Raw genomic sequence first — 144179 nt, 5'->3', positions numbered from 1 at the left:
ACTTAACATTAATCTTGAACAAAACACATTATAACACTTAATTTTAACATTTACTCTCCCTTTTGAGTGCCATGGGCAAAGCATGCTGGGAAATAGAAATCCCAGCCCAGTTTCTGTTAAACTTAAGTTCGTCTAAATTAAAAGAAATAAGTTCATAAAACTCAAAACAATGAAACAGTTAAGTTTACTTCAAATATATCAGTTCCAAATACTCAAAAGTTAATTTGACTGAACTAATTTGTTTAATTTAAGTTTGTCCTACTCAAACCAATTAATTATTTTGAGTGTTAGGGTTTAGACCTCAAAAGGTGCAATGACGTTGCTGCCTTTGACGTTGCTTCATATTCATAATTTTCAGTTGGCCAAGATTTCTAAAAATTCTTTCTTTGTATTGGTCTTAGTATTCTAATTTTCTGAGATACTGAATTTGGGATTTTCCTTAGTTGTCCGTCATCAAAATTAAAAGAAATAAACATTTGAAAAATATCAGTCTGTGTGTAATGAATGAATATAATATACAAGTTTCACTTTTTGAATGGAATTAGTGAAATAAATCAACTTTTTGATGATATTCTAATTTTATGACCAGCACCTGTACTTACCCTCATGCTGTTCTACACCCGTAAGACCTTCGTTAATCTTCGGAACACAATTTAAGATATTTTTGTTGTAATCCGATGGCTCCGTGAGGCCTTCATAGCCAGCAATGACATTTCCTCTCTCAAGATCCATTAATGTACTAAAAACATATTTAAATCAGTTCATGTGAGTACAGTGGTTCAATATTAATATTATAAAGCGACAAGAATATTTTTTGTGCGCCAAAAGAATCAAAATAACAACTTCTATAATGATGGCTGATTTCAAAACAATGCTTCAGGAAGCTTCGGAGCATAATGAATCAGTGTATCGAATCATGATTCAGATCACGTGTCAAACCGCCAAACTGCTGAAATCATGTGACTTTGGCGCTCCGAACTGCTGATTCGACACGCTGATTCATTATGCTCCGAAGCTTCCTGAAGCATTGTTTTGAAATCGGCCATCACTAAATAAGTTGTTATTTTGCTTTTTTGGTGCACCAAAAATATTCTCATCGTTTTATAATATTAACCACTGTACTCACATGAACTGATTTAAATATGTTTTTAGTACCTTTATGGATCTTGAGAGAGGAAGTACCATTGCTGTCTATGCAGGCATTGCTGAGCCATTGGATATTCAACAAAAATATCTTAATTTGCGTTCCGAAGATTAATGAAGGTCTTACAGGTGTGGAATGGCATGAGGGTGAGTAATTAATGACAGAATTTTCATTTTTGGGTGAACTAACCCTTTAATGACATTTTTCCAAACTCACTTCATAACATTTCATGCTTGAAATAACTTTTTGTTGCTATCATTGAATGAGGCAAAAAATGATGCAATTATTGTATTCTATGGTGATAAAGTGTATGTCTGTTAGCATTGCATTATAAATAGGCCTATACTTCATTCTTATGAAAATACCCATAATCCTGCAGTCTGCTATTTTTGGCAAATGTTTTGTTAAGGTTTGTATTTTGCGTGCCCTGTATGGAACATTTATGTCCTTTGTCAGTCACATGACTGTTTAGGTGATGAACTGCACTACTTATTTGTTTATAGAGATGGGTTTTGTGTTACAACTGCATGACCTGTCCTGCAAAACGTCTACCTCTGTAGCACCAGTACTATGTGCAATATGCTATGTTAGATTGTGATTTGTGGGTCCTGAGTTATTTACAAATAAATGATTCTGATTCTGTGTCTCTGTCACTAGCCCATGTCCCAGGGTCAAGTTCCTCTGTTCAGACAGGACACAGGGATCACAGGGGACTCACAAAAGAGGTTTGGTCTAGACAAAGTCCCCTCACCCATGTGCTCGGACTCCGGTGGAGGTCCTTAGAGACCCATCCTTCATTTGTTTCCATAGCCTTTCGCTATTTGGCTTGTCAGACACCAAATGTCGCCTTCAACTTGAACTTCAGACGTGTCCAAAGTTCAAAAAAAAAAAAAGTGTAGAATAAACCAAAGACTTCAGTTGGCCATGTGGGACAATTCACAGTTAATATCACTTCATTCGATTTAAATTATATATATATATATATATATATATATATATATATATATATATATATATAAACTTAAAAAATGAAACAAAGTATTATATTTAAAATAAACATGTTAATAATTAATGAAGTAGCTACATGTAATTAGAATGACAAATTATTTTAAAGCTGCAGCTATGGAGCTACAGTAATGAATACAGGTCAAAACTTTATATCACACTTTATCTCCTGCAAAATAATTGCATTTAATAAAGAAACAATGGCCTCCTTGATTGTGATAACATTCAGTATACGTACAACACCAGATGATGTCTCATGTGATTGTGGATTTGAAGACAGGCACCTGCAGATCACACACATCCACACATTATTGTTTCACCCTTGGGAGTGTCTCCACCAGCTCCGTTCCACTATGGCTGTATTCATATGTGGGAGAGAGGCCTTACCATGGCTAACTCTGATGCAAATCAACTTAAAAGCATGAGAAAATCTGTCTGTGTGTGTGTGAGATATGTCTGTGTATATATAGCATACCCCTCCATCCTCTCCATGCATGTCTGCTTCGCCTGAAGCACTGTGCAAACATCAACCAGCTTCTGCCAAATATCAACAAAATATTTTGTATTTTTTCTGTTTTGGACCAGTATGAAGAGATGAAAATCCCTATAAGGAGTTTGTTTTCTGTTTTGGAATATATTTATAATGTACAATGCAATGAATTTTGAAATGATTATGTTTTCTTTAACAGCAATATTTTGGGCATAAAATGCTATGTCTTGAATGTCTATATGAGCTTGATTCATTATAGGCAGGGTATTTATATATCATATGATATTGTATTGTATATATATATATATATATATATATATATATATATATATATATATATATATATATATATATATATATATATATATATATATATAAAATCTTATAATGACATTCAAGCTACATATATGTCTTAAATGTCTGTATTAGTTTGAATTTTATTCAAGCTGGATATATACAGTCAAACCAAAAATTATTCAGACATTTTTGATATTTTTGGTATATTTTTACTAGTGGGTGCAGGACACTATAGTTCATTTATGTAAGTGAGGATAGCAATTCAGAATTTTGAATGAAAAATTATTCAGAATAATGAATGAAATGTTCAAGGTGTCTGAATACATTTTGGTTTGACTATATATACATAGCATTCACCTATGATATTATATATATATATATATATATATATATATATATATATATATATATATATATATATATATATATATATATATATATATATAATAGGTGAATGCTATTGTGAATGAAAGGTGGGGGCATTTTTTCATGTTACTTATTTTATTCATGACACACTGTGCAATTTTTGACCATCTTCTTTATAAAAATATGCTGTAATTTTCCCATCTGGAACCAGCATTGTGTTTAAATTATAATTGTATATAATATATTTAAATAAACATTTAATATATACTTCAAATAAATATGTATTTACTCTTTAAAATGTATTTATTTATTTATTTATTGCAGCTCACATAGAAAATATCTACTAAATACATAAATGTTAACATCTTTACGGTTGGATGTGGCTTTAGCATAAAAGCTGAGGCACCGAACCCTAGAGGTCTCCACTTGCACACAGCCTCTCCACAAAGCCCTTATCTGAAAGTGCTGTCCAAAGGACAATCTCACATTCATGTACACGCACACATACACTCACATATACAATTTCACCTGGATTCATTTGGGAGGACTGAGTCACACACCGCTGTATTTATGGGGTCTGAAGACAGAGCTGGACCTTCAGTGTTACTCATATACTGCAGCCTCCGCTCTGAGTCACACATCACCGCTGACATCACTCCGCCATGACAAACACACCTAAACATGACATCACTTGCATTTGAGCTAACATATTAGTAAGGGCCTCAAAATGTGTAAAAGAAATGATAAGAATTTAGATGTTATCAAAACAAGGGGTGATTTAGAGGACGTTCATACAGCTAGCATGATAGAGAGTGGAAATCATTGCCGATGGTTAAAATAGATGTCAGACATGCGCTGAACTGTCATACATTTTCCTTAGAGAGAGAAAGAGAGAACAAAAATACATTAACAACAATGCATCATTCAAATGTTTTGTTTTTTTTTTCATAGTAAATAAATAGCTTCAAAATAAAATACATTGCACTTTGATATTCCTGATTAATTTCCCAGTGCTGTAATGGCCGTGAGTGATTGATTGTGATGTTATTATTGTCAGTGATGTACAGAGACACACACACACACACACACACACTTCCAGAGTTTCATTTGCACAGAAAACCATGAGCAACAGCTGCCTGTCTGAACCGACTAAATAAAAAGAGAGAGCAGGCTTTTTGTGTGTGTGTGTGTGTAAAAAGAGGTCCAGAGGCTGTGAATGCCTCTCCTGATGAGAGATGGAGGCATATTGAAAAGTTTATTAAATTACCCTGATTAACAATTTAGCCACGAATAGTAGAGTGGTGGAGGAGCTCTATGAGGAGGCCCTAGCACCATTCAGACGTCGAGCTGCAGGGTCGAAAGGTTCCTCAAGTTCACATGCTCCAGGGTCTTTGTTATGCTAACGCTCCTGTCCAGCCCCCGCTCCACGGCCAGACACAAACTATTCCTTGAGAACTTCACCGGCGGGTTGTTGCTCCTGGGTGTGTCACAGCATTGCGTGGTCAGTGCGCCGAGACCTTTTTTTTTTTTACTGAGAAGCATTCGAGGGGGCTGCTGGACTGGTGACAGTGTGTGTGTGTGTGTGTGTGTGTGTGTGTGTGTGTGTGTGTGTGTGTGTGTGTGTGTGTGGACAATGCTGTTAAACTCATGTTCTGTACAGCAAGATATGTGACTTATGGTCATTCTTTCATGAGTGAAGTGATGTAGTGTGATGTGATTATTTTAAATTTTAATTCACTTCCATTTTACGTGTTCTACCTGATGTTCAAATCACAGCATAGGGTAAAAGCATAGCATAATCTTCACAACGGTAATGGTTTATTTACATTTTATTTGAATTCTTATTGTAGTTTTAACATGAGTGAGTTTGCGCAACACCAAATCATTCACGGTAAATTGAAGAGGGACAGATAAAAGGTTTTCGGAAGATTTGAAGATTTGGTTTTTGACATGTAAATGCAGAGATTTTTTATTTTATAAGTTATTTTAAAGGAAACAAAATGTAATTCATTATTATTATTATTATTATTATATTAAACATGCTGTAAAACTGTTCAACACAGAGTAACAAAACTGTTCAACTGTTCAAATTCTTGCAAATTAAAAGCCTTAATATAATAATAATAATAGCCATAATATAATAATAATTACTACATAACAATATCAATAGCCATTATAAATTTTATATATATATATATATATATATATATATATATATAATTTTATGTACAGTATATACAGCTGCAAAAAAGCAAACATTTACCTAATGCAATATGTAAATAAAGAAAATCAGGCCCATGTATTTTTTGAAGATTAAAAAGAAAAAAATCATAATGGGAAGCACTCATATGCCGTACAAAAAGAGACGCATGACAAAAATGTGTTTAATTATGTACAGTAAATGACAAAGGTTGAGTTTTTCATTATTGACATTTTATTTATTTTCTTTGATGGACAGCCACTTCAGCAAAACTGGATAAAAAGACACACTGTGCAAAGCACCTGAAATGTATAAACATTTACAAAGATTTTCAGTTAAGTCAATGAGAATAAAGGTGTCTGAAATGAGCGGTCAGTGAGCTCGAGTCTCTGGGGAAGAGTAATCAATATGACTTTAACAAGAAGAGGTCAGCAGATAACATGCCTAGAGGTCAAGGTCAAATGCTGGCCAAACACCCTTAACCTAAAGGTCAAGCTCTTTATCACCAAAAAACATGTTGTTAGTTAGAGACTTTACAGACTTCAGCAGCTCCATATGCTTTAAATTCAGTGTATTAGACTGCACTGGATTGCAATAAAGGAATAATCAACGTCTTATAATTTCAGCCACCATACAAGACTTCATTAAATGATCAAAACTGGAAATGTAACATCATGTGAAACATGTAGAAAACACCATTACATTTTTTACATTTCAAAAAGTGCATGAAAAGCATTCACCCAGAAAAGCGGCCTGACTGACACTTACATTGGCTTTTAAAGACCTGAAATAAAGAAATAACATGAATAGGATGTGAATAAAAACATTCATTATAAATGTCAGTACATATTATCCTTTAGTACCATAAATGGTGGCATAAAATAAAATGATGAATCTGACTGCTCTATAGAAGATACACAATGCAACCTTGACAGAAGGGCGGACCCGGTCGGACATGCAAATAACGGCACATGAATATGCTGCGTCCAGACAGCTTTCATCCCACAATCTTACTGTTTTTCAGACGTGCCACTTCAGATACGTGTGTCCGTGATTCCCTGTAAGTCCATCATCAACCCAACGCAAAATAATAAGAATGCCGAGCGGCGCCGTATGAAAGCCTGGCTAATTACTTGATGAAGAGAATTCTCTCTCTCTCTCTCTCTCTCCCTCTTTCTCTCTTTCCTGGAGAGCCCGCCCTCCCCTCTCTTTTAATTATCACATTTCTGGATTGCAGAGCTGTGGCAGAATCTATTCAAACTAATGCCATCAGCATATAACCAAAGTGGGCCATTTGGCCAGGATGTCTTAGACTTGATTTCTAGGAAAGGCCATTTGAAATTGTACTATGTTTGCTTTGTTTGTCATTCTACGTGGCTTATTTAAAGAATACTGCTTAAAAAAAAGATCCAACTCCATTTTGGGCTTAAGGGGCGCTAGCCATTAGATAGGCACTTCTCTGAGACAACAGAGGGGGGACCATCAGGGAGAGATGGATTGTAAGGTGTGGGAGTTCACAGCAGGAGATCTGTCTGAACCAATGAACCCACAAAGCAACCCTCTCAGAGACGGTCCACCCCTCTTTCAGAGCTGCTTGGAGTCTGTTCAAAAGGCCTCACTCAGAGGATACTATTGGTAAAGAAAGCCTATTCTATAGTCATGAATCTAACTGTGTGTTAGCTCTGCTCACATGCAGCATTACAGTTTGTATGCCCTTGATGAGAGATGGCCATTCATATATTATAATTCAATGTTTGTTCATGAGAACATGCCATAATATTCACTCTTTGCCTGTGGTTTCACTGAAAAATGCATAATGAACACATATTCGTGTGCACGGTATTCCATCTTACCGCGTGCCAGGGATGTTTGGAGCTTGAGACCGGGGTCTAATGTCAACAATGCACGGAGGTGACATTTACATTGAGAGAAGTGTATACATGCAACAAAAGCACCTCCAGTGTAATTCCTTTAAATAACATTATGTCTCTAGAAAAACCGTATGACATTTGATAGAACGAGTATGATGCTTCTAAGTGGACTGGATATCACAATGGCATATAAATGCCACTCTTGCATTTCTTTAAACAATAGAGAAAGTATAAGTGAAAGTATAGATAAGAGAAAGTCTATTCCTATTCAATCTAAAATTAAATATAAAAGTATAAATAAAAAAATACAAATTATAATGTTGACGAGAAAGCTATGTCTTTTATTTAAAGAAGAAAAATCAAAACAAAAATGGAAATCGTTCAGATGTGTTTGCATTTGTATTATAATTTAAATGACAGATTATACTGATAAAGTAAACTGTCAAATTCAACTGTGCTACTGCAGCAGAACTATGTGTCTCTGTTTCTCAAGGGCAGAGCAGCCGGGGCTCCGGCACACAATTCAAATCATGTTTAATTAATAGAAGAAAGAAATGGGATGCAATCTTGCTGTCTCTAGTTTTTGTAAAAAAAAAAAAAAAAAAAAAATCACCATGAAAAATAACGAGTGGCATTTAGAAACAAGGGTGTTTGACTGGATATACAAAGGCTGGGCTGTAGTATTGTCATAGTGTGAATTTCTATTGCAGAGCAAGGGAGTTGGAAATAAGGGAACAGATACCAAGGAGAAAGCTTGGATAAAAAGCAGAAATGCCTGTGAAAGTCGACTGTGATCTCCCATGACCCAGATATGGCGTTTCATCCAAAAATAAAACATGCAGCCGGGATAGTGATGAAGGCAATTCACCACCACACTGTACACATAATAAAAGAGAAGGATTCATTTATTAACATCATCTGTGTATGTAAATTATCATAATGATTTTTTTTTAGTCAAGTCATCTAATGGGCATTAAGTTTATCCTTGGAATTATCCTATTCAGTCTTAGGCATGTTTATATATATATATATATATATATATATATATATATATATATATATATATATATATATATATATATATATATATATATATATATACAGTCAAACCAAAAATTATTCAGACTCTAGATATAATTTTTTTATATACTTTTACTAGTGGGTGCAGAACAATATGTAAGTGAGCAAAATTAAGTTAACTGTGACATATTATACCCAAAATACAGTGGACTACCAGTAAAAATAAAACATTTGGGACCAAAAATTATTCGGACACTTTGACCTGACCATGTTTTGCTTAAGTGTTTTCTGACATAATTAAGATTAATATTTTCTGACACAGTTGTCATATTTTATTACCATTTTTAAAACTATAGTGAATAAAATGTATTAATAAATGAAATGTTCAAGGTGTATGAATACATTTTGTTTTTATATATATATATATATATATATATATATATATATATACAGTATATATATATATATATATATTTTATTTTTTTTATTTCACAATATTACTGTTTTTTACTGTATTTTTAATTAAATAAATGTAGCCTTGGTGAGCAGACGAAACTTCTTTTAAAAACATTAAAAATCTTAGTGGTTCCAAACTTTGGACTGTACTGTATATATATATATATATATACTTTAAATACACAATTATTAGCACTTGGTAATTTTTTTTTTTTTTTTGCACATTCAGTGTGTAATATAACGAAACAGTAAATACTTTAAAAACTCAGTTTGCTCTAAGGAGTTATTAGTTAGTCATTGTTTAGTCTGTTTAAAATTCATGGTGACAAGAGTAGAACTACCTGAAATAAAATGTTTGCTTGCTTTGGTGTACGTCATGTTCTCAATTCTGAAAACGTTAAGGTTAAAGTGTGTTTTAAGCCTGGATGGTCTGTTGGTTTTTAATGCTCACCACTAAACCACGGTTTATACCAGTGGAATGTTTTGTTTGTTGTTTACACAGCTTATTTTACTGAACAACTAAAAATATAACATATGTTAAATAAATGCACTGAAAAATGATTTGATCATCGGGAACATTATCATGTTTTAAAAACTACAAATAATCTGGGAAGACAAAGCAACAAAAAAGCGCAAGAAAGGCAAACACAAGACCACTCCACATAGCATTAAATTCATTTGTATTTGACAGTTACAGACATCAGTTAGACAAACTGTCTTTTGTAAATAGAGGATGAGGAGATCTTGTTTACTGTACATAGTGATAATGACATAGGGGAGGGAGATTGAATTCATATACATGACCCTAATACTACTACTCAAATGTGTGGATACACCTTATTACTATTTTCTATACATTAAATGTTAAATGACTTTTTCATAGAGTAGATTTTTCAATGTCACCACCTTTTGATTACAGCTGTGCTCAAATCACACAAGGTGCATCTTGGGATGCTTTTTAAAACAGTACTGAAGTTTAAGTGTATGGCTGGCACTTCAGTTAGCCAAAACTAAATTCATTCATTTAAACAGGAACATGTTTTTATGATCATGAGAATGAAATAATTTTTTCTTGCTATTAATTATCATTGTATAGAAAAAGAAAGAAAGAAAGAAATATATTATTGAAACCCAAGATAATATAAGTATAAAAATATATACTAGAGAAAAAATAAAAGCAGTGAATTAGAGTAAAGTATATTATCAGGCACACAACAAATAAATAAATGAAACATACATAAACTAACATTCATATATAAATCAGTTACATATAGTAATTTTATAATACAGGCTATAATAAAAAATACCATATTTTAGCACACACACACGCCATTTTTAGTAGCCTTTTCGTTAGAAGAGAGAATGCAGATCTCAACATCTTTTCGAAAACTAGAAGAATGTTTAAATAAATGCAAAAATCAGTTGCATAAAATGCTCTTCTTCATATCCTCTTTCAAAAGAGACTCAGTCCTATGCTTTTTTACATATTCAGAGAATAACATTATACAATGCAATCAGAAACAAGGAAAAAAAGGGAAAAAAAAGGGGGGGGGGGTAAAAAAAATAGGTATAAATAATAATTTATAATAAATAATTAATAACAATTGTTTTTTGAAAAGCATTTCATTCAAAGAATCTCTAATTACTGTCATTGCACCGCCTGATTTCGCTTATTAACACCACAAAACTGGGATTTATATTAGTAATTTAGCACTGATATTCCTCAGTCCTGTGCAGGGTTAACAACACCGGTAGGAAAACGTCACATGTGCTCCTTTCACTACTTCCGGTAAAGGGGTCCTGCAGGAGCCTTAAGTCGCCCAAATCAGTGCCTGTTTCAAAAATGAGAATACCACAACGTTCTCCTTCGGATATACTTAACAATGTGGACATATATACAAAAAAAAAAATTATTAATCATTCCCGAACATTACTGTGATACAAATATTCATTATTAGGACGCTCTTGCAGTCATTAAACCGTACAGGCCGTCAGTGGCAGCCCAGAACCGAGAATCTGAGCGTGACCTCTACTGCAGTTGAAAACACAGTGGAGCCGCGGCTCGATCAGTGGGATGTTTGTTTAGGTATTCATTTTACCTGTCAACACAGTACTCTCAAATTCCAGCACCGCAAGACAGGCTTATGTGCTCCGTGTCGCTGGATCTCCGCTTAGGGGTGCTCAGAGTGTCAGTCGGCTTTGAGATTTATCACTGCACTGCAACAGCAATATGGTAAGTGAGCACATCATCTGAATGCATTATTACTGTAATGTGTCCCTTAATTCAGACTAGGTATAAAAAGAGAGGATCTTTTATGTATTTGTTCATTCTGCTGATAGAGCACCCAGGCTCAGAAGCATGACATTTCTTTACATATTAGGATTGGGGCCATTGCATCATATGGGTGTAAATGTATGCGTTGTTTTGATACAGAAATGCAGAATGATATAATTTAGTGTCATTTTAGGGGTAAGTTAGTTGTAAATGCTGGAAACGATGGACATGACGGTTTTTGCTAGTAGGGGGATGTGCCTCACCTGGTGCAGGTGCTTTTGACCTCAGAATGCCCTCCGCTGGATGACGTCATGGAAGGGCACCAGAGGAGATTCTCCTCAGAACCATAAAACATGACTTGCATCTTAAAGGGAAAGTTCACCCTAAAATGACAATTCTGTCATCATGTACTCAGCCTCAAGTACTTTCAAACCTGTGTAAAAATGCATTTGTGTATAGAAAGAGATGTTATGCTTTAGTCACCATTACCTTTCATTGTATGGAAAAGGTGATATGAAAATGAACGGTTGCAAACAGTCTGCATAACATGTCGTTTATGTTCCACTGAAGAAATAAAGTCATACAGGTTTGGAATGACATGAGGGTGAGTGAATGATGACAGAATGGTCATTTTTAGGTGAACTGTCTCTCTAACTATTAACCATTCTGAATTAATACCTTACCTGTCATTGCTCAATTAAAGACATGCATTATGGGCCTGTTTCAATACCTACATTTGTAGTCTTTGTACATGATCACTTGTCTGCTAACATGATGTATTTCCTGTATTTGGTTCAAACCTGCTGAAAAATAAAGCTAAAACCAGCCTAAGATGGTTGGCTGGTTTAAGCTGGAAGTAGCTGGTTTTAGCTGGTCTCCCAGCCTCCCATTCTCCTAGCTAACCAAAACCCCTCTAAAACCAGATATGACCAGCTTAGGCTGGTTTTAGCTGGATTTTTCAGCAGTTTGAGTTAGCATGAAGACCGTAAGTGTGTGTGTAGAACTGTTGACTACCTGATAGGAAACACTTAAAGTGTTGTGCTGTAAAATTGCAAGTACTTTTTACAGAGCTATATTTACATGTTTAGATTTTCAATACTTTGTACTGTTTAGTGCTTATGTAACAGGTGGCAGTTTTGTGGTGCTTCTAATGATAGTAATAAAAAACAGTTGCAAACATTTTATGAAATACACATACTCTGCAAAACTACATTGTGCAACACTGTTTTTTTTTCTAATTAAAGTTAAGTACCTTAACACAATGAATGATACGCTTAGCCTCAAATACAACTGTCACGTGTGCACGCTCTCGAGTGGGCAAGACTGCAGATGTGGTTGTTGGGACATTCTGTAAATTCATTAATGGTTAACTCTCAGCAGAACTTCTAGTTCGCTGGAGGCAACTATAGATTGCTTTATATGATGGTTTTTGGAAGGTGATGTAATTAATCTATCATCTAATAATAATGCTATTATATCAGTTTTAGGTTGATGTCAGTTTCTTTCCACACTGGCATTATTCTTTGTGACTGGTTATATTATAATCTACAACATATCAGTGAGAACTTAGAAGGAAATTAATTGCAGTTTTAATCTCAAATTTCGACGTGTCGCCACAGGCTGTTTTTGAAGAGCTCAAAATCCATACTTTACCAGAGCTACTCTCCTGACCATTATCTCATATGGTGACTGAGCTTCTAGACCTGCTATTTATCTTCAGTGGCCCCCTTCAGAGCTCATTTGGCCCCTGTGCTGTCCAGGTCACTGCCAGTGTGGCAGATAAGTGTCCCATGCTGCTTCAATTACCTCTTCTGCACCAACCTCTCATGGTGACTTACACTGATGGATCAAACTTCCCCAGCAAGGGAGGCATCCCATTTTTTATGTCACGCTTTTAAGGAGAGTGTCCAGGGTGTTAGGTTGGTATCCTAAGGTGTGACACTTTTCGGATGGTTTGAGTCGACTGAAGGGAAGTTGCTTGGAAACTGACCAATCTCAACACTGATAGTTGAATGGACGTTAAGTTTTGCAACTGTGTCTTCAGGAAATATCCCCAAACAATCCCTCATACTTAAAAATCCTCATTCCTCAAAGTCTTACTATACAAGTGAGCAGTGACATGCTTAAAGGGATAGTTCACCCAAAAATGAAAATTTGATGTTTATCTGCTTACCGCCAGCGCATCCAAGATGTATGTGACTTTGTTTCTTCAGTAGAACACAAATGATGATTTTTAACTCCAACCGTTACCGTCTGTCAGTCAAATAATGGGAGTGAATGGGAACTCGAACAATAAGAGTCGAAAAACTTGCATAGACGAATCCAAATTAAACCCTGCGGCTCGTGACGACACATTGATGCCCTAAGACACGAAACAGTATTTATATAATTTTTTACCTCTAATACACCACTATGTCCAACTGCATTCAGCACTTGCTTAGTGAGGTCTGATTGCGCTCTGACAACAGAAGTGATGTCTAGCACTCATTGAAGTATATGCGCAAGACATTTCTTCTGTTGTCAGAGCGCGATTAGACCTCACTAACCGGATGCTGAACGCAGTTGGATATAGTGGTGTATTAGAGGTAAAAAATGATATAAATACTGTTTCAAGCCACAGGGTTTAATTTGGATTTGTCTATGCAAGTTTTTTCGACTCTTATTGTTCGAGTTCCCATTCACTCCCATTATTTGACTGACAGATGGCAACGGTTGGAGTTAAAAATAATCATTTGTGTTCTACTGAAGAAACAAAGTCACATACATCTTGGATGCCCTGGGGGTAAGCAGATAAAGATCAAAATTTCATTTTTGAGTGGACTGTCCCTTTAATGGTGCTACTAGTTTAGCTTAAAGGGTTAGTTCACCAAAAAAATGTAATTTGTCATTTAAGTACTCACCCTCATGTCGTTCCACACCTTTAAGACCTTCAAGAAAAGTAGTAAAGACATTGTTAAAATAGTCCATGTGACTACAGTGGTTCAACCTTAATGTTATAAAGCAACGAGAATATTTTTTGCTTTCTATGGGGGATAAATAACCTCTTGGATTTCAACAAAAATATCTTAATTTGTGTTCCAAAGATGAACCAAGGTCTTATGGGTTTGGAACGACATGAGGGTGAGTACTTAATGATATAAATTTCATTTTTGGGCAAACTAACCCTTTAAATACTAGTTAAAGAAAATAAATTAAACTCATTGCTGAATTTCCTGAGCACTTTTATTATGTCAGTGTGTCTTTTAAATAAAATGACATATTAAAATGTACACTTGATTTCAGCCCATGCATGAATAACATCCCTTGATTCAACTTAATGGCACTTTTCCTGGCAGTCTCCCATTCATTCTTTATGGGCTGTATAGTTCCCATGGCAATTGGGATACCAGTCTGTTTCAGGTAAAGTGAGGGTGTTTGTGACCAGCAGTGAAAAGAAGCATGTGGCTGCTTTCATGTGTTTCAGGCCAGCACATTATAGCTATTGTGCCATTGTGTGGCTCTACCTCTGTGCAGGTATTGGCGTTTGTCAAAAGGGTGAAAAGCGGGATAAAATAAAAATAGAAAAATATAACATTTCATTTGTTATGGAAAGCTTTGCATTTGTGCTGCACACAGAGTGAGCTTTTCATAGTGAAAGGTATGCTGAGAAACCATTTTTCACTGTTTTACTGTGAATTAAATGGCAGCAGTGCTTAAATATCACAGCTGTTGATCGCCTAACTGGAATAATTGATGCTGTGGTTTTTAAAACGAGCACAGATTATGTAGTTGACTAAGGAAGTCAAGACAAGTAGAGCAAAGGTTATTAACTTTGAAGAACTGAATTCACTTTTTGTACAGTTTAGACTGTTTTGGATACAGTGAGCATATATATATATATATTACATTTCCATACTATATATTGTATGTATTAAACATAAAGGATTTGTGTGGAGTGAGGGATGTTATGGTACCTAAAATGCATGTTTAAACATGTTTGTAAATGTTTTGTTTTTTATTTACTGGTATTTTACATTATTTCTTAATGTGTTAAATGTATGTAAATGTGTGTAATTAAAACGTACACACTGATGCTATTTAAAGGAACACTCCACTTTTTTTGAAAATTAATTTTCCAACTCCCCTAGAGTTAAACCGTTTTCGAATCCATTCAGCCGATCTCCGGTTCTGGCGGTACCACTTTTAGCATAGCTTAGCATAGTTCATTGAATCTGATTAGACCGTTAGCATCGCGCTTAAAAATGACCAAAGAGTTTAGATATTTTTCCTATTTAAAACTTGACTCTTCTGTAGTTAAATCGTGTACTAAGACCGACGGAAAATAAAAAGTTGCGATTTTCTAGGCTGATATGGCTAGGAACTATACTCTCATTCAGGCGTAATAATCAAGGAACTTTGCTGCCGTTCCATGGCTGCAGCAGTGCAATGATATTACGCAGCGCCCGTGAGCCCCTGCTTGCACAGGGAACGTGTCTTGCAACCATGGAGACGTATGTGAGAGACGCTGCGTAATATCATTGCACTGCTGCAGCCATGATACGGCAGCAAAGTTCCTTGATTATTACGCCTAAATGAGAGTATAGTTCTTAGCCATATCAGCCTAGAAAAATCACAACTTTTCATTTTCTGTTGGTCTTAGTACACGATTTAACTACAGAAGAGTCAAGTTTTAAATAGGAAAAATATCAAAACTCTTTGGTCATTTTTAAGCGCGATGCTAACGGTCTAATCAGATTCAATGAACTATGCTAAGCTATGCTAAAAGTGGTACCGCCAGAACCAGAGATCGGCTGAATGGATTCGAAAACGGTAAAACTCAACTGTTTAACTCTAGGGGAGTTGGAAAATGAGCCTATTTTCAAAAAAAGTGGAGTGTTCCTTTTAATAATGCAGTTTTGACCTTGTATGACTTGTAGTCACTTGAAAATACTGTAAATGCTAAAAAAAATTAAACATCAAAATTACATATTTTAGTTTTTTTCATTTTTATTTTTTTAAACAGAAAAACTAGAGGTACATAACAGCTTAGATAGAAAGGCCTTTGAATATTATCTTGGAGGAAGGGTGGCACTGGTTTAATTTAGAGCCGTTAGTGGTGCTTATTTTACGACACTGTCAAGATTTGTTAGACTTTTTCAGAGGTGCCTGGAAATAAACTGCTAGATTTTCAAGAACATGGGACCATTGCACACCACAACTCTTGACAATTACGCTCCAAAGTCGTGGAAAACAATTCAACAAGTCAACTTTTCAAAATTATATCACATCACAGAATATTTCAGATAATTTTCTAGCTTTTCTGTCATTTGATTGAATTGCTCTACAATATGATTCATGATTTCTTCGTTCCTGAGTGACACACCAGCCATGTTGCCATGCAAATTTCTTTTGTGTGAGTTTTGAAATGGCTAGCTAGGCACATAGCAATTTGTGTGGATCAGTGATCATCTGAATGCACATCACCGTCTCCTCAACATAGGGGCAGGACACTGTGCCTTACACGCGTGGATGGTGAGATTGCCCATTGATGCAAGCGGTCCTCCCACGCTGTAGCTGGGATAGTTTGATGCTGGGGTGTTTAAGGCAATTACAGAGTAGGTGCTTGACTGGGGAAGTCAGCATCATTTGCAAAGGTTATTACCTTTGAGGCAACACATTTATTACTTTTCCGTGGCTCTGTGGGCTTTTTAGTCATCTTTGTTTTTCCCTTAAATGTGATGTGACATGTGGCCAAATATGGTGTCCCATACTCGGATTTTGTGCTCTGCATTTCACCCGTCCAAGTGCTTACACACAGTAGTGAACACACACCTGGAGCAGTGGGCAGACATTTTTGCTGTGGCACCCTGGGAGCGATTGGGAGTTAGGTGCCTTGCTCAAGGGTACCTCAGTTGTGGGTAATGAGAGTGGAAGATGGTGCTGTGTTCATTCACTCCCACCACCTACAGTACTGAGACTCAAACCTGTGACCTTGAAGTTACAAGTCTGACTTTCTAACCCTTAAGCTGGCCCACACTAAAAAATGTTAAAATCTTATCAGATTTCAAAATGTGAGAGACCACAAACAATTAGTCAGAATTGCGAGATAAACATTGATCAGGCATAACATTATAACCACCTTGCTAATGTTGTGTTGGTCCCACTTTTGCTGCCAAAACAGCCCTGACCCGTCGAGGCATGGACTGCAATAGACCCCTGAAGGTGTGCTGTGGTATCTGGCAAAATATGTTAGCAGCAGATCCTTTAAGTCCTGTAAATTGCGAGGTGGAACCTCCATGGATCGGACTTGTTTGTTCAGCACATCCCACTGATGCTCGATTGGATTGAGATCTGGAGAATTTATGGGCACCTCAAACTCGTTGTTGTGCTCCTCAAACCATTCCTGAACCATTTTTGCTTTGTGGCAAGGCGCAAGGCTCTTTCTTGCTGAAAGAGGCCACAGCCACCAGGGAAGAACGTTTCCATGAAAGGGTGTACAATGCAGGTAGGTGGTCAAAGTAACATCCACATGGATGGCAGGACCCAAGGTTTCCCAGCAGGACATTGCCCAGAGCATCACACTGCCTCCGCTGGCTTGCCTTCTTCCCATAGTGCTTCCTGGTGCCATGTGTTCCCCAGGTAACCGACATACACGCATCTGGCCATCCACGTGATGTAAAAGAAAACATGATACATCAGACCAGGCCACCTTCTTCCATTGCTCCATGGTCCAGTTCTGATACTCACATTCCCACTGTTGTCACTTTCAGCGGTGGACAGGGGTCATCATTGGCACCCTGACTGGTTTGCAGCCCCATACACAACAAACTGCGATGCACTGTGTATTTTAACACCTTTCTATCAGAACCAGCATTAACCTCTTGAGCAATTTGAGCTACAGTAGCTCATCTGTTGGATTGGACTACACGGGCTAGCCTTCGCTCCTCGAGTAAATCAATGAGCCTTGGAACCCTAACCCTAACCCTAACCCTGACCCTGTCGCCGGTTCAACACTGTTCCTTCCTTGGACCACTTTTGATGAATACTGACCACTGCAGACCGGGAACACCCCCACAAGAGCTGCAGTTTTGGAGATTCTCTGACCCAGTCATATAGCCATCACAATTTGGCCCTTGTCAAACTCGCTCAAATCCTTACGCTTGCCTATTTTTCCTCCTTCTAACACATCAACTTTGAGGACAAAATGTTCACTTGCTGCCTAATATATCCCACCCACTAACAGGTGCTGTGATGAAGAGATAATCAGTGTTATTCACTTCACCTGTCAGTGGTCATTATGTTATGCCAGATTGGTGTAAACTCACAATTGTGAGTTACAAAGTCGCAATTGCATGTTATAAAGTCAGAATTGAGAGTTTTAAACTCATAAACTAAATATTCTATATATTCAACGTTGTTCCAAGCATATTCAGTCACTCCTTAAGCTGGGCACACATTTAACGACTATCTAAAACATTCTAAGACTGTGCTCAACATTCAGCGATTGTTTCCTGCAACTGAAGCCGATTTAAATACTTACACATGGAATTTAAACACTGACTGTAATCGCACACTGAACGCAACTGGCTCTGACTGGACGTGTTTTAACGCAATCAGTCATAAGTATCAATTTACATTCAAAATCGGCCTTACGATCCTTAAGTGTGTGCGCGGCTTTAGCACAACTCACTCCACATGAAAATCTGATAAGATAATCTGTAGAACCATCAAGATAATTGTTACTTTACCTAGGAATGTCGGAAGGGGAGAGCTGGGCCCAAAATCATCCCGATTATCTTGTAGTGTGTGGGTGCCTTGAGGCATTCCATTTTTTTTTTTTTTTTCTTAAATCCATATCTGAAAGAAAATTTCAAGTATTTTGAGTCATTTTATGCTCATTTTGTAAGACCGCAATTTTGACCTCAAATTTTGCTAGTTTGGTTTCAAAATCATATGTTCCTGCCAACCAAATCGGCAATTGAGGTTAGTAACTAGAGCTTTACTAGTCTGAATGCTGTTCTGTGTTCTTGCTGGTGCGATCAGAAAGTGTTCTAATATTTCACTCTTTCCCTTCAGGGTGTGATCAGTGTGCAGCTGGTGGTTACCATGGTAATGGCCAGCATGATTCAGAAGATCATACCCCACTATTCCTTTGCACGATGGCTCCTCTGCAGTGGCAGGTAATGAGGAAGTACAGCCCACTGTGCCACTCTGGCATCCCTCTCGATGGTCAACCTAAAATGGCATCTTAATCCACAAGGCATCCTTAACAACACAAACCACAGATCCTGCTCCACTTTGCGAGCACATCCCGTGTTTTATTGTTCATATTAAGGGCCCATCAAAAATGCATCATTATGGGGTTTCAGTAAGACCAAAGGGTATCATCAAAAAGCGCTGCGACCCAAGAGAACCGCTAACGAAAGTACAAGCCATGCTTGTTTCCCCCCCTTAATTAGTGCCATATGTGTTTAGAGTAAACAGCTCTTCCAAATGTGTTCAATAATTCATCTGTGCTTGTTTTTGGCTGTAAAAATAGTTTGGGAAAACTCTGGCTTGAGTGCAGGGCTTGAAGTGTTGCCCAGGAGACTTTCATAATTAAGTTTTCATTAGGAAGTAAACATGCAAAAACAACTGAAAGCAGTACAGCCCTCTCAGGGCTCATGACAGGCCAGTTTCTAAACAAAGTTGAAGGGGTTGTGGTAAATGTTTGCCACCAAAGATGTGCTCATTTTATTAGCATCAAACAACCTTTAAAATTTGGAGAAATAATGTACATGAAAATTAAAATTCTGTGATCATTAACCTTCACATCTTTCTACTCTCATATGCCTTCGGTCTACCGTGCAACATAAAAGGAGAAATTCAGAAGGCTGCGCTTGTCGCTCTTTTCCATTCAGTTCCAGCGAATGTGGACTTCAAACGTCAGTCTTCAAAAAAGGTCACAAAAGGCACCATAAAAGAATGAAAGTGGCCCATGCAGTGAAAGTCAATAGGTTGAATCGCATGTAGTTTTAGACCCCATTGACTTTCATTGATGGATACAAACATTCTTCAGAATATATTTTCTATCTGTTCTGAGGAAGAAAGTCATAAAGGTTTGAAACTAAATGACATGAGTAATGGATGACCGATTACATTTTTTTGGGTGTCTGTGAAGTTTCAGCTCAAAATACTCCATAGATCATTTTTAATATCATGTTGTAAATGCCTGTTTTGAGTGGAAAGAACATCATGCTGTTTCCGTGCATGTATCTTTAAATGCAAATGAGCTGCTGCTCCCTGCCCCTTTTCCAGAAGAGGGCAGAGCCTGTACAACTCGTGCCTCTGATACTCTGCCAAAAAGTCAAAAAACATCTGTTTGGTTTTGATTATCTCTATTGCAGTCACGCTCATGTGACATTGCAGTTCTTCATCATCATTAAGTTCATTATCTGCATGCGTTTTAAAGCCATAAACTTCTGATATATGGATTTTTGAGCGCACACATCCAAAGCATGCGCACAGAAAGCTGGTTGTCAGACGGCGCGTCCTGTGAGTATTAAACTAAGTTCACGTGTTGCGCTTAAACTGTTAAATACACACAAGTTTATCAAAAACACAAAGTTCACATAAATGCATTGTTTATTATTTATTAGTCATGTCTGTGAATGTAAACAGCAAGTAAATAAATCACGTGTATAGATCTGTGTATTAAAATGAAAGCAGCGTAATATACAGTTCCTACTGCTGTATGCTGTTAATATGAATCAAACAACAAAAGAAAAACAGAAAATCACTCACTGCTCTTGATTAAATAACTTAGTAGCTTTGATAAGAATGCATTTCTTACTTGAATGCTGCTGTTAAATCCTCTGGTGAGGAGATAAACATGGTGGACTGTGTACAGCACACAGAGGGCGGGGTCTATGCTAATAGGGCAGAGTCTGTCAGCAGTCATGAGCGGAGCCTAAGCAATGTGATGTCACAAAAGCTACAATCTGCAAATGGCTTGTTCTAAGGCACTGCTTATGATTTCTGGGGATTAAAAAAGTTATAAAAGAGGAGTGGATGGATTTTTACCATTCTAGAGTGGTTGTGTACACACACATAGGTCCCCTTTAATACAGCAATGATGCATTAAATTGACCAAAAGTGACTATATATATATAATATATATATATATATATATATATATATATATATATATATATATATATATATATATATATATATATATATATATATATATATATATATATATTATATATATATATATAATATATATATATAATTTTAGATTTTTTTTATTTATTTTTTTTGAAATTTTATTTATTTATTTATTTATTTTTCAAGTAAATGTTGTTCTTTTGAACTTTCTATTAATCAAAAAGTCCTGAAAAAATGTATCATGGTTTCATAATCCACAAAAATATTAGCAGCTTAATTGTTTTCAACATTGAAAATAAAAAGAAATGTTTCTTGGGCACCAATTCAGCACATTACAATGATTCCTGAAGGATCATGTGACACTAATGATGAGTAATGATGCTGAAAATTCAGCTTTGCCATCACAGGAATAAATCATATTTTAAAATATATTAAAATAAAAAACGGTTATTTTAAATTGTAATATTGTTATTGTTATTTTTATTATTTTACTGTGTTTTTGGTCAAATAAATGCAGCCTTGCATTAAGAGACTTCTTTAAGAGACTTTTTTCAGAAACATAAAATCTTACCGACCCCAAATGCTAGTGTATATATTGAATGGGTATTAAATAAATATAAATAAATAAATAAATAAATAAATATTTTATATTTCTTTATTTATATATATATATTTATTTTCTAGAGCTCTTTGCATTTTAGAGATGGTGATATACTTCTCTTTGTCTTGTTAGTCTGCGTTGGTACCAGCACCCCACAGAAGATGAGCTGAGGACTTTGGCTGGAAAGCAGCAGAAAGGAGGAAAGAGCAAAAAGGACAGGTACAACACAGCCAACTAGATTTGACTTTTGTTTGACTGCTTGTGAAGATCAAGCAGCCTTGTTGCCTATATTCCACTGCGGATGAAAGCTGTGCATACAATGCTAATTCCCTGAAAAGGTAGACTAGCCTATGTCTAGCAGCTTAGTTTTGATAGTCAGCTCTATTATACCTACCTCCTGTTCTCAGACAAAAGCCCATTTTTGCTCTGCAGGGAGCTCTTGGGCCATTTTGTCAGGCAGGTATGCAGCAATCCAGTGCAGAGAGACTACCATGCCCACAGTGCTTTTGTGCTGAACACCATTGTGCACACTGACCTATGTAAACAACAGAGACCCAAAGGAGAGGTCCAAGAATCTCAGGTTCAGCTGGCTTGGAGCCACAGGGCAGAAAGCTTGCATACTAGACTCGTTCACGCTAAGGCCTGTGCCCCTTTCCAATATCCCACCGCTCCCAGCAGAGCCCGACATTCATTTCTCTGTTCTTTGTCATGCAGACAGCATTAGAGATGGGTGGAAATATGTTTGATTTGAACGTTGTATGGATTTAGCTCTTTTTCAAAAGCGAGGAGGGCTCCTCTAATCCCCAGTAAAATGTGCAAACTCTAGTGTTTGGTTTCCAATAGAGACAGAGCCCTCAGTTAGTCTGTGAAAAATCTGCTGTCCTTTGAACTAAGTTGCTGATCCCACACGTTGATACCTGCTTTGCAGTTCTCTGTTATTTTGCTTGCTCATCATTGTGAATAATTAAAATCATATATTAAATTTAGCATTGTTTATAATAATTAGGTGCCCTGAAGTGATCAAAAGTGACAGTAAAGACATTTATGTTACTTATTTTATTTCAAATAAATCCTTTTCTTTTGAACTTTCTATTCATAAAAGAATCTATCACGGTTGCCACAAAAATTTGCAGCACAACTGTTTTCAAAACATTTCAAAATCTTACCGACCCCAAACTTTTAATTATTATTATTATTATTATTATTATTATTATTATTATGTGTTTTTATTTAAAACATGAGTTTATAGAAGTGGCTGTTTATAATAAACCCACATAAGTGAGCAGAGAAATCTAGACAAGTATATTACCTGACACTGATATTAAAATGGGCAGTCTTAGCAGTTTCGTGATTTGGCTGTGTTTATTACTTTTTATAATTGTATTTATTCCTTTGGATACCATCCATATTGAAATTAAATGAAAGCATACAAAAGATTGCTGCACAAACGGTAGCTCTGGTATGTCAAATATCACACGGAGAAGTGTTAGTACAATACAGTATCTGCAATCACAGACTATCTAATCGGACGGGTTTCTCTGAGGACTGTTGAGTTTGCCGAAAACAGTAGCTAATTTACCCTGGATGGGATTAAAATCACAAAGTACACCCGTGAAACATAAATTTCTCTAACGTCCTACAGGAAAACTAGTCCCACCTGAATAGGGCTCAAGATAGTCACCACTGACTCAATATTGCTAATTCGCTGTAAGCTATATTGTAGATTCAAGTTTGTTTTTGTTCTTGGTTACAATGAAAAGCAGGTCAGTATTCAACATGAAAGATTTATAAAATCATTTCATTAGTTGAATCAGCTTAAACTCTGACATTCCATAAATGTTAGCTGAGTACAAAATAAATGAAACAAAAGTGTCTTTTGAAATTGGGAGCTTCTGAACTTCTCACCCTGATGATAAAATCCCACTTCACATTAGCTACCAGGATTCACACCGTCAGGAAGGAGATATGAGTCACCTGACGCATTGCATTGTGTGATGAGGTTAAATGCCAGAGAAGCCCCATCATCCTACAACTGAAGCCACTTATAAGAGTGCTGAAACATCATAAATGAATGGGTAAAATAGCCCAGATGCTCTTGAATAAATTCGGTCTTATCTGGGCAGCAGAGGATGATAACGGCGACTGCTTGGAAGAACATACTGTTATCATTTTGAACATCATTTTTTTTTTTTTTTAATGTATGCTAATTATTCTTATTTATGTTTGGCCTAGATATTTTGAGTAATGTGCTTTGACAAATAAATAATAAACTGTTGTGTTTTAAATTCATTTTTATTCAAAAGCATAAATAAAAAGCAACTTTAATACAATTTATGCAATATTTCTGGCAAGTGAATGGAGAAAAATAGCACTCTAGTATTCACTTTTGGTTTTTGGCCCAAAATGTCCTTGGTAATTTGTGTGTGTGTGTGTTTCATCTTAGCCTACTTTCAGTGCATAACTATTATATGTGCTATGTTCACGTTTTGCTTCTCAGGAAGTACAATGGGCACTTAGAGAATAAGCCGATGACTATTCCAAAAGACATCGACCTTCAGCTGGAGACTAAATGCATTGCAGAAGTGGACACACTTGGTAACTCACTTTTTGTCATTATATACCCAATGAACCCTTGAGCTTGAAGGATCTTCTTAGAAAGTCTGGTTCCTAAAGCTTCTTTTTTTGTCTGGCTATCTTTTTTGTCTAGCTCTGCATTATTTTCCTGAATTCCAGTGGTTGGTGGATTTTACGGTGGCCGCCACAGTGGTGTATTTTATCACTGAACTGTACTTCTGTGTGGCGGAGCCCAGTGGGGAGATGAACATCAGTGTGGTGTGGAGCCTGCTGGTCTTGGCCTTTGTCATGTATCCCTTTCGAGCTAGAACTACTGAAGAAGTTTTTCATCTTTTGCATTGGTTTCCCTCTTTCATATTTTATTGCGAATAATTCTTGTAATTATTTCATTATTAGTATAGTTGACAAATAATAACATGGTGTTTTTTTTTTTTCCAGTTTCATTTTAAAATTGATATACAATAGAGCTAAAAAATAGGGTCAGTAAGATTATTAATATTTTTTTGAAAGACATTATAGTGTGCTGCGGTGATGATGTTTTTGTAGGCCCACCTGGAAATTAGCATCACCCTGGTTCCCTCTACAAAAACCAATAATATTTTTCCATTGGCTTTTGGATTATTGCAAAAAATAAGCTCTGTGGTCAACAAAAGTTTATTTGATACTTACAAGTTTTGTCCATCAAGATAATTTAAAAATAATTTTTATAAATTTTGAAGCATAAATACATTCGCCAGAAATAAAAAGCTAACCTTAGACTATAAACAAACTACACCACAGTCGCTCAACTTCAACATCACCACCACCAAGCTTCCGACAACTTTCAGTCTTCGTAAAAAATTTTTAAAAAAAAATTATTTGAACATTTGATAGTTTGCAAGAGAGTGATTATAGTGATTATGAACACAACATGGCTGTGAAAGTGGACTAGTGAGTAGATGAGTAATCTTGTTGGGGGAAAATCAAATGTGAAACATGAAAATATCTTGAGCTTGTGCTCAAGATGTAATAATGCTTAAGAAATAATGCTTATTTCAGGCTTGTAACCAAAATCCCATTGACTTTGGGACGATGGAACCGGATGGAACCATTTCTGGGTTATGGTCTGCAAAAATACGTCATCTCTGCAGCACTCGATTCAGCAAGGATGCATTCAATTGGTCAAAAGTGACAGTTACACAAAAATTCTATATACGTTTAATGCTGTTCTTTTAAACATTTTATTCTTCAAATAATACTGAAAAAGAATATCACAATTTACGAAAAAATACTAAGTAGCAAAACTGTTTTTAACATTGATAATACGATTTTTTTTTTCTTGTGGACCAGTATATTAGAGTAATTTCTGAAGGATCATGTGACACTGATGGAGTAATGATGCTTTTTCTATATGAAAATAGAAAAAGTTATTTTAAATTGTAATAATATTCCACAATATTACAGTTTGTACTGTATTTTTGATCAAACAGATGCCTTGGTGAGGGTAAACCTTTTCTTTCAAAAACTTTAAAAAATCTTCCCGACCAGTAGTGCAAATGTAGATAGTTTTTAGTTAATTAATTTATAATTTTTTAATCGCCTTTTAGCCTTAAAAATGACAAAAATGATTTTAATAGTTCAGTGATTTTAGCAAATTTGTTTTAGAAAAGCCATATCTTTCATTTAGTCTCCATTTTTATGTTTTCTGAAGGAAATGTGACTGGTATTGCCTGTGCAAATATCAACGCAACAATACTAGGGCGTTTTAGATGGTTGCCAGGGTTTTGCGATACGATGTGCCAAGTGTTTTTATAGCATAGTTTTTAGTGATTTGAAGGGAGTTCATACTGTACACTTCGGTTTGGGGTTTGTTAAAATCCATAATTGCAAAAATGAGTAGAAGTAATGGAGATGCTTAACAAACGCCACTAGTAATAATATAATAATTTGAAAATATTGTTTAAATTACTTCTAGATGACATCTAACATGTACCACAGCACTTGCATGAAGCTCATAATGTCGTTTCTCAGCACATGATTTCTTTATTCAAGAACATGTCCATAGTCCTTAAATGTTAAAACATCCTTTGTAAAACACAACCCTTGTGGAGAAGCTCAATTTTCAGTCTCGATGCAGGGACAGTCTAACCGTGAGTGATAAAAGCTGCACCTGTTGCCTTTTACCTGCTACTTTCCCCTTCTAGTGCCTCACCAAATCACACACATTAACCCCGGCACAGTCCACAAAGATCAATCTCCCTCCGCTCGGCACTGCCCTTTACCTAGCTCAGCCTGCCACAGAAGATTGGAGGCCCAATTTTCATGGCCCACTGGACTGATTTGCCTGGGAAAAGGAGAGGAACGAAGGAAGGTGCCTGGTAGGGTGATGAAGATGATGACGATGATGATAGGTCTATATGTGTGCAAATGGCTGAATGTGGACAGGAAGGAGCCATTTTTCCTGATCTCAGTGGAGAGTGTGTGGTGGGGAAAATGGCCTTGTCAAAGAGATGGTCACTGAAATATTTTCTCAGATGGCCGCCCGCTTGCCTTGCAGATTTGCACGATGTAGCCACAAGTTGAATGATTGACCCTAGACCAGTATAATCAAAATGGGCACATATAGGCAAGCTGTCGTAACAAAGAGGCGCAGCTGGACGTTTTCTGTCTGCTGTTGACGTTTTTCAAATTTCTCATTTCTCACCTCAGGGATATTAGCTTTGACACTGTTTGATGAGGCATGTTTTAAATGCATTTCTCTACTGCTGTGACACTAAATGTGAGACTTATACCATGGCTTCTGCACAGGTTTTCAGTCTGACAAGTCAATGCTAGTCGGCAGATTTTGGGCAGTCAATGTTGACAGATTTCATAAATTGTGTAGTGTAGACAGTAAACAGACTTTTTTTTTTTTTTTAAGCTTCAGACTTTGATTCCATGCAATCAGAGGATATTAAACGCTTAATATTTTGAGCTGATTTTAGAACGCATATTGTTCTAATTTTTCAAATGTTTCTGTGTGAGTTTGGTTTGAAAATGACTTAAAGTCTGTTAGTGTATGATCTTCACGCGTTTAGTTTACAATGCCCAGGTTTTCTTTCTAAACATTTACAGAATCTTCAAGTGTATGTTGCCTAGTGTTTTAAAATCTGATTTTAAAAGCCATGCAGTGTATTACAGCCTTTAGGATGTGCTTTGTAGAACAGAGCTGGTTAAAATCGGACCATCTTCAGTAATACAGAGCATTTGTATTTAGATTCCAAGGGAGTAATGTCACTTAAAGGAAAAGTCCAACTAAATCCAACTTGGGCTCTATCAACCGCATAGCAGTAGCAGTTTGTAAAAATGAAGGGCAAATGTGTTTTGTTATACTCTTACAATGGACATCTATGGGGCAAGTGTACAGCAGTTATTATAACCCACTATTATTAATTATAACCCAGAATATTTCTTTAGTTAGGCAAAGAATTCAAAGCCTTTATCTGATGTTTTTGGAGAGCAATTTTTGGTATAGTGTACCAAAGTGTGCTTTGTGACCATGTTCCTTAGCTTCAGTTTTTCTCAGGAAGATCCTTTTCTCCCTGACGGCTCACTACTTCAGACTAGAGGAGGGCGGCGAGCGTTCCCTTTGCATCACCTTTGCCTTTTTCTTCTTTGTGAAAGCCATGGCTATCCTTATTGTCACAGAGAACTACCTGGAATTTGGCCTCGAGACAGGTATAGTAGTGTCAAGTTGATTTTTTTTTTTTTTTTTTTTTGTATCGGTTTCTTTTTTCACTGTATGTAGTAACATAGAATGTGAGACCATTTTGTTCTAAAATTAACACATGCCATTGGAAATATTTAAAACTGGTGATGAAACTGTACTTATTTCATTTAAAAAAAAAAAAAAAAAAATCATTTCCCTTGCGTATTTGCATTTCATCACTCATAGCATCACACTAATTAGTCCTGGAATGAAAGCAACTTTCACAAAAATGTAGGCTGCTATTTTTTTTTTTTTTTTTTTTTTTTTTTTCATATTTTAATTCGAGATGTCGCTTAACACCAGGAATGTGTGGCCACATGTAGACAAAAAAGAAAGCCTTTTGGCTTTCCCTTTTAAAACCTTTTGGCTTTAAATTTCTGACAATATTGTCCACCACGCTTTTGTTTTAGATCATTTTCATCTCTTTGATTTGAATCACTCACATCACTTCATCACTTCATGTCATTCTTGCATTATGATTTAAACTATGCAGTAAACTATGTTGCAATTTTTAAATAAACTGTAATGCAACACCATAGTCATTTTCACCATAGATCCTATAATCAGGGTCCGGATTAAACACTTGGACTATGACTTAACAGGTGTGCAGTACTGATGACAAATTATATCTCAATATTATTTTTTTTGATAATGATGATTAGACAATATTTTGCAGAGTGTGTTTTTTGTGCTGGTACTTCTGCTGATTTAGGTCTGTCATGAACAGCTTACTTCTGAAGTTTTTCGTATTCCTTATATTCTGGGGTGCGTTTCCCAAACAACGATGTTACTCGCTGCCGAACTACTATAGTACGATGCATCGTTGAACAAATCAACTAGCTAGTCCCGACTGTTTCCCGAAACCGTAGTGTCGCAAACCACGTTGGTGAATGACGTCACGCAGGTGGTGAAGTAATAACTTCTTTAAATTAATCTGTTTGAGCTCAAATTAATGCTCAATTTTTTTTATTTATTTTTTTTGCTGAGGACTAATTCTCAATTTCCTCAGTTATTTTGCTTTTTTCCAGATTAAATCAAATGCTTGTTCTTACGTACTAGAGCACGTACGCACATGCGCACTCTCCAAAAACGGTGCTTTAAATCTCTTGACAAACTAAAATATATAAATGACATTTGTATATATTTGAAATGAAAGACATACATTGTACTTAATGTCAGCTTCCTTATATTGCTCAAGATAATGATTTAGTAAGTCCACATGTCATAAAAACAAGAAACTATGCTTCTAACCACAGCTCGAGAGCTGTCGTTCCAACACACAAGTTTGCGATGCAGTTTGCGAATGTTCGTTTGAACTATGGTTTTGTAAGAAACGACGGAACTTGCGATGTTAGTTGGCTAACGATGCTTTTGGGAAACGCACCCCTGTGCTGTGGTTAGTTCACAGCAATGGCAGAATTGAACTTTTCCACTATGAGACAACATTTCCCCCCTTATGTAGTTTTTACCTATATAATGGCAATTTCTTTCTATCCTTATTAGCTGTATGCTTCATTAAATCTGTCAAATTCTCCCATTTATTGTCAGGTCGCACATCGATACAAAAATAACGAGGATATTATCGTATACAATACATATCGCACACCCCTACTTTTTTTTTTTTTTACATTTATATTTAAGAATTTCTGTCTATATTCTGTTTCTATCCCCCCTTTTCTCCTTTCATAGGCTTTGCAAATTTTTCCGAAAGTGCCGTGCAGTTTCTGGAGAACCAAGGCCTTGAGTCCCAGTGAGTATTATGGCCAGTGTCCCCCCACCCCCTTTGTCAGTACAGTGGGAGAGTATGTATACAGTATACCATGTCTCTGTAGGTTGGGATTAAACCATGTATGTGATGGTTTGTGCTTCCCTGTGGTGAACAGGCCTTGCTCTCTTCCTCTGCCTCTACAGGGGCCCCATATCCAAGCTGACCTTTAAGCTGATCCTGGCACTGCTCTGCGCCCTCATTGGAGCCTTCCTCACCTTCCCTGGCCTGCGATTGGCCCAGATGCATCTTGATGCCCTCACTCTAAACAACTGCAAAGTCACACAGTAAATGTTTCAAAATAATACACAATTTATTACATATCATCCTCATAATTACTACTAGGGGTGTAACAGTGCACGTATTCTTCCCAAACCGTATGGTACGGACGTGACGGTTCGATTCATGCAGTTAAACGACAAATACAGTCAGTCACAGGCGAGTCACACTCCAATCCAGAAGGGTACGTGTGTATGCGGTAATGCAATGCTACAACAGGAGAAAGGGCAAAAGAAGAAAGGCAGACGATTTGGATGTGTGTGTTATCTCTCAACCATCTATCGTGGAAAGACCTCAATAAAACAGCTTAAGAATAATTATCCCACGTAGTGTTACATTTACCTCAGGCAAGTCATTTACTGTCTACAGTATGTTAGTTCACTAGAGAAATGAACACGAGAGGAGCATTTCACTAAATATATGCACTATATTAGCTTATATATTTATAATTTATAATTTAATGTATTTATTATATATAGTCATTATATGTACTTTACCTTTTTATTGTTTAAATAAATTTATGTTGTTAATTGTAACCTTTAATATTATATTAATGTGCAAGAAAGGGCTCCCTGTATATAGTTTATTGTATTAGCTGAGAGATTTTTTTTTTTTATCCTTAAGAAAATGTTAATTATAATTTAATTTATTTAAAGATCGATAGACAATTTGTTCAATAAACCACTGTTTTATATAAAAAAAAAGCAATTTTAAGTTTAGTCCCCCCCACTGTACCGAACCGTCATGCTTGTGTACCGTTACACCCCTATGTTGAAACAAGTCACTTTAGTAATTTGAATTATTAGTATTTCTGTCCTTACATTTAACATGATATATTCAGATCTAGATAGATTTGTCAACCTGAATTGAAACAGTTTGTATTGAAATTTTGTAGCCCCTAGCAATATTTCCATTTTCATTCATATGGAGCATTAGTTTCTCACTATATCCTCAGCAAGTTAGCAGACGAGTATTATTGCAGTTGGACCTGTTCTCCATTTTCAGCCAGCATTGGGCTTTAGGGTAACTGTGTTACAAAAGAGGAGTTAGGCATTACACATCTCACATAGCTAATCCTCTTCTGCTCTCATGACACTATGGGGCTTACAGTTAGACCTCTTTAAGGCCTGGATTACATCCATGCTTCTTGTGCTGGCGAAATGCTACATTTAAAGCAGTGGTACTTCATAGTGATTGATATTTACTGCTCCACTGATATTGATACTCTTGTGTGTTGCCATGTCTAATTGGTTGTTTTTATGTGTCCATCCTTCAGGACTTTGCTGCATATCAACTTCTTGGCCCCCTTGATTATGGTACTGCTATGGGTGAAGCCCATAACTAAGGATTACTTAATGAATCCCACATTTGGGAAAGATAGTGTGCCTTTGTGAGTACCTCATTTTACAATGTGTTTTTTCAACATTACATTTTGCATTACTAGTTATTAGATGAATAGTTCTTGATTAATTAAAAAAAAGTTAAATCAAGTTCATCAAGACCCTTTGTTTACTCAAGATTTACTTTAAAGAAGGGCTGTTAATGCGTTAACGCGTATGATTAATTCAAAATCCTTAACGTGTTAAAATAATTAAATCCAAATAACGCAAATTAATGAAGAATGCGAAATTAAGACATTAACATAATTTACGTCACACATTTACATGATCTTAGAAGTCGGGAGTTTATCACACTGAGCATCTACATGTTGCAAGCACCTGTAACCCTAGTAAGGTGGAAATTTCTGTTCTGAACCCTTAACCTAATTTCTCTTGGAAATAATTTTAAGCCGCTAAACTCCGGGAAAGTTTTCAGTCCAGTGATCTAGCAAGTGAATGCATTCAAACAATCAGTCCAAAACAGCACTAATGCAAAGAAAACCAGGCTTATTACGTCAGAGATGGCAGAGAGAACAGCGACTCCTGACCAGTTTTCAGTGAAATATTCATTCCAGCGTGTGTTTAGCTTTAAATCAAGAGCTCTGTCATATTCTGTGATTGTTTCTGAAGAGCGGGAGCCCTCACACATTGCGCTGTGAGAAATACAGACTGGACGGAACGTCAAAACATCCCACCGCTGGCCAGATGATACGGAAACTACGTTTATCGGCCGGATAAAGCAAACCAGCTTCTCGCTAGTAAAGTTTTGATGGATGCGAATTGTAAAGATGATTACGGTGACATACAGGAGTCGTACAGTAAGCAGGCCTGAATCTATTATTGATGTGCAAACAAACCGTGCATGTACACTCTCGACGCACTGATCGCACATTGTATTTATTCACAGACACATTTCAGTACATTCATGTTGTTTCCACACATTCAGGATAATGTTTTGATATGTTGCTGTGTTTAGTAATTCTGAATGGATCCGTGTACTGTAGTAGGCAGATGCAGTCAGGTCAAGGGGATTGGTTGGTTTATTTTTTGGGGGGTGGATCTCCATATGGTCCTGTTCAGTATCATAACTTGACTTGTCTAAAACGTAAACAAGCTCGTTGCTGTTGCACTGTACACATACTATACACTGAATTCTGGAAAGTTTTGTTCTGCAATGTTTTTTTTTTCTTTTTTCTCCATGTGTGCTTTGGTGTTCATACATTCATGAAGTATATGGACTTCTTATATCATTTGGTTATTAGATGTCCTTTTGGTGTTTCCATTCCAAGTGTCCTTTTTTGGAAAGACACCTACTTTTACCTTGAAAAAAGCTAGGAGAAAATACAGTTTTGTGAGAATCATCCTTCAGTCTTTAGTTTACTTTGTTGGATAGCAAATCGTGACAAAATAAGCACATTAAACAAGATATTTCACGATAAGTCTCCGATTTAATCTTGATTAATTGCACAAAAGGGTGTGACTTAATCACGATTAAAAAATGTAATCTATTGACAAACTTAAACTCTACTACTACTACTAATAATAATAATAATAATAATGTGTTTTATAATTAAAGTATTATTATAATTTGTTCTGCCTCTGAAATGGCTTTTTTATGCCATGTAGGGCAGAAATAATGTTGACAAATAGCCCAACGCACTCTCATAACATTTAGTAACTATTTTATGTCTTGCTGAATTTATATGATCTCATTTGTACGTTTTTGTATTATCTGCATACACCCCACTGATGTAAGGTGGTGGAACTTCATACTTTTTTCGAGGAAAAAAAAAAACTTACATTTTCAATAAAATTGGACAAATTCAAACATAATTGCCACTGCGTAAAATAGACACATTTTCAATATATAATAATATAATATAATATAATATATAATATAATATAATATAATATAATATAATATAATATAATATAATATAATATAATATAATATAATATAATATAATATAATGTTAGGCTGCTCTTGTAGGTAATGCAGTTCCAATAGGCAAAACATTTGCAATAGTTAACACAGGTTAACTACAGGCAATCTAATAAAGGTTGTGGAAAACAATAAATAAATATGGGGTAAAAAGCATTACCATTGTGATAAGTCAATCTCTTTAGGGTGAACTTATCCTTCAGCCTCCAAGTCCCAGTCATAAATTTTTCACAAAAGTTGGTGCTGATGGTATTTCAGTAATCCTTGGCCAATCCACTCGGTTCCATTCTCATGTGGAATGCCCACTTTTCACAATCCAGTCGATCAAGTCCTGGCCTATATTTGTTTTACTTCTAAATCATCACATTGCGGCAGTAAAATGGGTTGTGAATGCCATTTCTTGTTGACTTTTTCAATCAGATCTTTGTTAATTCTTCTCTGCTCAATTCACATCCTTTACTTGCCCTGATTCGGTGTGTCACTCCTCATCTGCTTTCAGAATGTCTGAGAAGACATACGACACGTTGCGTCTGTGGGTGATCCTGCTTCTGTGTGTGCTGAGACTAGCCATGATGCGGCATCATCTCCAGGCCTACCTCAACCTGGCCCAGAAGGGCGTCTTGCAGATGAAGAAGGAAGCGGGGCGCATAAGTACCGTGGACCTCCAAAAGATGGTACTTATCACTTTTTGTTCTTATGTCTTTATCTTACTGACATTAAAAATTGCTGAGATAAAAAGTAGTCACATAATAATGCTAATTATATGCAATTAAGCTACTGTGATGCAAAGCCATCCTTTTATTTTGCCCAATATGCTATCCATCTCAAGTATCCTATCTTCACGAGGTTGTTCTTGTGATGTTTGATCTGATACTGGTTAATAAATGCACTTAGGGACCTTCTTGTGGCGTCCACTCTAGGGGCCTACATTATAGTGTCGACATTCCTCAAAGGTGGAAATATGTCAGTGTGAAAAAGGACTGCGTGGCATTGTTGCCCTCAAAGCTCCAAAATGAGGAGGCTATTTGAGTTTAGTGGAGCGCAAGGATCAAAACCCACAGCACTCCACAGCTGGAGCTGAGGAAAAGAGCCCGTTTGATGTTCCAAGCCATAAGTGAGACTCGCAAATGGCTGTAGAGTCGCAGGGGTGTCTGGTCTTACATCTGCTCCAGAATCATATACGCACACTGCCTCCCTCTGTACTTAAGCTCCCAGTGAGTTTTCAGCTAGTCTGTTTGATGAGCTCCTCTCCTGCCAAGCTGCTTGTTTTGAAGGAAATTTGCCTAAATGTTTTAACTGCAAATTTGTTTTTCCTCACGCAGGTCGCCCGAGTCTTTTACTACTTGTGCGTGATAGCACTACAGTACGTTGCACCTCTGGTGATGCTGTTACACACTACTTTGCTGCTAAAGACATTAGGTGAGTGTATTGAACTTCTTCTTGACATATTCTCAATTGCCCCGGTAGGGTTTCTTGAATTTTTCATACTCTTGTTTAAACCCCAGGTGGATACTCGTGGGTGATTTACCCCGAAGAGAGTTTGCCATGTCTATCGAATGAGGACTCAAGCCCCACTGAGGTGGGGCAAGGCGAGATGCAGGCCTCTCAAACTGTGGCCCAGCTATCGGTCGCTCTCGGTGGGCTGAGGACTGTTTTCTCCCCCTTGCTTTTTCGAGGGCTCTTGTCCTTCTTCACATGGTGGATTGCCGCCTGCCTGTTCTCCACCTCTCTCTTCGGCCTCTTCTACCACCAGTATCTGATGGCCGCATAGCATCGGGAAGGGCTTTTTTCGACTGAACTGTGCTGCACGATGAGGCCCTGGAACTTTCCCCTTTCCTGCAACCATATCAGCCGGGTTCTTCTCTGATATGCTTCCTCCATTGACACATTGTTTTAACCTAACAAATACAAAAATGACAATAGTAATAATGCAGTCACTGTTATATTCATCAGACTGGTTTGAAGCATCAATGAATGGAGGATGGCATCTAAAGGAGACCTCAAAATAACGCAGATTTTAAAGGGGGTGGTGTTTTTGAGCCACCACATGGTTGAAAGCAAGGGATCACTCATGGTCTTTGACATTTTGTTTTTTAGTTGAAAATTATGACTGTTTTTAATAGTTTTTTTTTTGTTTTGTTTTGTTTTGTTTTTTTAATGTTATACTTCTCCAAAGTAGAAACTGGGTTCTGCTGTAGGGAAGGTTTTCATTGCTGATACATGAAGAAACATGAAGAGGACACAGTGTTTTAGTTGAGCTGAGAGAGTATAGTGAGGGGATTGATCAAGAAGAAAAGTATGTATTAAAGGTGTATTTATTTCAGAGGGACTGAAGCCAGCTTTCTCACGAGGAGAGTTTTGTTTGACTGTAGAAGACTGAGAGATAATTTAAGTGTGTATGCGTGTGTGAGAGTGACGGTTCGTGTGTTAACATCAGTGCCTGCAGGCTCCCAGTGACCCCTGCTGCTGGTGGGTAAATCTAAAAAGGGCATTTTGATCAAGTATAAAAGCTAACTCAAAAAAAAAAACTGTCGAAAGCAGTGGCCTCCGCTCTTCTGATACCCTTCCCCGTCATTTAACCGGTCAGATGTTTCACTTTGAATTTCGGGTCCAGTGACATCAAGCACATCCTGGAAGCGTGCTCCATGTTTTCTGTATGGAGCCTATTGATTTTCTGTAATGCATCAAATAACAGGATTGGATTTCTTTCATGTGAAGGTGCCAAGTACGCTTGTATTCCCCCGTGAGTGTGTACAGTACTTCCTGCTGGAAATCAGAAAGCACACATGCAGAGGCACGAGCCAAAGCAGAACATGTGGCTTGATCACAAAGAAACATGGTGTTTAATGATGTCCATTTTAATGTTGTAACATTTTGGCACTACAGTTACAAAACCGCACAAAGACATATCTGAAGTGTTTTTTTTTAATTTTTAGTTTTTGTTAGTCTTTTTTAGTGTTAACCTGCTGTAAAAGTCTTATTCTTATCCTCCATTTTGAGATTTTGGAGGGTACGCAGACAATGAATGTATTGATCCTGTCTGATTTTTGATTGTTGCTATGATGAATTTTATTTGAACTAATCTATTATCCTCGGTGCCCCTAATACACAGTCAAATATGACATAATGTTGGCTTTCAACAAATATATCAGTTAAAATAGGAATATAAATTTTGTATGTTGTGGACTTCCAGGGGCATGTATATTGCAAAGGTGCGTCCGTTATCATCAACAGCACACTTGGTAATATAACGTGGCAGCAAAATGCTGAACTCAAATTTTGAGAGCTTTTTTTTTTTTTTTTTTCTCTGTTGTTGATTATCAAGCTGTGAAGATTGATGGATGCAATGGGGAGTTTATTTTAACTGTAAACATTCACAACCTTTGGTAATCATCAGCGGGGCCATTTTAGTCTTACATTCATGTATAGGGTTTTGTTTCTTTGCCTTATTTTGATTTTCTACCACTTCCCCCACCACCATTAAAAGTCAAAACAATTAAGTGACCAAAATTTATTAAAAAATGTGTTACTAAAATATGTTTTCAATAAGCATGTCTTTACACATTTCTAACTCTAATGCCAAATAACAGTGAGTTTTAGAACTGATCCATATTAAAATGAGAGGACAAATCACTTTTTCTTGAATTTCAGTAGCTGGGATCCGTTTTTGAGCTTAAATGGCTCTGTTGGTCTTTAATGCATTTTAAGTACTTATCTTTATTTATTACTTTTCAGTTTGTTTAATAAATGATTGTCAAGAAAAACTCGTGACTTGCCTTCTTTTTGCTTGATTTTTAGAATTGGCAGTGTACTTGTTCCGTCAGGATTTTCACTGGTCATTTTCCTCAGTATATTGTTGACATGTTTTAGGGTTTTATTTCTTAAAATAAAATGTTAAAAAAAAAAAAAAACTCTTAAATACACAATTCAGTCTAGTTAATCTTCTAAAGCCGAAGTTATCGTGAGTAAAATGAATCTGCACAGTGAATGCTCCTCCATGTGACGCTGGAGTAATGTTGTCCTGAGAGCTATTGTCGATACTGGCCTCCTCTTTTAGTTGCCGCTCTTGGATCAATGAGACAAATTCCAAAACAAACAGCCGAAGAGGCTCTTTTCTTTTCCTAAGAAGACTCCATTCACACAAACCATTTTATCTGAGGCCCACCAAACAATCCTTTTGAGGGTCGTCGTTCCCAGTGCCCGAACGAGCGAATCTTCTCGAAAGGTATCTTTTTAATGACCGATCCACTGTCTGTGATAAATAATGAGAGTTTCATTATTGTGTTAGCTCAGTTGAGTGCAGCAAAATAAATAATGAGAACTTGTAATAATGGGTGACCTAACCTTGTCCTTTTTGTCCAGAAATGAATAGACTGAGAGGACGCTTCAGAAAGATAACGAACCTGGCCTGTTTAGTTTTGCACCGAGAGTTGTTTTCAAAGACTACTTGATTTCCCATAATGCAAATACAGTCTGGAACAGTACGTTCACGCACATTATGAGTTGCAAAACACATATTTGTGTTATTTAAATGGATACATTGTTTTACATGTTTTAAGAAGTGAGGAAATTGGAGCTACGGCTACCACAAAATCTTATTTGTTGTTATAAATATATATTATGGAGAATTTGAGGTTAGACGGTGTTTATAGTGCCAGTTGTAATGCAATTAAGTACACTGCATAATGATTTGAACTCAGAACAGCTCACAACAGGGCATTTGAACAGAAGTGACTGCCCCCTTGTGAAAGCATCATGTACTGACAGGCTTAACATGAATTAGATCTCTAGAGAGGCTTTATTTTAATTGTATGCTTTGTAATTTTTTATTTTTTTTTAATTTGTTATATCTCATTAAAAATTGTTAATTCTCCCTGGAAGGTATTGTGGGGAAACGGGAGTAGAAAGAAAGAGCTGCTGGACCAGGACAAAACAATCGAAGAGATATCTAAGGTATTTTTTAAACCTTTAAAGATGGTTCATTTTTAATTAAAATCTCGAGAGTTTGCAATATCGATTTGACTTACATATTCATAAAAGTCAAAGAATAATGAAATTGTATTTTGTTCTAATATACAATAATAAATTATGAAAACATTTTAATATTACATTCAGAAAGAAAATGTGTAGAACATAAAAAATCTGTTTTATGCACTTAAATAGAATTATAAGAGTGTCATGCAGGCACATACACATATTAGTTGCTATGTCAGTTGATTTATTTGAAGAAAATAGATTACCAAAAAAATCCCACACAACCATTGCTTGCAAATACAAACAGTATTATTTTTACAAAGTTTCGGTCAAGCGACCTTCGTCAGGCATGTGTCCGCTGATCTATAATCCTCTTTAGCTCTCAGTTGCCCTTGATGTGTCCCTTGTGCCTCTTGTTTGAACTGTGGCTAGTGGTCCGAGGGCAGCAAAGGTCAACAGCCAGTCAACCGAAGCCCCCGAGGGACACCGCCATTTAGATTCCAGCATACCAGCACAATCGCTGAAGATACTCTATTTGTTTTTCTTCTGCTGGAATAGTAGCCTAGTATTAAGAAGGAAAAGGTAATTAGTTAAGGATAAGCAAGCATTATTTCTGTTACACCAATGCAATAAGTGACTGTTAATTAAGCAGGGTAATGAGAGAGAAATAATGCAGGAAGAACTGTTACAAACACAGGATATGCTTAGTTGCATGTGCTATCAATACAATATAATATGTCTCTATGCAAAAAAGAAAAAAACTTTACTGTTTGCTGCTCCGGCAAGTTGCTTCAGACATGAGATTTGTTTCCACAGTCAAAGACATGACAACTTTCTTGCCCTGCTCATGTGCTCAGCTGGTCTTGGTATATGTGTGGCCATAGTGATGATCCTATACAGAAGTATTTGTCATTGGGGAATTGTTGCCGGGCAGTGGCTGGAGGCATGTTCCGCATATAGCATCCCAGAAGGCCGTAGAAGCTGACTACCCATAAGTCACCACTGGAGGTGAGAAACTCATAGTGTGTCCTCTGCTGGCCTGAAAGACAGGGGAAATAAGGGTTAGTCTGCAAGTTTGCAATGGACGTATTTCAAGTGCGGCAAAGAGGCGATGTGTCGCCATTGTGTAAACGGCCTCTGCTCACTTTGCGAAACCCTGCCCATTTACCAACAGATCGCCTCTGTTACCTAGCAACAATTTAATTACGATGGTACATGCAAGGTGGGGCTTTCTCTCTAAATGCAGGGTTTTTTGTGTGTCCCAATAAGAATATTAAATAAGGCATAAATAGGGTAACATAGTGATCTATGGACACCGCTAAAGCTTGAAAAACGAAGGACAGGCCAGGAGGAAAATGATCAAATATTATTAATTATATAAACTATAAAATGCAACTATAAAATTTGAATTATATGAACTACAAAATAAAGTAAAATAAATATTAATGAATGGTAGTTAATGCATTGACTAACATTAACTAACAATGAGTTGGACATTTCTTATTGATTTTGTACAGTCAAATACTCAATAATGTGACTTTAAAATGTATCTGAACATCCAAATTATTCAACAAAGCTTTGTCATAGAGGGGGATAAGGGGGTGCCGCTGGAAACGATTTCGATATGGAAAATAAATTGATTTCATAATTGTAATGTCTTTATGTTCAAAATTGCTCACAGAGTGTCAGTTTCAACAAATCAAACAAGAATATGTTCAGCCATCGGCACCTTCCTGTCCTAAAATGTTGATGAATGGGAATTTTAGATCAAGCTCCAGGAATGGCAGAAACTCGTTTTAACCAAATGCTTTAGATACCTCATCATCTGCCAGTGGTGTGCGATTCATTTATTTTTCTGTCAGGCTACAGTTATAGGAAAACACAAAGAGTAGTTTTAGGTGGTTTATAGGACATGACAAGCAGATGGTACAAGAACTGTGGATAATATCTGTTCTGCAGTACCACTAAACAAAATTGTCATTATTCAGCAACTATATTGATGAAATAGATTGACGGATGTTTAGTCTAAACAGTCTGCGGACAGCAAACCTTTAACCTACTCTGGTGTAATATGTTTGGCCATTTCTGATACAATTCAGTTGACCGAGACGTTTAACAGACCATCCAAAGCATGTGAATGAAAGTACTTGTCACTTTGTGACTTTAGGAGCTCTGCCCCAAAATTTGGGCCTTGTCATTAACAATGACCAGGCAAGGAAGCATTTGTGAAGCCAATGTTTGATATGTGATTTTGGATTGGTGGGAAAGGGCACAAACAGTTGTTGGGATCAGTTCACACTGCCGTGTGTCTGCTTCTCCAGACAAATTGCCAATCTTACAATGGTGACAATAATGGCGGCCCATCCTGCCCCGCCACTCCAGACAATAGGCACGGCCCAGGGCCATATGCTGAGCCTCTTGACATGGGTTCGTTTGCAGGATTGTCTGTGGGAAAGCGGGGATGAGGACTACGCCAGACATCGAAGGTCACAGGGTCGAGCTCCTAACAAAACTGTTGAAAAGGGCCGAGGTAATTTCTGGGTGTTTGAGTACTGATGTATTTTTAAGTCCTTTTTTCTATAAATGAGATATTGGTGAACTGTACCATTATTTAAATCATAAAAAAAGCATGTTTTGTCCCTGAATAAGACGATGTGATGTGATATCACTATAGCTGCTTCTAATTACCGTCATTACCTGCCATGCTATTTTAAGAAAAATAAATAACCTTCCCCATCATCTTTCAAACAAAAATATGCCATGGCCCAAAATGACTTTCATTACCATATGCGGTGATTAGCATGCACACAATGTAGATTGGATGTACGGCTTTGTTCGCACATATACAATTGCACAAAAGATGGACGGCCTTAGGCTGCTCCTCTTCACCCTTCCCCCACGCTTCAGCGTTCCCGCCTCCCTTCTTCTCAATGCTACGCAAATAAGCATCTCGCTCCCGGTAGCACGTTAATTAGAGTGTAGATAACTAGCTGCACCCTCCATTCACACTTTTATTCTCTTTTATTAGCATGACACTGGTTAGTGGCCTGCTCTGCAACAATCTCTTTGGGCCCCTGATTAAAAAGTGGACCCCTCAGAACACAAATCTCCTGTCCCCTTTCATCCCTGGCCTCATATAACATGGCTCTCTGATCCATGCTGGCACCGCTAACTGTCAAGAGTACCTGTTCGCTTCCTTCTCATCACCTCAATCCAACCCCGTTCCAGTTTGTGCCTCTCCAAGTGAGAGTAATTGTTGCTTTCACCTGAAAGCCAAGCCTTACAGATTTAACTTTGACGTACAGGTGTCGCCCAGGACAAAAGCAACAAAAGAAAGTGGGTCAACGTTAGCGTGAAACAAGCCAGCGTCTTTTGTGAGGTCACTTTGTTGCTTGAAAATGTCCTCCTGTCATAATCCACTCTGGTTTGAGAGCATTATTCCTGTCTGGAATGGATCACACCCTCTTTCTCTCTCTCTCCCTCTCTCTCTCGCTGAAGGATCCAGACCCAATTGTGATCCCCCTATGCAAGCTCAGCTCAACAGGGTCTCCTCCTGTCTTGCTCTGATTTCAAGGTAAAACATCTCATTAGCTCTGGCCCTTGAAAGACGCCTGCTCCATCTCATATTCAGTTATACATTCCCTTTGAATAGCTTGTGAGAGGCAAGAAGAGAGAGAGAAAGGAAGGCAGGGGTGAGAGCTGATCCAGCTACCTGAGAGAGAGGGAGGGGGAGGCCTGCTGAGGCCTCTGTAATTTCATGCAATCATTACTGCCTTGTGCCACAGACACATTGGACTGTCATTTATGCCTTACTTGAGGACAAAAGCTCTCTAGAAAAAGGAAAGTAGAAAGTGTTTCTGCGTTTGTATGTTCGTATGTTCGTGGTATGCTAGCCAAATGAAAAAGGGCTGTGCTTTTAATGGTTAAATTGTTTAAAATACTGCTAAAAGGGATTAAGGAGCACGCTAGAGTGCTTTTACAATATTATAGGTCGATTATTTAGTTCATTTTGGGGACATTTAGGACAATATTTAAGTGAAGATCTTATATTATTATCATTAGCAGTAGTAATAGCAAGAGTGTATATTTATTTTAAACGTTTGTTTCTGTAAATCCTTTTCAGATTTTTGAAGTTGACATTTACGTACAAAAAAAAAGATTAAAAAGGAAGGTAGGTTAAAAAACATATTTCTGTAACATATTTTGGCAGAAATCATGCGTTCGCATGACACCGCATCTGTTTGGTCCAGATGAGCTGCATAAAATTGTCAACATATATTCATATATCCATCCTCAAAACTCGCTCAAAACTCAACTTACTTATTTCCCCTGAAAGACTGGAAGTTATTTAAATGCCAGGGCTTCTCTTTTCTATACAATGAAAGTGCATGGTTATATATATATATATATTAGTTGGTCATAGTTTTCATCAAATTCCTCAATAACGCTTTTACAATAGGCAGGTAGATTGAGATCCTTTCCAAGTTCAGGCCTTAAGGCACCAGGGCATGACTGGAAGCTACTTTGATATGGCCCTTTACCGCAGTGACTAATGATCAAGCCAGCCCTCACATCTCTGAATATGCTGGGAGAGTGGTGCCAACTCTAATAGGGACTCTCACCATAGAAAGCTGACAAGGGCTATCAGAGCCAGAGTAAGAATTCAGCAAAATCTACAGAGAACTCTAGAAAACAGAATAGCTCCTTTATCCTCCAAACTCAGATTAGAGCATGCTCAACAGCAATGCCATGAAAACCATGGCTTTCAAAAGAACCTTAGTTATTGAATCCTCTACTCAGATCCAGAATGGAACTGTAAATGACAGGAAAATATCTTAACTAGCTCTCCTCCTTTTGACTTGTTGATTTGATACATCCCACTCTAAGATCTTCCTTCAGTTATGAAGGATCTAAGGCTCTGAATTTCTTAAGTGCAGTGTGTGTGTGTGTGTGTGTGTGTGTGTGTGTGTGTGTGTGTGTGTGTGTGCGTGTGTGCATGCGTGTGTACCTGGTATTCCCTACGTTATGTTGACCAAATGTTTCCACAAGGATAGTAAAACCAGTAAATTTTGACCTAGTGGGGACATTTTTGGTAAGCTTATAAATCATACTAAATAAAGTGTTTTGACAATCAAAAAATGCAGAAAGTATTCTGTGATGGGATTAGTGTAGGGGGATAGAATATACAGTTTGTGCAAAAATCAGGGCCTGACATTAACTTTTTTGCTCACCAGCCAATGTGGCTAGTGGTTTTCCAAAGTTGATAGCCACTCAGCATTTTCACTGGCCACAATTTTGCTGTTGGGAAATTACATTTTATATAATTAAAGTTGACTGGCATGCTTACATTACTCGATTTTGAGTCATTTTACTTGATTTACAAGATTTAAAACCCTTTCAAACTTACAAATGCAGATTGACCACCCAAATCAAGACTATACATTATATATATCAGGTAGGCCTATGTATAGTTATTTTTGTTAGGCTATGTAAAAAGAACAAAGAAGCAAATTGCATATAGTAATTAAAAAAAAAAAATATATATATATATATATATATATATATTTTCAGATAGCCTACATTTATTTAGCATACATGTATACATTTATTTAAAAAATTTTGATGTTTGATTAACATTAATGACAGACAGGTATTAATTTGGGGGCTGCTGAATGCATGGACGTCATATACTGACACATATCCAGTTTTTACCCACTTAGCCGTAAGCCAGCCGACTGTATTCAAAGACAGCGCGCAAGCGAGCGCTTCTGTTGTGTCATTCAGCGCGATTCCGCCTATCCCGCCTTCACTATCCGCAAATTAATCGATAAAGAATTGTGACTGAATTGTAATTTTGTGATACACCGATCTTGGTTATTTTTCATTTGGCTGTAGGCTGAAGTTATATTCAACCCGCCAAAGTGGCTAGTGGGAGTGGCTGTCTTACCCGCCACAGCTGAAATCTACCCGCATTTGGCGGGTCGGCGGGTGTTAATGTCAAGCCCTGTATGTATGTATTAAGCAGTGCAACTGTTTTCAACTGTTTGATAATAATAGGAAATGTTTCTTGAGCAGCAAATCAGCATAGTAGAATGATTTCTGGAGTTAATGTGACACTGAAGACTGTAGAGAGTAATGATGCTGAAAATTCTGCTTTACCATCACAGGAATTAGTTAAATTTAAAAATATATTAAAATAGAATATATATATATATATATATTCTATTTTAATATATTTTTAAATTTAACTAATTCCTGTGATGGTAAAGCAGTTATCTGCGGTGAGTCCGACATAATGTATCCACTAACACTACACAGCGAATGCCGGTGGTAAACAAACACTCGTGCACGAGCTTTGGGAGGCGTTCCCTCGAAATGAGCTGTGAAGGAGGGGGGTTGTTCTTACGCATGCGCTCATTTCAAAAACTCACTGTCAGTCTTTGGTTTCTCAGTCGACGAAAAGATCCTCTGTAGCACCTTTAAGTGCCAGAATAACTATTGCTATCTTCACAAGTTAGAGATGACAAATTGTCTCCAGTTTAAGTCTTCAAGGTTGCAAGACACTGTTAAGAACATTTGTTGAATTTGTTTCTGGCCAGACAAACTCAGACTAAGCTTTGACAAAGACACAAATATATATTTTCTAAACTCTGCTTGTTACTTATCATCACTTCGTGTCCTGCCTTCTGCTCTTCCCCCGCATTTGCCTCTTGGCTGGTAGAAGAGTTAACATGACAACCAAGTAGACTGACTGGATCTACACTGGATATAATCTAGACTAAACCTAATCTTACACACCAGACCTGTTCAGTGCACTTTGACACAGATGTTACCTGCAAGTCAAAGGTGAATCTAAATGAGGCCTTCAGTGCCCTGTCACTGATTTAGGAATGCGCGAAATGAAAGCAGAAGAAAAGAACCAGAGACCAGAAGCAAACTCTTTTCTCTGCAGGTATCACTTCTTGCCTTGCGGCACACTGCGGGGGCTAAAATGTTCTGCCCAACTGTAAACGGCATCTGTACTGCGGATTAGCTGCCCGCGCTGTAGCCGTGGGCAACCTCAGAGATTTACGTGTGGCCGCGTTCACACGCGTGTTTTCCCCCCACACATAGCCCAGAAGGGAGTCGCAGTGGATGATCGACTCAGACACACTCTTGGGGAGAGGAGATGTCCTTCAAATGTGGATGCCGTCAGCAGAATCCAGTCCCATTGAATGATTTCTCATAGCTTTGTTCCTATGGAAACTTACAGTCATGCTCTCCAAAAAGGCATGTGAACAACTGAACCGACTTTCTTTTTATTAAAGTACAAATACACTGAAAGAGTTTTCACTTTTCTCCTAACTGATACCGATATATTGAATTACCAGTGTTACAATCCCAGATGTGAGGTCTGAGATACAGAAATTCAATATTTTTGCCACCCTTAATTAGCTTCAAATGACAGACACTGCATCCTCACTGCTCTCTCTCTCTCTCTCTCTCTCTCTCTCTCTCTCTCTCTCTCTCTCTCTCTCACACACACACACACACACACACACACACACGTATACGCTCATAAATACTGTGATTCCCCACCGAGTGCCTGAGGAGATGAAAGCCATTGCAGCTGCACCCACCTCAGTGTTCTGCAGTGCCTCTCAGGAGGGGCTCCCAGCGTGACACAAAGCAATAGCACAACCCACACATACACAATTACACACAGATTCACCTCACAAACATCATGTAAATAACCCCTCAGGACATCTAAACAAATAAATATCTCACAGGTCACCAATTAAATGTATAGCTATCTTTAGAACTAAATGAATTCAACACACAAAGTAACACTAGTTTTAGATCTTTTAGGGCACCCAAGACCACCATCATTTATTTTTATGCTTGTAAACAGGGACTGTTAAATTTGCAATGACATAGCGACAGATCTTTTTTTCCCATATTGTAATGTACACCTGTGTTCATCAGTTGAACAGATGATCAAAAAATAAAAAATATAGGGTGGAGATTTGGTTCTATGCATCGGTTGTTAATTGGCTTGTGAATGTTGCACTCAAAAGTGGAGGCAGATAAACTTGCAGGGGCTGCGTTTAAATGAACTAAATGATTGGAAAGGTCCTGCATAAGTCATTAGAACGATGTCTAATTTCTACTGGAAGATCCATTAATGATATTTTGATTAAAAATATTAGGTCATTTTTTTTTTTAATTAAAATAAAAATGAAACATATATATGGACGAATAGTTCACAATGCGATTTATGACATGTATTTAGAACATAGATCGGGTGGTTCTTAAATGTTAAAATATAATCACCATTGAATGGCCACTTGAGGGTTTTTAAAATATTATTGGTGATGTGCCATCACAGAGACCATATATATGTAAACAGCAATGTTAAGCCTTGCAGCGCTAGATCGTGTTGCTCTTTAAATCACTGTTACTAAATTATGTTTTATTAACAAAGTTCGAGAGGAGCATGTGCAAATGATCTATCCAATCAACTCATCAGCAATTATCACGTCTATCCTATCAGCTTGGGAGGAAGCCTATATTCCTCGACTCACTTACATTCCTTAACAGTATTCCTCCACCGCCCCGACTCCTCACTCTTGGCTTGTTCCTACCACAGAATCTGGGAATAACATTAAAACTTTTGTCTGGACAACTCTGTGCCCTTCAATACTTTGGCTCCATTCATTCTTCCGATCAATCCCTTTAAGGATTGTACCAGCGTGGCCAACAGTGAACGCCCCGGTAATGGTGTGGGAACCTTGGCCGTCTGGATGAATATTTACTCTGTCATCATGGCAGGGTGATGCAGATAAATCTGCCTCCTTTAGCTGCCCATGCTAAAGATGGAATGGAAAATGGGAAGGGGAGAAGTACGTGAGTGAGAAAATGGCTGACAGTGAAGGAATCAATTACTGGACAGAGACAGCTGTGATGCAACTGTGAACTCAGGCAGATGAGCAAAACAAATGCAGAACAGTATGAATTTATACAGGGCAGGCACACATATACATGCTTATTTTTCAAATAAGAATTCCTGTTTACCTAAAATGTGACACAAACAACCAACATATTGAGTGCTGAACTGTTTAATTAAGAGAAAAACAAATACATAACCACTAATCATTATTTAGCTGTTTTGTGTTGCCTTGGATTGATGGAAGTTTAATATTCACTTTGAGTATGTATGTTGTAAATTGCGTTGCTATTGAAGGCGAAGATATCTTTGATAGACTAACTTTTAATCATATATATTTATTTATTTTATTTATCCGACCAGACAGGTTCACATTTTCTTCTATTGTTCCAGATGTTTCCAGTAGTTTAATGTGTGTGCCACTGTCCCCCTCATTATTGGTTGTACAGAACACACATGGTTCAATGCTAACCAACCATGCAGCAATGACATCACCACCTCAGTGATCTCATCTTGCTTCTCCAGCAGTTTTACCCTACTTTCCCATCAGGCGATGCTTTTTCTTCCTTCCTGCTTTTTCTCTCTCCATCTTTCATACACATACACAGTCAAAAAGACACCCCTCCTCAATGCACTGATTACAGACCCTGTGCACTGAAGGCCTTTTAAGGGGCAGCAAGCTGGAAAATAACCACATGCTGTCCTGGGCAACTCCACCACTCCCAGTTACGCAGTTTCCCAGGGAGCCATTCAAGAACTTAAGCAGCAAGACAGGCTCACACCCCAGGCCTGTCATCCACCCAGCACTAACCCTCACTGGGTCAAACACTAGAAGAGCCTCTCTTTGAGGGACAATAGGGAACATGGGAAAAATGACTGATGACTATCTGGCATGAAGCAGAGCAGTGACCTAGCGAATCAGAGAAGCATCCCAGGAGACCTCCCTCTGAGATGGTCAGCTGAGACTGGCTAAACCGAGGTTAACTATTTATTAAAACATATTCATATTCTTAATGAGGGGCTACTATTCCAGAATCAATCAGGCTTATTAGATCAAGTGTTGATTACAAACAAACTGTGCTTTGTACACCTATTTCACAAAGTTCATTAAGCACATTTCCTGTGTTGAGGCCAATCACCACCTTATAGATCCGAGCCAGCTTTTACGATGATCATGAATTGAACTTTTTTTCCCTGTAAACGGTCCTTGTCATTTAACCTTTGACCCATAGGATGTCAACCATTCTACTTGCCCTGCCCTCCAAAGGAACCTGAGTCAATAGATACGCTGGTAAAATGGCTCATTTTGGGTGGAAAGGGAGGGGCATTGAGAATGAGGGGCTTGACCAGTTCATCATCAACCACTTCAGTGGTCACTACCAATATGACCTTTAGCCAGAGGTCTTGTCAATGTCACAGACTCCCTTTGGGAAGGACATGACCCACCATATGGGTGAACTTGGACAGAAGTAGAGAATGTCACAGAGGAAAACCAATTATCAACTCTGATAATTGATATTGATACTCTAACGCTACTAATCATTATCACTTTTCTATAGTTCCTAAAGTATGTTAAAACTAAATACAAAAACACACCAACCCACCCACCCCTATTTACTCCCAGACTGATATCATAGACCACAGTTCCAGGTTTACGATATCGTAACTCTTGAATTTTTTTCATTTTTGGAAAAATAAAAGTTTTCAACAGCAAAGCCGATGAAAGAGATTTTCAATCTCTAGTGGTGTGATTCAGTGACCATCTCATTAGTCAGACATCCCTAGCATGTGGCCACCAGGGTCATGTTGTAAGAACATACACAATTTGTTTGTGGTCAGCTCTCAGAGCAGACAATAGGCCATGTGTTTCTTCAAACCCCATGAGGGCCTTCTAACTAAGAGCTTGTTTGAGCTTGAACACAGGCCTGGTCAAAAATGGGAAGGGTCACAGCCCTTAACATCCAAAACCTATGACCTTTTCCCAAAGGACCTGCCCCAGTGTCCAAAGAACAAGGTCATTTGAAGTTGATTGAAACATAGAATATAATCAACAAGCATAGAATGATGGCATTTCGTTATCATATAAGGTATTCAAATATGGATTCAATTTTTTTTTTTTTTTTTTTTTTTAACAAAGTTTTCAATTTACACCAGTATGGCAATGGCATAAAATTATGCAAAGCTTTTTGAGATAGTTTAGATCATTCTCAGGAAGGGCAAGCAATCCTCAAGATGAGGTACACGATGCATGCAGAGGATAAAGCAGGTTAATTAGACATTTGACTTTATTAGAATGCATCTTATTAATGATGACCTAATAAACAAAGTCAGTGTACCCCAAAACTCATAAAAGATATTCTGCCCAGCCCAAGGATAACGGTAAGACCTGTGTGTTGTTAGTCTTGTGAAGGTGGGTCACATTCATTTCTGGGCTAATGGCTGATGCGGAACTTATGATGTGTGATATTAAAATGAATTGTGGATTATTAAATTATGGTGTGGAACGGTCACAAACATTGTAGAGAGAGACCTGAATTGCAGCTGTGTGTTGGGGAAAGGACCATCTCAAAGTATAACATGTTAAAATAGCCTTTGTTCCAGACATGGCACACTCGATCGGCCCTCCAGGTCTATTCCAATATAACAATATTCTCAGTAAGACTGATGGACTTTTGCCCCGACCCAAGATTTTGGGCCTCTCTGAATAAGTAGAGCTGCAGGAGCAGTTGACGCTGGCGCCTGGGCCTCTGAATAATCCCGTGCATATCCCCACAGTTTCTTTTCACACTATACCCCAGCTCTTCCCCCTTCCCTGGATTCCTCCCACTGTCCTCCCAACCCTGACTGTGCACCGGCAGGTAAGGACTCCGATCAGCCCGCCACTCACACTCCAGGGTGACGGATTAGAACACGTCCACCCGCCGCCCGCTTTCATCCTTTGCCAGTGCTCGGGTAGGGGGCTCGTCCGGAATAGGAGCGCTTTCTCCTCTGGCCCCTCCCCCCTTCTCGCCTTACCTCGAGGAGGTGGCTTGGGGTGTGGGGCAGGAGACGAACCAAGTGGCATGAAAAGGAGGGTAATGGGGGAGGGGCACCGAGAAAAGCTGGGTAGAAAATGAATGAACATTGTCCTTTTCAAATGGATGGGAAACGATTCAGTGGGATTTGCTGGCAATTATACGGTGCAGGGCTAATCAATTCAGACTATTCTGGCCGTGGAGTGGACTGATCCGATAGAACAAAAGGTCGGTCAGCAGGAGAGGTACCTGAGAAATGGGTCCGCTCGGTGTAAGTAGCATGGGGGAACACCTCCCCCTCCTGAACAGCACCAGAGCATATGGACTGGCTATGAACTTATTAGCCAGCGGATTAAGGGGTAAAAGCAAGGGCTCAGGGGGGACACCACAAGTCCCTTTCACTTCGGCACTCAGGAGTCTTACTACTAATAAGAAGATGATGATACCATTAAAAAGACCTAAAAAATATTCCTGGTGAAAGCACACATACTTAAAGAGGTGTGGTACTTTATCATGTGCCATCCGTGCTCAACACACAACCCACAAAAACCTTATCTCACTAATAAGAGGGATCAGATTGCCCAGTATATTCATGAGCAGATTCCTCACACAAGGAGCTTCTACTTGGGACTTTGATGTGATGAGGCGGGTGACAGGTGATCCTTGGCCCTTTCATGCCTGTCAGCAAGGCTCCATGCCCTCAACAACCTCTCATCACCTACAGACAGTCAGCAACCTGCTTCAATGGGCTTGAGGGACCTGAAGAGGCTCAATCTGGTGCCTACACAAGATGAGGCTCTACCTGGTTACTCTTGGTTCCAGCACAGGGTCAGTATTGTCATCATCTCAGCACGAAGGGGATAAACTATCAGTCCTTTGATAATTCTTACCAGAAACTAAGGACTTTGTAGTGTATATGGAACTGGAACCACCTGGTGCTGAAGACCAAGCCATGGAGAATGGACATAAAAGACCAAAAAGACACCAACATAGAGGGCATCTGGAGGTGGACAAAGCTATGACACTCCACTTTATTGTCTTTTTTCATCTCTTTATGTTGTGTGTGACTCTGTCTACAGTGTGTTTTGTCTTCACTCTAATGTCACTTTCTCTCCACCCATCTTTAAATGAATATAGCAAGCAAGAGGATCTTGAGCCTTATAGTGGGGATCCATACATTGTGTTGATATTTGCTTTTCACTTGCTGTACCCCCACCTTTTTTTTTTTTTTTTTTTACCATAGAGGTCAACTTCCCTAAAGAGGAGCTGAGAGGTTGCTCTTTAATGAGGAGGGATCTCAATTGGGCTCTGAATGCCTCAGACATTCTGATCTCCTTGTCACATGATGCTAGGGTTATCAACTTCAGAGGCCTGCATCTTCACTGGCAGCTCTTGAAACTTCAAGGGGAATCATAGAGTATACCTCTATAACTCGTAAACATAAAGACAATGAGGTTTCTCCACTTCCCTTCCCACATAAATGCAGGATGAAAACAGATGACGGTCTTGCTGTCTCAAATTGAAATAAAAGACCTCTGTATGTTCAGTGATGTCATTTCAGTGCAATTGCTCATGAGTTCCTGCACATTTTTACCTTTGCAGTCTTTCTATAGAATGACTTCAAAGGACTTTCCTTGATAAAAGAGCCATTGGCAGCACAGAGACTCTATTGACTGGTGAACTCATGAACTGTTAATAGCAAAGCCCACTACAGCATGTTATTATAGCTGGTTCAGCTTTTGTGACTAAACCTTTGACAAACCGTCAATGCATCTATAATGCTTAATGACTGAAAAAGATGCTCATATGGCACAGAGCCACATCCTTTCTAGTCTGGCTCTGTTAACTTAACTAAATCAAGTTAGATTCTATCCTCTGTCTACAAGTCTTTCAGCTCAACCCATCAGTAATGACACAGACATACTCTATTTAGCCTATCAAAAGAACTGCAGCCATCTCGAGTGCTAATGTACAGTGACCCGTGTCCGGTAAGGTCACGGATGTTTGGGTAAGTGAACGTGTTCTGATGCGGAGGGTTTGGGGGCTACTGTAAGAAAAACGTTGTTGACTCCCCAACACGCTTACACCGTGACGGACAAACGGAGAACCTCTGCCTTCCCCCACTTCTTCTTCCTGGTGCTGTCAGCCTGGGTCAGTCGGCTGTCAATGTGGCTATGTTTGTGTGAAGTGCCGTGGCATCACGCCTGCCTGTCAGTGTGTGATATCATGCCTGGAGGTGACCACAGGGTTGTGGGTGTGCCAACCTCACCCCTCACCCCTCTGGTAGCAACTGACATTGCCCATCCATTCTTCTCCACGGGTTTGTCAATCAGATCATCAGTATAAAAAAAGGTAAATTACACAGAGCTGCTGCCTATAACTAATTTATTATGCTGTAAAATCTCAGAGAAGTGCACGTGATGGAGTGAATAATACTGCATTGTATAGTTTTCTTTACTACAGCTTATTAAAAGGATGGTTAACACAAATATTGACAATTCTATCATGTACTCACCCTCATGTTGTTCCAAACCCGTATTTTTTTCTTGTAAAGCATGAGGAGCTGTTAAAGATGAATGATAATACTGCTCTTTGCAATACTATGAAAGTGGAGGGGACCAGGGGCTGTCTGCACCATATTTGAATATGAATGAAATATTTAAATATGCAAATGAGATTTGAGAGCTAGAGAGGGAAAGAAGAATTTCATAGAATAATGACTCAAATTTTGGTCTCCAACACACAAAGCTATTCTATGTATGACCTTACGAGACTTTTTGTGAATGTTGTTAACACTGGAACAGCATGAGGGTGAGTAAATGAATTTTCACTTTTAGGTGCACTGTTCCTTTAAAATAAATTTAAGATTAAGGAGAAAAATGACACCTAAAATGACAAATGTTTTGCTATTGTAGACTATATTATTGGTTATAATAAACTTTATCATTGAATAGATCTTGAGTTTACCAATTTTAATTTTAATTTTATTGAATGTTTCCACTGCTTCAGATTAACAGTCCCCCAATTAAGCAATTAAGCATTAAACTCTAAATGTTGAATTCATGTTAAAAAAAACCCAGTGAAAATAAATGGATTACTGTAAACATACAAGGACTTTTTTTTTCAAATCTAATAAATTATTGAATACTGTATAAATAAATGCATTGCTGCTTTATTCGTTTTTATTTCTACACTAGTCACTGAGGTTATATCATGTAATTTGCCATCCACACACAATCTTATCTAAACATTTATTAGACGAATAGTTTGCACTCATTTACTAAAACCATTAAGATGCCCAGGTGTTTTTTTTTTTAATTTTTTTATTGGGGTACACAATTTTAAATCTGCCACCAAGCATACAGTATAATAAAAATACTATACTGATATAAAGAGGTGAAAAGAGTATGACAGAGTGCTGATCAAAGCTTTAGTGTGTATGTGTATAATTGTCATGGATGCAGGATGTCACTCCTGAAGAACAGAGGCATGGCATCTACATATTACGATGCTATACGACATACACTCTTTTACACTGTCAATTATGGGTTCCCATGTCACTCAACAACACCAAACACTGCATGGAGGATGAGGCCAAAGAAAAAAAAAATCTTATTTGAAGTTTTACTCATTTGAATGACAAAAAGGAGGCCTGGTAACACACTGATAATAGAATCAATTTGCACACATTTATAGGCACCAGAAATTAAAAGTGACAGAAAATGAAAGTCTCCAAAACAAATAAAACTGCTATTGTTGACAAAACACAAATTCAAAAAGTCTGATGACAAACAACGTGAGCATTCCTATAATTTCACTATGTGCTTTTTGTGCTGTTTAATGCAACAAATAAGAAATAAGAAAGCATAAGCTAAATGGAATTCTGCAAACATACAGAGAAAGACAGAAACTAATATAAAAAGAGTCCAGTTTTATCTTTGAAATCTCAGAATTAATCAGCAAGTAAACTATTACATTAAAGCATATAAAAGACATCTTTTTCTTTCTGCCCCTCTCTCTCTCTCTCTCTGTCACATGCTCACTATACACATGAAACAAAAGCTAATTGAAGCGTACTGTTAAAAGGGTTTGAAATTTTAAGAGGGGCTCATACAGCTTTTGTTGATTTAGGTTTTGCACCATCTATCAATGGGTTCATAGGAAGAGGTTTAATCAGGTAGGAAACCCGAACAGAAAGAGGTGGGACGGGGCATTGTGTTGGTGTGAAAGCAGAACCAAAAAGGGGCGTCTTTTCACGTTTCTTTACTTTCACCTGCTGGGATCCATTTGGTCTCTTTCAAGAAGAAAAAGGGGCGAATGCAATGAATAAAGAAAGACAGACGAGTAGCCCATAAAGGCCAATAGCTTAATCAACAGCCACTTGTAATCACCATAGTACTAAAACTCCACTGTTAGCTTACAAGTTATGCTCCTTCCTCGCTCATGTAGTTAGAAGCACATAATCAAGCCAGAGAAAGCGAAATAAACTCTTAGTGTTGCTTTCTTAAGTGTGTAGTGTTCAGGATGTTGCAAAGCATGAGGATTTTAGAAATGCCACAAAATCACATCTGGGCAATTTTTAAGGTGCAGTTACCAAGTCAAACAATAAGCTCTTTGCGCCATCTTGAGGTGGAAGTGGGCACCATCAGCAGTCTTTTTATCCTTAAAATTAAAAATATTTAAAAAAGTATTAATATAAAGGTTATGTTTTTCTTGTTTTATCCTACTTATTAAGTTTTGTACTCCCATAGTGTTAATATTATTAATATTATTTTTAAATAACTATAACTACATTAACAGACAACTTGAGTGAAAAAATAGAATAAGGAATGTGAAACAAATTCAGATTTCCAAGGCAAAGAACAGCATTGTTTTATGATTATGAATATTGTACCGTTCTGTATAGTCTATTAGAAATTATTTTCGACTTTATTACCACAAGGGGGCCATTTGCAATTTGAATATAGTATAGCCTAATTAAAGTCAAACACTCTCTCTCTCACACACACACACACACACACACACACACACACACACACACACACACGCGCATAATTATTTTTATATTGTACAAACTGTATATTCTGTCCCCTAACCCCACACCTAAACACAACCTTCACAGAAAATGTTCTGCATTTTTTCAATTAAATAAATAAATAAAACATCTTAATATGATTTATAACCTGTTTTCCCCATGGGGACCAAAAATGTCCCCACAAAGACAAGGATTTTGGTTATTGCCATCTTTGTGGGGACTTTTTGTCCCTATAATGTACGGTATACCTGAAACACACACACACACACACACACACACACACACACACACACACACACACACACACACACACACACACACACACACACACACACACACACACACACACACACACACACACACACACACACACACACACACACACACACACACACACACACACACACACACACACACACACACACACACACAAACACAAACACAAACACACACACACACACACACACACACACACACACACAAATATGATTATAAAATAGTACTATGAAAACTACATTTAAATCATAAAACCAACTTGATTCATGATTTAAAATATGTAAATCATATGGAATTGTTTTGAGGGTAAAAAAAAAAACATGAGTACATCTATAATGCCAAATCACGCTGTTGAATTGGAGTTTGTAAAATACTATCATTGTTTTCCAAACCAGAACATTCCAACAACCTAAAAATCATGTAGTCATGTCAATAAATTTATTTCCTTTACAAACCAAAAGAATTTAAAAGAATTTACCATACAATATTGCTTTTGTGTCAGTAAACCCTTCTTACCCTAGGATGAAAACACAGTCATCTCATGCGGTCTGTTTGGAGAAACTTTCAACACTCTCAAGACTATCAGGAAAATATGATTTTCACATGCCAAAGCCACGTAAATAACACATTTAATACTCAGTATACCCAAACACAAGAAAGCCATTTCAAAACACTCCACGGACAACATACAGACACACTCTCTCAACAAACACACACATATACGGCAGGGTCAGAAACCCAGAACATTGTGAAGACAGGTCATACATTACTCAGCCAGGTTTGTACATGCATCTATACCTTGAGAGAGCACTGGCTATTTGGAGAGCTACGGACATGGCACTTTGATAAAAGGGTCATTCTGCAGGCTTTGCGGGGGCTGTGTACTGTGAAGGATTGGATTTTCACATGAATGCTCGCACTCTCAGGCTGCCCGTCCTCTTCCTCGTCCACACAGAGATAGCCTTTGAATGGCAGATCTCAATTTCTGATTGCTGTCTGATTATCTATTCACCTCCAGCTATATTGACAGGGCACACTGCTATTGAGAAGTGTGTCAGAATGAAAGTGGTCAGAATTTAGATTCGGGGGTACGAGGAGTGTCCACTTAGCCTATATTTCCTCAGTCAATGCGGTATAGTGAGGGAAAATATTTGAACTCTTAAAATGCTTATTAATTCTCCATAATAATGAACACTTAAATGGATATGGTTCATCCACACATTAAAACAGTCATCATTTACTCATGTCCTTCCAAAAGGACACACACAAAAAAAAAGTTTTCCACAGAAGAAAGAAAGTCATACAGGTTTTAAAATGACATGAATTTCATGAACAGAATTTTCATTTTTGGGTGAACATTTTTTCCTCACTACTGTACTAAATTATTTAATTACATTCTAACCTCAAACTAAAGGTTTGTGTACCTAAAAACCAACAATAATGAATTCAGCAATGGACAAATTGTGTTTTTGCGACTATTTAAACTAGTTTAACCAGTTTTGAAACTAAAGTCAGTGGTATTGTACAGCTCGAGATGCCCTGAGTACAACTGGCAAATAGGATGCAATATTAAGCTGAGGAATCTAGACAGAGCCCAATTAGAGAGAGATGGTTAGGATGGGACCTGCGGTGTGTGTGGAGCTGATGGGGGAAGGGTGCCCGATGCCAACCTGAGACAGTTTGATCTCCACACTTGGATTCACAGGCATACATTACTCCGCTGGCAGACAAGGCAGACTAATATGCTTCCACACACACATAAACACACACAATTGGTCATTGCAGGAAACATGATCTGGGTGGCAACACAGCGAACACTATGACGCCATTCTGTCTAGTGCAATCGCCTTTTTCGCAATGAGGACCACAAGCCAATAGCATCCTTCTATCCTCCAAAACGTGCAACGAGAGTATGTCGCCTTTCTCTCAAATACATTTTTCAGTCATTTCAAAATAGTTTGGTTTGTCAATGTAACACTTCCAATGGTATGTCTGACATAAATCGCCAATGGTTTTTCCAACCTGAAATTGTAAGTAAGCTATGAATACATTACATCTCTTGATCATGGCACAGTGCCAGCCAGTCTGCAAGCAGAATAGAGATTTGATGAGGTCATGTGATTTAGTAGCTGTTTGCTTCATGGAGAGAGCTGCACTTGTCCATATTGTAGCAGCTAATATCACAACAGCCCTCCGCTGGTGTCCATGGCAACGGGCGACAGAAAATGAAAGGAGGAAATTAAATCATGCTGTCATGGGGGTGCATGCATTAATTTTGCATAAAGAGTGGATGATATGTGAAAGCCTGGGCTTGCCTTTGTTCAGTGCTAATGTCTGGTACACATCCAAATATATGACCGAAACCAAAAACTTGGGTTTAAATGCAGTTAAAAAAAAAAAAAAAAAAAAACTATAAATACTAAATATTAATCACTGTCAACATGCATTTGACTGTTGGGGAATTTGTTCTTTCACTTTGGAGGAGGAATTTGATTTTGCTGTTCTTGCATATTAATGGTTACTTGATTCGATTTTTTTTTCCTTTTCGGCGAAGGCGACAAAAGATCAATTTTGATTGAAAAAATAAATAACTTTGGATTTTTGTGCCAATATTTAGCCTAATTAATGGACAATATTTGAATATTCTTAAGTAAATTAATATTAAAATAAATAAATAAAATAACTGTTTTTTATTGTATCACATTATAATGTACAGTAAAAAATGTACATTATATATTGACAAAAATAATAGTGTATCACCTTAGCCATCATCTTCTAAATATAAAAATACTGATACTTAATTTCGTGCCAATATTTAGCCCAATTAATGGACAATATTTGAATAGTCTTTGCTATTTTGTCTAAGAAAATCAAAATTAAAATAATTGGTTTTAAATGTATCACATTATAATGTACAGTAAAAAAAAAACATTATATATTAATTATATATAAAAATAATAGTGTTTCACCTTAGCCGTCATCTTCTAAATATAAAAATACTGATAATTATAAATGATAAAATGTCGTGTCAGTCATTAACCAATATAATTCTGATATATAATGCATCCCTATTATATCAAAAAAAAAATTATAAAGTCTCTTACTTTAAGTATAGCAACAAATAAATAACAGAAAAAAAGAATTGTCTATAAAAACAGGAGTAACATTATTCACGTCTAAAGTGGAAAAGTAATATGTACAACATTTTACAAAGGAGGTCCTAGATATTGCACTAAGTTGGATGAGAAGTGCTATTGGGTACAAATTTACATAACTAAGCAAATTTACATAATATCTTCCAACTTACTGCACTGAATGTAGCGAGTTCTGGTTCGTTATAGAATCTGTGCTGACTTGTTATGTTGTTAAGTTAAGAAAGGCCACAGCAATGGATCGTCTAACTCTAAACGGATGTTCTTGCAACATGCATGAGCAATAATGTATAGCCTCTAGAAGACAATCATTCAGATGGGTAACGTTGGCTGGTATTATGCAGGTAAACACCACGGAAGTGTTTTCAAGGGTTCTTTATTGCTGCATGCCTGCAACTATAAAGCAGATTGTAATCTACTAAAGAAATAAGGAGTGGGGTCAATGCCACGACATGCCACGATAGCATCAACATACACTTTCAATATGTGCATAACACATGCTTCAGCTTGAATACAACATAACTGGTTTATTAAAGCACTATTGATTTGCTCTCAACAGCGAGCCTCCACACAATAATCTTGCATATTTGGGTGATTCAGGGGACACTGTGTGACAGCTGTTCATCATGTCGACAGTATACAAGACATTTCTATCTCTCCACACTATCAATTTGCCATGGCTGGACATTGATTTATTCATAACCATCAGTATGTATCATTTGTAGAAATTACAGAGAGGAAATATTGACAGCTAAGATAAAGATAAACTGTGTGGGACACATCTGATTTCAGTACAGACTGAAACAACAACACCCAAAGACATCAGCTGATAATAAAGTCATCTGCCAGAATATATTCACAATTTAAGGATAAAAGCTCTGACACCTTACTCATTTCCACCTGCATTAAACACAAATGTCAAACTGTGAATTTCCTTGGCAACCCAAAGCCCGCATTTCTAGGCTGAAGGCAGTGCTGCTGATAGCAGAAATCAGATGCTGCATGACAAACAGATCATGCAAATGACCTCTGATGGATTCACAAGTAGGAATCGTATACGGCAGCAGAATGCTGTGACCATACCTGTGCTTTTCATTCCACCAGACCACCTGATAATGATAAAAAAAAAATAAAATAAAAATACTGATCAAGGGTCTGAGAAGCTGCCATTAAAAGACATATTTATATATTTGGTATCATCTTTGGTGTAGTAGACAGCAATACACTCATGATCCATCACTTCACCTATACGGCAGAGCTCGGATCTCATCAATAATGCAACGAAACATCATGTTTATGCAATTCACACAATGTGTAGTACATGATAGTGATTGCAGTCACATACTGACAACATCACTACAAGCATACAACAGCCTATGCACACTCAAAAAAACAAAACAAAAAAAAAACAAAGTTATTTAGTTTAAAACATATATATCAACTACAGCAGGAGACTAGAGTGTAAAAAGGCAATAAACACTCACCTTTTGATTCAGTTCTGTGCAGGCTCTTATCGCTTCATGGTAGCACAGCACACAGGAAAAATAACTAGTGCCATGGTGATATGCAAATTAATGGATCACGCTGAATACAAGGACATTTATTATTCATAAATTACTCATGTTTATGCAAATTAGGTTACACAGCCCTACTCATATAGGAGCTTGGTAATTTATTGTCTTGCTTTATAAGCTTCAGTTAAAAAAAAAAAAAAAAGCTAATATTTTGTCTGATTTACTGTTATTCATGTACAAAATGAGAAGGAGTCAGCAACATGGTATTTTATTAACGCTTTTATGTAAAAAAACAAAAACAAATGTATCATTAAAACACGGCTCAAAAATTCAAGCCAAAATCAAATGACAAATTAAAGACCTTAATAATGCAATACATATCAATGCTACAAAATAAAAGGTGGATTAAAATGAACACTTGATGGAACCACTTATTTGAATGTGTTAAACACTTGGCGCCCCCATGTGGTCATCTGAGAGAGCGCGTTTGCGTAGCACCTGTCCCGTTATTTCACTACACACTAGTCTCTAAAAAGCAACTGTAGACTTCAATACAGATGCATTTAAACCAGGATTTTATGATCCCAGGGTCAAAGATCTTCTCACAACAGTATCAACCTCTTTTTCAAATTGATGAAGCAGTTTAAAGTCGCAGAATCCTCTGTACAGTAAGCCGGTCGCCAGTGTTTTCATAGCCTCCTTCATTTGCCAAAGTGAGGGTACAGTGACAGTGTGTAAATCGCCATTGAGCTCAGCTGTGACCACTGCTGGATCGAGTTTTGGGACGTCCAGATCCGCTAGTGCTTGGCTTTCATAGTTAGATTGGCTCATGCTGGCTTGCATTACACGCTCGTGTTCGGACGCGCTTTCGTTCTCAGTTTGGTCACTTGATGTGTTTTCTGAAGGCTGGTCGACCAGCAACGTCCCGCGTACGACTCTCTCCCGGATTTTAAAGCGGCTGAACCAGTCTCTGCTTGGCCGGAAGTTACGGAAACCCATCATCCTAGCCAACCGAGTCGCTTCTGAACGAATCTTTAACTCGTTTACTGTAATGCCGTTCTCACGAGAGCGATCGATCCATCTCCAAAGCGCGCCTTCAATTTGCAGGATCTTTGTAGATGTAAAGTCCATCCTTGGCACCGCCGCCTTATTTTCAGATGTGAGCTCTTCTGGTCGATTCTGGAACATCGCTCGTATTACTCCCTCTCGGGTTTTAAAGCGGTTAAACCAGTCTGTGTTCGCCCTGAAGTTACGGTGACCCACCGTCCTGGCCAACCGAGCCGCTTTTGAACGAATCATTGATTCATTTACGTGGATACCGTTCTCTCGGGAATAATCGATCCACCGCCACAGCGCAGCTTCGATTCGGTACGTCGGTTTGGTTGTGAGGTCTTTCTTATGCTCTTTAACCCGCTCCGCCGGTGCATTACAAGATTTGGGCTCTACTGGCGCGTCTTTTCGGTCAAACATCTGTCGTATTACTCCCTCCCGGGTTTTGAAGCGTGTCAACCACTCTGTGCTCGCCCTGAAATTGTGGAGACCCATTTCTTTAGCCACTTGAATCGCTTTTTTCCGAATTATCAAATCATTGACTGTAATACCGTTCTCGAGACAAGTATCGACCCACTTCCACAGTGCAGCTTCAACGCGAGGCGTCTTGCGAGATGGAAAGACAATCCTGGGAAGTTTAGACTTGGCAGTTTTCATATTCCTTTTCCGGAGCCAGAAAGTAAGCAGAGATCCCGAGACGTTTAGCAGACGCGCAGCAGCGCTATGGGACATTGGAGGAAGTTGATCATATTTCTCTAGTAGACGCTTTTTTTCCTGAATTGATCTACGGACATATTTCCTTGTGGCCATGTTTAAATGCTTTTGAAAAGCGATGGACTCTGGAGGCGATTCTTTTAAGTCGGATATTTTCAGTGAATCAGTTGAACCGGTTCGGTCAGAATGATTCTCAACACAATCTCAGTGCGTTTTATTTGTAAACTGCTGTTTGTCACTGCTCGGGTCAGTTTACAAATATACCGGGAATGTGTTTATGTCATGATTGTATGACAGTTTATCAACACGAATACGAATCATTCAGTGTTTATTATAATTGTAAGCGTACCATTTCATGTGTTATCCAAATTCATTTCGTAAAAACGTTTGTCATGGAAAGAAACTAAGTAATTTGAATAAACACCCTTGTTAATAAAACCTAATCAAAGTCCGTGTTCATAAATTACTTTAATTGGTCATTTTAGAGGGTGTGATAAGCTGAGGCCATGAAGTACAATAATTGCTGAATTGTTTGTTTGATCCGATTCTTTGAAACAAGCCGTTTGAAAGAACCGACTCGCTGAAACGAATCAGACTCGTGAGTGAGGAACACAATCGACATCATCTAAAGGCGCCTAAAGAGTGGCGTAAATGGCACGCGACGCGTTCTCGCGATGTTTGAAAGCACGCATGTCTACTGTTGAAATCTTGGTTGAAACAAAGATCAGCTGAATCTTTTACAACCGTTTAATATTTGTAAACTCATCCTCGATTTACTACACAGGCGGAACATCACCGTGTGCCCAAGAGGGGTGAGATTGAACTATACTTTTAATGAGATATGAAAACATTGCCTCGGAAGTACAGTACATTAACTTAAATACTAGAAATGAGTAACAGTTAGTTATATGTGTATATTTGTCTGCTACCAACTGGGCTTATGCACGAGAGCTGTAGGATGTCAAACAACACGTATTTGCTGTGTAATCATATGTGTATTGTTCTATCCACAGCCTACTATTCAACATGTACCACAACAGCTCACAGAAGAAATTCTGGACTTATGATAAAGAGGAAACTTTAGATAAATTAAGACATGAAGCTAATCAGAAGTTCTGCTCAAAAGCCCTATCCAGTGCTAAGGTAAGTCACAATTTGGAGTTCTTTATGTACTATATACTGTGTGTGTATATATATATATATCTATATCTCACCACAATGAAATAATTAATTTAGTGTTAAACAGCATGGACCACAATCTTATTATATCTTCATATCTGTTTTCAGCCTGGAATAAATGAATCCATGTTTCTTGATGGACGGGAAGAGAAAGTGCTTTTCAGACACTATGAGAAGCGATTGTTAGACTTCTGTGCCATGTTCAAGCCTGCGATGCCCAAATCTGTTGTGGTAATTAATATCAGTTTTATATCAGTTAAAGATGGGATCATCTTGTTCTGTTGTTCTGGCTTTTTGTTTAACCTGTATATATTTTTCAGGGAACAGCTTGTATGTATTTTCGAAGATTCTATTTGAACAACTCTTTAATGGAGTACCACCCTCGGACAATAATGTAAGCGTGTCGACAGCGTGGAATAAGTTATAATTTCGTGATTTTTTTATTTTTTTTTTATTGAGATTTTGCACTTCTGACCTTCACGCTTTACCTTTGTAGGCTGACATGTGCGTATCTCTCCTGTAAAGTGGATGAGTTTAATGTGTCCAGCACTCAGTTTGTGGGGAACCTTCAGGACAGCCCAGCGGGACAGGAGAGGGCTCTAGAACAGATTCTGGAGTATGAGCTGCTCCTTATCCAGCAGCTAAATTTTCATCTGGTTGTTCACAATCCGTATCGGCCCTTGGAGGGTTTTCTGATTGACCTGAAGGTGAGTCTGAAGCCTGCTTGCAGGCAGTCCCACTCCAAAGGCACGCCATTGGCCGAGCTGCTCAAATGGCGCCAGAGATCATAGGCACTTCATTTTTTAAAGTTAAACAGATAAAGTAAATTTGAGTGCATGGTTTCTGTATTCGCAGACCAGATACCCATTGTTAGAGAACCCAGAGATGCTGAGAAAAAGTGCAGAAGACTTTCTCAACAGAGCAGCAATGACAGATGCCGGACTCCTCTTCTCTCCGTCTCAGATCGCCCTCACCGCCATCCTCAACAGTGCTGCGCGTGCTGGCCTGAAGATCGAGGCGTAGGTTTCTCCTTCAGAATTCTGAGATTCTAACACTGGAGATGGCAAGGTGTAAAAAAAAATTGTTTCTTTGACATTTACAGATATTTAACTGAGTGCATGGGGCTTAAAGAGGATAAAGAGACCCTCTCTAAGATGTATGAGTCAATGAGACGTAAGTGTTTTTCCTTCACCCCCCCCCAAACCTTCATAACATATTCAGTCAGTAAATCTGATAACCGATGGCCTGTAAATTCATCAAAGTTATTTTATGAGAGGTTTATTTTCTAAAGATCCATAGTGCTGTGAAATGACATTCTAAAAACTTTATAGTCTCGACCAAACTCTGTTCTGGAGGGCCTCCGTCCTGCAGAGTTAGCTCAAACTTGCCCCAACACACCTTGCCTGGAAAATCCAGCCTCACCACTGTACCAGCGGATGAGTCTGGTCGGCCATCGAATCAATTCGATTTCTAGGGCGGAGCAAATCCGAGCAAACAGGAAGCGGAGTAAACCAATCTGAGAAGGGCGGATATGACGTTAGCAAAGCGACAAGTCAACAGCGAAAAGTAAATAATTAATGTGTTTTTGGTCATTTAAAACTGAATACTGGAAGTTTCTAGTATATCCAAATAGACCTTGATTAGCTGTTTAGATAGTTCAGGTGTGTTTAAAGGGTTAGTTCACCCAAAAATGAAAATTGTCATTAATTATTTACCCTCATGTCGTTCCAACCTGTAAACTCTGCAGGGCAGCGGCCCTCCAGGACCACAGACCTCCAGTTTGGAGACCCCTGATTTAGACTATAACTTTATAGAATATAGAAGACCCATTCAAAGCCTTCCGTACTGTAACCCTGTGTGGACTTAATGCACACTAGCACGCAAAAAAATATCATTACTACTTTTATAACACCAAGTCAGCATATTAGAATGATTTCTGAAGGATCATGCGACACTGAAGACTGGAGTAATGATGCAGAAAATTCAGTTTTACCATCACAGGAATAAATTACATTTAAACTGGTGAGCAAGACTTTTCAGAAACATCAAAAAAATCTTACCAACCCCAAACTTTACAATGGTAGTAGTGTGTATCATATCAGAAGGTTTGCGTTGTGCATAATTGAAACTTTCATCTTGGAAAAAACAGATACTTTTTGCTAGAAGCTTGTCATTATTTTGTACCTTGTAAAGGTAATCTTTGAATTATCAAGGATTATCAATTTGTTATTGTCTTGTTTTCATTATAGGAATAACAAGTCTTGTTAAAGCATACGAGTTTCCCAAAGCTGAGGAAGTCGATGCCTGCAAACAGAAACTGGAAAGGATTCATGCTGAATTTGCTACAAACTTGTGAGTATTTGTGGGAAAAATAAAATGACACAGTACTTAATAGATTTAAGCAGATCAGTCAGTTTAAAAAGCACACAACTAATCATACTAAGTTTTATTCAGCCAGGTTAGTCACTTGGTGTTTTGTATCTAAGATGCAAAAGGTTTTTTTTTTTTTTTTTAAGTATAAAATAGAAAAATAAAAATACATGAACTACCTGAAATACAAAACGAACAAAAAAAGAAAGTAAATCTGCGTCATGCTTTTCATAGATTTGCTGGGTCATAAAATGCAGCTAAATGTACTGTAGAGAATCCCCTACATGAGCTGTAGATGAAAACAGGACATAAATACAGAGTGAGCCGTTTCGAGTCCGTGGTAGTGAACACACACCTCATACTAACATAAATGTAATGGGGTATTACCATGTTTTTAGGACATGTACCACCGTAATCTTTCATTACAGGGATGTATGTCAGAGCACCATGGTATTAGCATCAGATATCACCGATGGTACCACCTCAGTACTTTCTTTTTTAAGGGTCTCAGCGAGTACAGGACAATGCAACTACCTGTCCAACAAAAAGACATTGTAGAATCATCTAGATAAGTTTTGCGGTTTTATATAATTCAGGGAATAATACTACACATCAAAAAACTGCCAGATTAACTCCTTAAGCAAGTCTGATAAACACAAACAGGCTGATATTATTAAACAATACAGTTTGATAGTCAGTAGGTCTTTCTTTTATCATATGAAATGAACCAGGAAGCCCATAATCCACTTGGCCCTTTCTGGGGAAAAGCTACAAAATGAATTTGAGCTGGAGTTTGTTGCTGTTGCTTCAGTGGAAGAACAGGGGGCAGGTTATTAAAAGTGGGCACATGCACCAACCTTGTGTAATCTATCCTCCAAAATTGAATCGGTCTCACTGATCTGCTCATGTATCACACACAAACACTGGTTTGGAGATAAAAGCCAGGATGCAGCATCTTGTCAAGCGAAGCGGCTCAGTAGGTAAGATAGGAATCAGTTGCTATCTTTAGGATCTAAGCCTACCTGCACCTGAAACCGCAGTCGAAAACAGGAAGAGGTTGTGCGGCAGAATTGAGTGTAGAGACGGTTTTTAAGGCTTGCACCAGAAGTGCATCTTGCTTCCCTGATGGTCAAAAGCAATGCAGTGCCGAAGTTCTTGCTTGCTACAGATACCAGTCTAGCACTCGCGGCTCCCAGACCGCTTACGCCAGCACTATGAATCGAAGTCGGACGGATCCACGTTGATTTTGCAGAAGTCTCCAAGAGGGGTTTAGTCAACAAGCATTTCCGATTTACACTCGATTTTGGTTCTCTTGGAGCGTTCATGATTTTCAGTATTGGAAGATCCAAGATACACTTTTCGATGGATATAACCTCCTAACCATCTGTTTGATGGCTTGTCTGTGAATTCAAGTTTTGAATCAGTAGGTTTGAGAGATTGGCAGTGTGTTGCCTATCTAGAGTCAGAGCAAAACTTGGTTCGCGCATCCATCTTCTTCCTTTGCATCTTGCAACAAGTCTTGCTGTCTTTGCTACAAATCTTTTCTTTTAGAGGATCTGGATAGTGGTGGCTACAGCCATAAAGGTACATTCAGTTCTGCAAAATAAAGACAAAATTAGGCATTGTGACCTTGAGCGATTTTATAGTGAGCCATAAGAAATGTTAAGCACTTTCAGAAGGCTGTGGCATTTTGATGCCTCTGTTATGGATAAGCTTGTTTTTCACCTGTGTGCACTTTTCTGTTGACTTTACAGTTAAACAACAAATTGACACGGACAAAAGCTACGTATGATCTATGACTACACATTTATGAGCTACAGTGATGCACTAGTTTGCATGCTTAGATGTGTGTGAGTGTGATGAGTCTCCAAAGACAGTCACTAAATGAATGCAGTCTTCGGATGATAACAGCGCATGGTTCTGATGCTTTCCTCTGTCCATGTCCTTCAGGAAAAGAAAACATGGATATGAAGATGACGATCACGTTGTGAAAAGGCAGATGGTTGCTGAGGAAGTAAGTTTAGATTTGTTCCTCAAATGCATGTCTTCAGGCTGCCACTTGAAGCTTATGGGTTTTCTGTTTTGCAGGAATGGACTGATGAGGATTTGGATGCATTGTGACGGTGGAATTTTTAAATCAGCAACATCCTCAATGTTTTTTTTTTTTCATGAACGGGTTGAGTGATTCCATTTGACACTTGTCATCACTGACAGGACACTTTCTCAAACTAGATTGTAAATATTTCAGTAAAATGTCATGCAAGTCTTTTACTTCTGTTAAAATAAAATATTTTATTTCCATAATTGGTGGTGGTGATTTTTTTTTAAGAAATAATTTTATTCAATTCAATTAATTAAAAGTGACAGTAAAGACTTTCATATTGTTACCAGAAAATCTTTCAAATAAGTTGAACAAATGTTAATCAAAGAATACCAAAAAAATTCACGGTTCCCACCAAAATATTAAGCAGCAGAACTGTTTTCAACATTTCTTCTTTTTGTTTCTGGTGGTAATGTTTAATATTACTTTTATATATCTGTATTTCTGATCAAATAAATGCAGCCTTGGTGAAAGATTACCATTCAAAAAATGTTTTTGAAGTCAAAGATCTGCTTGCAATGGTCATTTAGCAGATGTCTTACAGTACAGTCTCCTTAAAGAAAACTGGTGTAAAAGGAGTGTTCTGGGTTCAAGTTATGCTCAATTGACATCACAGATGCTGTCGATAACCATAACAATGGTTCTTTATTTAAAATCAAGAACCGAAAACGTAGACAAACACTAGAATATTTTTAGAGCACAACAGCTGTATTATTTTCAAAAGCTGCTTTCACGAGCTGATCTGAGACATAAGCCAGTCAATACTTTATAAAACATGTTTAATAAGTGCATGCATTCCTGATACAATCTTTACTGATGTAAACATTTTTTTTTTTTTTACCATGAACTTTTCTCCTGAGAACGTGCCTGGCTTTGAATTTGTCTCAGGGAAGACTGAACCAATCAAACACAAGTACAATATGGAAAACAAATCAGGTTACCTCAAATTATATACTCATGATTCCAGCAAGAGAATTTATTGTTCTGATATAAAATAATCATACTCTCTGAGGATGATAAAAAGAAAAACAAAATCCAGTCTACAGCACAATTCGAACTAAACGGAACAGGAAAAAGAACAAAGAACACTAGTCTGAGCACATTTTGCATATTCATAGCCATGTAAATCAGTAACAAATTACAGTATAAAAATCATTTTAGCTCATAATCCAGTTATAGAGAAGAATCGTTGCAGCCTTGTGTCAGTTCAGTTTCAGATCAAGCAGATGAAGAGAAACACTTTGGCAACCTGTATTCAAAAACATTATTCTGTGGACTAAATGGGTCACCGGTTGGTCGACCAGTCTGTTAAATTGATATGTACCCAAGATACTGCGAGCAGTCAAACCGAACGTTTTGGGCGTGTGATTATAAAGTCATTGGTGTCGGACTTCGGGAGTCCGGCCGTTTTGTTTTGCAGCTGTATTTTGCATAGTTCTCGTGGCACAGACAATGAGGCGCAAGGAAAAGGGATGATGGAAGATGTGGGAAGGGTGGGAACTGACATGGGGATGAGGGTGGAGCATGCTGGGGTCCCATTGGCTACTCCAGGAAGACAGAGACAAACTGACAGACAAAATGACCGAGGTGGAACTACCTGTTGCTGTTGGACATGGCATAGTGCACCTGTTTCTGCTGGAGGAGCTCAGTGATGGCCAGCAGCTTTTTCAACACGTGCTGTGAAGAAGAGAAAGACAATGGGCAATAATAGCATTATAATCTTCACCTGCTGGGTTTGGCACAGGGAACACTTGTGATGTCGAATCATTTTTTGACCATCTGGTGGCCTTTTTATTAATGTTTGCACACAGTGGGTGACTTACTTAAAAGAACATTTTTCAAAGTTGACTTAAAACACATCAGTGCTTGAAATGGGCTAGTATGCAACGGTATGCAGTACCACCACTTCCGACATGTGTGCACGGAAGTCCACCGCACAGTCCCTTTTCAGGATTTTCAGCTGAGCATTGGGAGTACCGGCACTTTTATTGTTCCAATTCAAGTACTACACCACACATATGTTTCTCAACCAGGGGACCTCAGTAAACTTCCAAGGGAGCCTCAAGATGACTTCAAATTATTTAAAATAAGACAAAGAAACAGGGCTGGAAAACCTGGATATGTATGAGATAGCCTAATTTTAAAATGTTTTTTTCTAGTTATTTATTTATTTATTTACTTTACATGCCTATTTGCTTACCTTGAATAAAAGGTATGCCAAGCTCTAAAATATTTTATTGGGTTGAAATTGTGTTTACAAAAAAAAAAAAAATTATAACGCGTGTTTACATGCTGCTGTTGGTTAATGAAGTTTTGATGGATGAACTTGCGGTTCTGTTAGTCTCTTGTCATGTGAAAAGTGATAATACTTTTCAGTTTTATGGATGTCGCCATCTTTAATATTACGTTGGTCAGTGGTCACTGTCGTCATGGTTACTAGTAAGAGAATATGGGCTTGACACTCGCTGCACGTTCATACTGACAGTGTTCCAAACGCTACTGAAAGTTGCTGTGTGAACGAAACATTTCAAGACTTACACCTGTAAGTAAATGCAGTTGTCAATTCCAAAAAATGACGGTGTGAATGTGGCCTAAACCTCGTAACTCCATTGAATCCTCAAAACTGTCAGTAAACTCCACTTGTAACTCCATCCATTCTATCATGAATGAAATAGACTTGTGCCGATATTCGGTTATGCGATAAATTGCGATAAGAATATGCACGATATTGTAAACATGGGCACTTTAGAATACCGTAATTATTATTTATAATAATAATATGTTTTTATAATGCAATTAAGAATACTTTACCCATCAATCGTATAAAATGCACAACACCGCTGTATTCTGCGTCAAAAGAACACGCGCTCAGATGTAAACAATCCCAACGTGCACGAGAAGCACATGGCGGAACCAGTGAAGGAGACGAGCTGAATGAAAGTGCGCATTCACTCTGATGGAACAGCAGCGTGCAGTGGTTACCACGGAAACCGTGCAAACAAAGTAACTGCGCTAGTGAAGTTTTTAAAATGCTTCAAACAGCCATTCATTTTTTTGTAATCTCAGTGTTGTTCATCACAGCACCAAATAGTGAATACTTAAAAACGACTTAAAAGGATATTTATTTTCAAACCTAAACATTTTTATATTTTAATCTAGACTACAACATGCCCTAATGATTAGAAATGTTCTGATTATTTGTTATTGTTCAGTAAAACTTTGAAAACATACAGCTTCATTAGTTAACATGTTAATTCATTATCACTAAACTGACAATAAAAATTCTTATAAAGTATTAATTATTATTAATGTTAATTTCTTAGTTACTGTTTAATAACATTACTAAAATCAAAATAACTTATTTAATGGACCTGAGATAAAACTAACAATGATCAGTTGTGCTTCTAAACTAACATTAACAAAAAATAACACTTTCTGTAACAAATGTAGCTATTGCTCAATCTTAGTTAATGCATTAAATAGAGTAAAGTGTTATCTGTTGTTCGTTATAGCCTAATTCTTTTGCATTTTAATCTGTTTGAAAATTTCAGTCAGTTGTTTTTGTTTTATTACAAAAAGAGTTCTTAAACCTGTTAAACTGACAAAAATGGTTTTGCAACTTATTTTAATATCGTGATAATACCGTATACCCTGATAAAAGCTTCATCAATTATTCGCAACATGAAAATTTGATACCGTCACATGCCTAGAATGAAGTGCCACACACATTTTAGGCCGTGTCTGCTTGGGTCAATAAAGAACTGGTTGTTTGAATAAGTACAGTGTTTTCTTTACTCAAGAAATACTATATATAAAGGCTAATGTTTTATGTATTTGAGGAGCAGAGAAGAGTGTCTTAGTCTAGCATTTGTCGTCGAGTCATAGCCAATCCTGTCTTAAACAGCAGGTGCCTAGCACTTCATCTTTTATAACTTGAGATTTTGGCCAAATGATGGAAAAAACTGAGTGCCCACATAGCCACAATAACATTTAAAACTAAATGTTGAAAACATGATACGATGTACTGCCTCAGATGCAATATTCACAGGTCAAAAAACGCATTAACACCATTTGAGCTTGATTTTGGCAAAATAATAATATAATGACACATGCACGTGTCCTTCCATATATAAAGCCACAATATCAACTTTAACAACACAGTGTAATAAAAAAAAAAAATGTTTTTTTTCTCCATTTCCTGAAAAGTAGTGTTTTTGGCGATATGACAATGATGAAATAAAAGTGTTTGTAAAATAATCATATTTTATTAATTATTGTTAAATTATCACAAATGTTCTTAATATTTATTTTTTATTTATATAATAAATATTATATAAAGATATATGTAAATATTATAAAATATTTGCATGACCAAGAAGTTGTGCTGACTGATTATGATGCTGATTTTGTGAATTGAATGCACAATTATGATCACATGGCTCTTTGGAACACTTGATTCTGATTGGCCAACCAAGACATTCTGTGGTCAAATATGTTTGTATAATGACCGCTAAACTATATATTTGAAGGTTTTCCCTGGTAACCTATTTTCTCCATAGCTGTGCTAGTTTCACATATCTCAAAACAGCCTCTTTCATCTTATGAAATAAAATAATTTCAGCTACTATTTGTCAAGTAGTTGTGTAATAAACACGACAACACAAAGTCAGTCTATACATTCAAGTCAGGGTCATGATCACTCTGTCAGGGATAATGACCGGCTGACTGGACATTATGTGTTATATATATTTCTTACTATCATGTATCATGAGAGAGACATACCTGCTGTGCTCCTCTCTCGTTGCTGAGGGTGCGGAGTTCGTCAGAATGAGTTGCACAGATCTCATGCAGGGCAGCAAGGTCACGGGACAAATCAGTCCTAAAGTGCTCGGTAGATTCCGGGAGATCAGGAACATTCTGGAGAAACAGCACAGAGAGAATGTTATAGGAAAGGTACTTCACACAGAGCTCATAAACTGAGCTGCAGGCAACCCATGCTGCTTTAAAAATGGATACAGGGCAGTTTACCCCCAGCTCATCCAGAAACATGATCATCCTTTGTTTGTTGTTCTTGATGAAAGGATTCACCCCCTCCATGTAAGGCTCCTGCAACACAAACACATCACAACAAAAGTTGATATGCCACTGCTGTAACATTAGCATTCACAGACTCTTTGACGCCTATTCAGGGTAACTCATTTTCTAACACAGCGTGAAAATCAAATCACCTTAGCACCAAATTCCACCAGGTTGGCCAAGTTCTGCACAGATTTTGCTACCAGAGTGAGCGTTCGACCTGCTGTGGAGGATGGAGGGTCTGCAAAAACAAGACAATTTTATCATCGTTCATATCATACTAAAATAGCTATATTAGCAATGTTAATTAAATTTTTTATACTATAGTCAATTTTTTGACCAGAAAAAAAGACTTGCACTGCATCTGAAATCACATACTGAGAAGGTACTACATCTGAATTTGAACTTCGTGACCATTAAAAAAATCATGTTCTATATAGTATGTATATAGGTAGTATGAATGAAATTTGGACGTACTACATCCACCATGTTGTTATTTTCACATGACCTACCAGCGTCAGTTGTGTCACTTCACTGCCATTCATAAATCCTCTCCTGTGGCCTCATGGGATAGTAAAGTGTCTAGTGAATGTGCACTTCAGAATCTCACCGGAAGTACTAGCCTGTCCGGGGACTTTTCACATACTGTTTTTCAAATGCTATGCAGTCGGACTTACTACTCTGTTGGCGTACTGTTTTTCACATACTATATAATTGAGAAATATTTGATTTGGGATGCAGCGTTACACTTTTTTTGGCATGCCACATTAATTCGGGTTAGTAATGCCATCCAGGGGTTTTCAAAGTGTGGGGCGCAACTCCACAGTGGGGCACAAGAGCATGTTAGGGGAGGTGCGGAATAGGGCATGTTGTGTTAGAAGGGAGGCCCACTGTCTTAGACTTTTGAACTCCTGATATCTATTGCAGTGGTTATCAATTGGTTTGGCCAAGGTTTGGTATATATATATATATATATATATATATATATATATATATATATATATATATATGACACTCTGCTACAATGTAAAGTAGTAAGTGTACCGCTTGTATAACAGTTTAAATTTGCTGTCCCCTCAAAATAACTCAGCACATAGCCATTAATGTCTAAACACTGCTGGCCACAAAAGCGAGTACACCTCTAAGTAAAAATGTCCAAATTGGGCCCATTTTCTCTCCCCGGTGTCATGTGACTCGTTAGTGTTACAAGGTCAAAGGTGTGAATGGGGAGAAGGTGTTAAATTTGGTGTTATCGCGCTCTCTCTCACTCTCTCATACTGGTCACTGGAAGTTCAACATGGCACCTCATGGCAAAGAACTCTCTGAGGATCTGAAAAACAGAGTTGGAGTTTGGAAAGTTACTGGAGCGCGCAGCTGCGCTCCTCTCTCACAAGGAACATCATGGCAGTGATTGACAAGCCAGAGGGCCAATCCGCCTATGTCTCTCACAAGGAACGTCACGGCAGTGATTGACAAGCCAGAGGGCCAATCATGATCGCGTAAACGATTGGCATCTTTAGCACCTTTAACAGGACAGGTTCCACTCAGAACAGGCCTCGCCAAGGACCAAAGAAGTTGAGTGCACGTACTAAGCGTCGTATCCAGAGGTTGTGTTTGGGAAATAGACGTATGAGTGCTGCCAGCATTGCTGCAGAGATTGAAGGGGTGGGGGGGTCAGCCTGTCAGTGCTCAGACCATACGCCGCACAATGCATCAATTTGGTCTGCATGGCTGTCGTCCCAGAAGGAAGCCTCTTCTAAAGATGATGCACAAGAAAGCCCAAAAACAGTTTGCTGAAGACAAGCAGACTAAGGACATGGATTACTGGAACCATGTCCTGTGGTCTGAAGAGACCAAGATAAACTTATTTGGTTCAGATGGTGTCAAGCGTGTGGCGGCAACCAGGTGAGAAGTACAAAGACAAGTGTGTCTTGCCTACAGTCAAGCATGGTGGTGGGAGTGTCATGGTCTGGGGCTGCATGAGTGCTGCCGGCACTGGGGAGCTACAGTTCATTGAGGGAGCCATGAATGAGCAGAGCATGATCCCCTCCCTTCGGAGACTGGGCCGGAGGGCAGTATTCCAACATGATAACGACCCCAAACAAACCTCCAAGATGACCACTGCCTTGCTAAAAAAAAAGCTAAGGGTAAAGGTGATGGACTGGCCAAGCATGTCTCCAGACCTAAACCCTATTGAGCATCTGTAAGGCATCCTCAAACAGAAGGTGAAGGAGCGCAAGGTCTCTAACATCCACCAGCTCCTTGATGTCATCATGGAGGAGTGGAAGGGGACTCCAGTGATAACCTGTGAAGCTCTGGTGAACTCCATGTCCAAGAGGGTTAAGGTAGTGCTGGAAAATAATGGTGGCCACACAAAATATTGACAAATTCCCCAATTTGGACATTTTCACTTAGGGGTGTACTCGTTTTTGTGGTCAGCGGTTTAGACATTAATGGCTGTGTGTTGAGGTATTTTGAGGGGACAGCAAATTTACACTGTTATACAAGCGGTACACTCACTACTTTACATTGTAGCAAAGTGTCATTTCTTCAGTGTTGTCACATGAAAAGATATAATAAAATATTTACAAAAAAGTGAAGGGTGTACTCACTTCTGTGAGATACTTTATACCCACTCAAAATGGTATTGCGACCCACTTTTCATGTAAACTACCAACCAATCAAATGTGGGGTCAGTAAGATTTTTTTTTTTTCTACTGTTTTTGAAAGAGGTCTCTTATGATGATATATAGAAGAAAATAAAGTAAAAACAGTTATACTGTGAAATGTTATTGCAAATTAAGATAATTTTTTTTTTTTATTATTTTAATATATTTTAATTTTTAATTTATTCCTGTAAATGCAAAGCTGAATTTTCAGCATCATTACACCAGTCTTCAGTGTCACATGATCCTTCAGAAATCATTCTAATATTATTTGGTGCTTAAGAATAGATGTTAAAAAGAAAAGCATTTGAAATAATTTAATAGAAATGTAAACATGTCTTTAGTGTCACTTTTATGGAATAAAAAGTATTAACTTCTTTCAAAAGCACAGAAAACTTTTGAACAGTAACGTCTGAAACAAACATTCTCAAAATGTGTAAACATTAATTTATGTGAACACTTAACACAACATAAACAACTTCATATAACAGTATTGATCTTCAGCACAATAGAACAGCTGCACATCATGTGACATTGTTTAAATGCAGCCTGTAGGGGGCAGCCTTGAGCTCCCCATAAGGTCATGAGACAAATACTATACTTCATATTCTAAAATGAGAGGATTTTAAGTAGTATGCTCAAATATTAGTTTCTTTTTGAAAGTTGACCGGACAATTTCAATCAACTATATTTTTCCTAGATCATTCTTGATCTTCGAAGCAATATATTGAAGCATCATTTTTGTTATGATCTTACATTTTTGTTAGGAAGAATTTTAAAAACCCTTTGTTAACAATTAACTTTTTGCAGGTCTATATAAAATGTGCAATTCATCCATAATCTGTCGACTATCACAATCGCATGTTTATGCATGTACACATTTGGACTGTTAAGTGCTCTTCTATTAGACTGAAGCTCTAACAGGTGCAGAATTAAATATCTAAGTGGGCTGTTGACCTCAATGTGTTGCAGCTGGAAATAGGAGCTTGTGATGCGAGCTGTGCACTCACCAGCGATAATGTTGAACATTCTGGGGTTGAGAATGGCAGGGCAGATGAGCCTCAGGAAGACGAAACCACTGGGGGACAGAGACAAACACATTTTGGCACTTTGCAAGACGTTCCTGTGTAAACATGTGGAATGTAGCTTGACAACTTGCTACCTCACAACTCGGGTCCTCATTGTAGTGTTGGTAGGCCATTTCTGCTGCACAGACTTCTGAAGACAGCCATAAATGTACCTCAGGGTCCTTGGACAGGGAGGAAACAGACCAACTATGAATACACAGACTATAAACAGCATTGTACAGTAAAGAATACCGTAAACAAATCAATGTATCACTACATGGAAAAGATGATAATATAGTAGGAATGTGCAAAAACTCTGGCCAATATGATAAGCTGATGTTATTTTGACCAATAAACAGCAAATGTTTTTTTGTTTTTTTTGTCTATGAAGATACATTTTTGCATCCCTACAGTATATACAGTGTTGTACCGAAACTGGATAATCCGTAGACAGTATGGTACCACATTTATAAGGTTGCACTACAAAGCAGTAATGTTTATAGAACACTATATTGTGGTGCGCTATCATGCTTACGGGGGCAAGATCTCAGCAGCCATAAATATCTTCTCCACCAGCTCCGACAGGATGTTGAGTAAATGAGTTAGATTCAGATTAACATCCTCATTCTTCTCCAGTTTAGATGGGTTCAGCTATGGAGGGAGACCAGAAAACACTCCACATGAGGGAAAAAAGGATTCTGACTGCTAGTTCAGTTTATTCACTGTCCAACAGGAACCTGACAAAAGCCAATTTTCTCAAGGCAGGAGCTTTGGAGAGAACCCCATGTTGACGCATTTTGCTCAGACATACCAAATACAAAATATGAGGACAAGGAGAACAGAATGTTTGCAGATTGAGTGCACAGCATAAATGAGTACACCCCCTCTGAACAAATACAAAAAATTTATTTTCTTTATGATCACTAATACAATTCATGGAAATATGACAATACTAAAATGTATTAAACATATACATAATAAAAACTGAGAAATATATGTCGTTAATAGCCATAAAATAATTAGCCATAAATTAAGGATTGCAGAAATGAGTACACCCTAGATTAAATTCAACAAATGTATAATATTCTAGCACTTAGTATGCCCTCCAAAATTTTGAATATACTCTGATCCTTCTCGTGTACAAGTTCATGACAAACTGTCACATCTGTCCTGTTTAACTCCTGGATGATGAGCTCCTTAAATGCCCTGATCTTTAATGGGAAGTGTTGCTCAACTCGTCTCTCGGCGCTCAAGAGTGTTAAAATTGAGTGCAATACATGTCCACAGAAGGTTTCTCACCTTGGGAGAATGCATATCCTCATTGTCATGTTGAAAAAATGCCCAACAATGCAGGGAAAGAGGAAAGGGTAACATCTTCTGTTTCAAGTTTGTGTATTAAATTACACAGTGGTGTGGAAATTCATGACAGCACTGATTAAGCACAACTCCCTCACACCTTCAGCACTCATACATCCCTATATAAGAGCTTTACTACCACTGAACTTTACTGTGGGAACCAGGCACTTCTCACTGTACTCCTCCTCTAGCAACACCATAACATTTTGGATGCTGTTAGATCCAAAATGATTGGTTTGGTCTCATGAGACCAGAGTATTGATTCCCAGAATCTATATTTTCTGTAAATATGGGCTTTGGAAATGGCTAACTGACTTTATTGTGCTTTGGCTACAGTAGGTAGTTCCAGTGAGAACAACAACGATGCATGTCATTTCTGCAGGCTGCATCTTACTCTGTGAGATAAACACTCACTCTTTTCATAGCTTTTGCTGGCTCTGAAACACTTGCTTGGTATTTCTCCTGCTCTTTGTCTAGCAAAAAAATCCCTCATCACTAAATGAAAACTTACTGTATAATGAAGGCCTGATTATTTCAGGGGCCTTGTCACAAGTCCATTGTTTTTGAATTTCTGTGTTACTTTTGCTATATTTTCACACTTAAAAACAATGATTTGGTAATCCTCTTGTACCACTGTCCTCTTTTGTGCTAAGAAATAAGTATCCTGACAGTTCTCTCCCAAGTGCCTCCATTGTTGTCAGCATTAAGTCTGAGAATGATTCAGTGGGCTATATAACATTTTTAATTGTCAAGAAATTACTTCTCTTTTAATGTTTTGGTTCAACATACTTACCTGTTGATCAAACATTGCCTTAAACTTACACCAGAAAATTTGTATTACGTTTTATTTAGTAACTTTTAGGAGGGTGTACTCATTTTTGCTACAAAACATTTTAATCACCTTGATAAGAAAATCTTATTTTCCTGAATAATTTTGACATGCTTCTTTGGTAATTGATTAAACAGACTTGCTGGAACATTATATCTGTAAATGACGTATATGACGTAAACAGTGGGACATTTTTGTCTGCTGAATGTTCTGTTTGGTTCCATTACCTCACAGGACTGCTTGCTTTCCATGATCTTCAGTATGGTGTCTTTGAGGGCATGGTGGACGAAAGGTGTGGCAGTGGCCTTCATGTACTGCTCCATCAAAGTACTGGCCAGAGTAGTGGCACGGAACAGCGTTGTGGCTTCATCTGCAAAACCAAAACACAAAGCTACATTTTAGGGACGTTCATTATATAAACAACGGCCGATTTAAAAAGTAATGTCCGAAATACTGCATCCATTTCTATACATTGCTATTGTTTATACTTAAAAATAAAAATAAAATGTAATAAGATTTTGTGGCTGCATTTATTTGATTTATATATATTTTAAAATGTAATTAATTCCTGTTGTTTCCTTCAGAAATCATGCCAAAATGCTGAAACATTTCTTAACAGTTTTGTAGAGACTGTAATACTTTATACCAGGATTCTCTGATGAATAGAAAGTACATTGTATTTAAAAATATGAAAAAAGCATTTGAAATTTTGTAACATTATAAATGCATTTACTGTCATTTTGATAAATGTAATGCATCCTTGCCAAGTTCAACTATTAATTTCTTTAAAAAAAACAAAAAAAAAAACCTTCTGAACTGTAATGTATATTTAAAGGGATAGTTCACCCAAAAATGAAAATTCTGTCATCATTTACTCACCCTCAAGGTGTTCAGCAGAAGACAGAAATTCATACAGGTTTGGAACAACTTAAGGGTGAGTTATGTACACTCAGTATTTGGATTCATCATTCTTTCTGCGATTTAATTTTTAACTATTAATCATTCAAATGAATTGTTAATTTCACATCCAAACTACACTGTCCAATCCACTCAGAATTAGAGACGTCAAGATGGATTAATTAGAAGTAAATTTTAAGAATGCAGAGTCTTAGCTTATAAATATTAACTAGCTCATGCTGTTGTTGCCTCATTACTTTCCTGCAGGTCAAGTCACAATCTAACATTCATGAGGCAAACTTTCACGATGGTTGAGTTTGTAAATTCATCCACATACCAAATTGAGTCAATACTAATGCTGGTATCATGACAACCCTTCTCTTAACGCACTGCACATTTTCAAGAAGGCGTTTGATTTCTAAGTCTATTAAATGAACAATTGTTCATTGCTTGAAAAGAGGAACTGTGTAAAATGCACAAACAAAACTGTAAAAGCTTTGTTCTGTAGCTAAAACATGATGAACAAGCCTGAGGGAAGCTGTCCAGCCTTGATGCAGCTGTGACATCTGTTTGCTGTTGAATACTGAACTTTGAAAAGAAAGAGCCCTACCCTCCATATTAATTTCTCTGTCATTCAACGTCCTCAGTAAGGGGGCTTCAGCTCGCTCATGTCTTAAGATCCGGAGCAGGATGCTGGCCAGCAGGGTGCGGTCCTGCCCACAGACGTGAGCCAACGCATAGATCACATGATAGTCTTTCTGCAGGATGAGCTGGGGATGGACAGCAAGAGCATGTCAGCAAAAGTTGCTTTTATCAAAAAATATGTTCTAAGAATCTTTTGCTAACATTCGCAATAAGTCCTGAAAACATTATTTCTGAATGTTCAAAACATCCAGTTTAACATCCATTTTTTTCCTGGGTTATGAGAACAGAAAGGGAACATTCCGTTTTATAATTTTGCAAACATTATGGGAATGTTACTTTTGAATGTCCTGATTGAAGATCCAACTAAAATATTTTAGAAAAAATACCCCTCCATGAATAATGTATAAATGATGTTTTTGTGAGAATAACATTTTGAGAACATTTAATAAAGAGCAGATAATTCTGAACAAACATTCTATTATTGTTACTGGAAGACTGTTGTCCATAACTTTGAGAGATCCTTGGCAGAAAGTTTAAAAAAAATGTTCTGAGAATGTTCCCTATTGGGAACTGGGAATCTAGCAAAGATTAAAAAAAATAAAAATAAATTGTTTTAATTATTTTTGTTACCAGCCTGTATGGTCAACTACAAGGCCACATCCCCATCTGTGTGTAAAAAATGACCATGTGTACACTCACTTCTTTGAATTCACTGTACTCTTCCTCAGGCATGATCTTCTCCATGGAGTATCGCACTCTTACACGGAGTGAGCCTGGCTCGATTCCCTTCAGCGGCACATAGGAGCTCAGAGGAAACCACTCATCGATCATCTGGCCCCTCTGCAGCTTGCTTAGCTGGCAACGCATGAACACTGAAACAATACAGAAGGAAAACAAATTAGAGAAAAACAATATTCAATCTTTAAATCTACAAAGTCCCAGCAGAGGGCACACTTGTGCAAGAAAAAAAAAAAAAGAATGGAGGGATTTAAAGAAATGTTGCAGGTCAGCAAAAATTAAGCTCTATGTATGGAGCATCTGTGACATGCTGTTGATTACCATAGATAATATCCGATGATAACTCTGAGGGGAAAAAAGTTTGGGGTCAGCAAGATTTTTTTTTTTTTTAAGAAATGAATACTTCTATTCAGCAAGGATGAATCTCTATTTCAGATTTCTATTTCAAATAACTAGATTTCTTTTAAACTTTCTATTGATCAAATAACCGATTAATAGAAGAAGAAAAAATGTTTCTTGAGCACCCAATCATCACATTAAAATGATTTCTGAAGGATCATGTGACACTGAAGACTGGAGTAATAATGCTGAAAATTCAGCTTTGCCATCACAGGAATAAATTACATTTTTAAAATATATATTACAATCAAAAACAGCTATTTTATATTGTAATAATACTTTACAATAGTACCGTTTTACTGTATTATTACAGCCATGGTGAACATAAGAGACCCCAAACTTTTGAACGGTACATATAGAGACTTGTACCTTTTCATTTGCTTCAGTCAGAAAATCATTCTTATCATTCAGCTCAGTTCATTTGTCTAAACGAGCATATTTTTATTCACACTTGATACTTGCTGAGTGTTAATTCTGGACCCACCATGAGGTATTATTAAAAATAAATCAAATACTATAATAGTATGGGAAAGTACAGACAATGGTATTACTCACAGATGTCACTTTCTTTACTCTTCTTGGTCTTGTTGCTTAAGCTTATTTCGAATCTGTTGATGTCGCTCGACAGGTCACTGCAAGAGAGGAATGGTAATCAGAACCTTAATCGAGCAACACTTTTAAAAAATACACAATAAACTCACTCAAAGATGAACTCTTCAGTGAACACAGGGTTCTGTCCCTCCCTAGGGTGAGTCCTCGCCACCTGCACACTGTTCAGCGAAATGTTGCAGTAGGGGTTGGTGAAGTGTTTGATGGGAAGTTTGTGGGCTTCCTCCACATACAGGACTAAACTGCTAACCTAAGGTGAGAGAATGACAAGCAAACGTTAGATTTTTCCATGCTCTGCAATGAATAAGTGATGAGATGTCAAAGGCAGATGACATGCAGAGATCTTTTTCCAAAAATATGCCTGTGGTAATGAAGATGATGATGTTCTTTTTAGATTTAGCCCAAATGGCTTGTCTGGGATCAGGTGCACTGAAAGAGGTTTTCATCCCCCTGCTCACCGGCATCCAGACGGTTCAGCTGTGGCCCTTTCTGACAGCACAGTCAGAGCCATCTGAACACCTGAACTCATGATTAAGGGAATGGCAGCCACTTTTTCATGAAAACGGTGAGATTTCACACACAACGGCTGGTCTCTCTTACCTGACGCAAACGCTTGTTGAATGTGGTCTGTAAGGGTTTCCTAAGATTATTGCAGAACGTCTGCAGACATTTCATCCAGTCCTGTAAAACAGTTATAAGCAGTTACTTTAAATTGTAAATCGTATTTCCCAATATTCATGTTTTCATTGTAGTTTGGCAATTTTGAAATAAATGCAGCCTTAGAGAGCATAAGAGACATTTACATCATTTACTTACAAACTTACCAACCCCAAACTCAAATGGTAGTATGTGAGTGTGTGTGAGTGTATTACAATATATATATAAATGATATGTACCTGTGCCTGCTCAGGTGACTCTCCAGCAAAGTAGAAAATGTACTGCTCCTCGCTAAAGTGCTGAATCACAATCTGGAAACAGTTTGGCCTGGAGAAAAACATAACATCAACAGAAAACATGTAACGTCTGTCTGCTATTGGCACACTGGCCCCAAACATTGCAGACACTTAAAAGATTAGTTCACCTAAAAAAGAAAATTCTGTCATTAATGTATCACCCTCATGACGCTCCAAACTCGTTAGACTTTCATTCATCTTTGGAACACAAATTAAGATCTTTTTGATGAACTCAGAGTTTTTGTCCCTCCATAGACAGCCACGCAACTACCACTTTGACTAGGGCTGGGCGATATATCGCATGCTATTGTCATGCGCATTTCGTCAGTAAAGCCGGTTCCCTGATTACCGCTAAATCGCCATCACCTGCTTTCAAATGGAGCGGCATTTAATAGACAGAACCGTAGTTCACTGACAAGCCACGCAATATCGCGTTAATATCACAGATGAATCGCTTCGATAATGAACGCGATATTGCGTGGCTTGTCAGTGATCTACGGTTCTGTCTATTAAATGTCGCTCCATTTGAAAGCAGGTGATGGCGATTTAGCGGTAATCAGGGAACCGGCTTTACTGACGAAATGCGCATGACAATCGCATGCGATATATCGCCCAGCCCTAAATTTGTTCACAAAGTTCACAAAGAGATCTTAAAACTAATCCATATGAATTCAGCAGTTTGGTCCAAATTTTCTGAGGAGACATGATCACTTATATGATGAACAGATTTAATTTAGGCTTTTATTCACATGTAAACATTCATCAACTCATACATCAGTTGTGGTAAACGGAAGTTCAAGCAGGTTTGCTTGACATGCGAGAACCAATGAGGTTCATTTTCGTGTGTTATGCAGGATGTTTGAGCTTCGGTAAAAAGTTTGTTCTTGCATGTCAAGTTGGTTCGGTTTATGTTTGCTGATCAATGTCTGAAGATGAACAAATGTCTTACGGGTTTGGAACAACATGAGGGTGAGTAATTAATGAGAGAATTTTCATTTTTGAGTGAACTAACCCTTTAAGCTTTACTTATTTGACTTTTTCGTTGTTCACATACCTGCCAAACAGACTGTCGTGGACTCCGTACACAGAGCAAACGCTCAGATCGATTAGTCCTTTGGGTTTGGTGGCTCGCTTCTCACTCTCGAAGTAAATGAGCTGAGCGTCATTGCCCTCCAGGATAAAGTACAAGTGCTTCCAGCGCTTGCCCTTACCTGTGGAAGTACAAGTGAAAACGTGAGCAAGATGCTTTGGACTCACATCACCTTCTTGAAGGGTAAACAAAATAAATAAATCAATTCAAGGGAGCCAAACCATGGGAGAACACCTGATTTATTTATGTCATAAATTTTTAAGAGACAAGCATATTAATTTTTCCACAGGGAGCCTGTATAATAAAAAATTTTTAGTATGCATCAAACTAACTGAATGCTAAATACAAACAACAGCTGAATACCAACAAGAAAATTCATCAGAATTAGAGATGGGGTATTGACGCAGGTTTTATGATTCGATTTCGATTTGTATATCGATTAATTTGGATATATATCAGGTATAAATGTCTCTTTCAACTAAACATGTAAACTCTACAGAAACCCTGTCATTTTCTTAGACATAATAATCAACAATCTAAAGCTGTATACAAACATTTAAGCTGCATGAACTCTTTAATGGTATAATTATGTTTGTTTCCACATTCTACACTGTACAACATTTAAACAGTGGCTGACATAAAAACATGATTTCATAACATTTATTTAAACATACATGAAATAATGAAGACATATTTAGCAATATGCTGCTCTCTAAAGTTATTTTATTTCAGGCTGACTAATGAGCTACAAGCTTTGAATGGCTTTCCTGAGGTAAAGGCAAAGTTATGTGATTCTACACAGCCTGTTTTATTGATGTCTTTAGCAGATGAAACACCGATCGAGCGATTACATGAAACACGATATATATTAAGTAAGTTGAACTGTATCTTTTGTTCATTCATGTTTACTTCATGCTATAGCTAGGAGTAAAGAGGAAGAGATGATCAGATCACGTGCTTTGCTCTGCCGCTTCGCTTGAACTGATGCACTTTCACTTGGTCATAATGGCAAAGTATAGGTAAACAGATTTGGCTTGCTGTCCATGATTAAAAGTTTGCTCTTAAAGGATTAGTTCACTTTCAAATTAAAATTCCCTAATAATTTACTCACCCCCATGTCATCCAAGATGTTCATGTCTTTCTTTCTTCAGTCGAAAAGAAATTAAGATTTTTGATGAAAACATTCCAGGATTTTTCTCCTTATAGTGGACTTCAATGGCCTCCAAACGGTTGAAGGTCAAAATGACAGTTTACAGCGATCCCAGATGAGAAATAAGGGTCTTATCTAGAGAAACTATCACTCATTTTCTAAAAAATATATATATACATTTTAACCATAAGTGCTCATCTTGAACTAGCTCTCTTCTTCTTCTCTATTTGAATTCCAGCAGTGTAGAGTGCTAGTGCAAGTATATAACAATTAGTTCAAACTTTGAGCTGTGGAGGGCAGTAATACACTTAGCAGTGTCTACACTGCCGGAATTCTAATAGAGAAGAAGAAGAGAGCTAGTTCAAGATGAGCATTTATTGTTAAAACGTATATCATTTTTTAAAAAAATTTTAGAAAATGAGCAATGTTTTCTCTAAATAAGACCCTTATTCCTCATATGGGATCGTGTAGAACGCGTTGAAGCTGCACTGAAACTAATTTTGGCCTTCAACCGTTTGGAGGCCATTGAAGTCCACTATATGGAGAATAATCCTGGAATGTTTTCATAAAAAACCTTAATTTCTTTTCTACTGAAGAAAGAAGGACATGGACATCTTGGATGACATGGGGGTAAGTAAATTATCAGGAAATTTAAATTTGAAAGTAAACTAATCCTTTAAATCTAAATTGAGCATTTAGATTCCTGGTTGGTTTGTGCATCAACAGAAAACAGTATTAGACTAAAAGTAGGGTTGCACAATTTATCGCGATAAAATAGTATGCGATATGGCAAAGGCTGTGATTATTTAATGCACAGCTTGTCAGAGATGTACGGCTCTGTGATCAGTAGTAAATCTTCTCCATCTGAAAGCCAGAGGGCGCTCTTGCGCAGAAACTCAAAATATGCACTCCCTGCAGCAGAAGATGATAACACATGATACATAACTTTGTCATATCATTGTAGCTGAATAAACAGAAGGTTGAAACGCTTTGATTAATTAAACATGACTAATAAACACACGACTGCCGCCTTCTGTGTAAGAAGCCACATCATCTCAAAAAAGAGTCTGAAAAGATGTTTGACTTGATGCTTTTTCAAATGTACATTATAAGTGACTCAAATTCGCAGTGCTTTCAGATGGTTTAACATTTGGAGCTGTGCATAAAAAAAAAAGCTGCGCAAAAAAAAAAAAAAAAAAAAAAAAAAAAAAAAAAAAAAATCGCAGCCTTTGCGATTTCTTAAATCACATTACGAATCGCATTTAAGCGATAATCGTGTTCAAGTTCAAGCCCTAACTAAAAGACTGATCTTGGGATTTAAGAATCGATATTGGTGCATCAAAATTATATTTATTAAAATTTATTAAATTATATTGTCAACTCTGCCCTAATCAGAATTATGTGAAATTAATTTTAAAATGCAGAACACTGTGGTACATATATCGTATAATAACTATAATGCCTGAGCAAACGCTTCTCATTTCTTGCAGAACACCTCATTTATGTCTTCAATTTTTAAGAGTTGAGAAATTTAATTTGTACATGGGAAGCCTGTAAAATACAACCAGGATCTGAGATATAATGATTTCAGTACACATTAAACCACCTGAATATTAAATACAAACAACAGCTGAATACTAACCAGACAAGGTGCCAGAACTAATTAAGATTCATACCCTTTAATCAGTGAGTGAACCCCACAGAGCGCCAAATCTCTTATTAAGCAAAGCCACTGTCATTGAACTGGACAGCTCTGTGTGTTCAGGTAAACGGTTTGCTTTTTGTTCTGCATAGCTCACCCTGAGCTGTCTGTGAAGAGCCTTGCTGAGCATTTCCCAGTTGATCAAAGACTGTCAAGGTTTAACAAAACCACACTCATATGGGGCTTATGTGCTACAAATTACCCACATCCTCTTGTGATCAAACAAAGTCCCACTGAGAAAGATTGAGCACTGAATACAAATGTAACGAGAGCCAAAAAGCCTTATATGTTATTAATCAGTAAAAAGTCAATGGATGCAGTTGGCTGCATAAAAAAAAAAAAAAGCCTGCGGTACCTTTGTTGAAGAGAAGATATCCTTTCTTGACAATATTTTTGTAGAAAGCATCTTTTGTTTTCCGTCGAATAGTGTTATAGATTTCTCTGCCGTCAACCACGTCGGAGAGAACTTGTTCTTTTTGCTAAGCGGCAAAAAGGACACAGTATTATGCTTGTTATTGCGATGATCTTCAGCAATATCTAAGCTTATGGCAATGACCTTTCATTTACCTGGACTGAGACAGGATCTTTCAGAGTGTAGCCCTCCACGATCTGCTCTTTTCGATAACGTTCAATAATGTCGTCAACACTGCCAGGAAGAGCATTATTTAATTAGAGACCAGCAGAATATATAAAGCTGTGTGATTTTTCATTACTGTGTGGAAAATTAAAAAGTATTACATTTTAATTTAATCAGCTCTGCAGCACTATATGCGGGACAGGGTTTAATCTCTAAAATGCTGTCAGACAGGCTGCAAAAATCTGATTTTTGGGGCATATGACTGAAATTTGTTTAGTTTATTTGTAATGTGAACAGAAATGATGTTTGCAGATAAATTATTTTTTTCCAGATCCCACTTGATGCATTGTCAAGGCACTTAAAGCCTTTGCCTGCAGTCCTACCTGTTATAGTACCGCCCTCCCATCATGTACTGGTTGTTGGGAGTGGGGCTAATCTTGAACCTTTGGATGTTTTCATTGGTACGAAAGAAGAGGGAGTAGTCGCCTGGTGTGTTGTCTGATGGCCTGACCAGAAAGCTGCAGACCTGGCCAACTGGGAAGCAGAGAAGAAATGTGTCAGAAGTGCTTTTGAATAGATTTAAATGGCAGTTATGAAATAACAGCTTCTGTTGTACTCTAACATAATAAATGATCTTTGATGAATTTGCCCCTTTTAGGTTTGCAAATAGTAAAAGTTTGTAATCTTTGCTAATGCATGTGAGACCAAAATATGACAAATGATGCACATAATGCCTTATTATGATGCATATAATGCTTTATTATGATGCATATAATGCCTAATTATAATGCATGTAATGCCTTCATAAATCAAAAGTGCTTACAATTTCATGATTTAAAGGAATAGCTAGTCCAAAAGTGGAAGTTATGCCATTATTTAGTCTGTTCATCCAACAAATCTATTTTATGAATTCAGCACGGTTTGGAACAACATGAGGGCAAGTAAATCCACTGATAGGCAGATAAGTATTTTGGCTAACAACAGATAAAAGACTAATGTATGATAACTGACCATTCAGAATGGAAATTTGATATTCACTTTGTGATCAGTAATCAAAGCAGATATCATGCGAAAGCTTAAACACTCAAAAAAGATACTTAAATCCTTTAGGGGCTTTAATTCCTTTTAACAGGTGGTGTAATGTTTCATATTACGAAATGTACTGCACTATTTTATAATCAAATATTTTTTTTCTTGTCAACAAAACACACATTATTGGAAAAGTCTGAGACTCAAGGTTGCATATTTGGCAACTGTTTTGAGATAGAAGTGATATGCAGGGTTCCCACACCTTGGTTAACTTCAAATTCAAGGAACTTTCAATGACCTTCCAGGTCCAATACCCTCAAATTCAAGGACTTAATATGGGGACACATTTCAAGTGAGAGCAAGGTTACATCATGTTACCTTGTAAGATACATTGTTACAGCTTTCATGTGTCAAACACAACTATGCAAAAAAGCATTTTTTGCATTTATTTTTGTCCATATGACTGAGACCTGATATTCTATTTGTCACATTTCTGATTTGCATAAAACTGAAGAATATTCGGTACATCCTATACTGTATTCTAAAATGATCTGATATTATCTTTTGCATGGATTTCAATGAAAATAGCTTAGGCTCATGTAACCAGAAGTTTTAAGATATATGAATATGCTTTTACGTTTTTCTTATCTCATTTGTTTACATCTGTGAAATGTTTAGGTACCATCGCAGTAGTTTTGTGCGCGTTGAACGTCATGGCAACGTACAACACAAAGAAACACTTAACGTAATGCATAAATGCGCGTAATAAATGTAAATCAAGCAAGCTAGTATGCATAGGCCATGAAGTGTTGGTAAAATATATATTTTGCTTTACAATAAACAAACATCTTTTGATTTTTTGAAGTGCTTTTTTTATGTTTACTTCAGTAATAATCTGCTGAGTGTCTTCTTTAAAACGAAACTGGCCTTAGCTGGTCTTGTGGCGCTTTGCAGACTCTGTTGTGCGCGTTCATGTGTTTTGAAGGAGGCGTGGTTTTGGAGAGCACTCTGAAGGGAGGGTGGGATCTCATCAAAGCTAGCTTGCTATTGCTAGCCTCTCTGAAATTGCCTACCCTACCTTTAAGTCTGGATGAAGCATTTTCACGTCTATGCTCAAAAAGGGGGATGACAGGTTTAAACTGTTAACTTTGAGTATTAGATGATGCAAAGGTCATATAAATGTAAATATAGGGGGAAACGAGCATGAAAAAATCTAATATTGGAAGGAACTATTCCTTTAATAATGTCAAATATGTTAGTGAAATACAGTGAGCTAAAATAACCTGTCAGGGTTTTTTTATTATGCTCATTACACAAACATTAATAGCCAGCGTTTTATGATACACTCATGTACCTGTCATTAGCAGGTTGTACGCCTCTTGTTTGCTGATCTTCCTGTGGTACCAGCTATGAAGATAGAAAAGGAAAAACAAAGGGAAACAGGAAATGAGACAAGTAAGCAGGGCAGAGGGAGCAGCACCCCAGGCCCTGTGACTCAGGTCTGAGTCAGTGTAGCCTAATACGGTCACAGCACAAGGGATCAACTCTGATCAGATCCACAGCCTCAGGCTCAAATGCTCACATTCATTTACATAAGCGTAGCATTGGTCCCTGATTCTGACTGATGTTTCTTCTGCTGTGGCACACTGAACTAACTAAAACTAACTGGGCAGAAGAGATGTATATGTGAAACTAAACAAAGATGGCAGCAGAGAAAATTATCACGTCATAATTCTGAGCAACTTAGTTCGGTCAATTTGGATAGGATTAGATCAGACCAAGGGATAAAAAGATTGGCTAGTTAACATAGGCAGTTAACCTTTGCTGGTACATGTTGTAAATATACCATTCTGAGGGCAAAAAACATGCTTCTCCATTGACAGCCATTCAAAAGTAACCATGTATCAAAACAACAACAACAAAAAAAAACACATATATATAAATATATATTATAGTAGATGTTTTACCAGTGTTTGGAGGGCTATTAAAAGTGCAACATATATATTATTTAATTATGTACTTACATTTTTCCCTCATGGGGATCCTCTTCTCGTCCCTGTGAATATATTTAAATAAATCTATTACTCAATGTACAAATTCACAGGAAGATCACTGAAATCTATTGTAAGGAGATTTTGCAGGACAAAAGCTCAGAGACACTTACCACCTCCTCCACAAGATCATCCACGATAAGGCCCTGTTCTTCTGTCCGCACATTGGTCACCCACATCCAACCATCCTCCAGTTCATTGTGAACGATAAACATGTCTCCTTTGAGAAAACTTGAGACACATAATAAAGTAGAAAATAAACATAATGGAATGAAATGACAAAATAATTTCAATAAATACTGTTTAAAATGTTTTATTATAAAGATATAAAAAGTTATGTGATCTTTTCAGATAAACTTTTTGAATGTAAAGGTAACTGTAAATGCGACTGGCAGAAAACATCTGTTTCTCAGATAACGAAGTCACAGGAGAGTCCCTGTGGGAGGTTTGAAATTGCCTTTTCAAAATTATAAGGTGGCTTAAAATGCTCCAAATATTATTTAAAAAGGTTTTAAATTTAGGGTGGGAATTAGTCTGTTATAGAGTATTTTCCAGCTTTTCTTGCAATCTAATTGCTTTCCTGCACAGTAACTTTTTGTAGCTTCCTGTAAGTGCCACTGAACACCACAGAGGAAGATTATGCAAACCAGCTATTCAGGTGAACATCTCAGTCCAGGTCTCGGATTAGCCCAGCACTGCACATTTTGGATGTCTCCCTTATTTAACACAAATGATTTCTACCGGCAGCTCATTACTAGAGGCTCCAAGATCTGTCCTGCATCCGAATATGCCTGCTTCCCTTCTATACAATATGTGAAAAGCAGCATGTGAAATGAGTGATGTCTGAATACTCAAAATAGTAGGAAAAAAATACAGGAATGACCTACTGCTTCCGCCCCAACATTCTGAAGTCTGACAGACACTTTAATATTGCATAAGCTAACAGGGAATTCATCTTATGCATAAATGGTGGGAAACAGTGACACAGCTGACATTGTAGGTCACATGATAACGTCAACATTGTGGATGTAGTGTGTCTAAACTGTATTCATACTAATTTTTGGATGAAGTGGTATTACTAAGTGCCAAATTTAATGAATTTAAATCCAGAAATTGTTTGAAATAGGGTTGCACGATAAAGTTTAAACTGATAATCAATTATTTTATAAAAAAAATTATAACTTTATTAATCATGATTGTTCTCATTTGAGAAATTTACTTTTACATTATATTAGAATTACTGCACTTTCATGTAAGCAAATTAAAACAATTCAATTCATATGCAGGATTTTACCTCATCTAGTTTCTTGACTTATTGTATTTGTCGATTCGATTCAAATGAACTCCAGTGGGATTTCTTTGTTAGTGCAGTTCATTTGAATAAGTGCCACCCTAACCAGTATTGCCAACTGCTTTCAATTGAAAGTAGCTAAAACTGGTCGCTAAATGTCACTAGATGACATCATAATGGCAAATTCATTGATCTAAATAAATATAAATATAGATCAGTCGGCAAAATAAGAATCTAGATAAGGTTTGTCCAAAAAGTTGCTAGATTGGTCCCTAAACCTTTGAAAAAAAGTCTCAAAAGGGGAAGTCACTAAATCTAGTGACAAAATCACTAAATTGGCAACACTGACCCTAACCCTGGTGCGCACAAAACAAGCAGATCGAGACCCCTGAAAAGGACGTACCAAAGACATCTAAGCGAACCAAAAACAGGATGTGATGTCACAAAATGCATCCCTAAAAAGGACAGAATGCTCAAGAATGCCTGGTTTTTCTCATCATAGGAGTAACATTGCCAAATACAGTTTAGTCCGAGCGCCGGAACCGCGTTTTCCTGCAGCAGATATTAGTTTATGTGCAACACATGCACACAGCATTGTTTTTGGATTTTTTGGTAAGTTCATAAAAATATCCTTATGTTCAGTCTTAAAACTGACACTGTGAACGCTAAGCGAAATATTACTAAAAGTATCAACTAAATTATGTTTTCTTTTTTGGTCCAATGTTGGTGGGCCAATATTGCAGAAATGCTTAATCAAAAGAAGAAATTGTGAAATCACCATTAAAATATGATAAATCATGCAGCCTTTGTTACAAATATTGAAATGGGTTTAAATTTCATTCCCGCAAACAGGCAGGACACCGTTAGGACACAGGACACTTCAGACTGGATTGTGAAATACGAGATAGGATGACTTTTAAGAGGGTTTTTATACCTGATCTCATCAGTTTCTGGCACTTTGGTGTATGGAAGTATGGCTCTCACTCGTCGCCTGTCCTCCACCGGCTGGAGAAGGAGAAATAGAGGTTATAGCAACATCACAAGGACAATGGCACATATTACTGCTATGATGATCAGCACTGTAAGATTAACAAAATGCAAACCTGATTCTGAATCCAAAACCTTAGACATAGCAACAAATACGAGCAGCACATGAATGTGTTATCATTCATAAAGTCAGACGTTCTGATCATACCTCCGGGGGAGCCACTGGAGATGACAGTTTTTCACCTTTCAGTAGGCAAGACACATAGCTGTAGTAACCAATGAGGTCTGACAGGGACGAGAAGCGCCGTCCACCAATGTAGTAATCTCCACACATCGCAATGATCCTGAACACGCACACAAAGAAGAAAGTGTTTTGCCTTACTTCATTAAAATTACAATGCCCGAGTGAGTAAGTCTGACATTTACTGGGATAAAACATTTACTTTGGTGAGTCATTCCAAATACATTCAACAGGGCCACAAAAGCACTTGCAGTGGCTGTAAAGCTCAAGTTGTGCAAATGGTCATGTTTATTTAAATGTGAGAGCTTTATTTTACTGCAGCAAGACAATGCAACACTCTAGAAGCATGTGTAATGGAGAATAAGATAAATATTTTACTAAAAGACTTGCTTGTTTATTGCTTGTTTCTTTATAAATCCATCATTATGAGCTGAACAAGTTTGTTCATTATTGATATAAGATAGCATGTGACCTTTCCCTATAAATGCCAGTGTTTATCATTTAGAAATATGATGTTACTGCATTTCACTACTGCTCTAGCTCATGTACTAATCTAGCCTATACTTGAAACTTGGCATTGGGTACTGCAAAAATTGTTGGCTTTTTTGCAGTGTCCTGACCAGACGCAATGCGATAAGATTCCAGTGACAAGCAATTTGTCTGTCCACACCAGACACAACGAGACTGCAAAACACGACAAAAAACCCCCCAAAAAAAACAGCCAATCAGAAGAGTGTGTGGTCGGAGCTCTCTCTACAAGCATTCACAACAAAACTGATAAGTATATAATCAAATTCAGAAATATTACACCATTTTAACATTTTTAAAAACACATACTGAGTGCCTCAAACTGTCTTTGTCATAGAATACACTTGTTTGTTCACACCGAGTTGACAGTTTGAATGTTCTTGTTTGCTTTCATTTATTTTCAAGATTTGAGATGAATTATCCATTGTCACTTTCAGTATGGCTATAAAGGTCAAACAAAATGATACTCAAACTCATATTGGATGCTTTTACCATAAAATAAAGCACATAAACCGAATCTGAGATTATCAAACATACTTTGTATGTTATTGTTCCAGCTGCAACATCGCAGAAATAGAAACAGTTTTTAAAATAGAAGCGTCATGTATCGTTGTCGCGGCTGGTTAGGACAAAAACTCTGATTAACATGGAAAAGATACTTTTTATCCTGTTTATGACACAGTCTTATGATTATTTGCTTGCATGTTTCTCATTTGTAATTTGCTTTGGATAAAAGTGTCTGCTAAATGATTAAAGGTGCCCTAGAACGTTCTTTCACAAGAGGTAATATAAGTCTAAGGTGTCTCCTGAATGTGTCTGTGAAATTTCAGCTCAAAATACCCCATAGATTTTTTTTTATTAATTTTAATATAACCCTCAAATGGATCTTTACAAGATGTTCGTCATGCATGCTGCATGCATGCTTCGGATCATGTGAGTATTGTATTTATTTGGATGTTTTGATTCTGAATGAGTTTGATAGTGCTCCGTGGATAAAGCTAACATTACACACTGTTGAAGAGATTTATAAAGAATGAAGTTGTGTTTATGCATTATACAGACTGCAAGTGTTTAAAAATGAAAATAGTGACGGCTCTTGTCTCCGTGAATATAGTAAGAAACGATGGTAACTTTAACCACATTTAGCAGTACATTAGCAACATGCTAACGAAACATTTAGAAAGACAATTTACAAGTATCACCAAAAATATCATGATATCACTCCATCTGCCATTTTTCGCTATTGTTCATGCTTGCTTACCTAGTCTGATGATTCAGCTGTGCACAGATCCAGACGTTAATACTGTCTGCCCTTATCTAATGCCTTGAACATGGGCTGGCATATGCAAATATTGGGGGCGTACATATTAATGATCCCGACTGTTATGTAACAGTCGGTGTTACGTTGAGATTCGCCTGTTTTTCTGAGGTCTTTTAAACAAATGAGATTTATATAAGACGGAGGAAACAATGGAGTTTGAGACTCACTGTATGTCATTTCCATGTACTGAACTCTTGTTATTCAACTATGCCAAGGTAAATTCAATTTTTGATTCTACTGCACCTTTAAATGTTTACTACCATTCCAAAGTTTGAGGTCAGCAAGTGCTTTTTTTTTAGCTCTCTATTCATCAAAGAATCCTAAAAAAAAAATAAATCACAGTTTCCACTATTCCACTACTAACTGTTTTCACAATTGTCTCTGTAATATTCTAGTCTATAGATAGGGCTTCAGTGCCACTATCCATGTAAGTCTAAGGTTGCTGTTGTTTGGCTGTTATATAGTTTACCAGGTGAAAATCATAAGTCTGATCACTTAAAGTAAAAACACACCTTTTCTCAAACAGGTTCACATGATTTGAGGCATCAATATTGTCAATAGTAGATAAAGTGCAGGACAATGTACGTTTAATAGTTAAAGTCTATCGTACAACAACTGTCTGCTTGATGGGACATAAATTTTGTGAAATGTAATGGGGTTGTGTGCTCATTACAGTGAAACTATATGGTCTAGTCAGCACTGCTCACCTGAAGTGATTGACCACATTGGTCACGCTGAGAAAGGACAGTACGAAGGAGCCAGGCCGGCGGTCGCTTTCCCTGATGAGGTAGCTGCCCGGTGTCCGAGCCTGACGCAATCGCTCTTCTGCAATGGTTCTGTCCAACATTCCATGGTACCATCTGAAAGAAATCAAGCACAGATCAAGAAGTTAGTCAGCAATAAATCAGATTTTAGTGTCTTCCTTTTTTTTTGGTCCACCAGCATCGATTTTAATGCAACCCTGAATGTTGGAAAATGCTGAAGTAGATTTTTTAAAGGCTCTTTTTTTGGCATGCTGACATAAGCCTATATTTAGTTGATGTTATTCCAAATCACCTTCCAGATTTGTGAAAAAGCTTTGCTATAATGCAGTAGCTCAGAGTCCTGCAGAGATTTTTTTTTTTTAAGAGTTTTTTAAAAAGAAAAGCATGCATGCCACCCTCTCACTGCACAGAGATGTGACAGGGCTCCGGCGGCTAAATTTTTCTCTTGACAAAAACTCATGCGGAAATATTGAAAGTGAAATCTTGCTCTAAAAAGGTGCCTCAGCACAGCGAGAAATTTTAAAAAGCTTTTACTGCAGAGCCTCAGCCATTAAAAACATGCAGGTCTCTAAATTAAACAGTAGCTTTTCTAGCAACACTGGTTAATGTTTCAGAGATTTTAGATCCCTGGAGAAGAAAAAAAAAATAACACTCATGTCTGATTTTAGTGTTTTGCTACAGGGGGTCAAGACAGAATACAAAAGAGTAAAAGACAGAGCTGCCTTGTATTTAACCCTACAAATATTCAATTAACCATTGTGTCATGTTTACTTTGATAGATGGAGACTTCACATAAACCCACTGTAGCTTGTACTCAATTAATCGAAATTGGGTTTCGATTTCAAATTTGGCTTCCAAACATTATGAAAATAGGATAATCAAGATAAAACTATTATTTTGCCCCATTCTGTCCCTGTCCTGTGGTGCACTTTAACTTGACATGCAAATCAGTAAAATCATATAATGTGACTTTTGTAAAATAAGACATGCTTGATATTAAAGTGTTAGTTCACCCAAAAATTTAATTTCTGTCATTAAGTACTCACCCTCAGCCTGATTCATTTAGTTATTAGCTGTATGGAAGCCAAATGCACAAACTGGACTGCGCATTGTGGATAAAACTTAACTAAAAACAAGTAAACCACTCTGCTTATCCAGTGGGTCCACTCACTTGTGCACAAGTATGTATGTAAATGTAGTTTGGTCTGCTTTCTTATGTGCTCTTAAAATAATACTTTGTCTAAATGAGATGTTACAGCAAGAAATGGTTTAAAATGAGGATCTCTACAAAATAAAATAATCTTGCAATACAGTAGACACACTGATATTACATTTTGGCTGATACTGATTATAAGCATGCATATATCCACCAATAAAATGCAAAACTATTTTATCTAATAAAATTAAAAACAAAACAAAACACTAAAAACTAGAATAACTTGTTTTAAATGCTACAAGTGAGTTTAGGCATCACAACACAATAAATGTACAGTAAGAAAAATGGATTTTATTTTTGAGATTTGCTTAATTTAACACTGTTACTAAATCTAAATGTTAAAAAAAATAAGCATACACAATATAATATTTGGGTAATAATTAAAAATACATATAAATAAAAACTGAAAAATCTTGCATCCTTAAATATAGTGAAAACCAACACTTTATGTCAAAACGATTGCCAACTCCTGGAATAAACCATTTTCATCTGGTCTAAATCATGATTTTGCATTTTCACTGTGGTTTAGGGTATAGAACAATATGTAACCTAACTCGTACATTTTTTCCATAGAATGTTTTTTTTTATAATAGAATATATATCAAAACATCTAAACTGTGAAAAGCTTCATGGTATGTATTCGCTTAAACTTTGTTTAGACTCTGGCTGCACAGTTAATTTCATTCAGAAGCATAGGCCAATTAGCACTGTCAACATAGGTGAAAAATGCTAAACCAATTACAGCAGAAAAGTCAGCACATAAATGTGTGTTGTTAATGTGGCAAAGAAGTGCGATGACAGGTGAAGGAGGTGATAGATGAGAGTGAGACACAGGAACAACTGTGATATTTTTGAGTCTTGCCCATGTTGAAATGTCACACTGACTGCAGAGAGCATGACATCATGTGGGTATGCAGCCCTCCCACACTCAAACTTATTGTATTCATGAGGAAGCATATGCACCAGAGAGTTTCATTTGTGCTGAATGTCGCTTTTCTGATTTTCTAAAGTTTTGCTAAGTGTACAAGAGATGCTGCAGTTCAACATTTCTATTGTATTCTGACAAATTTCTTTTGGACTTTATTATACACAAACTGCTCATGGCGATGTGTCACAGAGGCACTGGATAGGTTTCTGATTTTGACAAATGTTGTTTTTGTCTGTACAAATGGACTCCAAAATCTGTATGGGGCCATTCACACAGAACACTGTTTTGCGGTTAAAAATTTAAGACGCGGGTGGGGGGGGGGGGGAGAAAAAGAAAGCTTGAGAATAGTTTTTTTTTAAAAGTTGATCTTTTTAACTTGAGCGCAGTGGCGTAGCGGACAGGCACAAAGGGCACCGCCCTCAATAACACTGGATAACACTTAAAAGAGAAATATCAGTGCAAACATAGTCAGGCCAACAGACAAGTAGCCTTTACATAGAATAAAAATTCCAAAAACTAACTAAATAAATATATATTATATAAAAACGAATAAAGTATAGAAACAAACTAAAACACTACAACAATTTAAACAATTTGGCTATACTGAACACTTGGATATGTGACTAAGCACAGATTTATCTAGGTTCACATTAATGATAGAGTAAGCAGCCATGTTAAATGGATAACATACATTTTTTAAAATAATAAGTCATGTTTGAGGCTGCACGTCACATTTTTGTGGTCATTCTTTACCCTCTGGAAATGTTCCAACTAGGGGTGTAATGATATATCGCAGTACGATATATCACGATGCAAAAATGTTATGATATGCATCGTAGAGTGATACCGATACTTTTACGATATGACGCAGTCTAATCTTATTGGTTGAGCTGCCAACGTGACCTACTCTGCAACGTGGAGGCGGCAATGAGAGAAGCCGGGTTGTCACCGCATATAAGGGTGCATCTCAATCAGCTCTCTAGTTCAGTAATTGTTTCGCGCACACATCGAATCTTGCAAGCAGGTTTAAACGTTTCTCGCATCAGTCTCTTGCTTGGTCGCCTGAGAAAAGTCGTGACTTTCTTTCACCGCAGTGCCACAGCAACAGCTGTGCTCACAGAAAAGCAAAAGATGCTTGCGATTCTTTGCTTTAAGAAGTTCTGTCAGGGGCCGTTCACATATTGCACATATTCCGCGTGCAAGTCAGTTATTTCAAATGTAGTCACGCGGCAAGCAGGTTCATAATGGAAGCAACGCCGTCGCGACGCGCATGCGGTGCGTTTTCCAGGCGCATCGAGATGAAAAATTATCAATTTTTCAGAATGCCGCAAGCGCATCGCAGGTCATGTGACAAGAACCAACCGATCAGCTATGACCTTTCCGTAACAAAACTGAAATCTCAGCCGAACAGCTGATCATAGCTGTACAGGGCGGTTTTTACATCTCATCTCCATTAATATATCTAGTAGTAAAGCTAATGCAAGGGCTAGAAATCAATTTATCCTTTGCTGAAACTTCCTGATCCTCTTGGAGAGCGCAGTTCATGGTTGAGGAGAAGGAGAAGCGGTGCGGCCGCGCCTTCCACGCGTTTTTAGACGTGATATGTGAACTGTCCATGGATTCTGAATTCTAAGTTCATGTTAATGTTAACATTTTTTTTTTCCAGTGACAGACAGACCTATTCAGCTGCTATTTTGAATACAGAAGGTTTTTATTAAACCTTGAAATGTGATCTTGGATGTACAACAAGGAAAATTATTGAAATTTGTTAATGTTTTTTAAATAAATCTAATTTGAATTTCAGTTTCATTTTGTTCAAAATATTGTGATGCGTATCGTATTGTGAACTGAGCGTATTGTTACTCCCCTAGTTCCAACACTTTGGATCTTCTGTCCGACATATTACCACATGGACCAAGGGTGAATTCTGAATGCTTAATTTAATTTATTTTAATATTTGCATGAATTATTATTTTTATGATTGAATTATAATATTCATAATAATGTTTGTAATTATAACAACATTATATATCTTTGTTCCAAAAAAAAAAAAACAAGTGTAAATGGAAAGTGGACTAAAGTTGTCCCAAAACAGACAAAAAAAATAAATACATATTTGAATATTAAAAATATTATGTCATTCTACCCCTGTGCAATATTTGTTTGCAAAGTCATACTAAGTTCAATGTAAATTATTTTTTTCCAAGTGTTGTGTATTAAGCTTTCACTGTAAGTGACATGGAAAAAAAGTTGTATGACAAATATTCATCAGCAAAAATGTTGTGATCATGACAGTCCCAAGCTCAGTCCATAATACATAATATTCAGTCCGACAATTTAAAATGAGAAACGCACTTGGACATGTAAACTATTGGCCCATTTTATCAACCACACTGATAGAGTGTAGGCGTAATTTGCACACTGCTGGCTTAACTAGGCTAAGTTCCTCTTCTCTCTATATTAATTTATTGAACAGACAGGCTCTATGAAGCAGTCCTTTGAGTAAAACTGCACCGTTTGCAGAAGGAGAGTCCCTCATAATTCCCAGAGGCTGCGTTTTCTTCTCAGCGGGACTGCCTCCCAGCTTTGTACGTTATAAAAATGACATCAGCAATACAAGGTTATTAGCACACTGGATAATGTGCTCTATTAAAACTTCTGCGGTCAGATGAATCACAGGCTCCTGAAAACACAGATGTGTGAACAGGATGAAGAGGCCTTGTCATCCTCTATATTGGCCATGACGAAGATGAGATGATGTACAAGCAAACACATAAGCAACAAAAGTCACACATTCTAAAGATCTGTTCACACCAACAACCCTTTAAAAAGGAAACACTACATTACTGTGGAGTTGTGTTGTCAAAAGTTCCAACCGTGATACCAAGTCGTTACTGAAGTTTAAAAAAAATGTGACACTTTGAGTGCTGTGAAGCAGATTCCTCTGTTTGGTCTTTGTGTTCATGCGCTCATCAGATATGTCTGTGATTGGCTACAATGATCAACACACGAAAGTCTTTGAATATGAAAGCAACGAATTTGAAAGAGTTGAAAGCGTAACTAAAATTACAATTTTTAAATGGTATTTTTCTAGAGAAAACTAAGTACAATGGAAACTTATCCTCAACTTTTAAATTGTTTGGATGCCAAGTGTCTTTTTTTGCCCAGAGAATGACATCAGACTCGGTGTAAACTGGCCTTTAGGCTAGTGATTTCACCATTCTTCCTTCATAGCTGTAGAGTTCAGTTCCTGTGCCGACAACAAGGCCTATGGGTAAATAACAGATCCCTCTGCACATCCAGATGGGATATAGACAAGCACAGCCTTCATCCTCCTGAGGAATGCCTGATCGTGTCAGTGCTTGATCTCTAGCTGGTGCCTTCAACGAATAGAAGCCATGAAGTTAAAATAGCGAATTACATCATAGTCTCTTTACCTCTCAGGCAGCGTCCAGTGACTTGTGTAGTGTACTTGACAAAGAGCAGGTGAAAGTCTCATATCCTCTTTTGTGAGTATTAAGACTACGTAATGGTCTACACTGATGGCCTTTACTCAATGCAAAGACTGACAAGATTTTGGTTTGCCACTTGGATTTCCATGAAGGACGAAAAGTGATTTAGAGGAAACTCTGAATAAAAGAAATATTTACAGAGCTATCTAAATTTCAATTTTTCTGGATTCTGATTTTTTTTTTTTTTTTTTTTTTTTTTTTTAATTTAAAAATTTTAAAAAAACAATTAAGTAAAAAAAAAAATGCATTAAGGTGGTTTTATTTTTTTCCTAAATTCTTGGTTTAAAAAAAGAAACAAATTGTTTTTTAATAAAATGTATAATAAATTATTAATAGGCTAAAACATTTATACTTTAATAATTTATTAAATTTCAATACAATTACAATAATAGGGCCCTATGAAATGTTTGTATGTTTGTTTTTCAGAAGTTCTGTCTAGTGTTTATTTGTCTAATTTATTATCAAATAGAGGTAATCAAACGATAGCATAAAACATTAACAATTACATTAATCTTTAAACCATAACCAAATTAAAACTTAATAATAATAATAATAATAATAATAATATCACTTTGAGAAGTACATTCTACTGTACAATAATGCATTTCTGTCACAATTTCACCAAGTTAAACCAAAATTTTGAGATTGTCGTAGAGACGTTTTCTGTCTGTATACGATGTGACAATAGTTCATGGCTCAATGACGTGACGCCTACATTTTTTTTTTTTTTCAGTTAAAATCTTTTTTAAATGCATAAAAAGGTACCATATACAGGGAGTGCAGAATTATTAGGCAAGTTGATTTTCTGATCATATTTTTTTTCCAAGCACATTTTACCAATTCCAATCCACATCAATCTTAACTACTATTAATATTGTTTTTAATCATTTATAAGTGATATATAATTGTTCATGAAGGCTGGAAATGAAAAATGCCCTATATTCAGGTGTGCAGAATTATTAGGCAGGTTTTCTTTTACAGATAAAATGAGCCAAAAAAGAGATTTAGCTCAGACTGAAAAGTCAAAAATTATTAAATACTCATGGGAAGGACGCAATACTAATGTAATACTAGAAATTGCAAAGTTAAAGCATGACCACTGGACAGTGAAATGCTCATTGGGTCAGCGGGGTCATACAAAAACAGCTGGAGAAGAAAAGACACGTTAACTGCAAAATAATTAAGAATTAAGGTGAAGAATTAAGTGTGAAACCATCAGGAACCCTTTAGTCTCCAGCGCCACCATTTCCCAGTACTGAAACCTACCTGGAGTCTTCAGAAGTGTGAGGTGTCAGGATCTCAGAGACTTAGGTTAGGTGAAGAATCCTAAAAAATGACCCGCTCTTAATAAGAATCACAAGCTGAAGTGTTATAAAGTACATGAAGACTGGGTTTTTATAGGCCTTATAGACAGACAGCTTGAGAGTGACTCCTGAAGGACCAGCACCACATCCTCTTGTACCACTGTTTGAAGAATTTATCTTCCAGAATCTGGCAGTAAGTTTTGGAAGATCATTTAGTCCATCTCTGCAAGATGGACATTTCAGGATAAGAGATGGACTAAAAGTGAACTCCCACACCTTACTGCCAGATTCTGGAAGATAATTCAAGCTGTCTGTCTATAAGGCCTATAAAAACCCAGTCTTCATGTACTTTATAACACTTCGGCTTGTGATTCTTATTAAGAGCGGGTCATTTTTTAGGATTCTTCATCTAACCTAAGTCTCTGAGATCCTGACACCTCACACTTCTGAAGACTCCAGGTAGGTTTCAGTACTGGGAAATGGTGGCACTGGAGACTAAAGGGTTCCTGATGGTTTCACACTTAATTCTTCACCTTAATTCTTAATTATTTTGCAGTTAACGTGTCTTTTCTTCTCCAGCTGTTTTTGTATGACCCAGCTGACCCAATGAGCATTTCACTGTCCAGTGGTCATGCTTTAACTTTGCAATTTCTAGTATTACATTAGTATTGCGTCCTTCCCATGAGTATTTAATAATTTTTGACTTTTCAGTCTGAGCTAAATCTCTTTTTTGGCTCATTTTATCTGTAAAAGAAAACCTGCCTAATAATTCTGCACACCTGAATATAGGGCATTCTTCATTTCCAGCCTTCATGAACAATTATATATCACTTATAAATGATTAAAAACAATATTAATAGTAGTTATTAAGATTGATGTGGATTGGAATTGGTAAAATGTGCTTGGAAAAAAAATATGATCAGAAAATCAACTTGCCTAATAATTCTGCACTCCCTGTATATGTAGTACCTCTCCCGTGCATGTACTCACTAACTTTTCAAAAAAAAAAAAAAAAAAAAAAACATTAGTTTGTAATTTTCTGTTATTTAAAGTGTCAAAATATCATGTGGTGTTACCGTCCGGCCATAACTTCTGTTTTGGAAATGTCTTTGAAATTACTCTAAATGATTTCCAAAGTGTTTTGTAATCCTGTACAAAATTGCAAAGCATTTGTATTTAAATTTCCATCATAATATACAAAAAAACGTTGTCCAATCATGTCTGTTTTCATGAAATATCATGTCGTGTGACCATCAAAAAATTACCACTTTGGGACTTTCATGTTGAAATCCATTCAAAGACAGGAAGTTGCATCATATGCCAATTTGTGAAGGACCCATGGAAGCAGCGAGCAGGTCTTAAATTTGGAAAAAAAAGAACCTTTTTAACATCTGGTATGTAGTTACCACAGTTGGATATCATGTGGTATGACCTTAAAAAAAAAAAAATGAATATTAAGTTATTTCTGCAAATATATACTTTTATTACAAATTTCAAAGTGACCTTTTGTTGGAAGCTATCTTGTTTTGTTTAGGTGGCCAATTCTTTGCCTGTAAATTTTGACTGAATTTGAAAATATCATATGGTGTGACCTAATATCATGTGGTGCAGAGTGTTTTCCATGAGAGATATATGTCCTAGATTGGCATTTTTTGTGCTTTTGTATTCAATTGATAACTTATATACATAAAGTACTTTATTTTAGTATCAGTTGGAATAGATTTTTATGCAATTTGGGTCATTTTATAAAAAATATTTCAGACATTTTATGTTTGTATTGTACAATATGAGAAAAATGCAACAAAAAAAATTTAATGATGAGAATGTAATTTCAGTTTGGTAATTATGAATATATTATTTATTGTTTATTTCATTATAACTATTTCAATCTATTTTACCAGATGCCACTGGCCATAGACAGTGTGTTAATTCTGACCCTGCAGCAAGAATAGATTTACATTTTACTAGGATAAGAGTGAAATGTTATTACAATTTAAAATATCTGTTTTCTATGTGAATACATAGTAAACTAAAATTTATTCCTGTAATCAAGCGTAATCAAAGAGTTTTCAGCATCATAACTCCTTCAGAAATCATTCGGTTGCACTTCATTTTACAGTATGTGCACTTACATGTACTTACCTAAGAAAGTACTGGGCAATATAAGGCAACTACATGAGTTAAGTTTAGGTTTGGAGGTAGGTTCAGGGTTAGTACCTAATTATTACCCAGTTATTGCAATTACTATTATAAGTACATAGTATGTACATGGGGAACAGGACTGTAAAATAAAGTGCTACCAATCATTCTAATATGTTGGTCAAGAAATATTTCTGATTATCAATGTTCATATTTTTGTGAAAACTGTGATATATTTCATTTGTCAGGATTATTTGATGAATAGAAAGTTTAAAAAAGCAGCGTTTATTTGAAATAGAATCTTTTGTAAAATTATAAATGTCTTTACTGCCACTTTTGATCAATTTAGGCTTAATGTGTCCTTGACAAATTAAAGTATTAATTAACTTTTTCTAAGTCAACTTAAATTGAATGGTGCACTTATGTTTGCAATGATATTTTTTAATATAAAAAAAGTTTATACAATTTTTGTTCATGAAAATTCTGTGAAATTTTAATAAAATCTGTTTTTTGTATAAAATTGATTGTTTATTGATCTCTTTAAATAGATTTTTTAATGATATTTAAGGTCTTCATGTGATTTAGAGTGACCACACATCACATAGTGTGACCAATAATAGCAATAACTGTGTTAAAAATAATCTATTTAATTTCTGTGGCTGAAATATGAATCACTATACAGTATGCTTAAGTGAATGGTATTTTTAAAACATTTTTATCAGTTTTATGCGATTTACAGGAAAAATAAGTCTGTTACCTACATTTAAGAAAGCAACTTTGAAGTTGTAAAACAAAAATATAAGGACATTCTTTACAGAATCTCAAAAGAACTGCAAATACTTTGTTTCTAAACACTTTAATTACAGAGAACTTGTAAAAAAAAAATAATATTAAATAAATAAAAAATAAATAAATAAATAAGATAAATCACGTTCGCATCACATGACATTTTTTAAGACTATGGCCAATTAATCTGCATAAAAAACCCACTAAATTCACTTATTTTAAAATTTTAATATGAATTTATGTGTAAGCAACATTCTTAATGTTTGAACAACTGCAATAGATATTTTTTGTATTTTAAAATCCTTATATGTCATTGACCCTTATATCAAATAAAATGGTGAAATGTTGATGAAGTTAAATCGCAGAGAAGCTCTGGAGTCGATGTGGACTATCTTCTTATACTGAGACGGCAGATGCTGAAAACAGTATAAACACAACAATAAGAACTGATGCTTAACCTTTCATAGGTTTAAAATCTCAATAATGGTTAGACTGTAATCTGCCTATTTTTCAGTACAGGCCAAAAGCCAAGTGTCCTCAAATTAAAAGCATCTTCAGTACACACTCTGATAAAATTCTCAAATGATCTGCAAGCACATTTGCATTTGAAATGACTGAAGATAATATACATCAGGCATGACTGCAAAAGGCTGTTTGCCTCAAACCCGATTCATGCAAAAGCAGAGGAACAGGAAGTGTGTTGAGGGGGACAGGTGGCACTTTCTTAATAACACTCAAACCACTCACATGCCTTGACACTTTTTATGCCTTGCTGTAATGGAAATCAAGTGATATTTGCTGCACGGTGGACAAAAATAAATGGTTACAACCACAGCAGCATGTCATCAGCAACTTCATTCACAGCCTTGACAGAAAGGAGCTTTGAACCATAAATAGGAGTGCAAAATATGCACTGACTAGTTAACCATGTGAGCATTAGCCCACAAACAGGACATTATAATGACACTTCACAAGAAAAGTGGTACTTCACACATGAAGTGAAAAGGCTTGTTTGACTGCAAAATTAACCCAATAAGAGAGTCAATGTTCTAGCACTCAGGCACTTAAACCTCACCCTGAAGCACAAATCTCTCGACACTTGAATATGTTATGATTTCCAGACAATGGCTGTATTTTTAGATCCATATAGCCTTGAAAAAAAAAAAGCCTTCTGAATTATTCACCAAAAAAATGCCATGAAAAGATCCAGACAAGATACCAGGGAAGCAGGGCAAAATTCTTCCTGCATGTTTCATCTTCATAGATGGCTCAATGAAAACAGGACATGACCTTTCTGTGGTTAGTCCATGCCAGTCGGAACGCTCAATTTACAACACTTCATCTGGGAGGAAGCAAGGGCAGAGCGGGCTTGTTGAGACTTGATCGAGGGGTCGTATTTGCTGTCTTAAGCAATTTCAACACATTTGTCTCTCGTGATAGGTCTCAACTACCTCAAACACCTCTAAAGGTGTCACATCACTGCTCATCAGTATGATGATGAAACTGCACAACCTTACAAAAGTGCCCTTCAACACTGCTGTCAGCTGTCATCTGAGCCAATCTCTCATTCTGCACGAGGAGGACACCAAAGAACTCCATCAGGTTTCAAGAAATCCATCTGAACCCCAGAAAAATAGCATCACTGTTGTGAAAACACCCTGACAGTCTGAAACTGATGAATAAGCAACTTTGTCCTCAAATGGTTTGAAACATTCATATTGAAAAAAAAAAAAACACATGACTAATTTAACAGCCCTTCCTACAAGCACTATGTAACCACCCACAACTACAAATTCATGAAGTTAACATCTGTCTAGTCTCAGCCTCAGATGTCACACCCACAGACCGTTGGCTGAACGTCTGATGCATATGGCACACTTATCTGGAAACACTTCATGAGTATCGAAGTTGTCGTATGGTTGGTTGATTTCTACAGGATGTCCGGGAGATGCGTGTCACGTTCTTTAACGGTCTGCCTGGAAACAAATGCCATGATGCTAAACCCCCTCGTAGAAAAAGAACGCTGTTGTGTGTACAACTGTGACAAAGAGCGCTTATCAGGATCAACTAAATACTGGATTTAAAAAGTATGTAAAGTTCGCGGCTCCATTGTTGCAGTAAACTTGCACAATGTTCTTGAATGAATAATTTATTAGATGCACGCCAGTCTGTTATTGTTCGTACATCGTAATTTTCATTTTCACGCAGAACAAAACGAACTGGGATTGGTTGTGTTACATGTCAGACAGTCAAAGGTCCTCTTGGGCGGTCCTTGGCCATTGAAAGCTGCAATAGAGTCCAGACCTTCTGCCGTCAGTCTGAAGGTCTGGCTACGTGAGACTAGCATCTATCCACCTGCAACACTTTTAATTATTTCATGACTAAACACATTGTTAACAGTCAAATTATATAAAAATGTATGATCTAAAAATGTAAAAGAGAAATATTTCAGGTAAATAATAAATCTTCAGTGAGAACCAGGGCTGATTAATGTAGCTTAAATTCTCCATAGTACTTTGGCGATATCCAATATATATTTCAATATTTATGCATTTGTTCAAATTAAAGGGTGTTAATTTTTTTCAATCAAAAGAATAGATTAAATATTTAACTTTTTCATTTAGACACTCCAACAATACAAAACACAATAAAAAAATAGAAATAAATATATATCATGATACAAGTTATTTTATTTAACAAGTTAACAATATATATCCCAATATAGTAATTTTCGCTTTCATTTAAAGTTATATCAAAACTTTTCATACCATTGAAATTTCATAAATCTCATCACCAATTTCTATAATCACAAAAAAACTAACACTAGCCTAACTAACACAAGCATACAGTATACTAATATATATATATAACTCTCAAGCTCACTTAAGTCAGTGATAAAATAGGAAAGAAACTAATTACAAGCAATAGAAAAAAAAACTACAATAGAACAAAGATACAAAACCTCAAGCACTAGATGGACCTACAGAAATGGGCTACTATATAAATTGTATAAAGTAATTAAATGTACAAAAATACTGCAGATTGTAATTTATATTTAATAGTGTAAATTTCATATACATTTATTCTTATTAAAGTTACAAAAGTGATTCAGTCAAGAGCATTAATGGCACAGACAGCTGTCACTTTATGACCAGCATCACTGATCCAATATACTGATACACATGCTTTCTTTCTCAACTGTTTTCATTCACTTAAGACATAAACGTTTATGAGAATACTCGCAAAGATGATCATTTGACACACAAGTGTATGTATTTGACCCAATAAGGTGACAAAAAGAACGGATCAAATGCAATGATACGCATCCATTTTTTTTCTCAGTTGTTTAAGTTCACGTAAACCATATGTGACTGTGTTTATGAGGATACTCGCCGAGAAGGGTATATTTAACAATTTTGTGTGTATGTGTCTGTTCAAGCACAAATAGAGGTGGAAGAGAATGGAATTCAGTGTTTGCATTAGAGTTCAGAAATGAGCTCTCGTTTGCATCTTTGTGAGCTTGAATGGCTTAAAATCGCTTGAATGTTTAAACTGACAGGACCAAAAACACATGCAAATGATAAACTTTCACTCTATGAGGGTTAAACTTCACCATTAATCTGAGAATTACATGCATTTCAAACCATAGTGCTAGGTCTGTATGGATCACAGATCAACTATCCCTACTCTAGACATCGCACATCCTGCGGCGTGACTATTGCGAATGCACACTTTGTGATATCGATGCTAAAATGATTTATGCAGTCGTACATAAATAAATAATTATATATATATATATATATATATATATATATAACACACACACACACACACACACAGTATAACAAATGCCACAATAAACTTCCATGAACATTTTAAGTGAAGACGAAACAAACAAATAATCACCATTTTTAAACGATTCAGAGAAATAGATAGTTCGAAGTGATTCACAAAAATGAATTAAAAATACCAACTGTAATGCCATTTTTGCTGCTCATTAAATCAGAGACTATATTAAAACATCTGTCTTATATATCATGAATGTGCAATAAATCAGCGATCTGTGGCGAGAAATGTGCTCATCAATTTCAATATAAGTGAAAAAGTGAGAATATGAACAAACTAGGCAAATAGAGCAAGAAAAAAAGGAAGTTCTTGACTCCATAGTCTGCCTGTCTGAGCTCCGAACAAGAGCATCAGTGCCCCACTTACGCTGAATTCATCCTCTGCTGCATCCTGGGCTGTCCGGCTCGCTCTCACTCACTCACTCACTCACAAAGTAATCCCGCTCAGCTGCCGAGTCGCTGGGGTCTGTCTCTGTCTCACCAGACAAACATCCCATTTGGTCGTCGCCATGTCCCAGAGAACCTGCTGTTCGACTGTGATCACCACACGGCTCTTGAAGTCAGTGAGCAGAAACTATGTCTACATGCGAGTGAGGGGGGGGGGGGTCTACCTCACATATGGTCGGCACAGTTTTAGATAATGTCCAAAATGCGGAATAATCCACGCCGGTTATCACTCCTTCGATAGTACAATTTAACTAAGAGATGAATGAGAATGAAGACCTTTCCTTTGAATTTGCCTTGTCTGCCTTTGACATCCTTCCTCTGTGAAGGCACTCACTCAAATAATGCAAAGTATGAAACGGCTCAGCAAAAGAGAGGGAGGGGACAAACAGGATGCGAGACACTAAGAACTCCAAGGTGGGAGGATAAAACCTGACCACCACTCAAGGGATTTAAAGAATAGTTTACAAAAAAAAATAAAAATAATAATTCTTCATGATATTTGTTATGTCTGTAAATAATGGTAGAGGTTTCAATTTTTTTACTATTTTGTACAGAATTTATGTATCCACAACTTTTATGATTAAATTCAAACTTCCACACACACCTTTCCTCTCCTTTAAACGCCAAAATAAAAGCGTCATACTCTATAAGCAAGCAAACTCGGCAGGTTGGAACATCAGTAACCCACTGGTTTGCTCAGCGACCAACAATAATTTAAAGAGCCTGGACTAGCGATGTCCTTTTTCAAGAGTTTCCACACTGGAAAAAAAGGTGGAGATGAACAAGGTCTGTGAGCAGCTGCCAAACAGCTTTGTTTTTCTTCACACATGATGGAGCGTCATAGCTTGTTAGAGTCAGCACACGGGGACTGTCCTCCAGCACACAGATGGATGACTAAAGAGCCCATCTTCAGCGAGCAGTTATAGTGCGGTAGGAGCTGAACAGGGGTCGCACGAAGGATGGATTATACATCCTCAAAGTACTGTGTCAAACTGATTCATGAATCTGCTGTTAGTCTAAGTGGGCTGTCTTTTTCAAAGAAATGAAAAAGTCACTGCTATCATGTAAAAGATTAGTTTGTGTTTTTAAACTTGACATTGTTCCTAATGTTATATAATTTGGTTATCTGCAAACTCCTATCTCCTACCAACTTCTAGAATTTAAAATCATTTAAAGGGGTCATGAATTGAGAAATCAACTTTTCCTTGAGCTTTTGATATATAAGAGGTCATTGTACTATACGAATATCCCATTTCAGAACTGAAAACTTCCTTGGTAGTCCAATAAAAGCTTTTATTGACACCAGGCCCATTGAAAGATAGGTGAAACGCCGCATCTGCAGAGGAAATCAATGCCTACTTCATCATTGCAACTTTAGCCCTGCCCACTGGCATGTTAGTGAGATAAGGAGAGAATAGCGATACAGGACAACAATAACATTACCTTTCAAAGGATCATAATGCTAGGAATATGGTTATTTATTTTCAACAATGTGAATGTCTCAGTTGAACATTAATTTATTTGTATTCATGATTTCACTGTTGATTCTTTGGTAATTCAATCGCATTTCGGCGCAGGCTTTGCAAACAGACTTTACTATATGGACTCGACAGTAATGCAACAACATGCAAGTAACTGTTCATTCTAAAGATTTGATATGTAATGATTCATGTACAGTCAGATATTCTTTGTCTAGCCTATGTGTCAGAGTAAATCAAACCAGTGACTACGGTCAACTTCAAATTGTTTCTCTTAGTAGGATGAAAATAATATGTTATTTAAACTGATTAAATTATATAAAGAAGTGATCAAAGAATGCTCCAATCGCTGGAGCTTTCAATCAAACAGCGCAAGTTTATCAGTGACTGAGTTCTGGACACGTGCCAAAACTCCCATTTTATTCAACGAATCTCATTTTTACAGTGCGTTTGCACTATTAATTACTATGAAAGCATTTGTTAGTGTGCAGAAATTGAGTTGCAATGACGAGATCACTGCTCAACAATATGTCTGTGATCGGCTACAATGTTCTAATGCCATAGATATAAATGTAAAGAAACACTTTTCATGATTAGTTAACCTTGAGAGCTGTAATAGTAAAAATGTGCTAAAAGTTTTCGAGAGAGTAATACTTCAATAATACTTCAAATGGAAAGATGTCAGCAGTGAGCGTGTACAGCAGAAATCCCGTTTAAAACAGAGCGTTCAGATAAAAGGGCTAAAATCAGGGTAGGAAAAATGCCTTTTATTTCTAGATTATGATGATTTTTGAAGTAAAAAGCATACTAACATAAGTGCAACCCAGGAAACATAAACGCAGTTCATGACCCCTTTAACATCAACTTTTTAGTGTTAGCTACCAAATTTAAAGGGGTGATGAACTGAGAAATCAAAATTTCCTTGAGCTTTTGACATATAAGAGGTCATCATACTTTAAGAATATCCTGTATGTTTTAGAGCTGAAAACTTCCTTGTTAGTCCAATAAAAGCTTGACACCAGGCCCAGCAAATGACAGGATTTACAAAGTGGGGATCTATGACATAAAAGGGCAGCAAGCACCGCCTCTGCAGAAGAAAATCAACACCTACTTCATCCCCACCTGTTTAGCCCCGCCCAACGATTCACGCATGAATGCAACAGCATAGGTAGCCTAAGTAACATAGTGGTGATAAACCAGATCAAGCTACCAAGCAATAGACATGTCGTTGAGGATTACAAAATATTGTGCAGTGCCTGGACTCGACATTAATTATAATCTGTTATTTAACAGTGATTATATAAAGAAAGCGATCAAAGAAAGCTCCTTTTGCAATCGTTGGAGCAGTGCGCGCTGAAGCTGTCAATCAAACAGTGCGAGTTTATCGTGACTGATGCGCAAAACTCCCGTTTTATTCGATTAATCTCTTAGTTATATTGTGTTTGCACTGTTAGTGAAGATGAAAGCAGTGTACAGAAATTGAGTTGCAATGACGAGATTGCTTTCATGTGCTCAACATGTCTGTGATCGGCTACAATGTTCATCTCTGCAACCTTTCATGCCACGATCTAAATATAATGCCATAGATCTAAATGTAATGCAACACTTTTCACGATTAGTTAACCTTGAGAGCTGTAATAGTAAAAACACACTAAAAGAGAGAGTAATAAGTTATTTAATATGCAAAGATGTTAGCCAATCACAGCAGTGGGCATTTACACTGAAGTCTCACGACAGACACGCCCGTTAAAACGGAGCGTTCAAATCAGAGGGCTAAAATCAGGGTAGTAAAAATGCCTTTTATTTATAAACTATGACAATTTTGGATGTAAACAGCATACTAACATTATAAGTGCACCCCAGGAAACATTATAAAACAATAAACGAACGCAGTTCATGACCCCTTTAAGTCTCAATTAGCGCTGAAATGATTAGTCGACATTATCGACAACATTGTCGACAAATATTTTTGTTGTAACCCATTATCTCTTCCTCTTTTTTGCTATTACAGCATGAAATAAACATTAATGAACATCAAAAAGTAGTTTCAACCAAACCAAAGAAAGACCGCAATAAAACAGCTTGCAAACTAAATGTCACAAAATGTTACATTTACCTCAGAAAAGCCGTTCAATGACCATAAACTCAATAGTTAGTAAAAAGAAAAAGAAAAAATGAAGAAATCTAAAAGGAGCATTTTTCAAAATTTTTGGCACAATATTACATATTCATATTTTTACTCTTATTAAAAAGTTATCACAATTCCCGAACTTAATAAAAACTCAGTACCAGTCATTTTAACACTATGTTTTAACAAATTCATTAAAAATACACTTTCAAAAGCTGAAGTGATTTCCTTGTTTTAATTATTAAAGTATAACTCAGTATTTTAACTAATTGCTAGTGGAATAATCAAACAAAGCATACTGATTAATCAGATGATTAGTCGATTAATCGTTATAATAATCGGTAGATTAATCGATTATCAAATTAATTGTTTGTTGCAGCCCTAGTCTGAATACCATAGACTGTAAAAAATATGGACGTAGTGTCCATGACGTCACCCATTGAGTTCTGAACAGCAGTTTTGACGCGAAAATGAGGCCGTGGCCATCTTAGCTTCACGTGACCGCACGTCACTCACGGATAACTGAAAATGGGCAAAGAGGCGGTACGTAGTTGGAGCCCATGTGACTTGTTGCTAAAACCATGCCCGCCTAGCATATCTATCTTAGATACTATCTAAAATATTAATAAAGATAACAATACCATTAGAAAGTACTAAAGGTTTACTGTCAATCTACGGTGATTTTTAAGATAACGTTATAGATGCTCTAACACCAGTAGGCTAATTAATTTGTGTGCTGTGTGCAAATAACACAAAAAATCAACTGGGACTTCAAACCTTTAATGAAATAGAGATCGCGAGATGAATCCAATCCGTTGCACTTGGGTAAAATGTCCATTTCAAAATATAAAACAGCGTTTATAATGTAAAACTCTATACGTACATATATAGGTACCAGATATCTGTATAACTCTCAAATGTTCTCTCAAACTAATGAGTACATGTCCAAAGTAGAATTTTTCAAAATAGTGCAGTAGTTTTAGTTTAGTAGTTTAGTATATCCAAGCAGTGCTGTCGGAGTTGTATATCCTCCTGGTATTGTCATTGTAGTAAATCTAAGGAACAAAACCTTTAGCCAATGCCACGACGTTCCAACAACGTGTGTTCCGCATGCGAGCACATGTACACAGACTGACATCTGTCTCGAGTATGCAGCAAGCCATATATTGTATAAAATAATCCAGAAAAAAGGCACAAATACGACTGAGATGCCAAATTCACCGGCTGGAATTAGCTGAGGTAACATGATTGCTCACAGACAGCAGTGCCAATCCACCTGTCACTCAAGTGACCACGCCCTTAATTATGCAGAACTTTAAGGCTTAATATAATTTAAACGGATGAGTTATAAAAAAATTCACCCCCTCAGAGTTGTCATGAAGGGCAAAATTAGCAGTATAGACCAAAACACAATTTGAAACAGAGTGTAAACATGTTTTTTTCTGCTGTAAACTTGTCCCTAGCGGCCAGTCGATGAATCACAGTTTAAGTTACTTCCGTATTGGCTTCACGAAAAAAATGGGGGAGGTTGCCGCTTGATGAATACATTATGTTTTGATTTTATATCATATTGAAAGTAAATGAACTCTTATTTTAAACAACAGCTCTGTCAAAAAAACAACTTAGGTTAAGAAAGTGAATAAAGTTAGGTAAACGTTCCAAATGTTAGGCAATTATGTTGCCTCCTAAGAGATTTTTTTTAGCCAAATTCAAAGGCACCATTACAACTATTCTTCACAGGAATGACAATTACAGACTGCATGGAGAAAAACTCCATTAAAAACAGACTATTTTAACTAAAATGCACTTTATACACATTAAATGCTGTTGTGCATTGCCTTCATTGAAATAAATAGTTTCTTGCACGCTCTTGGAATACACTTCATGACTTTTAAAATCTGAACAAATCAAAACACTAGGCATCATACATTTGTCAACTTTGCATATGGTTACAGAGAAAAACTTGGAATCATACTATAAACTACTGAGGATCATACACTACCAGACTTTCAAATCATTCTGAACACAACAAACTCACAAAAACACGCGTCTCGCTACTAGAAAGTATCGGTATGGACTCTAACAGATTACAATGGGAGTTAGAGGTGAGTGGTATATTCAGTTGTTTTACATGATGAGTCAAATATTGATAAATGTGTTACGCCTGTTAATTATATTGTAATTGTATTGTATTTTATTGCAACACTGGTAGATAAAAGACAGCTTCGGTTTCAGTAGCAATCCGTCATACTCTACATGTTTTGATATCCTCCAACTGGATGGAATCATAGTCTTGGCAATTACTGTCAACTCCTTAGACTGCAAATCGGGGGAAAAATCTGAGCAAAAGTCATGAAGTGTATTCCAGCCTTTAGAGTTGCTGCCTATATAGAATGCTCCAAATCGGTCACTCCTGGGGTACCATTTCAGTTAGGATGCTGCCTTAGAAGGCGGATGCCTAAGGCAAACACAATAGAGCAAAGCAGCTTGCTCAAGGCACTTGGTTTTAGAACAGATTTATTAAAATTTAAAATGCAAATAGTTGGAAAATGTGCACTAACCAATGACAAGGCTGTTGGCAACTGACAAATTGGGCATAATTATCCTCAAGAGCAAATAATCTAAAAATTACCAAATATATTCACAATATATTGCTAATATTCGTGCAAAATCATGAATATATCGTGAAATCTAAGAAACAGGTTTTCTAACTTCTTTAGACAATCCATAAGACCAGAGCAATAGACTTTTTATAATGGGGAAAAGCATCATATCAGCTTGGCTTACATGACCTACATTCTTCTCAAGAAAAAACAATAGATGTCCAGAAACAGCAAAGAAATGATATCAAACATGTGCAAAGCTCGAATGAATCCTGGTGTTCAGATGCTTTAAAACAAGGAACAAGGAGGTGGTTAAAAGTAAATACAGAAGACATTTTGGTTAAAAACAATCAGTCCAAAAAAGAACTGTTGCTTTAACTAAACACATAAGATCATGAACACAGTCAAAAAAAAAAAAAAATAATTGGAGAAGTTGTTCCAGGCTATTTTAATATAAAAAAAAAAAGAGGAAAGAAGACTTTTCTAGTGCATAAGCCTCTCGACTGCATGAAAAACATATTTCAGCGCAGTAACCCGCAGTTTTAGTTCGCCGTGCCACTTGGCATTCCAAAGTCCCTGTATTTCTAAAAAAAAAAGGCAATTAACCAGCATGGGTGCTCAATTAGCCAAGCCCTTGACTGAGAGTGAGTCTGCTGAGCAGTTGCTTATCTAGCAGACACAATATGCACTTCTGTTGATCTCCAAATCAAACTCTTTCTCCTTCTCTCTCTTTCCAGCTCTTGAGAGAAACTGTTTATGACTCAAAATCCATTCTAATCTTCATGGGAAAAAAAAACAAAAAAAACAACCTGCACTTTCTCCACAGTGCTGTTTGCTTGCGTTCAAAGCCCAGTGTTTGAGAGGAGCGCTGCCCCGCTCTTCATGCGCTCTCCTTTTTGTCTTTGTTAAACAGTAGAAAGCATCTGTGAAATATTTATTCCGCTGCTGGCATCATTGTTTATGAATGAAGTGCACAGTAGCGAGGCGTGAACTATCATGGCTGTCTTCTGTGCGCGACTAAAGCACTAACTTTAGTCACACATTCTGACAAGCAAGACCGCATCCAACCCGGAGAATGTGTACCACACTGTGCTGCCATTCAACCTACTACTGTGAAAAAACATTGAAACAACTGCTTCAGTTGAAAAGAAAATGAAAGCTGATCTCGAAATGAAGGGAATATGTAGCTATACACGTTATACAAGTTATGCACTTCCTACACAAGAAGGACTTTTATTCATGTTCTGGTATCAGAATATACACTAAATATAAAATGACAGAGACTGAAAGCTGTTAACGTCACCAGCATCAAATGGGACACTCGCATGCTTCCTCTTCACTGCAAAGGTGTTGCACATTTTAGACGTGCACTGAGCCATAAGCCGACACAGGCTTCTATTATGTCACAGCCTAAGCCATTTTGAGCAGATAAGGGCTGAAATGTGAATAATACCTCATCATGGCGCAAATTCAGCAGTCGCTGAGTGCATGCGGTAATATAAGCTTATGGAGCACCTCTGGTTCAGAGTTGGTGCATCAGAGAGCAACTCTACCCAGCCTTATAGGCAGTCGAGTCTGTCAGAGTCAATCATCTGGAAGCTCTGAGGAAACTTTCATCCTAATTGGGTCACCAGTCTAAGGCAACAGTGTATCTCAAGAGCTAACCACTATGAGCAGAGCAGCAGTGCACAAATCACAGATCAGACTTATCGTTTCTCTTTTGCACTGTGCAGTACTTAAAAAAAGGCATTTGAAAAGTATACATGATACCAAAAAGCCAAGAGAAAACTCTTAATTCATCCCCACACTTTCTGTGACAACTTTCAGCTCTTTCAAGGAAACCACTGACAACTAACAGGGCTTTATATCCTCCTTACCATCGTTGTGAAAATGCTAAATTTTGCTTTTTTTTTTCTCTTCTCCTTTGAAAGATGAAAGAGAAGCTGCTGTCAAATCATAGGCAGGTCTCTTACTGAAAAACATCATGCTTTGGCTTGATCAGTGAAATAAGCATAAAACTTTTTGTTTTTATTTTTATTTAATTAACTGATGTGCTGAAACAACTGTGCATAATATAAAACTCCAGGCCAGATTAGCAACCTGCTCTTGAGCAACCAAAAATATGAGAGAAGCATAATAAATTGCACACTATCATTTAGCTTATCGTGATATAGACTAGGAACAGAGTGTCACCACCCTGACATTCTTCATTAGATTCAGACACTGATCTTGTCAGCAGTATGATAATAGATGACACAGAAAGCAGTCGCAATCATTTATCAGTAACTGTCATTTCACAATGTGTGCAGAAGGAAGGTCTGGATACATAAAGGAATACAAAACACTGTATTAATGCAATGAATAGGTCACAATTATATTCTACAACTAAAAAACACAATGTATTGGCGGAATACATGAGACTACATATCACATGAAGGAAGGTGGTAAAGTTATATGGCTATCCCATATTACAAAATAAATAGCATAACTGCTAGAATACATAGCCTCACATTCTGCAATATAGGATGTAGTGCTGTCAAACGATTAATCCCATCCAAAATAAAAGATTGTGTTTACATAATCTATGTGTTGCTACTGTTTATTATATTATATTATATTATATTATATAATATATATATATATATATATAAATATATATATATATATATATATATATATATGTATGTAAATACACATTTATATATTTAAGAAATATTTACATGTATATGTGTGTCATGTATGTGTGTGTGTGTTTTTATATTTATTTATATATATATATATATATATATATATATATATATATATATATATATATATATATATATATATATATATATATATATATATATATATATATGTTAAATATATACAGGCACGTGTGTATTTATATATAAATAATAAATATACATAATACATATACACAGTACACACATACAGGCCTATTATGTGTAGACACAAACTTTTATTTTGGATGCGATCAATTGCAATTAATCATTGACAGCACTAGTAGGAAGTCAAATATATAATCTGAAAGTCATAAAAGTGTCTGCTAAATGTAAATAAGCCCATGCGAACATGCACATGGACAGTTACATTTGTTAGTTACAAAAGAGTTGTCATGAATGCGTCAAAGGGTCGGTCTCAAATAAGCGAGCTGCTGCAGACAAAAAATATAAAGAAAAAGGAAAGTACACATGTTAAAAAGCTAATAACTGTTTAAGTGTAACTCAATACACTATAAGAAATATTATATTTTAATATTTTCGTATATTTTAACATTACATGTGATTTTACCGTAAAATGATGTAAAAACGTATGAATTATGCAAACTTATTTTATACAAAACTATATATAAATATATTTAACAAGTTAAAATGATATTTTTTTTTGAGTCAAAAGTACTTGTATTACCTTACAAGTAATCGGGACTATATAAGAATTGTATGCATTAAATATTTGCCGGACTATAAGAGGTTTTATTTAAAAATTGTTTCTTATTTTGTTATCAGTTACGTATATTGGAGTATTTTGATACAGTTTATGCTTTATTGCGTTATTTTAATGGTGTTTTATTTTTGAGTTTCTACATTTTCTTGAGAGACTATATGTGGCCTTTCATTGTACCACCTGAATTATCACAACAGGCAGATTTCAATGGCTTAATATACTATTCTTAATATAATACACAAGGCTTAAGCTAGTCCTAGACTAAAATGCATGTTTGAGCAGTTTTAACTGAAAGTAACTTGCACTGACATATCTTAAAAATGTCAAAGCCATTGTTTTGTCTCAAGATGGACACCAGTAATGTTTTTTTTTTTCTTTTTCTAGTGTATTTTTATTAAAGCTACTTAAATATCCTAATTGAACTAAGGCTTAATCCTGGCTTAGGCTAAACCCTGTCTGTGAAACCGGGCCTTGATGTATAAAGTTATCTCACTTCATCTAATGCTTGCAACTTAACTGTATTTAAGGTAGATTTCTGGAGACAACAGCTGCCAGTTATTTAAAAACAACAAAATGACTGTGGAAGACAGAATCAAGCCTATATATGTATAAAGCTTGCTAGGTTTTGAGAAACAGCCAATAGGATGATGCATCATGAATTACTAACATAAAAGATAGATGTGTGCGAGATGAATTCTTACTGGTTGGTGGGCGGCGCAGAGAGGGGGAATACAACCTCCTCTTCCTCATACTCTGGCCCATCCTGTTGATCACTTTCATCCACACTCCCCTGCGCCCCGATTCCAGACGGCGGAGGGGGCGGCGGTAAAGGTGGGAAGACAGTGGGCCCGTCGGTAGGTGACATCCGGCTGCTGCCCGGCCCATCTGAGGAGGGAGACTCGCAGCCGGCGGCAGCAGCAGCAGCAGCTCTCCCCGTGAGATCTTCTCCTCCAGCGCTAGGGTAGATCATCATGTCAGGATCCGTGACCCGCACTCGCGCGGGTTTGTTGTAAAGAGGAAAGTGGGTCGAGTCGGGGCCTCTGCTGCCGTCCGATCCCCTGTCCTCGCCCCTCACCTCCATGCAGAAATCTAGAAGACAGCCTGAGCTTCTTCTCCAAGTCTGTCAAAGCTTCTTCTGCTTCCAGTCTTTTAAAGCGACGGGAGAAAGTTTCTTGGAGAAGAGAGGAGAAGAGCTCACACTCACTCACTCACACACACACACACACACACACTCAGTTCAGCGGCTAGCACATGAGTTTAGGTCTTCATTGTTTCCTGAGTTTCACAAAGAGAAGAAGGGCTTTTCTGAAATGATGCAAGATAAATGTCCGAGTAGATGAGAGGACGGTGTGTCGAGGCCCTGGTTCGGTCTGGTGTCAGTTGTGGGCTTTTATTGTCAGTCTTTCGGGGTTGTTATTTTGTTTGCATTGAGTTCAGAAAACGCGCCGATATGCCACTTTGAACGCGTCGCAGATTATCGCGGACGCCCGACTCGCTTCTCCTTAATCGATTCCGCTCAAAGAGTATGTTGAAGTATTTTCTTCTGCCGTAAATTGTCTTTTCTTCTCGAGATTGCTGGACTGGTGGAACATTTGCCACAGCTGCTCCCAGTCCCACTCCTCTCCCTGCGCGTCCCCGCTCATGCGCAGACCAAGCTAGCAGATCACCGAGCCGATGCATTCACATCATTGAGCTCGGCGATCAAAGAAAAAAGATATTTGCCCATATTCAAAACACACAGCCTCCCCTTTGATCCCGGAATAAATGCTGACCGCATCACAAATATTTATCTATCAATAGTTTGTCCTTTCAACACAGGCTAATATAGACTATAGGTGCTTTTGTGCTATTTGTTGATGTTGTTCTAATGAAATCATACCATAGCTGAGTCATGGTTTCTGCATATATAGCCTATATTTTTTGGACACAGTGGCTATACGTTTTGAAATTACTGTATCTGAATAGCCTATTTCAGACCTATGGTAATAGTTTGAGTTATTTAAGAACTAACAAGAATAAAACAGAACTGACTTCTCGTGTCTTCTTAACTGCTTACATAGTAGCCTATTGTATAGCCTATGTATTGCTCTTGAAATTAAGTCAAAAGCTGATTGTTGCCTCCACGAGTAAACTGTAAAATGTCAAATGTGTTTCCGTTTATGAAAGGGATTTATTTATTTCCATTTTTATGTTTGAATTATTAAATTGACAACTTATTTTATTTTTAAGTGTCACTCTTAGACCTCCATAACTGAGCTGGTGTTTATGTTTTACAGTTGAAGCCATATTTCACAGCTGTGTTTGAGAGGAGGCAGAGATGTTGCTGGACGTAAGTAATCAGGCAATGATCTGATGTAGCCATGGGAACTATACGGGCTGGCAGATGCATCTGTGTTCATTGTTCCTCATCTACAGTCAAAACATATCTGCCTTCAGTGCAGAGGACTCTATATAAAGCTCAATGACATTTCTCAAATGTCAGGTGACCAAACACTTGCCTCTGTCATGTTGATATGAGCACAGCCTGTACATTGTGCATTGCTGTGGCAAAGTTTCATGGTGAACTGAAGTGGCCCTACAAGCATATTTTACACTCTTAACAATTACATTTTGAAATTTCAATATTAAAAGGAAAATGGAAAGATATGACAATACAAACATGTATTGAATAATTTAAATACAAAGGTATATTGTTATTTTACTTCAGACTTTTCTTTGTTTAAAGGATTAGTTCACTTTCAAATTATGTCATCCAAGATGTTCATGTCTTTCTTCAGTCGAAAAGAAATTAAGGTTTTCGATGAAAACATTCCAGGATTTTTCTCCATATAGTGGACTTCAATGGAGCCCAAACAGTTGAAGGTCATAATTACAGTTTACAGCGATCCCAGACGAGAAATGCTCATCTTGAACTAGCTCTCTTCTTTTTCTCTATTTGAATTCCAGCAGTGTAGACTGCCCTTTTTAAAATTGCCATATACAATATGCTAGTGCAAGTATATAACAGTTAGTTCAAACTTTGACCTGTGGAGGGCAGTAATACACTTAGCAGTGCCAGAATTCTAATAGAGAAGAAGAAGAGAGCTAGTTCAGGATGAGCATTTATGGTTAAAATGTATACACTTTTTTATTTATTTTTTATTTTTTGAAAATGAGCGATGGTTTCTCTAGATAAGACCCTTATTCTCGTCTGGGATCGTGTAGAACATTTTGAAGCTGCACTGAAACTGTAATTTTGACCTTCAACTGTTTGGGCTCCATTGAAATCCACTATAAGGAGAAAAATCCTGGAATGTTTTCATCGAAAACCTTCATTTTTTTTTCGACTGAAGAAAGAAAGACATGAACATCTTGGATGACATGGGGGTGAGTAAATTATAAGGAAATTTTAATTTGAAAGTGAACTAATCCTTTAATTGTCCAGTCTAACATTTGATTCTGTTTTTATCTTATTCTTATTTAATGTTTAATGTTTTGTTTTTCTTATGCCCACCAAGGCTACATTTATTTGATCAAAACACAGTAAAAACAGTAATATTGTGAAATATTACAATTCAAAAGAACTGTTTTCTATTTTAATATATTTTAAACATTTATTTTGTGATGACAAAACTGAATTTTCAGCAGCAATTACTACAGTCTTCAGTTTCACATGATCCCTTTGAAATGATTATATTATGTTATATTTATCACTGTTAAAAACAGCTGTGCTGCTTATTACTTTTGTGAAAACTGTGAACTAACATGAACAAATTATGACCTGCTGTATTATTATTAACTAACATTAACAAAGACTAACAAATACAGTAACAAATGTATTGCTCATGGTGTTAGTTAATACATTACCTTTAACAAATGAACCTTATTGTAAAGTGTTACCAGAATTTTTTGGGGATCCTATTAGGACCCTTTTAGGTTATTTCAAACCTATACATCTTTTTTTCTTCTTCCTATAGGCAGTCAGAACACTGTAACATATTGTCAAGAAACTGTGCAAGATAATCACCCTCTTCCATACACTCTAATAATTCATTCTTTTGTGCTCAATGTAGGAGTGAGGCCGTGTTGTCTCAGTGGTGTGATTGGTCTGCGCTGCGGGAAGCCAGCTTGTGTTGTGTGGATGATTTGTAGGGAAGAGGGATGGCTCTTTGTCCTGCTGCACAGGCTGCTGCTGCCATGGCGTCTGCCAGACCCACGATAATGAGATTCAAAGCAGGGAGCAGCTAATCGTCCATCTTAGACTGTTAGCCAAGTGGAGAAGCACGAGCACCTGCTGATGAGTACCAGCCCCTCACTTCGTCATTATAGACATCTGTGTGTTTGTGTGTGTGTGTGTGTGTGTGTGTGTGTGTGTGTGTGTGTGTGTGTGTGTGTGTGTGTGTGTGTGTGTGTGTGTGTGTGTGTGTGTGTGTGTGTGTGTGTGTGAGTTTGTTTATATTACATTGTGGGGACCAAATGTCCCCATGTTGTAATATAAACCTGAGTTCACCTACATCGCAGGGACCAGCCACCAGTCCCCACAATGTAAATGAATGAATAAAAATACTAAATTATGTTTTTGTGAGAAAATAAAGGTGCACAGTTTCCTGTGATGGTTAGGGGTAGGGTAGGGGGATAGAAAGTACGGTTTGTACAGTATAAAATGCATTGCGGCCTATGGAAAGTCCCCACAATTCACAAAAACAAACGTGTGTGTGTGTGTCTGCTGAAGGTACTGAAAACAATACGATATAGTGCAAGAATCCAGATATTTTTGCTGAGAGCAGATCAGTGGTATATCTTGCACCACAATTGTCATCCCAATGTTCATAGTCCAGCAACAAGTAAAATCAAGAAGGCCATGTTATGTCTGCTATAACATAGTAAAAAATGTCACTTGGTTTGATATTTTGTATGGTAATGCAATGACTAACATTTAAAAATAAACAAAACAACTTTTCTGGGGCCACTGTAATGTAGCATTTAAAGGGTTAGTTCTCCCAAAAATGAAATTTCTGTCATTAATTGACCCTTCGCAAAGACCCGCCCCCCATAGTTACTGTTGTTTTGTTCGACAAGCCATGGCGTTATCACACCACATGCAGTGAAAAATACATTGCGGAGCAAAGAGGACACTGAGAACACATCGACAGACAAGACAGAGTAGGTTACTTATGATATTAACCAAAGTCCCAGCTGTTCTAAACTGTTTTGTGTCTCTAATGTCGTGACAGATTGCTGTAGCGCCTCAGCTCAAGCAGCTCCTGAACCGATCATCTCTTCCAACTAGTTAATTTATAGCGTCAAATAAACATGAATGAACATGAGAAGGAATGTTGTTTCAAACGTGGAAAGACATAAATACACACCATTTTTCAAGTTCATGTCCACCAAGGTTAATCTTCTAACTCCTGACTGCTTTGTCGGACAAAATGGTGGAATTAGCGTTATGATTGGTTAGATAGCTTGTCAATCAAACTCCCGGGAAAGGGTCAGTTACTCACTCTCATGTCGTTTCACACCAATAAGACCTTCGTTCATCTTCAGAACATGAATTAAGATTTTTTGACGTTGATAAAATCCGATGGCTCAGTGAGGCCTCCATAGACAGCAAGGGAATTAACACCTCCAGAAGCCCAGAATCTCATTTTTGGATGAACTAACCCTTTAATATTTTATCCAACTCTCTTAAAAATATAGTATAAAGAACATTTTAATAACCTGAAGATATAATATATATAAAAATTCTTCATGGAACCATAATCCAATAAAGAACCTTTATTTTAAGAGTGTGGGGTTGGGAGCTTTTAACAAAATCAACATGAACCTTCCACCCAAACATATAAAATAACTTCAGTTAGATCAAAATTACAAAAAAAAAAATGTCTCTGCGTTAATATAAAACTTTAAAGCAGACTGAGTGTCATAAAAAGTCTAGGTCAGGAAGTGTCTTTAGAGAATTTTAGCATTATCACTTCTTGAAAGTCTTGAAGGGGAAAATGTCCAAAAGCAGTCAGTGCTCTTAAAAATAAATGATGTGAATTTTATATTTCTAAAATGAGGAAATCCATGAATGTTTAAGCAATCTTCTAGCCAGCTCAAGGCACTAGAGGATATGAGTGCTTAGATAGACGAAACATTCTGGTTATGGACAAATTAAGGTGGACAGTAAGGTCTCATCATCTTCTTCAAATGGTAACATGTTCTTAAGACCATGACCAGAATATGTTTTCTGAACACTTTTCTACTACTCACCTGTTAAATCACCTCCTTGTCAGATTTCAGTACCCTACACATTCTAGCGTATTGTTGTTTTTGTTGTTTTAATTGGGCATCTGAAGCCACAGTCCCTCTCTTAGTTTGTCTCCATCCTCCCATTCTTGTCTCGATTCACATGTGGTAGAAAATATATGGACTATCCACACCTCACTTAGTTCCCCTGAGGGACTGGGAGAAGCAAACAGGCAAACATCTATGACGCTTTGCTGCTTGGACACCTCAGGGTACAGCGTGGTGTTCTTCTTTTATATTGGTCTGCAATTAGATTTTTGGTCGCTCTTGCAATGGCTTCATGAAATATTTATAGAGCACACAGAGAGCTCTCTAAAGTATGGCTGTATAACAACATGACTAGTGTAGAAAAAAGCAAGGAGAACTTTGGCCTGCAAATGGAGTACAATAAAATGACATGATTCAAATGACTTGAAAGACAGTGTATCATGCTGACAATAATTTCTGACAGTGGTGTGCTTTTAATTATCACCTAAAATGCAACATGAACATCTTGTGTTTCACTGTGAACATCAACAGATTTCATTTAAGAAAAAAAAAAAAATTCTGATTAGTTTTAAATAAAAAAAGTAGTACTGTGTGAGATAATCTAATTTATTGCTATATGGAGCACATAACATATCTAATTTACATGGTGTTCAAGAGTCATTACACCAAACAGAGCTTTGTCACACTAAATGACACATGTAAGCATGGGTGCTATTCTGGGAGAAATCATTTTTTTGCGAGTGACAGGAATTCAACAGCGTGGATATAAACAAGTTTGGCCCATTTAAAAATGATACCCACCTGCTGCAGCACTATTAATAAAACAACTTACTGTATACACAAGACACAAACAGGGCAGGGAAAACTGATTGCTACCAACATGTCAGTATTTAGGCTATGCTATGTGGATACAAGTATTGGGACACAACTCTAATCATTGAATTCAGGCTTTTCAATCAGATCCACTGCCACAGGTGTATAAAATCAAGCACATAGCCATAGATTTCAATGAATTCAAGCATGGTGCTGTAATAGGATGCCACCTTTGCAAGTCAGTTTGTGAAATGTCATCCCTGCTTATTCCACGGTCAATTGTGAATGGAACTGGAAAGTGGAAGCAACATCAGCAACTTAGCCACGAAGCGGAAGACCACGCAAAGTCACAGAGCGGGGTTACCGAGTGCCGAGGTGTAAAAGTCACCAATGCTCTGCTGATTCCATAGCTGAGGAGTTCAAAACTTCCACTGGCATTAATATCATCACAAAACTGTGTGGCAGGAGCTTTATGGAATGGGTTTCTATGGGCCGAGCAGCTGCATGTAAGCCTCACATCACCAGGTACAATGCCAAGCGCCGGATGGAGTGGTGTAAGCATGCCACTGAAGAAACGTGTTCTGTGGAGATTGGCAGTCTGATGGGTGAGTCTGGGTTTGGAGGATGCCAGGAGAATGTTACCTGCCTGACAACTGTAAAGTTTAGTGGAGGAGGGACAATTGTTTGGGGCTGTTTTTGAATGAAGGGAAATCTTAATGCTTCAGCATACCAAGACATTTTGGACAGTGCAATTTTGTGGGAACACTTTAAGGAAGGCCCTTTTCTTTTCTATCATCACTGTGCCCCAATGCACAAAGCAAGGTCCATAAAGACATGGTTGGATGAGTTTGGTGAGGAAAAACTTGACTGGCCAGCACAGAGCCCTGACCTCAACCCCATCGAACACCTTTGTAATAAACTGGAATGGAGACTGTGAGTCAGGCCTTCTTGTACAATTTAGAATGCGATGTCATTAAAGTCCTGGTTTGTGTACTGGTCAGGTTCTCCCAATATATTTGTCCATATAGTGTATACACATATAGAGCACTATATAATAAGATTATATGTTGGTAGCAATCAGTTTTGCCAGCCCTGTTTGTGTCTTGTTGCTACTTAATTCAATTTCTTGTATGCAATCAATGTCTAGAACTATAACAAAAGCCTTACACACATAGCCTACACACACACTGAAGGAGTTTTGTCACTTTGAGAAATGCATTTTATGGCACTGCGCCTACAGCAGAGCAGCTTTAATGTAATTTACAGATGATTTTATACCAGCATTGCACGAGCAGCTCACCTCTCTTCCCGTCTGGAGTTACCGTGGTAAGACTGACAAGAATATTCAGAGAGTCTGCATGAGGACTCGTCTTTGGGAACCTTTTTCTCTTATTTTTTAGGCTGAAATATCCATAACATGGCATACTGAAAGGCTCTCATGGATGACAGGCTTCTGAAATATATTGCCAGCTGGATGACTTCATCAGAGCATGACAGCTCTACAGACAATATACATTCATAATAGAATATTTATTTACTTTCCTAATGCACATTCCTGGTATTATTGTCCCGAGTAAAAAAAAAAATAAAAAAAATCTTTATATAATATATGTTTTTCTTTTATTTAAATTATCCACCAAAATGTCTTTTTTTTGTATGACGTAACATTTTTTTTTTTTTTTTAATTTTCATCCTTTCCCGTTCAATCACCTGGCTTTATTCTGGTATATATATATAAAAAAAAAAAACATTTCATGATCCTTGGAACTAAAATACATCAGATTATGAAAGTAAAATTGGTTGCAAAATTTGTTTTATATTTACTTTCCTACAATCTTAAAAGCACAACTTGTTTTTTTTGTTTTTTTTTTAAACAAGAAGTTGTTTTCGTCATTCAGATGTTTGCATAAGTAATAAAGCATTTGGGATTCTTGCTCATAGAAGATCTTTTTTGAATGTCAGAGCACTGCAGGGTTCAAACTATCATTATAGAATCATTATAGAATAACATGTCACAGTCAATTAAGTTTTTTAAAAATAACCTGATTGGCTATGAAAGAATTTTTTAAACATATGATTTGCCTAAATCAAATGACATGTCATGTTGTAATCTAGCAGCATGTGCTTTTTCAGCGTTTTCAGTCTATAATCCTTGCCTCAGGCGAGACCATGTGATGTAGCACACTTAAAATCTTCATTCCAGTGGCGTACATTCAAAGACATAATGAGTGATATAATGAGGTATTAATATCTGCTGCTTGTTAAGACACATTGGAGCCACAGGGATTGACAATATAGAATCTTAATGAGATTGTGACAAGTGTTTAGGGATACTGAGCTCTCCTATCACCACTGTGGCCCTGAACAAGGCACTTAGTCCCAAGATGCTGCAGAGCTTCTGCAGTTAGTTGGATTACAAGCATTTGTTAAATTAGCTGTAATTAATGTTATCTGCTTATGTAAACAGTGGGATCCATATCTGAAATATACAGAATTTTTTAGAATTCTGAAAAATTAAAAGCAAATGATAGTAGTCATGTATAAGAAATACTTAAAATGTTCCATATCTGCTTTTCACACAAGCAATGTGTTTTTGCTTTTTTACTGTTCAAATACCATTCACACATTCGCATGAAAAAAGGTAAACTATGGAATGTTAATCATTTGAAATTACCTTTAAACTAAGTACTGTTTTCCAACCAGATGAGAAGTTTTACTATCTGTCTGATTTTACTACATTATTGAATTCTGAGTGACAGGCGTAAGGAGCAGTTCACACAGAACTCATTTTTGCTTTTAAAACGTGAGATCCTGCATAATATTACCATTTTTGGTAACACTTTATTTTGACATAATGTAGTAATAACTATACATTATGCATAATTACATGCAAATAATCCTGCACCACACCCTAATCCTAACCCTACAGTAAAGTACATGTAGTTAATTATTATTACTCAGTACTTAAATGTATAATTACAATGTAACAAGGAAACCTTAAAATAAAGTGTAACCCCATTTTTAATAATGCAGCCAGTGAGATGCAACACAACAGTAAAAGACTCAAAATATTATGCTAAATGTTAATTCAAATTGTAATTAAAATTTTGTACTACATTACATAAGAGTGTAATATTTTAGTATCCTCATTCTGGAACCCATTGTATATGCATTTATATAGCATAAAACAGTGGTGCATAAAACTCTCATTAAATTAGTGTGATTTGGGTTTCAGTGTGTCCATTTATGAATGTTTTCTGACAAGGCTTTAGGTTTTTACACTAGGTTTTAGGAAATGGGGGGAAATAAGAAAATTGAAGGACAATAGTCTTGCTTTATTAGATATTAACTGTGCTTTTTTTTTTTTTTTTTTCAAACCCCAAAACATACAATCCATCACCCTTGGCCAGTGACAACATAAAAATTCACAATCTTTGTGAATTCTCTCTTGCTTTTAAGCACCCATGGTTTTATTCATGAGCTTCTTATGGTTGCTGTCAACTCACATTGAGTCCACAGGAAGGCAGACTGTAAATAATAGAAAGTCCCAGAAGACATTTTCTCAACTGGCCTCCTCCTCTTCATAATGCCTCATGAAGCATAGTCCAAACTCAGTGCTGACCATTCTTAATGCTAATTGTACTTACAGTGACATGAGTACAAAAATTGGTGACACATCTTCTCTCACTTAACAAGATAAGATATATTTACACTGATATTGCCACCAGTTGTAGAAGTATGTATAATTAAATAATAGAGTGGTTTATCATTTGTGAAATCTCCAACAACTAAGCTAAACCACGGAGTGAGTTAAAATCATGTGATGCTATCACTGGCAACAGCGATTTTCGCAGTCGATCAATCACAGAACTTCTCAAGATGATTCAATAAAGCCACTCGTGAGAGAGCTAGATCAATATGCTTCCATCAGACAATCATGGAGTGAGAGGACATGAATTGTGCTTTTAAGATTTCCCTCAAAGCCTGTGTTGTATTTATAGTGTATGACAATATGTTGTTACAGAAGAGCCAGACTGTATCTCACCACATTCATTTTGACCATATGTGGAGCATTACATTCCTAATCAACTAAATGCAATGAATAAGAAGAACATGTAAGTGGTGCTTGACTTTGCAAAATATTCCACCATGATGCTACTATGTTAGCATCTTGTGAGTAGTTGTTCATAGCCAAAGTAAAAACAAAATCTGACTTTCATCTTTCCTTCATTGAAAGTTTATGGTATTTTTCAGCTGTTTTATTGTCCCCCATGCAAATGCCATTCACAAGAACAGTAACCTTTAACCTGTACAAGCTGTATAATTTGAGGTTCTATTCATATCCATGAACAAATGGTGACAGACAAGATGTATACTGTATAGCCTATAGTTAAAGTGTAATACTCAGTGTTTTGGACTTATTCAAAGATGATGCATGACATAGAATTAACTACTTAAAAAAAACCTTTAATAAACACAAAGGGACTCAAAAACACTACACATCTACTGTATCACAAATGTTAACACAGAACAATGAATAGTGAAAACTAATTAGAAACCATAGTTACAAATGAAAGAGAACTCAAGCAAAGACAGTGACAATGAAAACCATGACCAAAAAACTAAATATCACATGACTGTGAAAATAAACAGAACAAGATAATGAAACTAAGCAAGACATGATCATGACACTAACTGTCACAGTGAGAAGATAATAGGAGAGGAAACACACATACAAAGATAATACAAAATAGGAAAGGCAAAAGACTAGAACAAGAAAACATAAATCCAACAAGGAAGATGGGAATAATTCAACAGGGAAACAGGAGACACAATGTGATGTAAAGACAACAACGGAACAACAAAGACTGAAACACAGTGGTATATATACACAGGCTAACAAGAGTTAGGAACTGGAGATGTAGAAAATGAGTTGTCATGGTGACTAACGAGGGTAACTCTGGAAACTAACAAGGGAGCAGAAGAAACATAGGAAACAGGAACTAAACAGGACATGTTTTAGTTGCTCATGTAACCTCAGTTCCTTGAGATAACGGGAACGTTTCTCCGAAATACTAAAGCCTAATTGAATCAAGACAAATGGCAATTCAGCCCACCAAATCAGGCGGGCCACCTGCCAATATAAATCAGCCCTGAATGCCATTTATCAGAATGTATCACATCCAGATGCAATGCTCATTCCCGTTATGTCAGGGAACTGAAGTTACGTGAGTAACCGAGACGTTCCCTTTTGATATGACTCACTCGCACTGCATCAGTTGATAATGCTTTTGGGAATGCAATCCAATAGCACCATGCTACAGAATGCAGAATGGAAACGCATCCTGTGAGCCCAGCCCTAGGGCACTCAAGTCCAAGGTCCCAAACAGGCTATTCATGGCCAATACTTGAGTGAAAGATATCTGGGGCGAGGCAAGAATTTTCCTAGGATAGCTAGGCTTAAGCCATGAGGCTGGAGCCCTTGGGGCATGCCCAGCCTGGGGCATAATACCCTAAGCAGACTAGACAGAGGTCCTAGACTGGCTTAAGCGGACAGGATCCATGCCAGAAGGTCAGAGACATCCAAGATATAGAACCTGATGAAGGTAGACAGTGAGGACCAACCGGTCACTGCACACTTGTCACCAATGGACACTCTGCTGGAGCATGCCCAGGAGGAAGCCATTATACTGGTGGAGTGAGCTCTCACTCCAATAGGGCATTGTAAGCCCAAGGAGGCATAAGCCAGCGCTATTGCATCCACTATCCAACAGGACAGTCTTTGGTTTGTAACAGGCAGCCCCTTAGTGCAGCCTCTGAAGTACATGTCAGATTAATGACCTGTGTTCTGAACAGAGTGAAGAGCACTTTAGGTACATAGCCATGCTTGAGGACAACCTTGCAGTCATTTGGCTCCAACTCAAGGCAGGCAGGAAGCACTCAATGGCAGGGCCTGCAGGTCACCTAATCTTTTGACCGATGCTAAAGCTAGCAGAAGGGTGAAAGGGGCAGCAGCTTGGCTGACTGTAGCAGTTTAAACAGAGGGCCTAAAAGGGCCCTGAGAACTGTGGACAAGTCCCAGTTCAGAAGTGTATGGGGACGGGGCAGATTCAGCCTTCTGGCCCCCTTTAGAAACCTCACTCTCAAGTTGTTTCTACCCTGGTTGGCTATGAGGGCATGTGCACCACATCCAGCAGCTCTTGTAGGAAGGACATGATTGACGCATTGCACAAGATAAGGGACCTTCATTCTGGACTGTGCACCAATTGGAAAAGACAGACAACTTAATGGCATAGAGACACCCAGTAGAAGGTGCTCTGGCCTCTGAAATGGTGTTCATGAACCTCTGGGGTAGGCGCAAAGGCTCCCGTCGAGGGGCATTAGATGGAGGCTCCACAACTCGGGTTGGGGGGTGCCAAATCATCCCAGGGTCACTAGAAGAACCGAGCATCTGTCCTGCTTGATTTGTCTGATAACCTGAGGGAGCAGAGCTACAAGGGGGAAGGCATACAGGTGCGAGCTGGGCCACTCGTGGGGTAGCGCATCCTTTTTCCTTGAGAAGAAAACTTGGCAGTGAGAATTATTTTCTGAGGCAAAGAGGTTGACCTCTGCTCCCCCAAAGTCATTCCAGATCATCTGAACCATTTGGGGGTGGAGTCTCCATTCCCCAGGAGATTCAGGGACAGCATATCTGTCTGTCTAGCATGTGCACCGCCTTCACAAATGGAAGTTGCGCTGTGCCCATAGGAGGAAGCGCCTCACCAGCTTGTACAGAGGGCATGACCAGAGATCCCTCTGGTGGTTTATGTAAGCTACCACTGTCCTGTCATCCAAACAGACCAGGATGTGGTGCCCTTTTAGTTCTGACAGGAAGGCTTTGAGTGCCAGAAATACTGCCATTATTTCCAGGCAATTGATGTCCCATTGCTGCTCTGGGGCTTGACCAGGAGACGAACACTGGATGGTGAGTTGGAGGCATTCATTGTGACTACTTTTGTTCTAGAGACTATCAAACAGATCCACCCCCAAATGATACAGATGAGATGCTTTCCAAGGCGCCAAGGCTCTGACACAGCCATGGGTCACCAGGTGCGGGGTGGGACACAGGCTTCAAGCCATTATTGAAGGCAGCCATCTGACCCAGCAGTCTCTGAAATGTCTTGAGGGGAAGTAAGACCCCAACCTTAAATAACGCTCTGGCTAGAGCCACGCCCACATCTGGGCTAAATCAAAAACTGCACCTAGGAATAAAATTCATTGGGTGGGAGACAACAAACTTTGGCTAAACTGATCCTTAACCCCTGGCCTTCCAAGTGGCTGAAGAGCAGGGATCTGTATGTGCACAGTTTGTCTTTTGACTGGACTAAGACAAGCCAGTTGTCAAGATACTTCAGGATGTGCTCTCCCTTCCAGCTCTCTACTTCAGAACAAAGAATATGAGCTTCATTGCTCTGTACCGAATTTTGGACCATAGCCCCAGGTCTGTAAGCAAATTGGAACCAGTAATCTTGTTTGATAACACAAACCCCTTGTTTGGCAAGGGGGTTGAGCGCCATGGGCAGCAGGTCGCCGCACTGCAAGAGAGCAAGGGAAGAGAAGTGCACTTTTTTAAAGGTATTTTTTAAATTATTTTTGATTCTCTATAACAGCATTGAACTGCTTGGGTACACACATTAAGTGGGGCAAACCCAACACTGGCAACAAACACAGCGCCCCCAATGCTCGGAACTAAACAGGCTGGGGCTGGGGGTGAAAACAAGATTTCTTGGGAGGTGGTCAGGCCGTGGCAGAACTTGTCTTCTCTCAGAGTAGCGCTTGGTGCTACGGGAGTGCTATCTGACATCAGGCTCTGTTTTGCCAACTTAAAGAAGCAGCCGAACTGCACCTCTTTGGCAAGAAGTGGTGCATAGATTGCAATGACTTCTGGGAGGCAGTGCAGCATTTAGCAAAGCTGTCCACCATGGAGCCAAACAGGCTCATGTCAGAAACTGGGGAGTCGAGGAAAGTGGTCTTGATCTCCATTAAATTTAACCAGAGGTGGCACTTGAGAACCACCAAACTGGCCATCACACTGCCGATCGCCTGGGCCATTGTCTTGGTAGCACGCAGGGGAGGTCAGTTGCACGGTTCAGCTCCTAGAAAGCAGCATGATCAGGGGGTGTCAATGCTGTCAACAGTGGTGAGGGCGGTTGAAGCTGAAGGTTTCTGCCCAACAGCGACAATAAATAGGCTATATACATTTGTCTGTGTCAGTGGCAAGCATTTACTCAAAAGTTTTGGTAAAAAGTGTTGTGAATGCACTGCTGATGAGAAACTGTGTTGAATAAAAAGTGTACAATTGCTTCGACAGCCACCCACCATGTCTGTGTGTCCTTTCAAATGGCTGAAAAGTGGGGTCGATCAATGAGAAATCACATTTATCACTCCTGTCCCCTCTTGAGGCAAACTGTTTGACTGAAGAAGCATTAATGACTAGCAGCACTTTACAGAGCTTATATAACTTGTCGTAAGAAAGGGCAGAATCTTGCAGTATTCAGTATCTTTAGTATTTTGCTGAGGGTGGAATTTACATGTGGACGCTACATAGAACACACTTCCTCTTCCCTTTTTTTGGAATTAAATAAGCAAAAGGAATAGGCAAGACATCCACAAGTAATAACACTGACTGGAGTGGGCAAGTCTTGTGTACCATATTAAAACATTAATGATGATGAACTCCTCTTAAACCATGACTGACTAAATCTCATTTAATCAGCTAATGTTTTGGTCACTCTTGTAAATTATGGCCAAATGACTCATTAAAACACCTGTTGTAGGTCTCAGCTTTCACATTTTAGAGAAGATGTTGATTTGCCTGCAGATCACAAGGCATGCTTTTGTCCTTACTGGCAATACATGGGCTATTTTTATCCAACTTTACACTGCTTGTCTTGCTGTGCAGGGAAGAAAGTCTCTTCATCGAAATGAGAAATGAAACTCTGAGATCTCTGAATATTTCTTCACATTTAAAAACAAATTGATTACAGTTAATATATATGACAGACCTTACACAAAAACATGCTATTGTTATTTTATGTAATTTTTACTATTTTAAAGATACGGCATGCTCCATTTCTCTGTGTGAAGAAAAGCTAATATGTTTTACTAAGTACTGCACAGATAATTCAATCGCAGTATGGGTAAAACTATTCTAGAGCTCATTCTTAAAGTCACTGTGAAATCAAAGTTGACAAATCTTTGTCATTTTTTGGAATGTTGCAGTATATTTATTATTAATTATTTATCTGTTTACATTATTATTTATTTTATTTATTTATATTTAATTAAAGGGGTTGTTCAGTGTTTTTTTTTTTTCTAGGCTTGATTGTGTTTTTGGGGCGCAGTTTAACATGTCTTAATTCTTTGTTTTTTTTGAAAACGCTGTATTTTTCATATATTTTAGCTTTATTCTACACCTCTGTTTCCACTGTCATATGAACGGCTCGTTTGACTTCCTGCTTCTATGAAGCCACTCCCTCCGAAATACGCAGTGTGCTCAGATTGGTTAAACGCCACGCCCCTTACCATTTGTTACCGGTTACGTACGTGGGCTTCGGTTATATTGTATGATCAATTTGATTATATTGCTGTATCAAATTGTGCCCGAATCAGACCCAGATGAACAGCAATCGCGGCTTTTAAAGGACGTTTAAGAATGGTATTTAATTTTGTATTTGTGTCAAAGTGTTTAGATATGCTGTCACTGCTGTTTGTTAGCTTGATTAAAGCTTTACTGTAGCCGAATACATGACTGAGTAGTCGCATTTTTGTAAAGGTAGCGTTTAATTTACGGCACGAACAACTGTTTGTCTATGAACATAGAAGTTTGTTAGCATTTGTTTAAGTATGCAGTAGAATTTAGCTAACTGGCTAGCGAAGCAAAAACGAGTTGCTCTTTGTATATGTCCTTGATGCAACCAAAAAATAGCAACAGAACTATACGTTTAAAAGACAAACAATAAAACATACTTACAGTTAGGGGCCCATAAACAGCAGCTTCTACTTTTAAAGTGGGAACTGCTCCATCTTTCAGTAAAAGCTTAGCTTTGTGTAAATCCATCATTGAACTCGTGTAGATACTGGAAGCTTCTTCAGCACCGCATCCAGTATAGAAAATATCACAGATTATAATGGGTTCTATTATCTTTTGACGCGTCGCGCCGCTCGCGTCCGGTGTACACAACTCTTCCGCTTCCACATCCTGCTCCACATGGCCTCGCCCACTTTGTTGCGTGTTTCCGGGGGCGTGTTTTGCAGGGTTTATGATGTCACCAAACCAGGAAGAAGCTCGTTGTAGTCCAAACCGGTCGTTTTTGTAGGCATTAAACTGTCATAACTTTAAAAGACAATATCTCCATTTGCATTAAACTTTCAGCGCTGTAACTTTGCAGATACTGTTTATGCTCAAGCAGCAACATTACACACTAACTAAAGTTAAAAAAGTGAAATCGCATTGAACCACCCCTTTAAATTTATGTACCCTCATAATCTTTAATCAAAATAACTTTCCCTCTCTCTTGCAATGGCATCTCTTCTCTTCTGTCATGAAATATTTACTTACTAATATTTTAGGGCGGGAAAACCTGTCACTCATATATGAGATCACAGCAATAGCAAAACACAACAATCCAACGATCCAATCAATTCAAGTCCCGCCCTAATTTTTTCTTGTGAAGTTTCACTCAGGTATACATCACAATAGTCGCAATGCTGAGTATTTCATGCCGAAAATAAAACTGATTATCTGTTACTGATTATTAAAACTGCCAGTGTAATGGACGTTGACATCATTAGCACAAGAACAAAAAAAGCAGACTGACATTGATTCATACAGCTGCAGCTCGAATACGGTATATAAGTGTGAACGGGGCAGTTTGGGAGTCACACCTGTTATAAAATATGGTTGTCAATCCGAAATACTTACTGTGTGTTGTGAAAAAAAAAAAAAACAACAGCATATTTTGCTAGAACATAAATTACTGACTATGTTCTGAATAGCAAAAATCTACATAATATGTTCCTCTATCAGCCTACATTAGAAAACTTGCTTGTTTTTCTATAAAGTAAGAGAAGTATCTTCAGTGCAGCTTCTCTGGATGGTTGGTTGTAGGAAGCATTTGTGGCTCTGATGAGGTTGAGTGTACGTGACAGCTGCCCATCTGTGACTCCTGTCTGCACAGGAGCCCTGCGAGAGTACTTCTGTCCTAGCCTATGCAAGCCTTCTGCTTGCACAAAACACACACACACGCGCACTCGCGCATGCACACACACATACGCACACACAAAGGCTGACAAGCTTATGCAAAAACTGACTTGTAATTGCTCCTAAGGTGCTTTTTAACTGAATATTCTTTCATTAACAAAACCAGAATCATCACAATCAGGCTTCATACAAGCATGTCTGTGTACAAGATTCATTTATGCTGCTCTGATGTCACATGTATCAAAAAGGCTCGGGTTCCCTGCCAGTTCAGAAACAAGCTGTTCTCTTGTAAGTCTGTAGTGTATGTTCTCTGATGTTTAGTCAGCTCCACTCAAGTTTTTCATTAGCTTTCACTATGAATGCCCTCAGGCAAGCCGCATCCAAGAGCTCCTTTATGAGAGACCGTAACAATGACAAAAAAAAAGAGAGATTGGCTCAGAAGCCTCTAGGCCTGTTTCATTTCTGAGCTCCAATACTGACCTATTCAGTGAGATGAAAAAAGATAAATAAACAAACTAGTTGACTGAAAGCTACTCTTAGGGCTTAGAAAGAGAAACACATTGGCTTTATTAGCCTCTGACAAATCAGTTCATTAGTTGAACAAGAGAAACATCAGTTTCCATTAAATTGTGCACATCCTGTTAGAGGCATTCAACCCTCATTTGCAGACTGCAGTGTGGTGGTGATGCTGTGTGCAAGGTTCACACACCTTTCTAAACAGTGAATTTATATGACTTTCTTTTGTGGATCCTTAAATATATTATATTATTATATACATTTATATTATTTATGCTTATTTTTATATCATTATATATAATTATATATATATAATTTGTATTATTATAATTTTTATCTTTATTATTATTGCTTTTTAGAGTTGAGGGTAACTAAGGAATATATTCAATGGAAATTTCCATATATTTTCTATGACTTTTTGAGATTTTAATAATTTCCATGACTTCTCCATGCTTGAAAATTAGATGTGGACATCAGGTTTTAAACCAGTTTTTGTACTATTTTATTATTTTATATTATTTTTTAATGAATTAATTTCACATTTTAGTTAACAGCTTATACTTATGACATATCCCTGATTTTGTCATTTTAACTCATGAACTGAAGTTAATTCTATGACCTGCTGAACTTTTAGTAGCTACAGTCCCATTAGCCATTAAGAAAAGTCATGTTTAAGAGAAACTGAGCCATATAACACAGGAAGCTGAAGTGACACGAGTACAAAATTGTGTTTGTGTTGCCCTCGTTTGGTTAAACTTGGTATTACAGAACCATTAACGTTAAATGAGCCAGTAGCTACCATTCAATTAGTACAAGAAAGAAGACTTTTCGGTGGATTTTACTGTCCATTGAAACATGCATTTTCACATAGGCCTACTTCAATTTAAATCTATGTGTATAGCACTTTCCCAATACATATGGTTGCAGCTTTACGGGAAATAGTGCCTTAAACTCCCCATTGAGGCAGCTAAATTGTCAGTGCTTACAGAAAGCGAAAGAATTTGATTCAAAACATGATTCCATATCGTAAATACTCCAAAGGAGAGCCTACGGTCCACTCACAGACTATTTGATTCATATCGTACACAAAACAGCTAGAGCCTGCTGATATCAGCAGATACTATTGTGGTACCAATTTCATTTTTTATATTTAAGCTCTTGGTCAGAATAAACTGCAAAGTTGGTCAGACCCCATGGGAATGGGTCAATCAATCAGTCATCTATCTATCTATCTATCTATCTATCTATCTATCTATCTATCTATCTATCTATCTATCTATCTATCTATCTATCTATCTATCTATCTATCTATCTATCTATCTATCTATCTATCTACACTCTAAAAAATGCTGGGTTGAAAACAACCCAAGTTGGGTTGAAAATGGACAAACCCAGCAATTGGGTTATTTTAACCCAGCGGTAGGGTTAAATGTTTGCCCAACCTGCTGGGTAGTTTTATTTAACTCAACTATTGTTTAAAAATGACTGTATTGCTTAATTAAAATTAACCAAAAGTATGTTGGAAATGAACATTTATTAATGTTCAATGAATAATTATTAAACAATAAACATTTATTAAATTGCTTATTAATAAATTTATATTAATAAACTATTAAATTTATATTAATAAAATATTAAAGCTTATTAATAAACATTCACCTTTTGTCTACTATATTGTTGCCTCTAATTGCATCTGGTTTTTAATTTCCCAACTATTTTAGGTTCATTTTAAGGTAGCCATATAGCAATTTTTAAACAATAGTTGGTTTAAATAAAACTACCCAGCAAGTTGGGCAAACATTTAACCCAACCGCTGTGTTAAAACAACCCAATCACTGGGTTTGTCCATTTTCAACCCAACTTGGGTTGTTTTTAACCCAGCATTTTTCATAGTCTATCTATCTATCTATCTATCTATCTATCTATCTATCTATCTATCTATCTATCTATCTATCTATCTATCTATCTATCTATCTATCTATCTATCTATCTATCTATCTATCTATCTATCTATCTATCTATCTATCCCCTTACATTACTGATTACCTATTTTCTCTGGGACACATTTAGGTTTATATACAGATGTACAGTAGCATTTAGGGACTCATAGGTATAGGTTATACACAGTGGTTTCCTGCAGTTATTAGGAGCTTCTTCTTGTTGATTAAGGCTAAGCATTGTGTACTGTCAGCTATGTCCTGATATTTGCAGTTAAAGTGATTTATACACTGTTTTAAGTTGCTTCGTTAAGGAACACTGGAATGCAGATATAAAATGTGCATATGAAAGCAAATATTTATTATGCCTGCCGTGAAATAAACATTGCAGCAAGTAAATATTAAAGCTGTCGTGTTTATGAGCTTGCAAAAAGCATTGTGAGACAATGCACAGTGTGTCCATTGTGTACACACACAAAAGGGTACGTCATTGTATACCCCTGTATATATGTAAAGCTGTTTAATTAAAATAATCACACACAATGACCTTCCACACACACACATTTATTAAAAGATTTTTTTTTTCTCTCCAGCAGGGGTCCCTCTGGCCATTGCAACAAAGGCTGTTCAGTCATCCAAACAGCGGATAATTCAGTTCTCCTGATATAGAGCAAGCGTCTTTTCATTTATGTGATGTACTGACATATTCCCTCTGAAGCCATAGACAGTCAGAGTACAGCAGTAAAAGTGACGGGACAGCAATTTAATGAATATTTTATTGTGAAGGACAATGACAATGTCTTTCCCAAAACACCTATCACCAAATCTCAGTATAGCTAAAGCATAGTTATCTAATATGGCATCTTCCATTAATGCCACAGAAAGACTAAACTGGCAGCAAAACTTAACTCTTGACAGGCCATAATTAAATGTGACACGTTAGCCTCAGTTTCACCTCATTACAGATATACAATATAACGCATATACTGTCACCTGTGGCTTGTGAGAGATTTGTACTGAATTTTTCCAGATTTCCACTTCCATTCCAATTTCATTCCTCTCTCTTTAAATATTTTTCTGCAGCCTTGGCTTCCATCTTTCCTGCCAAATCTGTGCCTTTTCAGTTACCTGATCCATAAATTTGGCTGCACCAGAAACCAGCAACCTTACAAATCAATGACGTTCAGACTTAAATGTGATGTTTGCTCATGCTTGACATGTACGACCATGCAAGAATAGTGTCCTTTTGTTGGAGGAACAATGAGAGAGAAAGAAAATTCCAGAGTCCCCAGACACCAGTAATGGACCAATTCCCACAGCCTGGCCTCTGCACTCGTAAATAAAGGTAACTCTAGAAATGCTTAATTAAAATGCATAAATCCTGTTTACAGTTTTCAGCCACAAGAAACATTTAGGTGAGCTTTAAATGGGTGGGACTGAAATGACACCCACCTCTTTCGCTCTGTCTCCCTAGGAAATTCATAAAGTTAGTGTTGCACTTGGGCTGAATTGTGTGTCTTGTGAATTAGGGACCCTGAGGGGTGATTTATTGATTTAATTAAGCTGATATGACAAAGGTACCTGACATTGACTTGGCTCCAATGCCAAGCAATAAAACCAACTTCAATCAACCCAACACCTCTAAAATCACTGGTACATTTCCCCGTACATCACTTCCAGTTAAACAGAAGCTCTGATGTCAGTTAGTTGTTGTAAAGCTCTCTTAAAATGCACTACAGGGATATCTTTGACAGTTTCACCGCTTCTCGCTGCTGCATCTTTTTTTTTTTTTTTTCTAGTTGCCAAGAGTTGAAAAATGATCAACTTTGGGTAAAATGCTCATCACTATCACCATTTACCCAGCCGTCCATTCACAGTGGAAGAGGGGTGTGATCAGTGGTCGCATTCTACACTCTAAAAAATGCTGGGTTAAAAACAACCCAAGTTGGGTTGAAAATGGACAAACCCAGCGATTGGGTTGTTTTAACCATGCGGTAGGGTTAAATGTTTGCCCAACCTGCTGGGTAGTTTTATTTAACTCAACTATTGTTTAAAAATTACTGTATTGCTTAATTAAAATTAATCCAAAGTATGTTGGAAATGAACATTTATTAATGTTCAATGAATAATTATTAAACAATAAACATTCATTAAATTGCTTATTAATAAATGTTTACCTTTTGATTATTATTGTTGCCTCTAATTGCATCTGGGTATTAATTTTAAAAATAAACCAGCTATTTTGGGTTCATTTTAAGCCGGCTATATAGTAATTTTTAAACAATAGTTGGTTTAAATAAAACTGCCCAGCATGTTGGGCAAACATTTAACCCAACCGCATGGTTAAAACAACCCATTCGCTGGGTTTGTCCATTTTCAACCCAACTTGGGTTGTTTTTAACCCAGCATTTTTTAGAGTGTACTTGTACGATGACCAAACAACAAAGGATCAGTTCACTTTCAAATGAAAATTATCCCAAGCTTTACTCACCCACAAGCCATCCTAGGTGTATATGACTTTCTTATTTCTGATGAACACAATTGGAGAAATATTAATAAATATCCTAACACATCCAAGCTTTGTAATGTCAGTGAGCAGGATCAACGAATATGAGCGGAAAAAAGTGCCTCCATCCACATCCATCCATCATAAACACGGCTCCGGGGGGTTAATAAAGGCCTTCTGAAGCGAAGATACATTTGTGTAAAAAATATCCATATTTAACAAGTTATGAAGTAAAATATCTAGCATCCGCCATACCGCCTTACGTATTCTACTTATGAAGAAAAAAAAAAAAAAAAAAAACTCTCGTAGTTTAAAACACTTACATACTACGCATTCCCTATTCCACTTATGGAAAAAGCTTAACTGACATTATGCCAGTTTACACTTTCTTCGTAACTTGAATAGGCTACGGAAGGTGGAGACCACACAGCAGGAGACTCCTAAGTGGATACGCATTCAAGTCGCCAAACCCGCCTGACTATCGCATTCGTTTTGGCACCGCCAGAGGATCAGTTCCGCCTCCGGGCGGCGCCGTAAATTCTACTGTCAATCACCGGATCCTGAGCGGACCCATGTCTGATCCCCGGACACGCACGCGCCTTACGGTAATGGTTGTATTAATTTGCCGGTCCCAAACGGACCCGCAATCCGCCTTTGTTGCAGATCCATCACCGCGCGAAAGTGGACGCCGATACGGGTCCGTTCGCGGATACGTTCCGAACCGCTGCGGAGTCCTTTTGCTGTGTGGGCTGGCGGAAGCTAGATATTTTACTTCATAACTTGTTAACCTTTAAATGCATGACTGTTTCGCCAATCTAACACGGATGGATCTCTGTCCTGAAATATAAAACTCCTCTGATATTAGAGTAACAATTACAGAAGAATAAAATAAAGCATATTTTGTTACCTTTTGGAGCTTGAAAGGGCTCAGTTTGAGCAGATGTTTTATGCCATCATCACTGTCCTCGTCAGAGCTCATTTCCCAGTAAATTCAGCAAATATAGTTTTATGTTTGAGGTCACGAATATGAGCCCATTCACGATCTCAAACGTATTCTCAAAACTATATAATTTTCAACATCTTCAAAATCAATATTTCAATCGCTAACAGCTTCACCAGATCCATCCAGTGACAGTTACAATCATATTTGATTGAGTTTAGTACTTGCTCTGCAGTAAATCGCTGAGCCATTTCACGTTTTTCTTATTATTTCGTTTTCTGTCTGAATGAGTCATCACTTCAGCATTGTGTATCAGACATTGTCACCTTGTGGAATAAAAGTGA

At 37.3% G+C, this 144179-nt stretch overlaps 4 protein-coding genes across 5 annotated transcripts; 2 read left to right on the top strand and 2 right to left on the bottom strand.

Moving 5' to 3' along the window:
* The first annotated feature begins 10754 nt into the window (after positions 1 to 10754).
* tmem161b (transmembrane protein 161B) lies at positions 10755 to 37273 on the top strand. Its single transcript, XM_067407397.1, has 12 exons — positions 10755 to 11082; positions 19180 to 19283; positions 21986 to 22072; positions 24351 to 24448; positions 24561 to 24717; positions 27972 to 28123; positions 29844 to 29904; positions 30066 to 30206; positions 31475 to 31588; positions 34019 to 34193; positions 34842 to 34938; positions 35025 to 37273. Exons 1-12 carry the CDS (start codon positions 11080 to 11082, stop codon positions 35288 to 35290), a joined length of 1455 nt encoding a protein of 484 aa, XP_067263498.1. The 5' UTR covers positions 10755 to 11079; the 3' UTR covers positions 35291 to 37273.
* A 22196-nt stretch (positions 37274 to 59469) lies between these two features.
* On the bottom strand, positions 59470 to 62574 carry LOC137033560 (uncharacterized). The gene has a single exon (XM_067405498.1). It carries the CDS (start codon positions 62268 to 62270, stop codon positions 60987 to 60989), a length of 1284 nt encoding a protein of 427 aa, XP_067261599.1. The 5' UTR covers positions 62271 to 62574; the 3' UTR covers positions 59470 to 60986.
* A 180-nt stretch (positions 62575 to 62754) lies between these two features.
* Positions 62755 to 69422, top strand: ccnh (cyclin H). The gene is made up of 10 exons (XM_067405499.1): positions 62755 to 62986; positions 63188 to 63317; positions 63462 to 63584; positions 63674 to 63747; positions 63850 to 64060; positions 64209 to 64372; positions 64456 to 64526; positions 65603 to 65705; positions 67674 to 67737; positions 67812 to 69422. The coding sequence occupies exons 2-10, from the start codon at positions 63201 to 63203 to the stop codon at positions 67842 to 67844; spliced, it is 960 nt and encodes a 319-aa protein (XP_067261600.1). The 5' UTR covers positions 62755 to 62986; positions 63188 to 63200; the 3' UTR covers positions 67845 to 69422.
* Positions 65718 to 121546, bottom strand: rasa1a (RAS p21 protein activator (GTPase activating protein) 1a). Of its 2 annotated transcripts, XM_067405496.1 has the most exons (26): positions 120325 to 121426; positions 95734 to 95886; positions 93145 to 93280; positions 92884 to 92954; positions 90772 to 90889; positions 90632 to 90663; positions 89962 to 90014; positions 87962 to 88112; positions 87569 to 87647; positions 87357 to 87480; positions 84114 to 84270; positions 83003 to 83090; positions 82707 to 82787; positions 82199 to 82356; positions 82053 to 82129; positions 81060 to 81232; positions 80326 to 80485; positions 79046 to 79188; positions 77169 to 77284; positions 76729 to 76815; positions 76577 to 76644; positions 73053 to 73141; positions 72853 to 72930; positions 72607 to 72741; positions 69422 to 69501; positions 65718 to 67319 (listed from the first exon to the last, which is right to left on the bottom strand). In XM_067405496.1, exons 1-26 carry the CDS (start codon positions 120702 to 120704, stop codon positions 67271 to 67273), a joined length of 3036 nt encoding a protein of 1011 aa, XP_067261597.1. In that variant the 5' UTR covers positions 120705 to 121426; the 3' UTR covers positions 65718 to 67270. The 2 variants fall into 2 exon arrangements, with proteins under 2 accessions (XP_067261597.1, XP_067261598.1); XM_067405497.1 differs by lacking the exons at positions 65718 to 67319; positions 69422 to 69501; positions 72607 to 72741; positions 72853 to 72930; positions 73053 to 73141 and adding an exon at positions 74003 to 74230 and having other exon boundaries at positions 120325 to 121546.
* Positions 121547 to 144179: the final 22633 nt, after the last annotated feature.

Source organism: Chanodichthys erythropterus, chromosome 13 (assembly GCF_024489055.1).
Source record: "Chanodichthys erythropterus isolate Z2021 chromosome 13, ASM2448905v1, whole genome shotgun sequence".
Taxonomy (NCBI): Eukaryota; Metazoa; Chordata; class Actinopteri; order Cypriniformes; family Xenocyprididae; genus Chanodichthys; species Chanodichthys erythropterus.
Note: the sequence above shows the minus strand (reverse complement) of the source record. Positions and strands in the feature narration are given on the sequence as shown.

Bases quoted from the DNA above. Each gene is read 5' to 3' on its own strand.
- tmem161b (XM_067407397.1), top strand. The intron at 19,284-21,985 runs GTAATGAGGAAG...TTGTCTTGTTAG, and splicing joins TGGCTCCTCTGCAGTGGCAG to TCTGCGTTGGTACCAGCACC. The intron at 24,718-27,971 runs GTATCCCTTTCG...AGTTTTTCTCAG, and splicing joins CTGGTCTTGGCCTTTGTCAT to GAAGATCCTTTTCTCCCTGA.
- LOC137033560 (XM_067405498.1), bottom strand. From the start codon at position 62,270: ATGGCCACAAGGAAATATGTCCGTAGATCAATTCAGGAAAAAAAGCGT.
- ccnh (XM_067405499.1), top strand. From the start codon at position 63,201: ATGTACCACAACAGCTCACAGAAGAAATTCTGGACTTATGATAAAGAG. The intron at 64,373-64,455 runs GTAGGTTTCTCC...TGACATTTACAG, and splicing joins GCTGGCCTGAAGATCGAGGC to ATATTTAACTGAGTGCATGG. The intron at 64,527-65,602 runs GTAAGTGTTTTT...TTTTCATTATAG, and splicing joins GATGTATGAGTCAATGAGAC to GAATAACAAGTCTTGTTAAA.
- rasa1a (XM_067405496.1), bottom strand. From the start codon at position 120,704: ATGGAGGTGAGGGGCGAGGACAGGGGATCGGACGGCAGCAGAGGCCCC. The intron at 93,281-95,733 runs GTGAGCAGTGCT...GTGCGTGTTCAG, and splicing joins AATGTGGTCAATCACTTCAG to GATCATTGCGATGTGTGGAG. The intron at 73,142-76,576 runs GTGAGTGCACAG...TTGTTTTTGCAG, and splicing joins AATGTTCAACATTATCGCTG to ACCCTCCATCCTCCACAGCA.